Source organism: Oryzias latipes, chromosome 23, assembly GCF_002234675.1.
Source record: "Oryzias latipes chromosome 23, ASM223467v1".
Classification (NCBI taxonomy): Eukaryota; Metazoa; Chordata; class Actinopteri; order Beloniformes; family Adrianichthyidae; genus Oryzias; species Oryzias latipes.
Window position 1 is genome coordinate 4,163,048 of NC_019881.2, and position 134,582 is coordinate 4,297,629.

General features: G+C 42.2%; 4 protein-coding genes across 8 annotated transcripts; 2 read left to right on the top strand and 2 right to left on the bottom strand.

Moving 5' to 3' along the window:
- Window positions 1-3,560: 3,560 nt before the first annotated feature.
- Window positions 3,561-110,285, bottom strand: LOC101168426 (anoctamin-4-like). 4 transcript variants are annotated; one of them, XM_023952311.1, is made up of 27 exons: window positions 110,014-110,285; window positions 105,719-105,790; window positions 88,173-88,394; window positions 55,243-55,443; window positions 51,415-51,548; window positions 50,754-50,903; window positions 49,827-49,927; window positions 39,019-39,063; window positions 38,811-38,942; window positions 38,631-38,737; window positions 38,467-38,522; window positions 38,212-38,333; window positions 36,712-36,846; window positions 36,494-36,590; window positions 36,036-36,096; window positions 23,693-23,775; window positions 22,284-22,424; window positions 21,591-21,755; window positions 19,642-19,678; window positions 19,377-19,488; window positions 18,066-18,123; window positions 15,412-15,509; window positions 7,513-7,655; window positions 4,831-4,983; window positions 4,596-4,743; window positions 4,400-4,519; window positions 3,561-4,189 (listed from the first exon to the last, which is right to left on the bottom strand). In XM_023952311.1, the coding sequence occupies exons 1-27, from the start codon at window positions 110,198-110,200 to the stop codon at window positions 4,039-4,041; spliced, it is 3,231 nt and encodes a 1,076-aa protein (XP_023808079.1). In that variant the 5' UTR covers window positions 110,201-110,285; the 3' UTR covers window positions 3,561-4,038. The 4 variants fall into 4 exon arrangements, with proteins under 4 accessions (XP_023808079.1, XP_023808077.1, XP_023808078.1 ...); XM_023952309.1 differs by having other exon boundaries at window positions 3,562-4,189; window positions 51,400-51,548; window positions 110,014-110,284; XM_023952310.1 differs by having other exon boundaries at window positions 3,563-4,189; window positions 51,400-51,545; window positions 110,014-110,283.
- LOC101168175 lies at window positions 30,426-35,419 on the top strand. Of its 2 annotated transcripts, XR_002289009.2 has the most exons (5): window positions 30,426-30,745; window positions 33,809-33,918; window positions 34,127-34,270; window positions 34,485-34,885; window positions 34,981-35,419. XR_002289009.2 is itself a non-coding variant. In XM_004085010.4 (4 exons), the coding sequence occupies exons 2-4, from the start codon at window positions 33,831-33,833 to the stop codon at window positions 34,676-34,678; spliced, it is 426 nt and encodes a 141-aa protein (XP_004085058.1). In that variant the 5' UTR covers window positions 30,434-30,745; window positions 33,809-33,830; the 3' UTR covers window positions 34,679-35,418. The 2 variants fall into 2 exon arrangements, 1 of the variants encoding a protein (XP_004085058.1); XM_004085010.4 differs by having other exon boundaries at window positions 30,434-30,745; window positions 34,485-35,418.
- On the top strand, window positions 83,011-83,754 carry LOC111946923. Its single transcript, XM_023952313.1, has 2 exons — window positions 83,011-83,603; window positions 83,678-83,754. The coding sequence occupies exons 1-2, from the start codon at window positions 83,015-83,017 to the stop codon at window positions 83,701-83,703; spliced, it is 615 nt and encodes a 204-aa protein (XP_023808081.1). The 5' UTR covers window positions 83,011-83,014; the 3' UTR covers window positions 83,704-83,754.
- A 7,155-nt stretch (window positions 110,286-117,440) lies between the features above and the next one.
- On the bottom strand, window positions 117,441-121,261 carry LOC101161718 (NXPE family member 3-like). The gene is made up of 5 exons (XM_020702794.2): window positions 120,851-121,261; window positions 119,432-119,727; window positions 119,062-119,129; window positions 118,466-118,672; window positions 117,441-118,396 (listed from the first exon to the last, which is right to left on the bottom strand). The coding sequence occupies exons 1-5, from the start codon at window positions 121,259-121,261 to the stop codon at window positions 117,720-117,722; spliced, it is 1,659 nt and encodes a 552-aa protein (XP_020558453.1). The 3' UTR covers window positions 117,441-117,719.
- Between the last annotated feature and the right edge of the window lie 13,321 nt (window positions 121,262-134,582).

The following is a 134,582-nucleotide window of genomic DNA, read 5'->3' on the forward strand; positions in this document are numbered from 1 at the left end:
TGAGTCAGTTGATGATGCTGATCGCTATGCTAGCACTTTTAGCCACATTAGCATAGCTAGCATAGTTAGCATAATTAGCATTTTAGGTAATGTGTTTTTCTGAGTCAGGTGATGATCCTGATCGCTATGCTAGCACTTTTAGCCACATTAGCATAGCTAGCATAGTTAGCATAATTAGCATTTTAGGTAATGTGTTTTTCTGAGTCAGTTGATGATGCTGATTGCTATGCTAGCACTTTTAGCTATGTTAGCATAACTAGCATAGTTAGCATAATTAGCATTTTAGGTAATGTGTTTTTCTGAGTCAGTTGATGATGCTGATCGCTATGCTAGCACTTTTAGCCACATTAGCATAGCTAGCATAGTTAGCAGTATTAGCATTTTAGATAATGTGTTTTTCTGAGTCAGTAAATGATGCTGATCGCAATGCCAGCACTTTTAGCCACATTAGCATAGTTAGCATAGTTAGCATAATTAGCATTTTAGATAATGTATTTTTCTGAGTCAGTTAATGATGCTGATCGCAATGCTGGCACTTTTAGCCACATTAGCATAGCTAGCATAGTTAGCATAATTAGCATTTTAGATAATGTGTTTTTCTGAGTCAGTTAATGTTGCTGATCGCTATGCTAGCACTTTTAGCCACATTAGCATAGCTAGCATAGTTAGCATAATTAGCATTTTAGGTAATGTGTTTTTCTGAGTCAGTTGATGATGCTGATCGCTATGCTAGCACTTTTAGCCACATTAGCATTGTTAGCATAATTAGCATTTTAGGTAATGTGTTTTTGTGAGTCAGTTGATGATGCTGATCGCAATGCTAGCACTTTTAGCTGCATTAGCAAAGCTAGCATAGTTAGCATAATTAGCATTTTAGGTAATGTGTTTTTCTGAGTCAGTTGATAATGCTGATCGCAATGCTTGCACTTTTAGCCACATTAGCATAGCTAGCATAGTTAGCATAATTAGCATATGCAGTTTTGACTAGCCATTATCAAAAGTGGGCTGTGAGGGCGGTGGTGCGTAGAGTTGGGCGTGGAAGGCGGGTTGCGTCTGCGGGCCATACAACGCCGCTTGCGGCTTTAATTATTCTTCTCGTTTCTAACGGCGTCTTTGAGCTCAAATTTGACCCCCGCCACATACCCGAAAACTCACCAAAATTGGCACACACCTGGGATAAATTGAAAATGAATTTTCGGCAAAGAAAACGTCACCCCCCCCACGACGATGACATCACGGCGAGCGTTCCCGTCAAAAAAATGAATGGGCCGAAAATCGCTTATGGGGCCAAAAAAAAATATTTTGAAATACAGTTACGAAACCAAAACAGGCGTGTTGGAGTTATCCCAAAGAAGTTATAAAATCATTATGGGATGGCCACACGACCTACGGCTTGGCGGCCATTTTGTGGCGAACTCAGAGAAATGGCGATTTTCGTGTTTTTTCACAATATGGGAAAACGACACTTTTGTTTAAGCGATTTTCACGAAATTGCACACACATGCCATTAGCACGATTCTACAACTACCAAAGAAGTTTTGTTGACCTTTGACCTTGGCAAGGGGCGGCCATCTTGAATTTTCATAAAAAAGCACCTTTAGTAACGGATACAAACGAAAACTCGTCCTAGGGATTTTTTTCGATCTTTTTGAAACTTCTCGGGCATCAATGGCAAGCTACTGTGGACAAAATGTTGGAATTAGAAGTTGTAGAATTTGAAACGCGTGCGCGTGGCGAATTCGCGACCGTCGCCATTTTAGCTAGCTCGCACATATTTTATCGGAATAGCCTGAAACTGAAATATGCGATACCCTGGCCCACACTGAACAAAATGATGTCACATACGACAAAATCGATAAAGGAATGTGGGCGTGGTAAACAAAAAACGATCGCAAAAAAAAGTGCTGACTCGGCAAAAAAAAATTTTTTCGGATTTTATTTTTAAGAATCGGCTAACGAAACCCAGATAACTTTGTCGGGTATATCCAAAGAAAGTTTTGAAATCATTACGTGAGGGCGACACGACCAAGCGTTTGGCGGCCATTTTGTGCCAAAATCTGCCATTTTGAGTTTTTCGCGTTTTTACACAATATGGAAAAATGAACTTTTTTTCGAGCGATTTTCACGAAATTTGACGCGCATGTCCCTAGCGTAGGTCTACAATCACCTCTGGAGTTTCGTCGACCTTTGACATCGGGAAAAGGCGGCCATCCTGAATTTTCTATAAAAAACACCTTTACCACCAGATTAAAACGTAAACTTGTCGTTGGAATTTTCATCGATTGTCTCGAAACTTCTTGGGCATCAATGGCAAGCTACTGTGGAAAAAATGTTGGAATTAGAAGTTGTAGATTTTGAACGGCGTGCGCGTGGCGAGCTAGCAAAGTGGCGCACTGTTATATCTCCTATGTTTTTCAAAGGACTACTGTGAAATTTGAATGCCTGCAATAATACCTGAAACTGCATACATTGAAAAACACTGGGTATGGACATATAAGGAATGTGGGCGTGGTTAGCATAAAACCACTGTTGCTCAGGACAACAAAAAGTTTACTTTTACCGATTTGTCCGAAACTGACATCAATCTGTTTGTCCTCCCGAGGGGACCAAAACATAAAATGGTTGCTATGGAGCTAAAATAAACAAAAAAGCCGCCATTTTGGAAAAAGTGGGTTTTTTATCAACTTATGGCATATAGCTCTCACCAATGGAGGAATGTGTTTTTCTGAGTCAGTTGATGATGCTGATCGCTATGCTAGCACTTTTAGCTATGTTAGCATAGCTAGCATAGTTAGCATAATTAGCATTTTAGGTGATGTGTTTTTCTGAGTCAGTTAATGATGCTGATCGCTATGCTAGCACTTTTAGCCACATTAGCATAGCTAGCATAGTTAGCATTATTAGCATTTTAGGTAATGTGTTTTTCTGAGTCAGTTAATGATGCTGATCGCTATGTTAGCACTTTTAGCCACATTAGCATAGCTAGCATAGTTAGCATAATTAGCATTTTAGGTAATGTGTTTTTCTGAGTCAGTTGATGATGCTGATCGCTATGCTAGCACTTTTAGCCACATTAGCATAGCTAGCATAGTTAGCATAATTAGCATTTTAGGTAATGTGTTTTTCCGAGTCAGTTGATGATGCTGATCGCTATGCTAGCACTTTTAGCCACATTAGCATTGCTAGTATAGTTAGCATAATTAGCATTTTAGGTGATGTGTTTTTCTGTGTCAGTTGATGATGCTGATCGCTATGCTGGCACTTTTAGCCACATTAGCATAGTTAGCATAGTTAGCATAATTAGCAAATCCAGCTTTGACTAGCTTTTAATTTGCGGGCTGTGAGGGCGGTGAGGTCAGCGGTGGTGCGTAGAGTTGGGCGTGGAGGCGGTTTGCGTCTGCGGGCCATACAACGCCGCTTGCGGCTTTAATTTTTATTGTATTGTAAATTTATTGGGGTTTTCCACAAACTACCCTTAACAAATAAGGGACAAACCATCTAGAAAAGGTTTTCTGTGATGCTCATTTTCTGAAGAGTTTTAAGGGACACTCCTCTTCCTGTCTGTTCTGAGGGGTTTCCTGGGAAGTTCTCCTTCCTGGCTGTTATGAACAGTTTACTGGGAGACTCTGCTTTCTTCCATTTCCAAGGAGTTTGCTGGGACGTTCTTATTCCTGCCTGTTTTGAGTAGTTTGTTGGGACACTCCTCTTCCTGCCTGCTTGGAGGAGTTTGCTGGGACGTTCTTCTCAATGGCTGTTTTGAGTAGTTTGTTGGGACACTCCTCTTCCTGCCTGCTATGAACAGTTTACTGGGAAGACATGGGTGATTCTTTTGTAGATCTTATCACTGCAATATGTTAACTTTGGACAGGTGAAGCTACACAATTTGTAAAAGGCTTAACAAGACGGGGGAATTCTAGCTCCAATCTTTGTGCCAAATCTTTTAAACATCAAACAAAGAAAACCACAATCACACCAACAAAGCTTCACCTTCATTGTGGGGAAAAACGGAAATTCCTGCAGAAAAAACAAAGGTTCTTCTCAGATGGCATTGTACTGTTTAGTGACATTTTTTCCCACACTGACCTCAAATACAATGATGAACGCCAGCCGGGCCGCCAGCACGTGCCAGAACTGCAGAGTGTACGAGTACGGCTCAGCTGAGTCCGGAGGCTCTCTGTAATCACGATACCTGTTGTGTAGAAAAATGACAAAATGAGGCCACAGAGAAGCACAGACCATCTTTTCTTGTCTGTGATCTGACATCTGGCAGAGAAAAATCGGATAAAAAATTCATGTGTGCTTGTTAGAGGATGATTGTAGATTTAAATCGTCTCTGCTGAATGTTTCTAAATCTGGCTCGTTGCTAACTTAAACTTAAGCTCAAAGGCGCATAAACAACCTGCAGTACTTTACAGCCTCTTCAAACATTTCCGATCCATTTGTTCTGGGCTGGGATCTCGTCTCGAAGTCAGAAACTCTAAAGACCGACAGGCTGGCATTGACATATCCCATCATGCACCTGAGGAACAGATGAGTCCTATTTAGTCAAAAGCCAGAAGGACTTTGACAATAACAAGCAGCCGCATCGTCCTCACCCTTCCCCGGCTCGGCCCTGACCAGCACACGGTCCATACTTGTAGGCGTAAACCAGACGAGGGATGAAGTCTGAGGTGACGGCGATCACAAAGGCGTTGGTGATCACAGACAGAATGCCGATGCCCTCCAGAATGCCGTACCAAATCCCTGTACCAGAACCCAGTCTTTAAACACACCACCAACCAGGACAAAACCTTATCCAAGAGGTGAGGCTGCATGCTGTGAGCCGTTTACCTATGTCTTTGGCTTGAGATGGCAGTGGTCGCCGCCACTGCGTGACGAATTTGTAGGCGTCTAGGCGGATCTCAATGATGTTGTTGAGCAGAGCCAAAAGCGGAGCCAGAGGGAATGCTGCCACAAAGATGGTGGTGAAGCCAAACTGTAAAACTAAAAAAAAAAGAGTGAAGGTGTGAGGACTCCCTGACAAAAGCAGACAATGGACCACAAGACCAACAGAGACTAAGATGGCATCAGTTTGGAATGGTACTGAAGTAGGGAAAGGACCTTTTAGTTTCCAAAAAAACTGTTCATTATCCATATTGATCCCTTCAGAGATTTGTTATATGTCAGGTTTTTTACTCTGTATGAACAACATGCCAACATAACATCTCCTCAACCGATTTAGAATAAAATATAATGGAAGGCCCTGCAACAGACTGGTGAACTGCTCCGGGTGTACCCTGCTTTTGTAGATGGGATAGGCTCCAGCAACACTGGGACTGACATTAAAGAGATTAGACAGGGAGTTCAGAAAATGGATGGATGAGTTTTATGGAGGATAAAATTCCCAACTAAAATGTAAAAAGTCATCAAATGATTTTCCTGGTTACATTAAACAATGTTTCACAATAATAATGACAGCTCACATGATCTTGGTGTCTAGACACACTGTGGAACTTCAAACATGTATTTCCAGTCATACCACTAGTCTGTTTGTTTCTATGCTTGAGTAAATGTGAATCATTTAAAGGTAATATTTATTACTTCTGTCCAATTTGGATATTGGTGTCTTTTCTTTTTTCTTTTTGACCAATGCTAATGCTATTCTAACGACATTTCCATAAACACAAACTTCAGATCGGCTATCATCTTCAGCAAATCCTTGACCGCAAAAAGAGAAAACAGGATCACATGTTATGAAAGTTCCACTCCGATCCTCTTTTGATCTATTTCCAAAGCGTTCCCAGTGGTCTTTTAATTATCATGACGCTTTTTTAAGCCAAAATCAAAAAACCTGTGTTGTTTTCTGGGACATAGTTTCTGCAGAGCAGGAGGAGTTCATTAGAAATTCACCTCTGAGTTGGGGGGCAGGACTGTCTGTTTCCATCTACTTCCATTAGCTTACAGCCCCTCACACCCCCATCCTAACATTAGCGATGCAACAAAAATGGTGAACAATATCAGATCTATTCAGACGTACAGTTTAGATCCAGATTCCAGCTCAGACGAGGAAAATATAAATGTACATGGATCTATATGTCTGCAAGCGGATTATAGACTATCAATTGACACTGAACGAATAATTTAACATACCAGTATCCCCATGACTTACAAACTTTACAGGCATTATAAACAGATTGTTATCCCTCAAAGAGCCTATTAAAAAATGTTTTTTTCTGCTTTATATTTGCTGCCATCTTGACTGACTACCATGCATTCTGTGTTTCTGAAAACAGGCATAAACATTGCTCTATTATTTGGAACACGACTATAAAGGTTTTACAGTAACTTGATCCCTTAAAGGGACAGAGCCCATTTATGAGTCATTTCTAGGTCAACAATGATATCAAATTTTCCCAGTACACGCGGCAGCTTAATTTGTAAAAAAAAAAAAATTAAACTGCAAAGATAAAAACAAAATCAATCAAAATCAGACTTTCAGTGTGTCTGTTCTCAAACTGGTCCATTTGAAATTTCAGTGAATAGAGGAAGCTCCTACTGATCACCCGACAAAGTGACCTGGCTCCTGTTTTCTTATTTTTAAAACCAGCCTCAAGTGGAAATACTGCCTCTCAATTGAGACGTTACAATTTGAATTTCAAGTCAAAACTCAGGCAAAAAAATCTTAAATAGCCTATATAATGCTAAATAAACTTTTTGAGCTTTTAAGTGTTTTGCAAGGTTCATCTTTCATATAAAACAACCCCAAAGTGGTATTTTTGATGCATTCACGCATTTCTGAGTATTCCTGTAAAAACCTGGGTTCTGAGCATCAACAAGTGGGTTCTCACATTTATATGTATGAAAGTGAGGAACAGCCCCTTCCAGGAGGAGTCTGTGCTGCCAGCTCCGCCCCCAGGCTAACACACACACCCTCTTTCTAAGTGGAGCTGGCAGCGATCGGCTAAACGCTTTTATTTTATATGCACGAAACGCACATCCATCTTTGCAAAAGTTTGGATGTTGTTTGTTTTTCGTGGGCAAAATGCAGACACGCTGCTGAGGCCAGCTCTTGGTTGACGTCATGAAAGGCGGGGCCTGACGTCATGAAAGGCGGGGCCTCAAAGATCGAGTCATCTTACTTTCGAGTTGGAAAAGGAGCTCGTGAAAATTTCATATAAAATCTTTCTTTGGTGTGCCAAAGGCAATATATATTATCATGTATATGGAAATAGTTTAATATATAAAAAGAACAAACAAAAACACATTTTGTGTACAGTGCGCACCATGTGTTCCCCCAGCTGTTGATCCCTGATTTGTGTTGTTGGTTTTATTCAAATGCTTGTGTTATTATGAATGACTCTGATGTATTTGAAGATATAATACAAACACTCCTGTATGTCATTGTTTTTTCATTAAGAGGTTCTCAAGCACTTTCTGCAGTCTTAAAAATGTATTATAGTGCAGAAGGTTTACTAGCCGAGGGTTTCTGAGGTTTTTAGTGGCATGTGCTGGACCGGTTGAGCTTCAACTTACTCATCTCAAAGTATTCATCGAAGAGTCCGTAGGCGTTCATGGGCTGCAGGTTGTAGTCCCTTTCCCACTGGGGGAAGCTGCTCTTGGCTATGTGACTGTGCTCTCTCTTCAGCCTTCGACGAGTCCACCAGTTCTGGATTAACCTGACAAAAAAAGTAAAAAATTATGAAATTTTTTTTTTCTTTTGTTGTTGCACTCTTTTCAGTCCAGCCAGCTGTAGTCATATGTAGTAGAACAATTACCAACCTTTTAGTTTCTTTTTTTTTCAAATCTGTCTATCTCTTCACATCACTTAATCAGTGTCTTAACCGCCAATGTTAGACTAGTTAATGGAATAAATATTGAACCATAAAATCACTGACATCTACCCCTTTCAGCCATTCTCTTCCTCTGTCAGAGGAAATCTGGGGATTCCTAAACATCTGCATCGTAGGTTTTCTATCATAGCTTTCCTCTAAGGATTATATCATAAAGATCAGAAGTAAAGGACATGATGATCCACCAACACTCTTCACGAGAAAATCAGCAACTAGTCAGTTTGTCAGGTCTTGTCGAGGACAGCCAAAAGAAGCAAACCCAAGAGTGAAAGAAAAATAGTCCATTTATTTTGCCTTTCCAAAGTCCTGGTTTGGAGTATGCAGATCTGAAGGAGCATGAAAAAATACCGCCAGCAGTGGGACCAGGACTTGTCAGGAGAGGAAGTCAGCAGACAGAGCGGGGTGGGAGAGCGAGCCTTGATGCGGATGATGAGCGGGAAACACCGGAAAAACATCGGGGGAGGAAAGTCAATAGGGGGCTCTGGGCTTACGTCTGGAATCCAGAAGGATGAGGAAGCTAAGGCGATGCAGTGAGAAACGACGAGAACTTGATGAACCGTGCAGACTTGTGCAGAAAGTTTAGCAGGATGGCTGGAAGTAACCAGAGTAACTGACGTTCTGGCAACGAGTGAGGCACAGGAGGGAACTTATGAAGGGGCAAAACCAGGTGATTGTCCTAGAGCGTGATTACTCTAACCAGAAGTCTGGCCAAACAAGATGAGTGATGGAGCGGACATGACAAAGTTAATGTAACTACCAAGAACCTGATGCCATTTTGTGTTTGACCCTCAAAAAGATGGCTGATTGGCTAACTGATAGTTAATTGATTCCTCTAAAATGTCCCTTAGGTGTCAATGTGAGTGTGTGTGATTGTTTGTCTGGTTGTACCCCTGTAATGGACTAGCAAACCATGTAGACTGAACCCAACCTTCACCCCTCTGTAGTTGGAGGAGGCTCCAGAAACCCCACGACCCTTACATGGAATTAGAAATAAAATGTGTCAAATTTAATTTAAACAACTTAAAACAAAAGATTTCATTTTCTTCAACATTTTAGATTTGACCTGAAGTAACATGATCTTTTCTTTTTTACTCTGTGTACAAACAATTTATCCTTGATAGAAGCTCAAAGCCGTGTTGTGTCCTGCGTGATTTAGGTGTTGCTCGGATTTGGAAGCCATGTCTTAGTTTCAATGTGTTTTAGTATTTTTCCTGTGTATTTTTTGATTAAGTGTTACTTATGCATTTGCAGAAAGTGTAGCTTATATACTTTATTCAGTTGCATTTCTGTAATGATGCCATTTTCTTAAACCACAGAAAATACAGATTACAAAGGAACCATTTGCTGAGAAACCAACCCTGGTAGCTGAGTACCAGTGTTGGGTCATGGATGTCTCCTTCAATGGATGCAGAAATGACTTCCCAATGAATTTGTCTATGAAGACTCTCATTCATCCAGGTTGGTTCCATTGTAGTAGTTTTAGGGGATGTCATCTGGACTTGGTTTTAAAGTTGGAAGACGTTTCACCTCTTATCCAAGAGGCTTTGTCAATTCTGAAATAGCTGGTCTAAGAGCTGTGTGATGGCAGCATACCCTGCCACACCCACAAACAACATGGCGGTAACCTCCCTTCAGCATTGCACACTTTCTTTTTAATTTTATTATTTCAGATTCTTTATTCTTAAATAAATGCACACATTTCTTTGAGTTAAAATATACATTTATTTATTTTCAATAATTTCTAGCACATGGACACTTGTTTAGTTTACTTATTTTGGTTTGTTTATTTAATGTCACCTGTTTTTGAGTTGCCAGTGCTGAGGGGGCTACTGGTCGCTATGGGTGTGGCTGAGGTTCTGCTCCTGGAGCTGTGCTGTGAGGACTGGCAAAGGAGGAGCTCAAGTCTTCACAGCCTTTAAATACTCCAGCCAGGCAATTAGGAAGGCACCATCTACTGAAGCCTCCAGGGGAGAAACCAATGGACTTATTTAATGTTTATTTGCTTTGCTTCTGTTGTTCATTATTCATTTTGTTCCACTTTTGATGATTTTTCTCTTCCACTAAGAGGCCAAGTTTTGTGTTTAGTCTTGTCTTTATAGTCTTTGTTAAATGTCTTTTGTAGTCATGTTAGTTCCCCCCATGTTTCTCAAGTGGTCTGATCAGCCACTATATATGTTCCCCTGTTGTGTCTTTGGTTAGGTCAGTTTGTTTCTGTTACTTGGTTTGTTCAGTTGGTTAAGTTAAAGTTATTGCCTGAGTTAATTATGTTTCTGTTGACCTCTTTTACGGGCCCAGTTTGTTCATCTTTTTACATTTTTTGAGAAAATTAAAATTTTCATTTTTGATAAACTTCTGTTGTGCTCTTTGGCCGCTCGATCCCTCACAAGCTGGTATATATTCCAACTTTAAAACCAAGTCCAGATGACATCCCCTAAAACTACTACAATTCCCAATGAATTGTTCACAATCAGATCACAGGACTTTCACAACCACAGAAACTAGACAGAGGGGTTCTCACAATCACCAGACAATACATGGACAAAACGCAGTATATCTCCCATCATACATCCATCCATCCATCCATCCACTCAACCATCCATCCTCCCAAACCACCCACTCATCCATCCATCCACTCATGCACTCAACAGACCGGGGGACAAACTTTATGTCTACACTGCTCAAACAGGTTTACCAGCTCCTGGGCATAAAGAGTTTTCGAACAACCCCTTATCATCCACAGACGGACGGACTGACTGAGCGGTTTAACCAAACTCTCAAGCAGATGCTCCGTAAGTTTGTTAATGATACTGGTTCTGACTGGGATCAGTGGCTTCCTTACCTCCTTTTTGCCTACAGGGAGGTTCCTCAGGCCTCAACTGGGTTTTCCCCATTTGAACTTCTATATGGGTTTGAAGTAAGGGGACCTTTGACCTTGCTGAGGGAGACCTGGGACAAAGATCAGGGGAGGGAGGGGCCTGTTAATGTAGTTTCCTATGTCCTACAGATGAGAGAAAAACTGCAGAAGATGAGTGAGCTGGCTCAAGACCACATGGCTGATGCTCAGCGGTACCAGAAGACCTGGTATGACAGGAAAGCGCGACACAGAAGCTTCCTCCCAGGTCAGAAGGTTCTTGTGATGCTCCCAACAAGCGACAGTAAACTGCTGGCCAAATGGCAAGGTCCTTTTGTGGTGCACAAAAAACTTGGAGCCACGACTTACCAGGTGTCTACTCCAGGTCATACACGTTCCAGCAGAGTGCTTCATGTGAATCTTTTAAAGGAATGGTTCCCAAGAGCTGAGGAGGAGGCCAAGGTGCTGCTCATCCAGAATGTAAAGGAGGAGGAGGTTGAATTTCTGCCAACATCAACTGCCACCACTCCGGATTTAAGCCATCTACCTTCAAACCAGCAATCTCAGGTGAAAGCACTAATAAATCCTGAGGTATTTCAGGAGTGCCCAGGACGCACCAGTCTTGTGGAACATGACATTGTGCTGAAAGACCATGCCACTGTAAGGCGGATGAGCTACAGGATCCCAGAGCGTCTCTTGGTTCCATTAAAAAAGGAGGTGGACTTCATGCTGTCTCTTGGGATTATCCAGCCTTCAAAAAGTGAGTGGTGTAATCCGGTGGTTTTGGTTCCAAAGAAAGATGGGTCGATTCGATTTTGCATTGATTTTAGATACCTGAATGCAATGTCAAAATTCGACTCGTATCCCACTCCTCGCATTGACGATCTCATCGAGCGTCTGGGTAAAGCAAAGTACTTGACCACCATTGACCTCTGCAAAGGTTATTGGCAGGTACCCCTTACTGCTCGGTCACAAGAGTACACAGCTTTCCGGACGCCCTGGGGCTTTTTTGAGTTCACTGTTCTACCGTTTGGATTACATGGTGCCCCAGCAACTTTCCAGAGACTCATGGACCAGGTACTCGGTGGGCTTGATGGCTTTGCATGTGCATATCTGGATGACATTGTTGTTTACAGCACAACATGGGACGAACATTTAGAACATCTTAAGAAAGTTCTGGAGTGTCTACATTCAGTGGGACTGACAGTCAATCCAGCCAAGTGTGTTCTTGCCCAGACTGAAACGGAGTACCTGGGTTTTACTATTGGAGGGGGGTTGATAAGACCACAGATTAACAAAATTCAAGCAATTGAGTCCTGTCCTCTTCCCAAAACCAGGAAGCAGCTGAGGTCATTTCTTGGCATGGCAGGCTTTTACCACCGGTTTATTCCAAACTTCTCAGCCCGAGCTGCTCCACTGACAGACCTGACTGGCTCAAAATCTCCAAATCAGATTCGATGGACCACCAGGGCTGAGGCGGCCTTCCGGGACATACAGCGTTCATTAAGTACCAACCCAGTACTTCACAGCCCAGACTTTGACAAACCTTTTACTCTGCAAACGGATGCATCTGAGAGGGGCATTGGAGCTGTGCTTCTCCAGGGAGCTCCAGGAGACCAACATCCAGTGGCTTACATAAGTCGGAAGCTGATGCCCAGAGAAATTCGCTATTCAACCGTCGGGAAGGAAGCGTTGGCGATCAAGTGGGCCATGGACTCGTTCAAATATTACCTTTTGGGGAGAGAGTTTACCCTGGAGACTGACCACAAGGCGTTATCCTGGCTGGAGAGGATGAAGGATACCAATGGACGGATAACAAGATGGTATCTTGCCATGCAGCCCTTCTGCTATAAAGTGAAGTACATCCCGGGCAAGGACAACGCCACGGCTGACTACCTCTCTCGTTCTACCGGCGAGAGTTTGGAAGGGGAGGGGAGTGTGATGGCAGCATACCCTGCCACACCCACAAACAACATGGCGGTAACCTCCCTTCAGCATTGCACACTTTCTTTTTAATTTTATTATTTCAGATTCTTTATTCTTAAATAAATGCACACATTTCTTTGAGTTAAAATATACATTTATTTATTTTCAATAATTTCTAGCACATGGACACTTGTTTAGTTTACTTATTTTGGTTTGTTTATTTAATGTCACCTGTTTTTGAGTTGCCAGTGCTGAGGGGGCTACTGGTCGCTATGGGTGTGGCTGAGGTTCTGCTCCTGGAGCTGTGCTGTGAGGACTGGCAAAGGAGGAGCTCAAGTCTTCACAGCCTTTAAATACTCCAGCCAGGCAATTAGGAAGGCACCATCTACTGAAGCCTCCAGGGGAGAAACCAATGGACTTATTTAATGTTTATTTGCTTTGCTTCTGTTGTTCATTATTCATTTTGTTCCACTTTTGATGATTTTTCTCTTCCACTAAGAGGCCAAGTTTTGTGTTTAGTCTTGTCTTTATAGTCTTTGTTAAATGTCTTTTGTAGTCATGTTAGTTCCCCCCCATGTTTCTCAAGTGGTCTGATCAGCCACTATATATGTTCCCCTGTTGTGTCTTTGGTTAGGTCAGTTTGTTTCTGTTACTTGGTTTGTTCAGTTGGTTAAGTTAAAGTTATTGCCTGAGTTAATTATGTTTCTGTTGACCTCTTTTACGGGCCCAGTTTGTTCATCTTTTTACATTTTTTGAGAAAATTAAAATTTTCATTTTTGATAAACTTCTGTTGTGCTCTTTGGCCGCTCGATCCCTCACAAGCTGGTATATATTCCAACTTTAAAACCAAGTCCAGATGACATCCCCAAAACTACTACAATTCCCAATGAATTGTTCACAATCAGATCACAGGACTTTCACAACCACAGAAACTAGACAGAGGGGTTCTCACAATCACCAGACAATACATGGACAAAACGCAGTATATCTCCCATCATACATCCATCCATCCATCCATCCACTCAACCATCCATCCTCCCAAACCACCCACTCATCCATCCATCCACTCATGCACTCATCTATCCATCCATCCTCCATCCACTCAACCATCCATCCATCCATCCATCTATCCATCCGTCCATCCTCCCAAACCACCCACTCATACATCCATTCTCCATTCATCCACTCATCCATCCATCCATCTCTCAATCCATCTATCCATCCATCCTCCCAAACCACCCAATCATCCATCCATCCACTCATACACTCATCTATCCACCATCCTCCATCCACTCAACCATCCATTCATCTATTCATCCATCTGTCCATCCATCCATCCATCCACTCAACCATCCATCCATCCATCCATCCATCCATCCATCTGTCCATCCATCCATTCATCCTCTCATCCATCCATCCTCCCAAACCACCCACTTATCCATCCATCCACTCATGCACTCATCTATCCATCCATCCATCCATCCATCCATCCATCCATCCATCCTCCCAAACCATCCATCCATTTATCCATCATCCATCCATCCATCCATCGTCCATCTATCCATCCATCCATCCTCCCAAACCATCCACTCATCCATCCATCCATCTCTCCATCCATCCATCCATCCATCCATCCATCCATCCATCCATCCATCCATCCATCCATCCATCCTCCCAAACCATCCACTCATGCACTCATCTATCCACCATCCTCCATCCACTCAACCATCCATTCTCTATCCATCCATCCATCCATCTGTCCATCCATCCATCCACTCAACCATCCATCCATTCATCCATCCATCCTCTCATCTATCCATCCTCCCAAACCATCCACTCATCCATCCATCCATCTCTCAATCCATCCATCAATCCATCATCCATCCATCCATCCATCCATCCATCCATCCATCCATCCATCCATCCATCCATCCATCCATCCTCCCAAACCATCCACTCATCCATCCATCCACTCATGCACTCATCTATCCACCATCCTCCATCCACTCAACCATCCATTCTCCATCCATCCATCCATCTGTCCATCCATCCATCTTCTGACTCTGAACAGGAGTCCCACAGGGTACATTTCTAAGACCGTAACTTTTTCATATTCTGTACAATTTTGCTTGTTAACATTCTTAACCCATCATTAAAACAGTAAATGTTTATGGCTTTTGGTAGAGGTTGCTGGTTCTACTGTGGTTGTGCTTGCCAGACTGGAGATGCTGCTGCCCAGTCCCCTCCTGACCTGAACCTATTCTGCAGATGAATTTCAGGCACAATTTCATAAATTGGTAGTCTTTTTGTTAGATTAACAACCCCAACAGCAGCTTCCATAAACTCAAGCTCAGTCCTCTCATAACGCGTCATTTGAACAAAACGTAATCACTTTAGAAATGTATCCAAAGCTTAAGGCCTCGTGTCATGGCCAGACACAGACAAATCATTTGAAAAAGATTTCTTTTTTCTCTCGACACGTTGCGCAGATGAATCGGCTCATTCAATATTCAACAAGCAGCTTTTACTGGTACAAAGAGAGCAGATCATATAACTGCAGTACTCAAATTACTTTCCTGGCTTCCAGTTTAATAGAGAATTTATTTATGTAGTTTCCTAGCTGCAGTCCACAGTACATCTAATCTTATCATAAGCCTCACAAAAAAACAGCAGATTTTTGCTTTAAATGAGTTGAAATTTTAACATTAGTTAAAACCCTCATTTGCTTTCTCTTGTATTGAATCTAATCTGTCGAGTTGTTTAGATGGATGCTCTCACATTGTGACAGGAACGGGGGAAGCTTACGGGTAGCCGAGCTCCATGACGTTGTTCCATGTCTGTTTTAGCACCATTATAATCCCCATCTGCAGGCAGAGGTCAATGAGGCAGCCGCTGGGGTGACACTGCAACAGAAAAAACACAGAGACTCCCTCAGAACTGGAAGATCTAAAGATAAAACCAGCTGGAAGAGAACAGGTAGGAATAGGATTCTGGGTTTAGGATAGATTCTGTGTAGACACTTTATTTTTTATGAATTATTATAATAGTGGTGTTTCTTTTATTCTGAAGTAGATGAACTGAAGCAAATAATTAAGTTAGATCAAAGTAAAAAAGTTTATCTTTCCAACATCCATATGTGGTCTTATCACCCTCTCATGGTGGAAAAAGTATTATCTGAGCTTCTTCATCCACTAAATCATCTTCAAATGGACACGCCATGCTGCTTCACCTCTCTGAAAAAAAACTAACCTTCAACATAACCTGCTCCAGACCAGGTTATGTTCAGAGCATGAGTTGTTATGGCAACTTGACCTACCCTGAAACATACCTCCATTTTTGGAACAGAAAGTTGAGGTTATCAACTTTCTTAGCCTCAAACTTACCGTGGGAGCTAGCATAACCTGCTTTCTGGAATTGAGTACCCCCCAGGAAGTAACACAATTCACCAAAATAAAAGCAGAAAAACCGCCCTGGCCCCACTACCTTACAATTCAGACGGGTGTTACATTTTATTACGATTAAGACTTGTATCTGAACCATAGTTTTTGTCATGAATAAAATGCTCAAATAAAAAGAGAGAATTTTTGAATCATTTTGATTTTCTACTTTGGAAAAAAGAACAAACGAGTTTTTGAAAATAAGAAACCCTTTGCAACACAGGATCATCTGCTGAAGCAGATTAAAGTGAAAAAAAAATGAACATTAAAAGTTAAATATGTTATTTCTTTTGTACAATACATTAAGTCTACTTTGGTGAGCCATCATTCTTTTACATGTAATTGTTGTTATCTATGCCAAAACACTGTTCAATAAAATTTTCTTTAAATCTTTTTTTTTTATATAAAGCAAACATCTTAAACCCAAAAAAAAAAACAAAATTATAAATTATTTCTGAAATGATTAAAAATGAATTTTTATTCAGAGAAAAACCGAAGGTAAAAAAATATTTAACAATTTCATCTGCTAATTATAAAGTTGGGTTTGGAATATGGTGGCATAAATATCACCGGCCAGGACCCCGAAGCCCCCCCCCCCCCCCCCCAGAGCCATAAACACCCCTGTGGCTTAGGTGTGGATGAATAAACATCCACATAAAATACATAAATCCCAAATGTGTGGATTCACACCGTGACCACCGGGATCAAGAAACCAATCAACTTGGGAGACAACTACCACCACCACACCAGCTACCCCCCCACCCCGAGGGGATGGGATAGGGGACAGAGGATCATTCAGGGGCGCACACCTTGTCTCAGTCTGAGTTTGGTGGTTGACTGTTTAAATGGACATCGTCTGTGTAAAGACAGCTGTGCCCTATCAACCCCCCCCCCACCACCAAAAGGGTCAACATGTCTAAAGTGTGACTGAAATGGAGGCTTGGTCCCATTGACTGTATATGAGAACTGGACTGAGTGAGTGTGCCGTCACCCACAGAAAACGGTTCACTTCTGGTTTGAGGTAAATTCAATTCTTCTTGCGATACGGACGCCGCCATTTGTAGCCAGACGAGATCAGTAAGCAGTGATTGATCCGAGTCGATCTGAATCAAGGGTTTTGGCTGACGGGGCTTTATGTGAGTTTGGTTTTGAGCTGCTAAAAGATTTTGGTCGGTTGTGAATTACACTTGATGAGTATTTTACGTGGTTTATGCCAAATTATTACGTGACTCTTCCTCAATTGGATGCATACGCAAATGTCCACATTTGTCTAACAGGCTTTTCACGCATGTACCACCGACGTATAACTTTTACATCGTGTATACCGTGCACATATCGCGTTTAAGTTACGTAATTATCACTAATGAAATGCATGGAATTGGCCCAATCATCACGCACGGTTCATGTTCTAGGTTGATTCACGTGTTCTTTGTGTGGTTTAATCATGACACATCTATGAAGATTTTATAGAAAGACCTAAGGCTGCACGATATGAGAAAAACTCGCGATATGCGATATTGGTGATTAATATTGCGATAACGATATAATTCGCGGTATATAAACAAATAGCAAAACCACCAAAAACATAATTTCCCTGTTCACTGCAACAGTTGAAAAATTATACTCCAAATGACCCTTGTCGACATAGGAGGCAAACATCAAACATAAAAGGGCTCATCTGAGTGATCAACAACGTAAACGGGTCCTTCCGATTGGTTAAATGCATAAAGGGATTTATTTCATTTGTTCAATATTTCAAGCTGCCATGAGATTGTTTTAGCACATTTAAGGTAACCATTTATTGCGATTTTTGCCATCTTTTGCGGTATGCGTATTGCACAGCTTAATGTCGCGATAACGATAAATTTACGGTATATTGTGCAGGCCTAGAAAGACCACAACTTTTCTCACTTTTTCCGCATATATTCTTGTGTGACTAATTTTCATCCGTGCAATATGCACAAACTGCATGTAGTGGGTGTGTGACACGGCCATTATGAGAAGAGTGAAGGCGTTTCTTGCCTCCTCCAGCTTCCAGCGATTGATGAGGCGAAGGTATGCACCCGGTCGACCTGTGAATCTGTTCAGAGAGGAAACACAAAACAGATCATTATAATAACAACACATTTTATCTCAAGCACCTTTCAGAAGTCTTAAGGACGCTGTACAAGTGAGTTAAACACAAATAAAATCAAAAATTTAAATAAAAGTATAATTAAGAAACAGATTTGGGAATTTAACACTTTGACAGTTTGAACAGATGGGTTTTGAGTTTTTATTTAATAAATGGAGAAATAGTCTGTGTTTCTGATGTTATGGGGTAGAGAGCTCCAGAGTTTGGGGGTAGACCAGCTGAAAGCTCTGCCCCCACATGGTGCTAAGACGAGGGAGGGGGGACAAGAGAAGATGAGGATCTTAGACAGAGGGAGGGTGTAACGATGTGGATCAGGCTGGACATGTCAGAAGGGGCGCCGCTGAGGATGGCTTTAAAAGAAGCAGAAGGAATTTGGAGTGGATTCTGGGGTAAACTAGCCAGCTCAGTGACCTTGTGGTTAGAGTGTCCGCCCTGAGACTGGTAGGTCGTGGGTTCAAACCCAGGCCGAGGTATACCAAAGACTTTAAAATGGGACCCTGCTTGACACTCACCAAATTCTTCCTGTGTCTGAAGCTCACCGATCCCCCAGGAGATGGGTCAAATTTCACACATCTAGGTGTGTGATTTAATTTAAACTGGTCTGATTTAAAGACCAGCGTCCACTGGGCGTCTTCAGACTGAAAATTGGTTCCAGATTATTAGGGGAAACAAAGTCCGGTTCACTTTAAGCGAACCTAATGTGTCCAGTCTGAGTAAATCCTAAATTAATCTTTTTGGGGTCTACTCAATGAAAAATCTAAAAAGTAGAAAAAAAATCAAATTAAGCATAAAGCTGATCAAAAAATGTTATTAATAAAAAAGCTCAAACCTAAGCTATTATATAATAAAGACACTTTTAACTGTTGTTAGTGTTGTAAAAACCTTCTGCTCTCTATTCAAACCAGCCTCCAGTGGTCTATTTAGGTACTGCATCGACTTCTAGGGTCTGCTTAGAATTTGTGAACCTGATGTTGGCCACTCAAAAATGGTGGCCAACATATGAAATATGTTTTTTTGTACAACTAAAACTAAAACCTATTGCCGTGTGTGGATTGGTTGAAGCGGATTCGCTGTGGCGACCCCTGACGGGACATGCCGAAAGGTGAACAACAACAAAAAAACTAAAACCTATTAGTTTTAGTTCTGACAAATTTTGTTGACCTGGGGCTGAAAATGAATTATTGGTAGAAGCTCCTGACCTTCCTAAGAAGAAGGCGATGTAGAACGTTGAACTGTTGAGGTTGACGAACTGAAAGAGGAACATCTTGAAGGTGAAACTGTTTTCCCACTCAGACTCTGTCCTCGGCTGCTCTGTGGGCATGCAGACGGAAAACACAGGGTTAATGTGGACACACCTCCTCCATCAACACACACCTGACAATCCCTCATGACCTGACATTCCAAAACACTGTTTGCCAAAGTCAACGTCTGTCTAACTCTGCTGTTGCACTGATTACATCTTACCTAGGTTAGTGAGGAGAAGAGCCACTTTTTCATAGAGCTGAAAACAAGAAAAAACAAAATTATCAACATACATCAAATGTTTATTTTTGAATTTATGATAGTAAAAAGTCATTTTTTTACCCACCAAGTCAGAATAAATCATTTTAACATTTACTCTGACAATTTATTAGATAAACAGCTTAACAACCTAAAAAGTACAAGTAAAAAAACAACCAAAAAGCTGATTTAAAATTTAAACATCAAGTCAGTTCACCAGGTGTGTAGCTCCACCCACTTGACCCTATCCGGGTTTAAAGTCCTATAGCAGTGGTCTCCAACCGTTTTCAGGCCATGGACCAGCTTAATGTCAGGGCCAGTCTCGGCCAGTACGAGGCTAAAGTCAACTGAATTTTTAAAATGTCTTTTTGCTTAATCCTCCAGTTTCCCCTAACTTTAGGAGGCAAAGTTTATCTCTATCCTCTCTAAAATATCTGCAGCTGCTTTCAACTTTATTTGTACACCAGATTTGAACAAAATGTGATCTAGATTTTCACTTAACCCATAACTGTCAGAGTGGAAGCAAAAAAAACAAAACAAAAAATCAGAAGCCTATTTCAGCCTTGACTGACCTTTAAGGTGTGATGGATTAATTAAAAAATAACAATATGATCGCTATAACTAATATTTTTTAAACATAATAATAAACTTTAAACAACTTTATTAGCAGCATCCTCGTGATGTTAGACAGCTGGTTGCTGAATATTCTAATATATTGTATTTATATTATGGTCTGTGGGAACAAATGTACTTCTGTTTCCTTGCTGGATCTTTTCACATATAACCCCCCCCCCTTTTTCTTATTCACAATCACTGAAAAGTACAAACAATCAAATGCCAGGAGTTCTGGTATAACTTAATCTGAACAAGGGTCAAAAGATTTTATGCATTTTAACTTTTCATTAAAAAAATCAAACGTCCTTGTAAAACATATGAGAGGGATTTGATTTTTAAAAACCTGCCATTGTGAATAAATTTTTTTTAGATGTTAATGAAACATTGAAAACTAAACCAAACAGCTCATCACTTCAGAATATTCCAAAACGTATTCGGTGTTTTCCTATTTTGGAAAAGAAACCTCCCAAGAACTCACTAAATCTAAATCATCTTCAAATGGACACGTCATGCTGCTTCACCTCTCTGGAAACAAACTAACCTTTGATTTGATTTGATTTGATTTGATTTGATTTGAAATGGTTTATTTCAAGCAATTAAGTAGAAATAATACACAACAGCAATATAAACATCAGTTATACATTCATACAGTAACTAATCAAACTTAGGATAATTAGACATATTAATAAATATTGCTTGAAAGGGAGTGGAAGGAAGCGAACTTATATAATCCCACCCCGTTATACTGTAACCATTTTATTACAGGATTTATCAATATCCGGTTCCCAGTTTATATCAGACAGAATTAAAAATCATAAGATATCGATAAAGCACATGACAAAGATGAATTACTTAAGTATTACGTCAAAAATAACTATTTTAGAAATCAACATGGCAAATGCAGATCAGTCATCTGAAATATATGCAGATTATGTTACTTATAAAAGTCATTCATATAAATAAAACATAATACTATATCAGTAAAGTAGACACAACACTGTTTCAGAGATTTTCATAGCAAAATTTCATGAAGTATCAAAAGTTAAAAACATGTGCAAAATTATACTACATTAGGAAAGATTTTTGAATCAATTTATCAATTTTTGGAGAAAGTGAAGTAATATCATTAAAACTTTCAACCTTCAACTAAACCTGCTCCAGACCAGGTTATGTTTAGAGCATGAGTTGCTATGGCAAATTGACATACCCTGAATCATACCTCTGGAACCGAAAAGCGATGCTTTCTGAAATACCCCCCAGTAATTCTTCAGACAAGTGGGTGGGCGGCAGCAACTCACCACATTCAGAAGCATGATGACGCAGAAGTTGATGCACACCGCCGTGCCCGTGGTCGCCACCTGGGAGTTGTTCCTGATGAGCGCCCAGCCAAAAGCGGCGAAGGTGCTGACTGTGATCACGCGGTAAATCACGATGCCAAACACGGCGGCGATCACCACCAGGATCTGAGGCAGCAACAGAGGAAATGTTCAACCATTAATGAACATCAAAAACCTGAATATTCATAGAGAGCAGGTTCCTAACAGCAAAAAAGAACCGCGAATCGCTGAAACCGGACAGATTTCAACTCAAAGTTTCATTTATGACTCAATAGGAGTAACAAGTTTTAGACTGAAGGCCGTGTCACACAGCCACTATGTACAGTGAGAGATGTTGTACGTGAAACTTTCACAGATTTATCAGCAATGAACCACGGAAAAAGTATGAATGGACCACACAAAGAACACGTAAATCATGGCCTTAAGTAAGGTGGAACTCACAATAAATTCATGACTTCCTTCATAACAAATGATTAAAAGAGTGTTTTTTGGCTTTTATTTTGACGGGCTCGCTGATCTGATGATCGATGATGTAATAATTGATTCAACAGTGGTCTAACATTGCTGATCGTGGATTCTGTAGTGTTCTCTCTGTCTTTGTGATAAACCCCTGAGGTGTGCAGACAGAGACTGAACAAAACCAATGCAGCTCACCATAAAGAAAATTCCTGATGCAGAGACGAGGAGTCGGCTGTATTTTTCGGTAAAGGCCTGATACGGCTCTGGCTTTCCAGATATGGGGTTCGTCCTCTCCTTATTGGAGTACTTGGCCTCAAACTGGGGGCGTATTTCATCCTGGAAGATAAGGATCAGGATGAAAGAGGAAAGAAAGACGTGTCAAACAGCACTGAGGTCCAAGAAGTGTCAACCAAAGTCAGATTATTGTTTGACCCTGCAGATTCACAGAGATCATGACATTTTGAGATTTCATGTTTTAACATTAACAAAGGATTTTCTGCTTTACAGTTAACAACTCTATAGGGGGTGGTATCATCATGGTGGGGGCTGCATTCACAAAACCAACCAAAACTCTAAGTTTAGCGGATACATTTTTTCGTTTTAACTAAGTAAAGGTTAATGGCCGACAATGTGTGAATTATCAGAAATTACCGCGCGACGTGGAAGCCTGAAGTGAACGCGAAGCGGAGGACGGTTGCCTCCACGAGGTGTGTGACTTCTGCTAATGCACGCTTCGAAGGCCATTAACCCACGTATACCATGGTCACTTACAAAACAAGTAAATATTCTACCAGTTTTTTGTACTTTATTCCGTTATTTTTTCGGTTTGGACCGTTTTTTTGTTTTTACAAAAAGAGCACTATTTGTTAGGTGGTGCGGTTAAGGTCCGGTGCAGTGATATAAAACTTCTATGCTATGTAACCGGAACCCCTTTTTTAGGCGTGCGGTTATCAGTTTTTAATGCACACCCAGCAGCCAATCAGAATCGAGAATTCACCCGGACCATGGTATAATTTAAACTTTCAGTTAGCTAGCCAAACAAAACAACAAAAAACAAGTATTATTATGACCTTTCTACAAATATAATGAACTTTGATAAAAGAACTTTCCCACATTGATGCACATCAGGAGACAGTTGACAGACATGAATTTGATCACATCTGGTGTGAATGCAGCGTAACTCTGTCCTTGGGCTTTGAGTAACTTTTGCACCAACAAGGAGAAACGTGTCAAAGAAAAAAAAGAATTGAGGCAAGAGTCCAAAGGAGAACGCTCAAATGAACAGGAAGACATGTTAAAGTGGGGCCAAAAAGTATTTATCAGTCCCTGATTCTGAAAGTTGTTCCACTGAAAGGCAGAGTTTGGTTCTTAATGCTCATCATAGAAACACTTCAACTCTAGGAGACAAGAATGTAAGAAAAAATGTATGTATTTGTTTAAATACGGATAAATGTATTTTGTCCTGCTGCAAATCAAAGTGAATAAAAACTTAATAGGAAAGGGTTTCGGCATATACTGTATTGTTAATGGTAATGTTTTTCCCAAACTGTTTAGTTAACAGAACAAAGCAGCTCGGGTATCTATAAGTGCAGAAAATACTTCACCTCCTCTTCCTCCCAGTCAATCAGATCCCAGTCGTATGCAAGGACAGCTCGGCGTCTTTTCCAGAACTCCAGGAAAACTGTCGCTGAAGTGCAGAAAAATAGTTTGTTTACGACAAACACACTTATTGTTTGTGAGATTATTCCTTCGTTTTTATCGTCAGTGTTTTCTAATTTTGAAAGTCAGAATTTTGTATACACTTCTCACACCAGATTTTGTATACAAGACGTAGAGTTAACGTGACTCCAGATGCTCCGCCCACCTCTTCAGATTTGAACCAAACCATTCCTTGGTTGTGACCGAATTCCCACCCTGACCTCTAACTACTAAAAAACAATATAGTGCTGCACTATCTAATGCCCTGGATTCAAAAACAATTCAGACTCACTATTTTTTTTTTTTTGTAACGGCGGATATGACGTCATCGATTTCACGAAGTTAAGATCTAATTTATATTAACGTTTTACAACAATTATTTTTGAGTCCACTGTCTTCCGAAGATAAAAACGTTGATGGTTTATTAAAAAATACATTTGAATAATTTTTTTTTTGGCAAAATTTGTTCCAACGCAATGTATTGTGGTCTACATTCTAGATCAAAGATCTAGATCTAGTGAGCATGGATGCACACTGGTTTTTCGCAGAGACTTCTGGGAAATTTCTAGGGCACTCGGATTTGAAATTTTAGATTCAGCACTAAAAAATGTTGAGCGCACTATAAAGTGCACTATATAGGGGTTAGGATGGGAATTGGGACATAGCCCTGGAGTTTGTGGTCAACGTCTCGCTTACCATCCACGACTACAGTAAGAGTATTTATTGTGTATTTACTCTAATTATATTCCTATTTCAAAATATATTATGTCAAATAAACAGTGTTGTTGGTTGTTGCCAACAGTCTTTTGGCTAGTTTGGGATTTGAATTACTAGTTCTAAACGGCTAACGAGGTCGAGTGAAAACCTAGCTTAAAATGCGCACCAACTCTGTTCAATTTACATAAGTTTTTGAATATTTTTCTTTTTATATGTATGTAGAGTTTTAATTTAGTACATTTAACTTTAAAACTCTGGATTGGTTGTGGTTTGAGGAATAGAATCCCTGTGTTTTTAAAAAGGCGGGTTAAATCGACTTCCTCTTAATGTAGGCATGCGTGCAGTTTAAAAGTTTTCTTTTTTGCTAAATCATTTTACAAACATGTCATGCTGAAGGTGTCAGTGTTTACTCTGCCTCACAGTAAGTAAGTAAGTAAGTAAGTTTTATTTATATAGCGCCTTTCACAGATAAAATCACAAAGCGCTGAACAATAAAAAACATACAATCCAGTAAAAGCAGAAAAACAATCAATTGAATATAATGTAAAGCAAAACTAAATCGAAGAAAAATAAAAATAGAGTAAAAGTTACAATAAAACCAGTCAGCTAAGAGCATTTTTGAATAAAAGTGTCTTCAGTTGACTTTTAAAAGAATCGAAGTTGTCGGCCACACGAAGGGAGAGAGGGAGGGCATTCCAGAGTCTGGGGGCTATTCCCTGGAACGACCGGTCACCTCTGGTTTTATACTTCGTCTTAAAAATCTTTAAAAGATTTTGATCTGAGCATCGGGGGGCACGGCTGGAGACGTAGGGACAGAGCAAGTCTGATAGGCATTTCTGGGTCTGTCCATTTAAAGCTCTATAGGTTAAAACTAAAATTTTAAAAGCAATACGCCACTTGATTGGGAGCCAGTGCAAGGAGGATAAAATGGGGGTAGTGTGTGCCTTTTTGTCTGATCCTGTTAAAAGCCTTGCAGCAGTGTTTTGAACTAACTGAAGACGGTTAAGAACAGATTTATTAAAACAAGTAAAAAGAGAATTACAATAATCTAAACGAGAAGAAATAAAAGCATGGATAACCATCTCTAAGACTGAGTTAGATAAGAACGCCCGCAATTTTGCTATGTTACGTAAATGATAAAAACAGTTTCTTATTAAAAGGCTGGAATGATGGTCCAAAGACATTGACTGGTCAAACCAGACACCAAGATTTCTGATACAGGGCTGTACAGAGGAGCTCAAAGAACCAAGATGCTAAAAAATTATTGGGATTGTGTTTTCTGGGGCAACTATTAGTGTTTCTGTCTTTTCTGAGTTTAGCTGAAGACTGTTACTTGTGAGCCATGATTTAACACAGGCAAGGCAATCTAGTAGTTCCGTAAGTTTGTGGAGTTCTGAGTCATTGAATGAGCAGTATAGCTGAATATCATCAGCATAGAAATGGTATGACACATTTTTAAAGTTATTCAAAAGCTTTCCTAGTGGGTAGATGTACATTAAAAACAAAAGTGGTCCTAAAACAGATCCCTGGGGCACACCATGTAGGAGTGGAGAGGTATCAGAAAGCATGCCATTTATATAAACAGAGAATGTTCTATTAGTCAGGTAGGAGGTAAACCACTTTAAAACTAACCCAGCAATACCAAACTCATTTTCTAATCTAACCAATAGTATTTTATGATCAACAGTGTCAAATGCAGAGGATAAGTCCAAAAGAACCAAAACTGTATACTTTCCAGAGTCAGCAGCCATATGTATATCATTTGAAACTTTGAGTAAAGTGGTCTCAGTGGAATGCATCTTTCTAAAACCAGATTGGTATTTATCGAAGAGTTCATAGTTGTTTAAAAAAGATGTCAACTGTTCTGCCACTATCTTCTCCAAGACTTTTGAGATTAAAGGTCATTTTGAAATTGGCCTATAATTGGAGGGTTGTGATGGATCCAGGTTGGGCTTTTTTAAGATGGGACTTATCGCTGCCACAGCATCTGTGTAGCTTCAAATTGAACTGTAGAATTTTCCTAATTAATTATTATTTGATAATAAGAAAATAAAATTTGATTTGATATCAACTTTAATTCTTTTAGTTCTTTTGACTGACTTTGCAATGACACCTCCCTCTCTTGGATTGGACAAGAAATGAGAAAGTTATGACACCAAGAACACTGATCTTTGATTCGGGTCACAAAAATTTGGTTGTTTTGCTTTTTATTCAGGACTAAAATTACGCCCAACATGTGATTACTTAAAATGCCATAATTTTCTTACTTTTTGACCTATTTGAATGATCTCTCTACCATTGGAAATGAATCTTTGAGCCATTTCCAGTGACAGAAAGATCAGGACAGTCGCATTCGGTGTGAACACAGTATCAGAACCCTTATTTGTTCATGCGAGTCCATATAGGAATGTATTTACTATGAAACATGCATTATTTGTTCATTTTCTTTAGTCAGGTGATAGAATTTTGTTGGCCAGCAAAGGTCGCTCTCTTGTTGTGAGCTTTGTTTTGAAGTTTTTTGCTTCTTGCAGCTAGGACCAGGAAGGTAAATAGTTAAAAAACCAACTGTTCTTAACTATGATATTTTTATGAGGAGTTAGTTTTCTGTCTAGTTTTTCTTTGAACAAATGAAGTACGGTACAATCGATTCTGGCTTAAATATTGTTCCGTACTGTCATTTCAAGCAGAATGAAGGTCATTGTTCTTAAAGGCTGATGTTGCTGAGCTGATAAGTTAACATGATGTCCGTGGATTTGTATTACCGGTGCCCCTGAAACCATCTACTTCATAATGTTCTGTTCTGCTACTTACTTGGAGTTCTGTAATGGCAAAAAACGTGCAGTTACGACCCCCCCAAACACTGTTACTGTGGCTTGTTTTTCTAAACTAACCATATGAACATATTGTGAACTGGGATAGCTGGCACGGCAGGTGAATGACATTAGACAACTTTTCTCGTTTTTATTTTTAGTGCTTCACTATTTCACAAATAAAGAGTCAAAATAAATATTACACGTTGCTTTTAAAAGTTATGATGTAGAATAAAGTTTAGAAAAACGTGCTAACTACAGCGCTAACTATCAAGATTAGACTTTATCTGAGTTGGTTTCACTCAGCTAAAGAATAAATTATTACCTCTATTGAGAGTTAAGGTAACACAGTTGAGAGTGTGGTGTTAAGTATTATTAGAATCCATGTTAATTTTACACCTCAATAGAGTAATATATTACACTGCAAATAGTTATATTTACTCTCTACAGAGTCAAATGATCCAAAGAGTTAAATGTTATCAAGACTGTGAATTGTAACACAATAAAAAGAGGTTTTTTAACACCAAATCTGATAAGGACTAAATACACTCAGTATTGAAATGTTGTAGGAATTGTAGTCTTTGATTGATTAGAAAAAGTTTGACTGGACAACATTCTTTTCTCTGGTAGTCAGGAAGATATACAGAAGCTGCAGTTTTGCACTAAATAACTGACTCTTGGAATAAGACTACAGAACGGGTTTTTCTCATCTCTGATAAAAACAAACTGCATCCACTGCTGCCTGTTGCTATAACCATTGGGAACAGGAAATTACTTCTCGCCCTTCAAGACAAACACACACTTACTTATTGAGCATGTTGAAAAATTTTACAACCCTAAGCTTGAAGGCAGCCTATCAGTGTCCTTTTTTTAAGGCTACTAACCGTGCTAGGTATGGGCTAACTCTCACAACCCACACTGTTGCCAACCAGTGAAAAAGCTATCCCTTACTATCTTTGTCGGTCAGTTTTACAAAAAAAAAAAAATGTTACCTTTTCTACTTTTTCAATCAAAAATGTTCACAAACAAGATTCTAGCTAGTTGATGAGATCTCCTACATCCAGGTGATATGTTTTCAGGTCAACTAATGTCATCTGGGCTTATTGTCTTGTCTTGTCTTCTTAAAACGAGATGGCATTAAAGTCCAGATGCCTTAACCCAGGGATGTCATACTCCAGGCCTCAAGGGCCAGCCTCCTGCTGGTTTCCCAGAAATCCTGCCTTCCCTGATGTGGATTACCTGGATCAGGTGTGTTTAGCCAATGAGGAGCTTGGATGGCAGGTTGGTTGGAAAACATGTAGAACACCTGGACTCGACACCTGGAGTTTGACACCCCTGCCATAACTCTGCCTTTCTGCTTGTTTGAAAGCTACACTCGCTGCTGGTTGGCTGGATCAACTGAATCAAGGTTTTATTCCACTGAACACACCTGATCCAGGTGTGTAGCAGCAGGTAAGATATGGATGTTTAGAATACAGGCAGGATGGTAGGTCATCTACTTCTTCTTCTACCTTTGTAATTTTACCCAATTTAATAACTAAAACAGATTAAGTTTATTTACATGCGCAGAAAATATCGGATCGTTTTTTGACTTCTTTTCAGTTTTGGAGTTTTAAAGTACAATTAAATCTAAGTTATCACACGATTGAAGCTATTCCATAATTACAGTGAGAAATGAAATTAAAACATAAAAATTTTTGTTCCCAGTATTTATCCTACTTCATCTCATTTTTCTTAAAGATTGACATATGGGGATGTACAAATACAAGATGTAAGACAAGTACTATAACTTATTGCAGACAACTGTGTTTCTTCCCCCTGGAGGACAAGCGGGGAACAGCAGTACCGTGTTGTTAGTTTTGAACATTCATTCAAAAAAGCACCGCCATGTTTGTGAAAACACAGACCAGCAGAGCCATGACATTACGCACCTGTGTTTCCAAAAATAAAGAAAAACATCGACTGTAACGTTGACCTCACTTCCACATTCCTGAGTTATTTGGATATAAGCAGAAAAGAGTCAACCAGACATGTCCAAAGTCCGGCCAAATGTGACCTGCATTCAAATTTTTTACCAGCCCACTGGATCCTTTCATGTTATGTGTTCGATTTCTTGATTATAATTGGCCGAATTCCCTTCAGTGACACTTTCTAGCTCATTTCTACAATTTAGATTTTTGATAAAAACCCGCAGTGGTTTTTTAGTTTCGAGTTAGGTAATTATTTGTTATTTCCTGTTCACATTATTTACATTTAGAAGTTTCCACTAAACATTTAACTGTTACAAATAACTAACATTTCATATAAACCCAGATTTAATGTTAATATTTTTATATTCAGACAGAACTTCCTTCATTTTATTTCTGCTCTTTAAATATGAAACTCACAGTTGGTAAAAATATATTTAGATTAGGACTGCAGGATATGAGGAAAACTCGGGATATGTGATATTAGTGATTAATAATCCGATGACGATATAACTTGGGATAAATGAACAAATAGCAAAAACAACAAAAACATTTCCATTTCACTGCAACAGTTGAATTTAAATAGAGTCAAAATACCTTAAATTATTCTCCAAATGACCTCGTCTCATAAAAGCTCCATCTGATGCATAAAAGAATTTATTCAATTCATTAAATAGTTCAAGTTGCTTAAGGTTACCATTTATTGCGTTTTTGCTGACTTTAGCGATATGGATAATGCACAACTTTAAACAGCAATAACGATCAATTTGCGATCATTGCACAGGCCTGATTTAGATTTATTTTTGTTTTATGAGAAGAAACAAAAGGTATCGCAGTGTAATAAAAGGTTCATTAAGTAGTTGATTTGCATGTAATGGTATTATAAGATTGCAGGATGGTTGGTCTTTAAACACTTTTACCTCACTCAATCTGGCTCTTTCTGAAAAAAGTATGGACACCCCTGATTTAATCACTTAATGGCATTTAATGCAAAAACACTGATGTGAAAGTTGACCGTTACGTTACATTTTCATTATAATGAATCTGCTTTCATGACCTGTGACTTTCCAATCCAAAGTCTTGCAGTCAGTGACATAATCTGATTTTGTATAGAGATAGTCAGACTGTATTTACTGGTCCTTATCAAAGTCCTGGTGATCCGCATACACTCAGGTTGTTCATGGGGACGAGACCTGATGGCTGAACAAAGTCCTGAGCACGGATTACTCATTGAAGGAGTCCGTCTGCCTCTGTGCTGAAAGCAGCAGTGATCTCAGAGGCCTTTCTCCTCAGTATCACGCAGCAGAACTACATGTTCTGAAAAAGCTGCTTTGCATGGGGAGTCAGCGGTGGGGGGCACACTACAGAGGACCATTAATGAGCGGATTCCAGAGGATTCTCTCCTTCCCACAAACACCACAACACATCCATCTGTAGAGCAGTACAAAGGAGCGGTGGCGGTTAGGTAAGTCATTAGGGAACTTTTTGAATCACAAAAACGTTTTCTGTTAATAAAAACTGTAAACTGTAGAGGTCAGGGAGGCCGTCCAGCTGTCAAAACAGCTCCGATCTGCTCAGATTTGACTCCCAAACATCAGTTTTAGCTGATTTTAGCTGTTTCATCTGCAAAGTAAAAAAGTTCATTAGAAAAAGTTTATTTTGGTCCTAGATTATGTGTAGTTTATATATAGTATCTATATATGGTTTTACTTTCCTCTAAATAATTCTTTTTTTTAATTAAAATGCCTTTTCCAGCTCTTTTCCTATTAACTGTTTCTGACTTTTTGGGGCGGCTCTCGTTCTGCTTATTGATTCTTTTTGTTTCAGAACTTCTGAGTCACTGCTTTAAAGTCAAGACTCTCTCTGATTTTTTTACAGTCATAAACGACAGTTCACTCCTGTCAGCATATTTTCTTCTTGAGTGCAGGTTAAATGTGTGGAATGATTCCTGCTTTAAGTGACTCAGCACTAAAGGTTATATCTGGCTACAGCAAAATCAAACACAATGCAAAAACATGAATTTTAAGAAAGCAAAAGGACTCTTGTTTTTTTTTTTTTTTTTTTTTTTTTTTTTCTTTTAACTTCTTCTGTCCAACAGCTGAGCAAACAGATTAGAGCTGAAGGCTTTTTGTGTTGGACAGGTTTTACTATCACAAAAAGAGGTTATATAGCTTCAAGAAACTAGAGTGTAGATTTGTATAAACCCCTTTTTGTCGTATTATTTTTATTTATTTGTTACATTTAGTGTGTGTGGGGAGGGAGAGGGGAAGAATGTGAGGGGAGGGTGGAAGAGAGTAAAAGGAAGAAAAGTGAAAAGGTGGGGGATACAAGCACTGATTTGTAAGTTATTAATTTAAGCTGTAACAATTATACCAGATCTGCTGGAAAGACGAATGTTACATCAAAGGTGAAAATCTGACACTAAGATGAGCGAAAAAAAAAAAATCTGTCCATCAATACACTGTAGGTAAGGAGGAGGGATGAAGCAGACAGGGAGCAGTGTGGCAGTGTGCACGTGCACGTGGGGGTGGAGATACATGCATGCTGCCGACGTGAACCGTGTGTTCATAAAGGGAGCCAGATCCTACCCAGCCAGACCAGCCAGACCAGGAGAGGGGAGGAGAGCCCCCCAGGCCAGAAGCCCCCCCAGCATCCGGACCCAGGCAGCCCGGGAGGGGAGGAGGAGGGGACCGCCCACCCCACCAGCCAGGCACAGAGAGGGCCCCCCCACAGGGGCCCCCCCCAATGCCCAGAGGCACAAGCGAACCCAGTGTCCGGCCCCCAGGCCACAAGACAGGAGCGCTTAGCCGTACCAGGCGGCAGCCATGGGGGCCACCGGGCGCCGGACACCGAGACAAAGGCCAGGGACGAAGCCAGGGCCCCCGGAACCAATGAGCCGGCCACCACCCGACCGGCGCCCCGTCCCCGCAAGCCAGCCCAGGCACGCCACCTTAGCAACCCAGGGATCGCCACGCACCCACAGCCACAGCCACCCCCCTAAAACCCTACGCACTACAACCCCCCCCCCCGCCACAAGGACTCTTGTTTTAAGAAAAATCGTCTCATTTTCTGTCATACATGAAAAATAATCGTATCGAGAAAGTTTTTCATTAGCAAAATAATCTAAATGTAACCCATATGCTATCCTAGGCACTTTAACATTGGGAGTTGGGTCATTTAGACCCACTAGACAGTGCTCGGAACCTTTTTTCTTCAATGATTTGTGATCTTCACTGGTGTCCATGGATTACATGAAATCTATCCACCTTTATCCACCTTTGTCATGGTAGGGAGAACACGTCAATGGAAGGGTAGGGTCATCTAAGATGGCACAAGGGTTAAGAAAACATGTCCTAGGGACTAGGATTCTTGTCTGGTCAATGGTAAGACCATTTATCTTACCCCATTGGCAGATTTTTTCAGGAACTTTGGACTAACTTCTAGATGTCTTGTTTTTGCAGTGGACAGTTCACCTTTTAACGTGAAAAATGTGTTATTTGAGTTAACGATCATGGAGACAACCTTTTTACTCAAAGTAAAAAAAAAAATCATCATTAAAAGCAGAGGAAATGTAATGATTTTACCAAAATCAAAGCTCTCTCTGTGTGAAACAGTTCCTCTCACATGCCGTAGAGTATTTCCTTCATTTTTTATGACCTAAAGCAGAGATATTTAACCAGTGTGCCTTGACAGATGTTCAGATGTGCCGTGGAAAATTATTCTGTTTCACTTAAAAGGTCTTTACCCTGCAAAATCATCTTTTTTTTTTTCCTTTTAAGTATATAAATATTAAATATTAAAAGATCACAGGGGGTAGGACAGATTTACAGGGGGGTAGGACAGATTCACGGGGGGGGGGGGGGTAGGAAGTAGAATTGAAAAAGTGAGCTAGCCTAAAGGTCCAGAGCTATGTTAACAAGTGTGGCACTTCATCAGTTGCATAAATCATATAATTAATGGGCCATAAGTGGCCGGGATAGCATCCAGCAGCCCCGTGACCCCGAAAGGGATAAATGGAAGAAGAAGATGAATGAATGAATGAATATAATTGATTGCAACCTAAAGTCACAATGGTCAAATGGTGCATGCACAGTGAGTGTAGGTAAGAAATTTTCAAGGGTAGGAAGGAATTGTAAAAAAAATTAAGTCCTTAAATCATTGTTTTGAAAGCTTTTTGAAATCTCCCCATTGGTTTTAATTTTAGGTGTTTAAATTCCAAATAACATCCAATTTTTCTTGAGTTATCGTAGGTTTCCTCAGATACAGTTTTAAGTCTCCACTGCAGATTAGAGTGGTATCATCTGCAAATGACTTTGTCTTTAGCACACTGGATACTTTACTTACAGAAAATTCAGGATATAAAGTATTCAAAGATTTGACCAAATCTATGAAGCACAGATTACTTTGTCAGCTGTGAGCATGAATGTTTTACTTTCTGCTTCCACTTTTTTGTCAAATCTTTCTTTTTGTTCATTTGTCTTTGCCTTGCTTGTGGAATTGACTGCTCTGTCTGCTCATGTTTTCTCAGGGAGAAGTTAAGGAGCGGCCTGATGGAGTTTGTTCCGAACCAGAACCTGACCTCAGGATCCCAGCCTGAGGTCAAAGCCTGGGATTCAGCAGCACAGCCTGTCATAGCTGGTACAGTTTCTTTGGTTGTATATCTTGAACCTTTGAGATTAAAAACTATAAAACTATATAATCTGTCTGAGGTTTGAAATCCCAAATCATCCCAAATCTTATTTTGCCCCACGACAGCTTCCACATACAATAATGATCACTGGTATTCCCTAAAGCAGAAGCTGATCTCGTGTGCAGCTCTAAATCTCCTTCCTCTTCCTGTGAACAGTTAACAGATCCATTGTGGTTCTGGCCGCGTTGACCTTTGTCCTGCAGCTGTGCCTGGTTCTGTTCCTCCTGCTGAGATGCTGGAGGCTGGACAGCAGAGCACGAGAGGCTCTGCAGCAGCCAGACTCTCTGAAAAAACCAAGCGGTGAGCATTTCAGCTGCACTCCTCCATGAAACCATCTCTTCTGATGGACAGGAAGTTTCGCTTCTTATCCTTAATTTGGCATTTTTCCTTCAATAAACTTGGTATCAAAACTACAAAAGACTGGAATGAATGTTGATGAAACTCAGCTGTACAGTGCTGCTGTTCTCCACCTCTGCCTTTCTTCATCCCTTTTCTGCTTCCCTGTCTTTTTTAGAACACAAATTCTTCCCTCCACACGTTTACAAACCGCCCACCTTCTCACAATATGACGATCCTGCTGGAGCTCCATGGCCCCCCCTCGTCCCTGCAGAGAAAGACCCCCCTGCTCATTCTTTGTGTGCACATCCCCCCCGCCACTGGGACCTCATTCAGAGCGGATGGTCTCCTGATTCTAGAGTCTGGCTCTAAATGTCTGACGACATTTTTTGTTAATGTAAAAAAAAAAAGTGTCAAATAAACAAACGTTTAATTGTTTTTTTTTAAGTGTAAAAAGAATGTTTTTTTTTTCTTATATGTTCACTGAGAAAACCAAGAAAAACTTATTGAAACTGATAAACAAAACCACATGTCAAGTCTAAGCTGCCTTCAGATGGACTCTCCTCAGTCATCCTTCAGGTTTCACTCCAATATTTCATTTTCAGTGTTTCAAGCATCAGTGTCCAGCAACACCGCTGTCTATAAATCAACACTTTTTATCGACCTCTCTGCAGGTCCAGCAGGTTTCTCCTCCAGTTCTGTCTGGATGCTGTTTGAAATCGTCAGCTGTTCCACTTCTTCATCAGCCAGACGCCATACGGAGCTGAATTAACAGACGTGTACTTCAGTAGATGAGTATGGAGTATGAGTACGTTGGATGTTTTTTAAACCAGCCCTGGTAGTGCTGTGTTACGATGTGTCACTGAAGTGGAAGATATCGTCTGGCGCACGCGCTGCACAGCGCTTGCCTCTGTGCAGAGGGGCATTTATAAGTCACTGCTGCTCTCAGTGACTTTTACCGGTATGTTTTTTTAACCAGCCCTGTTACCACCACATTGCTGCCGTGTTACTGCCGTGTCACAGGCACTGTTTGAAAAGAAAAGTTCAGGTATATTATATTAAGTCTTTCTGTGTACCGTCTTTCTTTGTAAATATATCATGTGTTGAACCTTTCCTGCGATTCCTTTTTTCTTTCTCTGGATCTTCCTTCGGTAGTTCACTTCCCCGTTCGGCCACCCAGAGCCTCCAGAGCGGGTTAATAAAGAATCTTTCATCTTCTTCTGGGGGAAACCTTCATTTATTACAGTTCTCTTTCACTCTGTATAACAAACAGAAACAGACACCCCCACCACACTTTCGCTGCTCTCGCTCTCACTCCCCCTTGCGCTGCAGGCGCTCGCTCCTCTTTCTCACACACGCAACGGTTTCAGCACATACACATCCTCATTCTCTTCATGTTTCAATGTGGTCACATGCTGCTTATAGACAGGTGCAGCTTATGTGTGTACAAAATGGTTTATCCTTTAAAAAAGGTAATGGGTGCGGCTTGTTATCAGGTGCGCTCTATAGCCCGGAAATTACGGTAACCCATGAGTAAACATGAATCTTGACTAAATTAACTCAGATGTGAGAAAAACCAATGTTAGGCTTTTAAACTCTTCTTAAAAGGGGGCAGACATGGAGTTTTGTGTTTTTAAATCCCATAGTTGATCTTTTTTCTTTTGTTTTACTCAACTTCCAACTGCTGCTCAGAAGGTAAAAGCTGTGAGGGTGAAGCACAAAGACTTACCCCAGACGGCCATGAACACGGCGAAGAAAACTGTTGCTCCGTTGTCAAAAAAGTGGGTGACCTGAAACATCAAGACTGAGCGTTAAAGTTCTCCCAAAAATGTAAAAAAAAAGGTCAGTTTTAGATCAAACAGAAAAGCCGAAAGCATTTTAGGGTATTCATCCCAGCCCGGGCATTCTCTGTTTACAATGTTTTTGAATGCAATTTTTTTTACTTGTTTGCATATTAGGAGCCGTGAATCGGCTGAACAAATGAATGTTTGTGTTTGATTTATATTTTTGCTTGTATTCATTTATTTTATTTCTTATCTTTATTTACAAATGCACCGGAAGAGGACCGCACTGCGCTTCATTTCCTTGTATAATATAAAATGACAATGTAGTTAATCAATTTAAACGTTATTTAAGAAAATGGTGAGACATGGACATAGTTTTCACAGAGCAGCTGCTTGGAAGTACCTTAGCATAGATGCAGCTGTCTGACAGTCTCAGGTAGGGACAGTACTGGTCACAGATGGGACACATGATGATTTCAGTGGACTGGCAGATTTCTTTGCTGAAAAACAGAGCAAACTTTTAGCTGAATTTGTGTCAAGTGGAATTTGATGCTCAGAAAGGGATTTTGATCTACTGGTGAAACTAGAACCATGCTGTTTAAAACGAGTCGATGTGTTTACCTGACCTGGCAGTCATCCAGAGTGAAAACCCCGTAAAGGAAAACGCAGAGCCCCACCAGCGCAGCAGGAAACAGCATTCCTGTGTACCAACCCAGCCAAGCAAAGTACAGACCGATCTTTTCCCCAAAATATCTCCTACAGTTACAACACAGGAACATAATACATGTCAGACGAATACACGCTCTATTACCATCTGAACGCCTGTCATTCTTAAAAGGTGGCCTTAAAGCAGAGCCTTGTAGTTCTGGATACAGTGGAGGGATTTAAAAAAAGTGTGCCCAATATAAACTATCAAAATTATGCTTGGGTGCCGTAATGGGGGGTTTAACCCAAATGTCACAATGAAGCTCTGTATGTTTGATGCACAAAAGAAATATCAATAACAAAGGTGACAAAAAATGTAGTAAATCAACACAAGTTGGAAAAATTTGCAAATTAACTAAACTTCTAAGTTTGATAAAAAGGGTCTTTTCAACACAGCAAAGGGAAGAAATAATATGCATAAAATGAGTTTATATATATATAAAATCATTAATGTAAATCCATAATTTGAACAACCTTATTAGCAGCATCCTCATAACATTAGACAGCTAAATATTCTGCATTATTATTATTATGGTCTGATGGAACAACTGTCACAATCAAGTCATATTCTATGGAAGCGATTGTGTAGCATAATTAAAAATAAAAGTCAATACCAGAAATGCTTTTTAATTTTCAAAATGTAACTGCATCAAATGACTCAAAATTAAAATGAATTGAATTGAACTGAACTGTCAAATTAGACATTTCTAAAGGAATTTTGCTACACATTTACCAGAGAACTTTTTGAAAATGAAATGTCAAATACCATTTTCTTTATCATTTTAATTAAGAGACAGAATAAGCAGTGTTGAGGAAGAACATGAAAAAGCATTTTGGCGGATTGCTTTTTCAAAAATGCAGCTTCATTTTGAAAATGAAAAAGCATGTCTGGTATTGACTTTTATTTTTAATTATGCTACACAATCGCTTCCATATTATTCTGAGTCAAGACTCCTAGTTTTTGTCTGTCATATGGAGATTTCTTTTATTTTGAAGTCAGGCTCTTGTTTTATTTCCTCACTGGATCTGCAATAAGAAACTTTCCAAATACTTTTGTTTTTGTTAACATTGCTAGCTTGGGGGATTCTATTTATCGGTGGGAGCAGCCCCCTTTCAGGAAGTAGTGGATGGATTTTCAACACGTGACCGAGCAACTTGACATGCATCAAGAATGAGTTGAATGTCGAGTCCAGTAGCTTTTCAAAATAAAACTTCCCTCAGGATCAGATTAAAAATAAAACTGGAAAAAATGTAGGTCGTGTTCTTTTATTTGGATTTGGGGATCAAGAGTGAATCCGAGGGTTTTTGTTTTGTTTTGGGGTTTTTTTGGGGGAATTTTAGGACAGTTTCATCGCTTTGAACACAGCCATCTACAATACTTAGACCTTAAACGCGCTAAAAATGACGAGCAGGTACCTGATGAGCTCCAGCGGCTGGTACTTGTACCAAACTCCCCACCAGGCCCAACACTCATACAGCAGGTGCCGGTGGTTTTCTGCTCCGTGTGTTCTGATGGAGTTTTTGCTGTGGTAGCTGCCCTGTAGATGAACACACATGTGGTCGGTTCAGCTTTGGTGTATTAATAATGCAACACCCAAACAGAGAAGCAGGTATTTGGGTTCTGAGCAGAGCAGGAGTGGAAAACCATCTGAGGTAGACGAGCCGGTTTACCTCGTGAAGAGGGAAAGCTGCCTCATACGAGTTGTTGTTCAGAAGGCGATTCAGTCCTGCAGTCAGACAGAAAAGAAGAAATGTGACGCTGTGGCTAATATCGGGTTCTTTAGACTCTTTTGACCCTAATCACAAAATTTGGGAACGTTTGGGAAAAAACTCACCCATCTTGTTTTTCCCTTCCTCGTATTTGACCCTCTGCAGAATGTGGTGGATGATGCGACTTCTGGTGGCATTGTTGAAAAAGGTTTCTTTGTTGTGGATGATGAAACTGTAAATAACCACAAATCCCTCTTTAAAAATGCTGTTTTCACAGCAAAGAGACGGGCCGGACACAAACTCACTGATGGATCCTCGATCGACTGAAGGGGGCGGTAAAGCTTTCGTTCTGCTCCAAGTCAGGAAGAGTTTCGCTGTCAAATTTCATTGGTTTGCGTGGGAGCCACCCGCGAAATTTGTTGATGTGCTTCTCCATTCTGCAAGAGAGGTTTCCATGACAGCTGCAGAAGCAGCGTAGCTCCACATCCAATGACATATATGCCCCTCTCTCACCTGCTTAAAAATCGGTGCCGCCGTTGCATAAAATATATCTTCCTCCTAGACGAAGTAATAAACAGGAAGTTAGTGCATAAAAGTAAAAGCTCTTTGTGTCACATAATCCGCAGTGAACCATACTAAAGCAATAGAAGAGCATTATTTTAGATCTTAGTTCCATGGTGGGTAGTGCTCAGTGGTGCATTGGTTGGTGCTCTCGCCTCACAGCGAAAACGTCCCGTATGGGGTGAGATAAGTGTCAAAATGAAATGTATGCACACGGACAAAGTTGTGCACAAGACAGATATGAAGAGAGCATTTACCTTTACGTTAAAAATGTCCCTTTTTTTGACTTTTTATAGAACTTTTTCTTGTATTGAATTAGAAATTTCCCGTTAACCAACAGTCAAAAATACATCACAGGGGTCACAGGGGGCTCAGGGGGCACAGGTATACTGTATTGAGTCATGAAACATTGAACTTTTTAGAATGTTATTGATCCTATGATAGGTAAATTATCTTGTTTCCATTGGTCTGTTTTAAAAACCAAAACAGATCATAATAACAGCGATCTCCGGCCGCATTTTGGTGTTGCCAGGTGACCACAGCTGATCATGTAAACAAAGCACCAGGGGGTCGTCTCAGACCCACAAGTGGTGGAAAATAGTCAAATACCAAAGTTTTATTTGAAATCGGCTAAAAAAGGCATCTTACATTGCTGTCAGTGCGCGTCTTGGGCTGTGTCTAAAATACCTCCCTACTCCCTGTCAACTAAAAAAACTATACAGTGCGGAACTCTCTGGATTTCAAAAGCAATTTAAACTCTATTTCTACTACTTTTTTCTTTAACACAAGTACGTCCAGCATTTTTTACTCCCCCTCCGATGTCCAGACCCCAGCCAAAAGGCTGGGTGGCTTAAAAAGAATAATTCAACAGCCTTCAATTAGCCACCTTTCATTTGTAAATGCAACAATAACTGCCTGATCCTCTGGATGACAACAATACAATGTCCTAGCTAATCATATTCCACGCTCAGATCAGGCTGGGGGGGGGGGGGGGGGGGGGGGTTCTGCTTGAAAAGAGCCTCCAAGCTCTGACAAACTTATTGTCCCAGTTTGTCATCTGAAAAACAAAAATGCCAACATTTTACAACACTGAGTAGACATGGAAAATGATCTTGGAACAAGTCAACCCCTATGACTTTGAGGGAGAAAATATAGTCCTTCAGCTGGACTCAGACTCATTTCATAAACATCTTGTTCTCATTTGCTGATTATAGCCGTTGTCCATCCATTCATTTTCTCTGCCTGCTTATCCTGATCAGGATCCCAGGGGTCTGCTGGAGCCCATCCCAGCTAGTCACAGGCAATTGGGGAGGGGTCACCAGTCCATCACAGGGACACATAGATAGACAAACAACCAAGCGCACACACACATACACACCTAGGAGTCATCGTTTAATTTAACCGCATGTTTCTTGGACTGGGGGAGGAGGATCCACGCAAAGATGGGGAGAACATGCCAACTCCACACAGAATGGCTCCTGCCAAGAACCAGGAACCTTCCTGGTGGGAGGCAATAGTGCTGACCACCAAAACACTGTTCTGCATATGGCAGTTGTGCTTTGGAAAATATGAAAACCCCCCTAAATCGTTACAAAGGAGGGAATATTTGACATGTTTTGGAAATTTATCGTTTCAACTAGAATTCAACAAAAAACAATAATATTTTTAAAAAACAAGTGAAACAACATACGTGTATCTTTCCATTGCTGAAGGTTTTCATTGCTCACATCTCAAGAATGTGATCTGGTATTTGATATGGTCAGAAACCGTTTCAAGAGCTCTGGGGGAAGCATGAAGCCAGTGAGGGTTGGGAAACCAGCATATGTGACTGAGCAGCAGCAGAGGACTGATGATATCTGGCAGGACAGAGCAATAAGGAAAGGCAACGTCTCCCCTGGGGTGAGGAAATAAGGGCAAATACATCCAGGACAGAGAGGTGTGAGGAGGCAGGTCAGTCTGGGGACTGCCTATCAGAACAGGAAGAGGAACGTCCATCACACACAGACACACTGAGGAAGAGGACGAAAACGATCAGATCAGAGGAGGACATATATGTGACCGGGAAGTGGGAAAACAGTTCAGATGAGGCAAAGAATCACAAATATGATTATGAATCCCTGTCGAAAGTACCGGCCCACCCAAAACCGTCTCACTTTCCAATAATACGTTACAATAACTGCAGTGGTACGGCCCTCTGGTGGAGGGGGCTGGCGTCTGGCTCACCACTGAACTGTAGGAATGAGAACCGAGAAGCTGAAAAGAAAAAAAGAAAAGGATGTTCACAACTGAAGCTCCTCAGTCTAGTCCGTCTGGTCTGGTTTCCTTTTACAGACTATAACCCTCCTATGAACAGATTTGGTGGTGTCAGGTTTCAATCCGGCCCTCGCCCCGCAGGAATTAGGGGACCACCACAAGGAAGCAGTGAGGTGAAAGGCTGAGGTTTCCGGGTCGGTACACTCAGAGGACTGATGGATGCTGGACTGTGCTATTACTGCAAGGAACCCGGCGATTGGGCTAGGGACTGCCCATACAGACTTTGACAGTCTTATGCAGGGGTGGCGAACAAGTTTGACACCAAGCGCCGAATTTTTTCACTGTGAGAGTCAAAGAGCCACACCACACATTGACCTGCCAAGACGGACAAACACGCAATTAAAGCCGTGTTATTTTCCGTAACACACTCCTCTCCCTACAACACAACAGCAAGTATTGTACTTGTGTTTATTTCAAGGAAAGTGTCCACCCTCAATACACACATCAAATGCAGCTTAGCCAGAGTTAACACAGCGACTACCCTGGAGGTCAGATACCCCCTCCACACACACAGGCACCTCTCTCTCTTTTTCTCTCTCTCTCTCACTCTTTTCTCTGCCTCTCTCTGACACACACAACTACTCAGTGACGGGCGGTGAGGTTGATGGCTGGTGAGGCACTGACTCCTCTGAAGTCAGATTTACGATGATAAAAACTGAATATTTCACCATTCATCCATAACTGGTAATTCTTTGTATCTCAACATTCCTCTTTTAATGACCCTAACACCAACAAATCCACAAACATCTGGACAGAGCATCCTTCTGGTGTCTGAGTGATTCATATTTACAATAAACACATTAAATACATTACATTTCAGTTGTGTGCAACTTAATGTTAATTCTTCAACGTAGTAAACAAACAAGTGCTAAGTAACCATTAAACTGGCTGCGTTATTCGCACACCCCCCTGTCCACATTAAGAGGCCATTAACTTGAACACAAACACACACAGCCAAACGGCATGCAAGTCACTTCTGCTCATAGCTCCCTGGCTCATGGTTTTACACTTAAGATTTCCCACTTCCCATGAGTCTTAGGGGCTGAAGGCGGGGCTAACCCCCGGGCCAGTTGAAGCCTCTCTGAGCAGCTCCTTTACGTGAGTGTCGGTCAGAACGGACCGATGTCTTGATTTCACGTGTTTCATGGTAACAAACAGCGACTGGCAGACATTGAGGAGAACATCGACAGCAGCTTGAGAGCAGCTCTTTTACACACGGTTCTCCGTTCTCCAAAACGTAACAGGGCCTTCTTTCAGAGAGATTTCAGCTCAATCATCTCCGGTTCTCTCGCTGCCTCGTCAGTGACAAGCAGGGATCTCAGGCAGTCAGTCTCTGCATTAAAGGATCCATGAGAAAAGTGATCTGCGGTCGTTTCCGTCCAGCATTACCGTCACGTTCTGCGCTTTATTCATTTAGATTGCAGCTTTCTGCTGTGAGCTCCTCAAAGAAGGAAAGTGGAATGATTGCCATTTTTAATGTGCGCTTTGGAAAGCTTCAACTTGTTAATAAAGGAGACAATTATAGTCAGATCAGGAAGTGTTTTTAATTTTCCCCGGGACACGTTTTGTGCTTTTCTGCCATGAACTATTTTACTGCTTCCAAAAGCTCATAATAATAAACATCGTGACGCCATTCTGTTCAGTAAAAAAGTAAGAATCTTTCCGTTCTTCCAGAAATGTCCTGTGTTTCTCTTTATACTCTGAATTTCCCCATTTTGACCATGACATATCAACACACACATCAAATGTTTATCTATGTGTTCCGGCATTGGGCGTAACCTGAGCAAAGGATTGGCGGTCACATATGTGTCGGGAGCAACATCAAACACACACACTGCCAAATTAATTTTATCATTATTTATTATTTATTTTTAATACCCTCTGATGGTTTGAGTGTGGTTTAAGAGGGAGAAAATTATGAAATGAGGCAGAGTATATAGAAAGTATGATGAGACGCAAAGAGCCGCACGCTCATTGGCCAAGAGCCGTATGCGGCTCGAGAGCCGCGTGTTCACCACCCCTGGTCTTATGGATGGCATGGGTCCAGAGGTGGACCCCTAGGGGCAGACGGCTAGAGAGGGTGTGGACATGGGCTAGCTGACCAAAAGCCTACAGTGAACTGGGAATCCCGGGAGGCATGGAACCCCTGGAACCCTCAAGAACAATGACACACCCCACATAGTGACCCTGACAGTCAAAGCATGGCAGAACCTATGCTGTCAGTATAGGTCATGGATGTGAAACTACCATTCTTAGTGGACACTGGTGCCAACTGCTCTACCTTAAACTCAGTACTGACCTAACATCTGTCCACTGAACACACATCCATCATTGGGTTCTAAGGGGAGACTCAGACTCTACCATACACCAAGCCCTTACGCACTAAGGTCAGCAAACAGCCAAGCTACTCCAGAAAATGGCATATATAGTCATTGGACATCCCTTACGAGTACTGACCACATATAGAGTGGTGGCTTATGTGAACTCTTCGGCCTTTATGCTTTCTCCACTCAGACAACAGAGACTGAGCAACATCTTAGAAGCAGCCACCATCACATTCATGCACAAAAGGGTAAACATGGCAGACCGAATGACCACAGGAATGTGCTAAAAATCAAAGGTGATAGAGCCTTTGCAGCAGTGGCTCCATCCCTCTGGAACTCCTTCCCTCTCAGCCTCAGATCTGCAGACTCAGTGTTTTCTTTTAGAAACAGTGATGAAAGTCAGGCATGGAAAAAATCCCTGAACTTTTCTTTGAGCGATATGGCGGGCACAGAGCGAAATTTTGGAAAAATACGTGGTCTTAGATGCATTCTGGTGCATTCTGGCAGCTAGCTAGAAACTAAGACTAATTAGAGCATCATGATTTGTCATTCAAACCCCTAGTTTGACTCTCCATTAAGGACTTGCTGGTCCTAAAAAAGAATTTGGAAAATTGCTCAAAGTAACACAATCCTACAATCTACGCTTTTCCTTAAAGCTGGAAAACATACAATTGCTAAAATATAGTAACATCAAAGCCCCAAATGGCAAAAAGAACACCAGTAACTATGATATTCTATGAAAATACCTCAGTTATTTATACATTATTTCTGCTTTAGAAATGACTGATGTACAACATCCACTTGCACTGTTTTCTCAAACTATAATTACATCAAAATATGGGATCTGCTTTAAACTATAATTCTATAACATAATACATCAATTCTTTAACACCAATACTAAGTAATCTGGGAAATATCAAAACAAACATACAAACTAAGCTAAACATTGTAAACATTATTTTTTAAGGGAGTGCGGGTCCAAACCATCAAATACTTATAATTAATGTCAACTATACTGAACTAAATCATGGTAATTAGGAAATACAAATAAATTAGATAGAGAAATGTATTCAAAATAAAAACTGAAACTCAAAACTAAAATTGAAATTATTTCAAAATGTGGTTTTGAGATTATTTTACACAAAAAAGTATTTGACCTACACTACCTTAAAAATCTTTTTTTTTTCCAGCCAAGACCACTTCAATTTGTTTTTTATCGTCTTCTCACAACTGAGGTCGTGACCACGCTCAATAATGACGATGCATACCATTATTTTAACACAAATTTGATCGCAAACTCTTCAGATGTGTTTGTGAAAGTTTAGCGTGGGTCCGCCAGTTTTGGTCTCTAGGGAAGCAAGTCACGCTGACCACGTGGGGCAGACAGAGCCAATCAGACCCGTCGACGCATCCGAAAGCAACTAAAACGTCCCGTCATTGGTCAATTAGGCCGGGAAGACGAGAGATGGCCACGACCATAGAGGAAGCGATCTGCGGAGAAATATAGAAAATAAAGCTAAAATTAGCTGATTTCAGACCATTTTTTAATCCGGAAAGCGATTTGTCCGTAGAGATCAGGTCTTTATTTCCCGGAAAGTACGTTCGGTTTGCTCAAAAACCCGGATTTCCGGGAATTCCCGGAAGACTTTCATCACTGTAGAAAGCAGCTAAAAACCTATCTTTTCAAATGGCTTTTTCTTAATTCTTTTTTACATATTGTGTTTTACCGTGTTTTAATGTGAAGCACTTTGTGAGTTTTATCTTGAAAAGTGCTATACAAATACATTTTATTATTATTATTATTATAACGTGTAAAAACAGGTAAGGATCAGTTCAGATTTGTAGTCCACCCCTCTGGAGGGAGCCAGAGAGTTGTACACAGATGATTGTTGTTTCAGGCGTGACAAAGGTGGATTAAGATCAGCATCTGCAGTAGTGGAAGATGAGAATGGTCAGTAGGTGGTCAGAAAGGCAGAAAGACTAACAAGTCCCCAATCAGCTCAAAGAGCAGAAGTTGTTGCAGTTACTGAGGCTCTGAAACTAGAAGCAGGACAGAAAGTAAATGTGTACACAGACTCAGCTTACGCAGTAAAAAATAAAACAAAACATAAAACAAAAAGGACATTACAGCAGTAACACTAGAACAGCTCGAGGAAATCGAGCAGCAGATCAATAGGTGTGCAGGATACCTTGTTTCTTGTTTATTTGCTAAATTGCTTCAGTTTTAATCTTTCAGTAACTCCTGCAGCCAGTATTCTAGCAGAAACAGCCTTCTTTTTCAGCATTTTTACTCCTCCTTTCTGCTGTTTGCTTTGGGGGTTACCACAGTGAATCATCTATCCAATCTTCTCCCCTGCCTCATCCTCGCTTACACTAACAGCCCTCGCGAGACCTCCACCTCTCTAGATGTTCCTCCACCTTCTCCATGCTCTTACTATAGATCACAATGTCATCTGCAAACATCATGTTCCAAAGAGAATCCTGTCCAACCTTATCTATCAGTCTGTTCATCGCCATGGAAACAAGAAGATAATCCTTGAACTCCTCTGTCACACCTACAGAACATCTCACCACTGTCTTCCAGCTTTCATCCATGTCCTGAACAACTCCAGCATTTTTCTCTTCACATAGGATGAGTCATGCCTCTGCGAAGTCCTTTCATTTCTAATAATGTCCATACTGCAGGCTAAAGCCTCAGATCAGCTGATCTTCTCCTCCTTGAGACAATGAGGTGCAGGAGGGAGCTCAAAGGAGGATGTGTGTTTTTCCCATTTTTGAGCTAAAGTTGTAGAATGTGACATAAATGAATGTTCATCTTCTTCACTGTCATGTTTAAACCACTTCTCAGAAGTCATTTCTACAGTGACAATCCTTTCGTAGACTCTGTTCTGCTGCTGTTTGTAGTGTTTGAAAAGTTTTGGGTGTTTTGTTAAATCGTGGTTCACAAAAGTTGAGTTCTGCTCAAAAACTTGAGGCGAAAATACTTGAAACAAAATTTACCCTGATGCACCAAGAGAGGACATGAAAAGAAAAGGACAGCGAATATTCAATAAGTCAGAAAAGCTGAGTCAAACCTTCAAAAAGAGGAAAGGGATCATTCTAAACCACCATTGTCTTTTGTTTGGGCTACAACACAAACAGTAGGGTTTTCTGTTACCGGTGCCCACTTATGGAATAATCCTCCAGAGCTGTGCATGATATCAGATCATGCACATCACTGAGTATCATGATATCACTGTTTTAAACGTCAACCAAAGATTTACCTTTTTAGAAAAGCTTTTAAAACTTGGTAGTTGGCAGCAAATGATATGACAGTGGTGAGATGTGCTGTAGGTCAGACAGAGGAGTTCAAGGTGGAGGTGGGACTACAGTGATCCCTTGCTATAACACGGTTTACTTTTCACGGTTTCGCTACTTCACGGATTTGCATCGTGCATTGTGTTCTGCATTCTGATTGGCTAAAAAGTCACTAAGCTTCTTCTCTACCTGTGCGTCAATAACGTTGCAGTTTAATATGTACACGTACGTAAAACAGCTTGCCAAATTTACATTATGTACGTGCAAATTCTCTTGATGTTGGCATGTCGGTGTATAAGGATGTTTTTGATGTTTTTGGGAAGAAGAAAAAAGAGCGACACCAACTATGATCACTATGTTCTTCTTCCCCCGAACAAACACACCTGCAGCTGCACCGCGGGCTGCAAAAGAAGAAAACACTGCAGAGTAAAGTCAGGATGCAGCGGCTTAGTCTGGACTTAGAGCAGTTAAATACACCTATTTGTCCCACTGTACTTTTTTTAATCATTATTTTATAATGACAATTCTTTGGGTCTTGGTGGGCGGGGCTAATCTCCGCGATTTGAAGCCTTCTGTTCACATTGATGATTAAAATTATTATTTGACAGTACAGAACAGAAGTTATTTGTAGAAAAAAACGTTTCTAAGGTACTTTTATTGGTGAAACAAATGCTTGAGCCTGTAAAATGGTTTGTTCTGTCTTTTCAATGTATAATAGAGTATTTAAATGTATAATAATTGTTAAAAGATATAGAGGTTTCTACTTCACGGTTTTTGCCTATCACGGGTTCTTTCTGGAACGTAACCCCCGCGAAAAACAAGGGTTTACTGTACACCAAGGATCAGCTTTGAGTCCTTTTTTGTTTGCTATGCTGATGGACAGGCTGACAGACGAGGTAAGACAGGAATCTCCCTGGACAATGATGTTTGCAGATGACATTGTAATTTGCAGTGAGAGTAGAGAGCAGGTGGAGGAACAGCTAGAGAGGTGGAGGTTTTCTCTGGAAAGAAGAGGCATGAAGGTCAGTCGTAGTAAGACAGAATACATGTGTCTGAACGAGAGGGATCAAGGTAGAAGCATTAGGTTACAGTGGGCTGAGGTGAAGAAGGTGCAGGAGTTTAAGTACTTGGGGTCAACAGTTCAGTGTGATGGGGATTGTGGAAAAGAGGTGAAGAGGCGAGTGCAGGCAGGTTGGAGCGGGTGGAGGAAAGTGTCAGGAGTATTGTGTGACAGAAGAGTGTCAGCAAGACTCAAAGGAAAGGTGTACAAGACAGTGGTGAGACCAGCTCTGCTCTATGGGTTAGAGGCGGTAGCAGTGAGACAGAGACAAGAGGCTGAGATGGAGGTAGCGGAGATGAAGATGTTGAGGTTCTCCTTAGGAGTGACCAGGTTAGACAGGATAAGGAACGAGTACATCAGAGGGACGGCTCATGTTGCCTGTGTTAGCGACAAAGTCAGAGAAGCCAGACTGAGATGGTTTGGACATGTTCAGAGGAGGGATAGTGGATATATTGGTAGAAGGATGTTGGAGATGGAGCTGCCTGGCAGGAAGGCAAGAGGACGGCCAAAGAGGAGATATATGGATGTCTTAACAGAGGACATGAAGTTGGCTAATGTTAGGGTAGAAGATGTCCATGATAGAGTGAGGTGGAAAAGGATGATTCGCTGTGGCGACCCCTGATGGAAAAAGCCGAAAGAGAAAGAAGAAGTTGGCAGCAAATCATTTTTTTTAACTTTTTTTGTTTCATTTTTTTATCTGTCTCTTTGTAATTTAACCCCCCCCCCAAATTTACTCTAAATTTCTATTTTTTATTTCTTTTCTTAATGTGAATCACTGTTAATGATGATGATGATGTTAGAAAGAGTTTTTTAGAAAGAAAAAAACGTTTTCGCCTTACAAAATGCAGCCAGTGAAAAAGCTGCTGCTGCACTTCTGATGATGATGATGATTATAGGATGCATTCTTACACTCAAAAAAACAACTCAATGGATGAACTCAATTTAATTGTGGCCAGGATTTCCATCCAATAAATATGAGTAGCCCCACCTCAAAGAAAATTCTTCCATGTAATTAAATATAATTGAGTTAGTCGAACTCAATTTTATCAAGGGAGGCAAGGCAAAAAGAAAATCCTCAGAGATCGGTCTTTAAGCAGTCTTGAACTTAGAAGCTCTGCATGCCAATACCACTGACTAAGCCACTGAGCTAACACTTTTGTGGCAACTTACAGCTGCCAGTATTAACACAGAGAATAATTTTTTCTATAAATGAGGTTCGTCGTGTATCGTCTTATTGGGAGAAGCCGAGTTGAAACAATTCCAAGCCACAGTACGTTTTTTACGTGAAAAAACACGAACGAAGGTTTTCTCTCTTCGAAAAGTCGAAGGATTTGACGGACCAAAAGTCATAGCAGGCATTAGACGAAATAGCTGAACATTTTAATAGTTGAATGGTTAAAATAGGTGAAAAACTGTAGCCGTAAAACGGCAGAAGATACTTTAAAAAGAATAAATAAAGAGAAACAGGAAAACAGCATTCAACATGGGCACGGCATGCCCCTTACTTGAACTCATTTATTTTGGATTACCGGAGTTTATAGGTGAAACTATTAAAACATTTTGTGTTAGGTCAATTAAATGTAGATACATTATTTTAAAATAAATATATTTAGATAAAACAAACAGAATTTAAATGTGTTACATGAAAGAGGGGCTTGAATCATTTTTGTGTGTTTGTGTACCTTTGGACTCAAGTTATCTGTTCTGGCTAGCATGCATGCAGTGCAGACATGGAAGACCACAGCCTCACAGAGGCCTCTTCTCACCTGAAAGGCATGCGTATGTTCATGAGCTCTGCGTAGCGACAAAGCACGTCCCACGGTGCGTGCAGCTTCAAGAAGATCATGTCGCTGTTTGTTAGTGAGGCCTGCAAAGACACAAAAGCAGAGGTAGTGTCCACAAACGACATCCAGGGTTGTTCACACATGTGTGCTTCTCTACATCGTCTAAAGTTTCCCACTGCCTTTGTTGTGCTTCTTAACGCAGAACCGATCATTTTGCCACTGATCTCCTAATAGACCCACTCCAATGTGGTGTGGTTTGTCAGCTTGTATTTGGTTCTTTTAAAGTGTTCTTTTGGGATTTTTCTGATGATGGAGGACAGATTAAAGTTACATTTTTGAGTATTTTTTTATTCAAATCATTGTGAATCAGGAGCAGACGAAAAAATATATTATTGACATAGAAAACATGCCAGGAAGGCTATTAGCTCCCTGCTCTGCTCCATTCTGATGCATCCACTTGCAGACAAACAGATCCATGAACGTCTTTGTTTTCCTCGTCTGAGCTGGAATCTGGATCAAAGCCGGATAGCTCTGATATTGCTCGACATTTTTGTTCCACCGGTAATGTTAGGTTGGGGTTGTGAGGGGGCTGTGAGCGAGTGGGAGAGCATGTAAACAAAAGGATGATGGGAAATGACAGCAGGGTGACTCCCTGCCAATGTACCCGCCTACAATTTAGAGGTAAATTTCAAATGAACTCCTGCTGCTCTGCAGAAACTTTTTGCAAGAAAACGACACAAGTTTTTTCATTTTGTTTGAAAAGCGGTAAAATCATAATTAAAAGACATCCAGGAACGCTTTATAATATTTCAAAAGATGATTGGAGTAGGACTTGAAGCCCTTGTTTTGAAATGACACATTTCTAAGCTTACAGTTGGAAGAACAAAAGCAACAATAAAGGTTCTCCACCTCTTTCTCCATCAGCAAGCCCTCTGCACGGATGTTCCTCTCAAAAATCTCCCTCTTCTCCGATTGTGAGCTGGACTTCCTATAAACCAGGACGTAGTCTATGCGGCTCTTTCCATCACTGAAGAACAGGCCGCTTGCTTTGTTCTTGCTCTGCGTGGAACATCATGGAGACATAAATGTAAAACACATAAAAAACTATGATTGGGGTTGTACCCGAATTCCCACCCTAACCCCTAAAAGACTACACAGTACTATACTTTATAGTCTTACTAGACTATACTTTTTTTAACAGCAAATACGACACCACTGATTTCCCAAAGTAAAAACCCAATAAATACGAACATTTTACTAAGACTATTTATGAATGCACTATGTTCTGGTGAGGAAAACAAATGTAAATTCATTTCTTCAAATGCAAAGCATTGTGGTCAGTATTCTTCAATCAAATAAGCATCAATGCCATCTGGTTCTTGGTAGAGACTTCTGACTTCTTGGTAATTTCCAGGTCAACGGATTTTGGAATTGTAGATCGATCAGACAGCTCTACTAAACGATGAATATCCTACACGGAGCACTAATTAGTGAAAGAATTCGGACATAACCTTCATATTTCAGACCAAACATTTGCATTAGAATAACCGCTGACCTCAGCGATGCACACATTAGATTTGGTGTTGTCTTCTAGGATGGTGCTGTTGGTTCCAGGGTTCTGCAGGGTGAAGTCCTCATCCCTGGACCCACTGCTGATGCCCACACACCTTTCTGTCTCAAGCAGCACATTGACATCCTTCACTGCTGAGCAGAAGATTCAACATGAAGGCAAACACATTCCAGCTCAGTTGCCAGCCTTTCTCTGTCCTTCTGAGGACTTTAGTGATTTAAAAAAGGGGGAGCTTGCCTTGTAAGGCACTATCCTAACTCTTTTAAGGTCATGTAAGTTACAGAACTTGAGTCAGACTTAAAAATCATACTTAAATCTCAGGGTTTTGACAAAAGTTGTTCCTCATAGCTCAACTTCATGTTCGCTGTTCTCGATTCAGTTTCTATAAATAAAGAAAAGGAAGTTTTTAGTATCAAGTGCATGTCCAAGTTTGTGACACCAAGTCATTCTGATTCCAAGAGAAAATTGGTCCAATTTACAAGCGTTTACATCCAAGCCGTCATGAAGTGACAGCGGGCAGAAACCTGTCATGATGTGGTTCAGACTAGAGTCATAGTCACATCCCCCTATTGTGTAGGACCCATGCAGGGAGGTTGGCCTGTATTGACCTTCATGGTTCTGGCTCATGGAGGGTCGTAGAGAGGCGCGACTGCACCTGTGTCTCGCTGTTCCATTGAAGCTCGTAGGACCACCTCAAGAGATGGCATAAAAATAAAACGTACCATTGTTGTGTGTCTGGTAAGTGTATCATGAAGTATTTGTAAGGATTAAGTAAGTTGCAGTCACTTATCTTGTACGGGTGACGCTGTTGTAGGGTGACACTGTTGTACGGTGACGCTGTTATAGGGTAACGCTGTTGTACGGTGACACTGTTATAGGGTGACGCTGTTGTACGGTGATGCAGTTTAACGGTGGCGCTGTTGTAGGGTGACGCTGTTGTACGGTGACGCTGTTATAATGTGTCGTGTTGTACGGTGACGCTGTTGTACGGTGACACTGTTATAGGGTGACGCTGTTGTACGGTGATGCAGTTTAACGGTGGCGCTGTTGTAGGGTGACGCTGTTGTAGGGTGACGCTGTTGTACGGTGACACTGTTATAATGTGACGCTGTTGTACGATGACACTGTTTTACGGTGACGCTGTCGTACGGTGACGCTGTTGTATGGTGACGCTGTTTTACAGTGACGCTGTTGTATGGTGACACTGTTGTATGGTGACGCTGTTGTACGATACCCTTCCACCACTCTAGGTGGACATACTAGACCTCTACTGACCGCGCCCAATGCTGCACGCACGGAGTTTGCACGTGATAGATAAGTGCAGGATGCCTGCAGACGAGCGTTTTCACAGCCCTCAGCAATGTGGGTTCAAGCGACCATTCCCAACGAAAAGTCTATGTAAATGCTGGAAACACATAATACAGGCTTCCGCATTCAAAACTCTTGTGTTGACATGTAGCTATACAAGTTTCTACAACTATTTTCTGGCTCTATGTACAAAACATGCGGCCATTGAACTCATGTTGACACCTAAACCAGTTTAACGTTAACCAATCAGGGACTATGATTTGGTAGTGACGTATAAATCACTCCCCTCACCCCCTTAATTCCTAGAAGTACAAACCATTTGAAAGGAGAAGAAATTAAGAATTGTGGGTTGTGTCTGGCTGGAATTCTATGACAGTCTTTTTATACTTCAGAATAGATCTGTAAAAGAAAAAGCAATATTCACCAGATTTCACATCAAGCCTATTCCAACTGTAGGTGGTGGGCACGCACTAATAAAAAGTAGAAAAAAGAAGAAGCAGAAGCCCCTCCCGGCTCATCCAGTGTGAACACCATGAGCTAAACCAGGGGTCGGCAACCTGCGGCTCTTTCATCCTTGTGCTGCGGTTCTCTGTGTTTTTGTGAAATAACTATCATGTTCTAAGATTGTCGTGGCACCTTTAACACCGTCAGGTAGAGCGAGCAGGCAGAATGTGCGGAGGGGGCGTGTCTGCCGTTGTGGACGCAACCAGAGTCTGTTATGGGATGGAAGGATCTTCTAAAAAAGACATTCAGTGGGGATCTCTTGAGGGGCTCTTGGGGCGCCCCAAAAATAGTTTTTTCTCCAAGACTAAAACCACCCATTTCTGCATAAATTTGATTACATTTGCGTTAGGGCGCCCCGACTATCGTGTCAACTCGCTACTATGATGACCGTATGTTGCTCTGTCTATGTAGAACACTCTGGAGGGAGGATGGGGGTGGGGGGGGGGTTGCACGTGGGGGAAAACAACAAACAGGTAGAGAGGCGGGGGCGGGGCTTAGACTCACCGCTTATGATTCCAGACCAGCAACAAACTAACAGCTGCTTCTTTTTAAAAATTAGTTGTCAATATAATTTATTGGGTTTACTGGATTTAAAGAAGAAAAAATCAAAGGGACTTTGTTTCCATCATCTCACTTATCTTAACTCTGGGTGTTTGACAGACAGAAAAGTCTATTCAAGGTTGTAAAGAATACAGAATTAAATAAAGAATTAAATAAATATCTTGACAGCATCATCGCCAAATGAACTATCGCGATATGTCGGCGAAATGATTTTTTCTAACGCCTCTAGTGTTGCGGCTCCCTTTGCTTTCACTTCTGAGGGTAACTGATCCAAATGGATCTTTGAGTGGTAAAGGTTGCCGACCCCTGAGCTAAACGCATGTAGAATGCGTGTTTCTGAATGCGCATCACATTACAGGTGTGTCCGTGGCTTAACAGTGACAGCCTCGCAGGATTTGAGGCGTTTCACCTGCTTCTCCTCTTCTTCATACTTGCATACTGTACAAGAGTTGATTAATATCTGTCACCCACTGCATGAATTCAGAACAAACATGCGTAAACATTTTTGTTCGACAGTAGGGGTGGGCATATGGATCAGAGTATCGATAGTATTTATACCAAGGTGTAGTATTAATAATAGTGTGATGAAATTGACACTTTCATTGCAATTTTTCGATAAAAAACGCCCAATTTTGGCAAAAACCCGCCTGATTTGAGCAGAAAACTGCCCGATCTGGCAACGCTGTCTGTCTAAACAGCTCAAAATTGTGTATTTTCAAAATTGTTCTATAATCACAACATTTGAGGAAGAAGTATTGGTGTCGGTGTTGATATCAGCAAATACTTGCCCAGTATTTTTTTGGTATCTGACCCAAATTCCCAGTATCACCCGTCCCAAGTCTATAAGCTCACTGAGCGGTCTAGACCCTTCATTATATGCGGACCACTTGCTCACTAATATAGGTTTGACCATTTTTGGCCTGTAATTACATTTCAGAGTTCATTTTAAGATTTTTAAACCTTTAAACAATCTTGCACCGCTGTACCTCTCTGGGCTGGAGTTGTGACTAAGGCTTAAGTTTATGACAGCTGACTCTGTTACTGATTTGATTTGATTTGAGGGGAACTTTGTTACGGCTCAGCAACCAATCGATCCAAACAATGACCTTTAGAGATAAACTGAGAGTAATGGGAATTATCCATTAATTTCAGCGCAAATGTTCAATCTGTGTTTTCAGATTGGAGCGCTGTAAGTCTCTCTTAAATTTTTTTACAAGTCTTACAATTTTTCAACATTTGGGATTACGACCTGTGAGCTGCTGCAGCCCAGTGACAAAACTCGATCATGAACAGTGATAAACGTGGATACATTTTTTTATAATCTCGAAAAACTACATATTTAAGGTATTTTTTTCCCCCCATTTTAAATCAGTTCATGAGATTCTTGTAAAGCTGTCCTCCTTTGCCTCATTTAATGAGGCAATAGAGGACAGGAACGTCAGCTGTGTGTCTCACCCATAGCAGGCCCGTCGTCCTGGATGCTGGAGTCCAGGCCGGAGGCAGACGACTCCTCCATGATCTCTTCTCCTCCACAGTAGGAGACGGTAAGAGGCCTGTCTGCTGCCTGGTGGCTGCAGGCAGAGGACTGCAGCAGGACTTGGCAAGGATGGGAGCTCCGCCTCTGGGGCTCAGATCCATGTAGAGACAAACTCACATCTGTTCAACACAAAATGACACCAGAAGAAGCTGTTTCTCCCTGGATCAGGATTTAAAGTCACATATGTCACTGAAAATGAACATTTGTGGAAACAATTTTTTTTACAGTCCTTTTATATGTAACTCAGTGACTGTACAAGAGAACTGGACTGAGTGACCCCTCCCCCCTGGCGTTCCAAACAGGAAGTTTGGACCAAAATCCCATAGACGTCTATAGAGAATTAAACAGCTATTACTCAGTCATTCTATTGGTCAGAATAACCCTTCTTACTCTTATTTTACAAGTAATAAACTGGCCAATCATATGATGAAAAGTAGGCGGTCCTATGTAGAACGTTCGAAACGTTTGATTGACAGATTAAGATAAGCTCAGATAAGCAATAGGGGAGTGGCCTTTCAACAAGCTCACTTCTGATTGGTTGCCAAAGAAACATTGACCCTGACCGACTTGGACCAATCACTTCTCACTGACATCTGGCTCCAAAATGGTGGCGTCTGTATCGTTAAAAAAAAAGGCAACTGAATTGATTTGATGTGGTTTGAGAGCTAGAGGTAAAAGTATTTCTATGGTTGACATCCCACTCACTCAGTTCAGTCCTCATAGACAGTCAGAAGTTAAATTTCATTAAAAAAATCTACTTTGCCATAAATCTATAATAAATGAATAAACAGTAAAAAATAAACCTTTTTTTACTTCCTTTTGTTTCACTTAACTGTGACAGATTAACCAGTCAATTATCATTCTAGTCTTTATCAACTATAAAGACATATCACGCCATTTAAGCTTTAGACGGATTAGAATACACGACGACAGAGCAAATCCGATACAGATAAATGCCATTTCCACATCCCAGGATTTTAAAGTCAAGGCCACTATTATGGCATTCAAAATACAAGAAGAGATAGACATTGTCATTCTGACTCAATTACAAAAAAAAGAAAATAATTAAACCCATTTTATATATTTACTTATTTACTTTCTAATGCAGCAATAACTTCAGCTATATTCCATTATAATATAGAGCAGGTTGAAAATAATTTGAAATGTTACTTAAAAAATTAAAAAGTATAGTTATTTGGCATGTTCAGGCTAATAAAAAATATAGAATCAAACTGATGCAGCACTGATGCAGCACTTATCAGCACCGTCAACTAACCACAAACTTATTTATATAGATGTAAGCCTCTTCAAAAGAGCTTTGCATATGAAAAAAACAAGCTATATAAATATAAAATACAGAATCTCAAGGCTCCCTACAGCTATACCACTATAAAAAATACCAAGCCATTGAAAAATGGAGACAATGGCGTAATCACGCTTAAAAAGTATAAACACGAAGAAAATATCACAGCAAAACTGGCCAACCCTAGTACGACCTAGACCGCACGATTGTCTTAGGGACACCATACAATTGATGCAATGGGCGATTGCTACGAAGTATAAACCAGCCCTTTATTTTGCTGAGGACACAAGAACCAACCTAAAACCATTTTCTGAAAGATCAACTATTAAATGCATAAACTCCACAAGCCAGCTGACTTAATTCTACCCAGATAAAGAATCTAAAGCTACAGAAAACTCAATAACCATTAGAGTCCACTTCGAAGACAGAGAAGACTCCCATATGAAGGTCTGTACACCATGTATTTTCCACTGTGACAGCAAAAGTGACTCAGCTATTATTTTTCTGCTGAGATATAGTAAAAGAGAGACACTGGGTCGAAGAAAGCAGCTTTTAAATCAGCAGCTGAGTTTTCGGAACACTGGAACTCATGGATGTAGTTAATAGAAACACAATACACTTCCAGCATGTCCAATGAATGTGTTCTTTGTTCTCTCTTCATTTAGATGTTTACGGTTCTGTCTGCTGCACCAGCTTTATAGAGGGCTGTAAACAGGAGCTGTGTGTGTCAGAGGCACTGATAAAGAGCAAATTCATGCAAAGCTTCTGTTATAGATCCACTCCAATGAAAATGGAGCTTTTAGTGTTTGTAGCATTTTCTTGTAGCATTTTGTTGATGATGGAGGACACAAATGAAAAAAAAAAAACAAGATTGCTTTTCTGAGTTTTTCTTTATTTAAATACCGGTAATGTTCGGTCAGGGGTGAGAGGGGCTGTAAGCTAGTGGGAGGGCGTGTAAACACAGAGCTCTCAGCAATGGGGAGAGGAAGTAGGGGGCGGGCTTGCTCCGTGCCAACAGTCCCGCCCACAATTCAGAGGTGAATTTCTGATGAACTCCTGCTGCTCTGCAAAAACTATTTAGAAAACTTTATCATTAATATCCTATGTTTAATATATCTTTGTATAGATATACATTTATGTTGTTTGTCTTTTTTGGTATTTCTGCTTTGACTGCTCAAAATAAACCATTTCCAAATTAAAATCTAAAACGGCCTAATCAGTAATTCCTATTTAACAATTTGTATCACATTTGATACTTGAATTTCTAAAACCCCTATCTCATCAGCATGATCCAAACCTTCTTTGAAAACCCACCATATATAACTTGGTCCATGTCTTCTGCCCTGTAGTTTATCATCATTCCACTAGGGGCAGTAGATGGGCTTTTCGTGGCCGCTCCTGTGAAATCTCTAAAAAGTCTTTTGGCGGGAAAAGTTTAGCTGATTTTCTAAACTTTATGGTGAGAATAACTCATTTATTGTTGGTCATTTTTTTAAATTACTTGCTGAATTGAAAAAAAGCTTAATTTGCTGATAATTCGTTATACAACATGTTAAAATGTATGGGTCAAATTTGAAACTGCGGGTAAATATGATGCTTTGTTTTGTCTTTTTTTTGCATCTTACACTAACATTGTTGTGAACAAAAACGTCATAAAACACTAGGGGCCTGACGATTCATTTTTACAACAGTCGAATTTAATAAGATTTGCTGACCTAAAATGGATCCAGGACATCTTTAGCCAAAATTTCAACCAGTGTGGATACTGAACATTCAGGTGAAGCTTTCCAGATTGGTTGGATTTCTTGCAAGATAATCAAGTTTAAATTAAATATGTGTACAAACAAACAAGTAAACAAGAATTAATGTCAAATCCATTCACATTTTAGTTTCCTTAAGTTCAGCCCGATGTTGTTTTTCCACATCCAAAGAATCCAAAGGGAACATTATCAGAACATGCTAGCTCATTGTATGGTCACATGTCTTTGCTAAATTCAAGGTGTTTCCATGCATTGGACTGGAATGATGGACTGATCGGTTTTTGCTAACATCACATTTGTCACAAGTACAGGCAGGCGGCTGGATCCAAATGCAGCAGGTTTTTTAGCTTTAGTCGATAACAGGCATAAAATAATCAGATGAGAGACAGGGTGGTCAGGATCCAAGCGAGGGTCAGGGCAGGCAAACAGAGTAAGGAGACAGAACATCAGATCCAAATACAATGCTTGGTAATGCAGGCAGAGTGGCACAAACAATACTTCACACTGAGCTTCACTCAGTGCAGAGCGTAAGTATGAAGTGGTTGATGAACGAATCAGGTGAGCGGCATCCAGGAAGTGTGCGCTGGGGTTGCAGGGAGATGTAATATATCCAGAACTGGAGGTAGGCTCCCGTCGGTGACCAGAGAGGGAGACAGAGCTCTTACTTATTTTTTTATAACATGTCCTGTCCAACAGATGACCAAGCAGATCAGATCTGAAGGCCTCTTGTGTTGGACAGATTTGACTGTTACAATAGGGGATTATGGATCTTCTGACAAACAGAGAGTATATTTGTATAAACCCCTTTTGTGTTAGAGGCTAAGCTTTTTTATGACAATTATATTTGTATGCATTCCTTGTTGGACCGGACAGAAGGAAATAAGAGAGGAAGAAATAGAGTGGGATGTTAGAGGGGGGATAAGGGGTTAGAATGGGAGGAGATGGGGGGGGGGGGGGGGGGCAGTCGAGTTCACACATCAACAAAAAGCCTGCACACAACTAATTACAAATATATTCATATATTTATGTTGGTAGATTTATCTCACAGACTTATGCACACAGACAGGTACCCATTAGATTCTGACAACACGTGTGTTGTTCGCTGTGATGCATTTGGTCGTTTGTAGTAGTTATAGTAAAATAAACCTATCGTACATCAATCTAAACAGTATTTTCCAAGATTACCTTGATGATCTATTCTTATTTTAATGGTATAGAATCATTCGATTCTGCTTCAGACAGACCGATCTGATTCTGTCTTAGGAATAGAAATCCATTAATTGTTTCACCCCTACAAATCAGCCAACAGATCATAATTGATCATAATTGCAATTTGATCTATATCTCATCTTTGATGTTGTAGGTTTTACAGGGTTAAAAGACCACTGGCAACACTTTTAAATTCGATTAAATATGATTTAAGTGAGACTTAGAATGAAAATGTAAATATAATACATTTGGAGAATAAAAGACGCCGGATGTTTGTCTTGTTACTTAGTTTTTGATGCCCAAGCTCTCATCAACTCCCTGCACTTTGATAGAAATGTTTGATCAAACCTATTCAACATACTTTTTTCCCTTATTACTTAGGGTAATTACATCACTGATCAGCTGCAGCTGCTATCGACTTCTCCAGTGTTTCCATCGACGGGGTTTCCTGAGCAGCCACAGAACTACAACGCCGGTCTTATTAGTGGAACGTAGAACTGCTTACTATAAATATTGGCTCTGGAAGGACTGAGCCACTACATTTTAGACCACACGTCCTGCTTTGTGGGGACTCTGGCCCGTCGAACAATGTTTTCGTCAAAATTTAATAGCAAGTGTAACTCAAGCCCGGCTCAGATGGGACGGCTCAGGCAGAGCAAACAAAGCAGAGGAAGAACAGGCCCCAGTCAGGTATCCATGACAGTCTCAGAACGTTTGTTTGGGAATTTTCAAACACTGACAGACATTTACAGGCTCAGCGCTCTGTGTTAGGAGCTGATGAGTTATTTTTGGAGGACACAGGGCTCATTTGCAAGTCGACTTTACTTGATCACCAGACCATATGTTTTTGGTCCACCGTTCAGTTTTAATCCCAGCATGCATTTGCCTTGACATTAGCTAGATGAGGTTAGACTATAATCCCTCTTTGTTTTTAAAGAACTGCCTTGCTTCCCCCCCCCCCCCCCCCCCCCCCATAACTTGCTCTGATGCCAAAGAATTGGGACAGCAGGCGGATCTCCTCCACCCGTCTCAGTGGGGTTCCGATGTACAGGAACTAAAACCAGTGTGTGAAGATGGTGCCTCATGTGACCGGAATGTTCTTTCCCTGGGAAAAAGATGTAATTGACTAGAAGAGGGGTCTGCAACCTTCAACATGTAAAGAGCCATTCGGGGTTGGTTTCTCACAAACAACAATCCAGTAGGAGCCACAAAGTAGAGCCCTGCGCGGGACTATTTTCTTCATCCCGCTCCCGCCCGCACCCGCCAAATTTCTGACCAATCCCGCCCGCTCCCGCAACGTATGCGTTACACTCCCGCCCGCACCCGCAATATGTATGTCCACTCCCGCCCGCACCCGCAAAACTCATAGAATTTAGTCCCGCACAGTAATAGAGATGCATTGATTTTGTATCGTCTCCCGTCCCGCAGAAAAAAACACGTATTTTTATTGATATTATTAAAGAGATTCATGTCCCTCCTCCAGTCTCATCTTTTCATGCATTCCTCTTTTGTGTAATGTGCAACATAATCATTAAATATATTTTCACAAATCCTGTTCGGTAAAAAAAGTGTGCGTGTGTCCGCGACATTGTTTGTCCACGACAGACGGCCTGAAGCGCGCTGAACCAGCTGGGATAGATGCAGGTCAAAGTCATTTGCAGGAAGAAAAACATTGTAATGGTTCAACAGAGCTGAAAATCTATGAATTAATTTTTTCCTGACGGAAAAATACTTTTTTTTTTTTTAGCTTCAGCCTTTTCCCGTTTTTGCTGTTTTGCGCCTCAGTGGGGCATTGGCACGCAGATCTGAACACGATGAACCTCGTTTGAGGTTCTTTTCTGCTTCATCAACTGACATCATGTCCCTGTCAGGAAACCTCTGCTTCTTCCTTATCCCGCGCAGTGTTGCCAGATAGATTGACAGCTCTTTCATCCTTCTGTTGCGCTAGAGCGTTCCGACTAACGTTAACCTGCTATGACCGTATTTTGCGCTCTCTGTGTAGAACACACTGGGAGCGCGGGGAAAATAACTCTAAGCTGCAGAGGATGTGAACAGGTGAACAGGTAGAGAGGAAAAGCAGGTAAAGAGGCGGGGGAGGGGCTTTGGCTTCAAACTCTGTCAGAGAGATGGAAACACGGCGTCAGATTGAGACGCAGCTTTCACTGCGGGAGTTGAAGCAGAGACTTTCTCTGGGATGATTCTATGAACTCAAACATGGAAACATGATTATCAAGCAGAACTCTTTAAAATAATAAACCTGATCTCTCCACATTCTTCGTGTCTACCATGCATTGATGCACACATCGCTCCATGCAGCGATCAGACCAGAACTTTAGCTGATAGCTCCGCCCATACGCGACCGCGGTATCAGGCTTTAAAGAACACAATTTCTAAGAGGCGGGGCGGGGCGTTGCACACCCCCAACAACAGGTTAGATGACAGTGGCCATTGGGCGTCTCTACCTGGTGCCTTCACGGAGCTTCAGTACATAAGACTCCAACAGCCGCACAGCCTAACGTAGTCCACTATTATATATTCATGAGATATTCATGGCAAAACTGATCCCGCAGAGTTTTTTTTTTTGCCGCCCGCTCCCGCCCGCAGTACAATTCAAACCGCCCAATCCCGCGAGATTTGCGTTGGGTCCCGCGGGACCCGGCGGGACCCAATCCCAATGCAGCCCTCTACCACAAAGTCTGACTTCACCCATTTGAATACTGATTTGTATTTGTGTTATTATTACTATTATAATTAACGTTTTTTTTTGTCTAGGATTAAAAGAAACATTTTTGAAAAATATGAACTGACATCCTTTCAAAATAAACATGAGATCATCTCAATGTAACAAATGTAGTAGCATTTAATGTCAGCAGTAAAACCGTTTATTTTTCCCTTTGTGGTGCATCTCTGTCAGAAATGTGTAAATCTAGCCAAAAATAAATCAGAGCTCATTAAGTGACCTTTCATATATTTCTTTAAGCACAAGGTCCACCTAAAATCCTTGAATTTGTTTACAGTTACTTTAAAAAATGTATGTTTTATCTTCACCCAAAGAACCACAATGGCAGGGTTAAGGCCCACATGTGGCTCCGGTGGTGGCAGAAGGTTGCAGGTTGCAAACCTCGGGACTAGGAAAAGGGTTTTGACAGCAGGAGCTTAAATCTGAATAACTTGAAGGATTTCAGTTTCTACACCCGAGCTTCCTAAAATTCAACACACTAGTAAAATGATGTCAGCTACATGATATGAACACAATCAAAGCAGATTCAGAACAAGGACGGCAGGATGAAGTTATGAGGATGTGTGCTGACGGTGGATTGTAAACACACGTGTCTGTAAATGATGCTAATTGTCTTTAAAACATAGTCCTGTAAAACATGTGGACGAAGGATGCTACAGAGCTGAGAGAAGAGCAGATTTAGAAGAGCAGTTGGACACAAACTCAGTCATGAACACGTTATACATTTCCGTAAGCCAGCAAGAAAGTTGATAATGCAAATGTGAGAATATGTCAATGTATTTTTAATCACTTTTTCTATTAAAAATGACCTTATCATCTTATTTTTTCCAATTGAGAATGATGGGTTTTTAGTTCAGTTGAAAATCACACTTTCTACCCAACAATATAACAAGACAACCATAGAATGTAGCTACGAGTCCTATTTTAAAAATGTTTTCCTACTTTCCTCCTAACCTATAGAATAAGGAATCAAGTCTATAATAATAACTTCTTCCTAGAAGCACATACATCAGCTTTCATAGCACTATTTTAGATTTGAGAACGCCTTTTGGAGATGAGGTAAAACTCTCCCAGCATCACCCGTGCGTCATAATGACACAGTCTGTCAGTTTCCTTTTGTTTTTGTTCTCACTCCTTTGCAGGCTGGCTGTGGCTCCGCCCCTTCACCTGTGGGTAGCTGGAGTGGCGCACAGCTGCCTGCACTTTAGTTAATTTGTTGTGTTCTATTTAAGCTCCCCTGTTTCTGTGCACTGTGTCGCAGTGGGGTTTTCTGTTTTGACTCTTTGAACTTCTTGGCTTTGCTAAAAGACTGTGTTGCTATGTTTGGGGTGGTGCATTTTGTTAAATTCAATTATTCTCCTCACTTCACTTGCCGATGTGTTCCTGCATTTGGGTCATCTTGATTCCCCGTAACATATAAGTCCAAGCAACTGACATTATCCTTACAAAAACTTACCAAAACACACGACAATGGTACATTCCATTTTCATGACGACTCTTAAGCCTCAAGACACAGCTCCACTCCCGTTAAAAGCCGTGTCAAACGTACATTTTGAACCTCTTCCAGGTATGACATTTCGGTCTTCCGTGATCCATGCATGATAGACGTAATTCATAAGTGTTTCTAGCGTTCCTCATTCGTTGATGTACGTAGGTTTTGACCAACGGGGGATTTCGGATTTGAGCTGTTCAAACTTTTTGCTCAGTTACGCAGTTTATGTGTATTGTACGTAGTTTATACGTAACTATCGCGTAAATCCTACGCAACTATGCATGAATAATGGGAGATGATTATGCAAATTTGTGGCTTTTCACATATGACTAACAGACTTTTCATGTACTTGTACATTCTACTTGTATATGGCCCAAATATCACATTAAAATTGCGTAATTGACGCACAACTCATTATATAAACAAATATCGTGCACGGTTAACGTTCTACGTAGGTTTACTTGTTTTTTGAGTGGTTTATTCGTACTTCTTCCATGGTTTTAATGTGGTTCATTCGTGATACATCTGTGAAAATTTCACCTAAAGACCACAACTTTTCTTACTTTTTCCACATATATTCACGTATGACCAATTTTCAACTGTATAATATGCGCAAAATGTACGTAACCGGCTGCTCCTCTCTACAAGCCTCAACGGAACCGGACAACCCAAAAACCTGCAGAACCCATACTGATCAAAGCCCCCATGTGACTAAGACTTAAGCTTCACTCACTTATGTTGTATGAGTGATGCTGTCCTATGGTGTCCTTGTGCCACACTCTAGTAATTAATAAGGTGGGACTACCGGCCTTTGGCTGTGTCTGAATTCACACCCTAACTACTAAAAAACTATATAGTACGGCACTATGTAGTACACTGAATTTTAAAAGCAATTCGGACACCATGGTCCCTACTTTTTTCTTTTTTTTTGACGTCACCGATTTCACAAAGTTAAAATCTAATCAATATGAGCGTTTTGTGACGATTATTTATGAGTCCACTGTCTTCTAAAAATAAAAACGTTTATGGTTTATTTAAAAATACTTTTAAATACATTTTTTGGGCAAATTATTTTGCCACACAATGCATTGTGGTCTATATTCGCAGATCTAGTGAGCATCGAAGCACGGTGGTTTTTCACAGAGACTTCTGGGAAATTTCTAGGGCACTGGATTTTGGAACTGTAGATTCAGAGAGCACTAAAAATGTACAATGCACTATATAGTGCACTAAATAGGGGTTAGGGTGGGAATTCGGGACTTAAAGGGCTGTTCCTATGATTCTACTTTTATTTTAGCATAAAATCTTTTACATCTCTTACTATGAGTCCATATGAAGACTAGTCCTCACCATCGTATCATCTATCTAATCTTGGATGTTTATTTTATCACAGATTGTCATGATCTCGCGGGATTTCGGACAGACCCAAACGCTGGAACCCAGAAGGACACTAGGAGTCGGGAAGTAAGATTAAGATGGTTTAATTCACAGTAGTTAGGAGTCTTGACGTGGCGTGGCGGCTGACTGGAGGTAAGCGGCAGGAAGGTCCAGAGAGCGAGACTTCGGCAGAATCCAAGGAGGAGAGCGAGAGCGGTGGACAGCGACCTGAGGTTCACCCGTGAAGCGGACAGTTCCTGAGGGTGGAGAAGAGATGACACGTTAACGAAGCTTGGACTTGAACAAGGGCACACAACGTGAGCTGGCCAGACGTAAGCACCGTGGAAGGAACAACGGACTGGCGTTGAAAACAGGTCCTGGACCTCCTTAAGTAGGCGGGGATGATGATGAGGTAAGTGAACTCAGCTGGTCGCGTGCAGGGCAGAGCAGGAACGGGGGAGGGGGAAGGTAATTGACAGAGGCACCATGTCAGTACCCCCCCCTCAACGACCGCCTCCAGGCGGTCCAGGGCGACGATCCGGATGGGCGCGGAAGAAGTCATCAATCAGGGAATGGTCCAAAATAAGGGAGCGGGAGATCCACGACCGCTCCTCAGGACCGTACCCCTCCCAGTCCACCAAAAACTGGAACCCGCGACCACGGCGGCGAACGTCCAATATCCGACTGACGGTAAAGGCAGGCGCGCCGTCAATGGTCCGGGCGGGTGGCGGGGAAGTGGACGGCGGGCACAAAGGGCTTTCGCTGACAGGCTTAATCTGGGAGACGTGAAACGAGGGGTGCACCCTCAGAGCAGCAGGCAGACGTAGGCGGACACAGGAGGGGTTAATGATGCGATCAATCACGTAAGGGCCGATGTATCTGGGGGCCAGCTTACGTGATGACGCCTGAACGGGGATGTTGCGTGATGATAACCACACCTTCTGCCCAGGACGGTAAGCGGGACTCACCACCCTGTGACGGTTAGCGATCTGACAGTTGCTCTCCCTGGTGCGCAGGAGAGCAGCCCTGGCCTGACGCCAAATGTCCTGGCAACGTTGTAGATGAAGCTGGACCGAGGGCACTGCCAGATCGAGTTCCTGAGAAGGAAACAGAGGTGGTGAGTACCCCAAAGAGGCTTCGAAGGGGGATATGCCTGTAGCAGAGGAGGGATGAGTGTTATGAGCATATTCCACCCATATGAGATACTTGGACCAGTCAGATTCATTTTGAGCCGCCAGACATCTGAGAGCCGCCTCCAACTCCTGGTTTGCTCTTTCGGCTTGTCCGTTGGACTGGGGGTGGTATCCTGAGCTTAGACTGACCGTGGCACCGAGGGCGGAGCAGAACGACTTCCACACCTGAGACGTGAATTGAGGTCCGCGGTCAGACACGATGTCGCATGGTATGCCATGGTAGCGAAACACATGATTGACAAGAAGGTCAGCAGTGTCAGAAGCAGAGGGGAGTTGAGCCAAAGGGATAAAGTGAACGCCTTTGGAGAAACGATCAATGACTGTCAGTATTACTGTGTGCCCCTGGGAGGGAGGCAGCCCAGTAACGAAATCCATTGCGATGTGTGACCATGGGCGACTAGGTATAGACAGAGGCAACAGATGACCAGAGGGAGGTGAATTTGAGTTCTTGGAGCGGGCACAGATGGTACAAGCAGCCACATACTCACGGACGTCCTTCTCAAGAGAGGGCCAGTAAAACCGACGACGTAGTAGGTTGATAGTTCTGCGTACCCCTCCATGACAGGCTATCCGTGAGGCATGCCCCCAAGTGAGTACTTCGGACCTGAGAGAATCGGGAACATACAGAGTACCAGGTGGAACGGAAACATGATCAGGTATCTCACCCTGGGCCTGTTGGACCTTGCTCTCGATTTCCCAGGTGAGAGTACCTACAAAACAGGAGGTGGGAATGATGGTAGAGTCAGTGGTGGGTTCGACAATAGAATATTTCCTGGATAAGGCGTCCGGCTTGATGTTGCGACTGCCTGGACGGTAGGTGATATTGAAGTTGAAACGATCGAAAAACAAACACCAGCGAGCTTGACGGGAATTAAGGCGTTTTGCACTGCGCAAGTATGCTAGATTTTTGTGATCAGTCCAAACTATAAAAGGTAGCTCTGCCCCCTCCAGCCAGTGACGCCACTCTTCTAAGGCTAATTTGATAGCCAAAAGTTCGCGGTTGCCCACGTCATAGTTCCTTTCAGCAGGGCTCAACTTGCGTGAGAAATAAGCACAGGGTTTTAACTTGTTGGTCGACTCCTCACGCTGGGAAAGGACAGCGCCGACTCCAGAATCCGAAGCATCCACCTCAACGATGAATTGCTTAGTGACATCCGGTTGAATGAGAATAGGTGCGGTTACAAACAGTTCCTTGAGTTTCTTGAAGGCTGTGTCGGCAGCCGGGGTCCAGATGTAGGGTTTGTTGATCGATGTAAGTTGAGTGAGGGGAGCAGCAATACTACTGTAATTTCGAATGAACCTCCTGTAGAAGTTCGCGAAGCCCAGAAATTGTTGCAATTTCTTGCGAGTCTGCGGGATCTCCCAATGGGCGACAGCTTCAATCTTGGCTCGATCGGGTCTGATGTTACCGGCTTCGATAATATAGCCCAGAAACGGAATCGTGGAGGTATGGAATTCGCACTTTTCTGCCTTAACGAATAATTGATTTTCGAGTAACCTTTCGAGAACAAGGCGGACGTGGTGTTCATGTTCAGTTAGGCTGGATGAGTAAATTAAGATGTCGTCGAGGTAAACAAAAACGAATCTATTGAGGAAGTCGCGAAGAACATCGTTAATAAGCCGTTGAAATACTGCGGGTGCGTTAGTGAGGCCGAAAGGCATGACCAGATATTCAAAATGGCCTAAGGGAGTGGAGAAGGCCGTCTTCCATTCATCTCCCTCTCGAATGCGAACCAGATGATAAGCGTTCCTTAAATCTAGTTTAGAGAAGATGCATGCCTGTTGGACTACGTCAAAAACAGAATCTATTAATGGGAGTGAATATTTATCTTTGACCGTAATTTGGTTCAACTCGCGGTAATCGATGCAGGGCCTCAGGGTTTTGTCTTTCTTCTCAACGAAGAAGAAGCCTGCACCAACCGGAGAAGTAGAGGGGCGGATGTGACCAAGCGAAAGAGCCTCCTGGATGTATTTTTCCATAGCATTTTTTTCTGGACCAGATAAATTGAATAATTTTCCCTTTGGGAGCGGTGCGCCGTTTAGAAGTTCTATGGCGCAGTCATAGGGCCTATGGGGTGGAAGCGCGCTAGCTTTGAATTTACAAAAAACTGCCTTGAGATCATGGTAGCAAATGGGTACCTTGGAAAGATCCATTTCCTTTTCAGCCTCCGATGTAGTAACGATGGCGGAGGGAATCGCGGAATGAAGACAGTTAGCCAAGCAGTAAGTACTCCAATTAGTGATACGAGGAACGGCCCAGTCAATGTGTGGATTATGTTTTTGGAGCCAGGAAAATCCCATAATAATGGGGGTCTGGGGGCAATGGGTGACAAAAAAGCGATGATATTCTCTATGATTGCCTGATGTAAGTATAAGTACCGGTTTAGTACGAGCGGTTATACGGGAAAGTTGTTTCCCACCTAATCCGGCTGCATTAATGGGGGAGTCGAGAGATTCAATAGGCAGTGAGAGGTGATTGACAAGATGCAGATCAATGAGGCTATGTTCGGCGCCAGAATCAATGAGCGCTTTGAATTCATGAACTTGGCTTTGATGCGCAATTTTGACAGGAACAAACAAGAACTTGGTTTCTTTGGCGTGAGAAACATTGCCCCCCCGTGGCCTGTCATCTAACGGGGGGTTCGGGAGTTTAAACGCCGTCCGCATTGAGCTACTTGGTGACCGGGGTGCCCACAATAAAAACATAACCCTTCTTCACGCCTTTTTTGACGTTCCTCTGCTGTTAATTTAGAATGACCTACTTGCATAGGTTCATCCGATGAGGGAGCTGGTGGCTCATGGACTGGCAACGGGAACATGTAGTTAGGGGAAGCCTGATCTTGGGAGTGGCCCGGAGGCCTACGAGTGCGTTCGGCGTGACGTTCACGTAATCTGGCATCTGAACGGAGGGCTGCAGAGACAAGATCCTCGAAGGTGTTAGCTTCAGGCTGTGAGCATAAATGGTCTTTAATTCTTTCACTCAAAGATTGGTAGAATATCCCCTTGAGAGCGGGGTCAGGCCAGCCAGCCTCTACAGCTAGGATGCGGAAGTCGATCAAATGTTCACTTACCGAACGGTTGCCTTGTTTTAGATTCAACAACCGCCGGGTGGCTTCCTCCTGCTTACGAGGCTGGTCAAACACTAGCCGGAATTCCTCGATGAACCGGTCGAATGTGAGATGTGAGATGGGATGAGAAGCTAAGAACGCCTGGGCCCACTGGAGAGCTTTGTTTCTGAGGCCGTTCACTATAAGTGAAATTCTGCTGTGGTCTGTTTGGTAATGTCTGGGTGCCTGCTGGAAAATGAGCTGGCATTGAAGGAGAAATCCTCCACAGGCCTCGACCTCACCGCAAAATGGTTCCGGTTGAAGGCGGAAGTTTTCGGGGATCATGGCGGAAGCGGAAGCCAGGCTGTTGCCGGAAGAAGGAGCTTGAGCTGCGGCTGCAACATTGGGAGATTGTCCAGTTAATTCCGCAAGGGTATGTGTAATACTGTCGAGACGCCGAAAAAGATCTTGCTGAGCCACCGACATTTGAGCGAGCGCATCTGCTTGACGGCTCAAAAGGTTACCTTGCAGTGAAATGGCGTGGCGGAGCCCTTCCGGGTCAGCTGGGTCTGGAGTTTGGCCAGTCCGTTCTGTCATGATCTCGCGGGATTTCGGACAGACCCAAACGCTGGAACCCAGAAGGACACTAGGAGTCGGGAAGTAAGATTAAGATGGTTTAATTCACAGTAGTTAGGAGTCTTGACGTGGCGTGGCGGCTGACTGGAGGTAAGCGGCAGGAAGGTCCAGAGAGCGAGACTTCGGCAGAATCCAAGGAGGAGAGCGAGAGCGGTGGACAGCGACCTGAGGTTCACCCGTGAAGCGGACAGTTCCTGAGGGTGGAGAAGAGATGACACGTTAACGAAGCTTGGACTTGAACAAGGGCACACAACGTGAGCTGGCCAGACGTAAGCACCGTGGAAGGAACAACGGACTGGCGTTGAAAACAGGTCCTGGACCTCCTTAAGTAGGCGGGGATGATGATGAGGTAAGTGAACTCAGCTGGTCGCGTGCAGGGCAGAGCAGGAACGGGGGAGGGGGAAGGTAATTGACAGAGGCACCATGTCACAGATGTTGCTTTGACTAAACTTTCTTAATTCTTCATGCAGACCATTAAAAAGTGATATTTGTGTTAAGAATCTGAAATGTGGCAAGTTGACTTTCTGTAACAAGAGGAAGCAAAAACAAATGTCCATTTGAAAGCACTTACATATTTCTGATTTTCTTCAGATCTTGAACCAAACATATATTTTCAAAGAAAGCTAAATGCTGTATATAGCGCTTTACAGTTTACAGCCCAAAGTTCTTTACAGTCACAGTTGCATTCACTCTTTCAGCCATCCATCCATCCATCCATCCATCCATCCATCCATGCCGTTTCCTTCCAAGAGGAAATTCTTATGTTTGGAAAACTCATTAATAACCCTTCAAAAGTCTTCTACCACCCCCCAATTTAAGACGTTCTAGCTCTGCCACTGAATCTACTTGAATCAGACCCAAATGTCAGTCACATGGTTGGTTTGGAGCTTTACCCAAACACAAAATAAGTGTCAGGTCTGGGGCTGGGAGACAAACTCAACTTGGTCAGCCACAGGCCCCTGTTTTCAGGGGTCGGCAGAGTTCACGTGGGGTTTGAGCAGAGGGTCCAAGTATTAAAGGGAATGAACTTCAGTCTATGACATAAGCTCTCTGGTACTGTGAGGAGGTCAGGACTGAATGGAGATGTTGTTTCTGCTGGTCAGCCAGTGACTAAAACCGATCTGCGTCCTCTGAGCAAAAGGCACGACCCACATCTGTCCTACAGCTGATGCATCACAGGTAGTCAACAAAAAAGGATGGCAGCCATGGAGGAGGGGATACAGGAGAAAGCGACTGCGTGAAGGTCATGTGTTCGTGGGAAAGCGAGCATGCAGGACACAGCTTTGGAGAGCGATCCATGCGAGAGTGACGGAGTGCTGCAGCACAAAACCACAACAAAGGCACGCCGCGCTCCAAAGAACAAGCCGCCTTTGCTTCAAGACAACTTGACGAGACTCACCGTGAGGTTGGCAGAGAGTCAGAGGCAGCTTCCTCCCTCAGAGGGGAGGAAAGGGGAGACGAAGCAGGAGAGGGGGGCTTCCCTGCTGCAAATGCCGAAACAGCTTGATGACTCCTGCAGAAGCGTGCACGCCTTCACACACAGAAGAAACCCGTCTCCCCCTGCAGCTCCGCGTGCCAACGACCTCGCTGAGGGGCACAAACCAACACGGCATCCCACCGGGGAAACCTGCACCCCCACTTTTCACCCCTCTCTGCTCATATCGATCGATCCAGCATCACTCAAGCCCACAGCCTCCCTGTTGCAGCAGTCATGGAAAAGCTTGTGAACGGCTGCCAAATATTCCTGCCAGTGTGTGTGTGTGTGTGTGGGGGGGGGGGGGGGGGGGGGGGGGGTTACAAGCATGAGCAGGATGTTTACAGTGTTAGAGAGAGGCAGAGAGGAGGTGTGCGCCACTCAGCGGCATCTTCAACTGCCTTCCCTGGCAGCCAATGAGAGGTCAAGCTGCTCCCCAGGCCACCAATCAGAGGAGGGCTGGCTGTGTCAGTGTTGCTGAAGCCTAAAACAGTGACAGCCGGGACCGTTTACAGTGTCAGCAGGAACCGATGATGGGGACTCAAGGGCACACTCGTCACTCTGTCTTTGTATTCTCTGAAGGGTCCTAAGTTTGGATGCACCGAAACCTGCTGCAGGTCACATGACCATCATGTGGCAGACAGAGCGCTTCTCATCTGTTACAGATGTTTTTTCTCCATTGCTTTGGCTTGCATTCTTTAAATCAGTGTTTTCAACCGGTGTGCTGTGAGAGATGGTCAGGTGTGCCGTGGGAAATTACCCTCTTTCACTGATGTAAAAACATTTTCCATCTCCAGGATGTCAGCTCTGTGTTCATCCAAACACTGAGTAGTTAGGAATATGAAAGATCATAAAATACGTTTTTGCACTACATCTCCCATGATGCATTGGGTAAAGTGACAGCGTCTCAGCGTACAAGGAGTCTTCCCTTTTAAATGTCTTGAAACCACAACGAACACACATCAAACAGTTTTGAAATCTTGATGAAATCAGAGGTCAACAGTTTAGTTCTCCTTCAAGGTTTGTGTTTATTAACAGCCAAACATCCCAGAGTTTGGTCCAAGTCATCTTTCTAACTAAAACCTTTATCTAATAATGTCTGGATTATTTTAGATGTTAAATTTAAGAAGAAGTAATAACAACGTTTAAGAAACAGGATTAAGGTGAAGTGGCTTAATAATTAAAACGCAAAAGCAAAGAGGGGATTGCATTTTCATTTTCACATCCACCCTGCGAACAATTCGAATAGGCATTTCCAGAGGGGAGGCGGAGCGATGACATCATTGCTATCTCCGTGAGTCTGGCTGCTAATAGACACATGCTAGGAGCAGTGCGGCCACGCTTGTAGCTTTGTGTTAGCGGCAGAGGAGAGGGCTTTGTGACGGTTTTGCACTCCTGATGATTGTACACTGCTTCTCAGGACTTCCTAGCAGCATTTCCGCCTTCCACGGTCCTCCTTCAGACGCACCATGGTTGGTCGAAACTTTCCCCAGGGCTAGCTTTGTCTTCGGACAGCCAGCCGGATCGCCGAGGGCGGATGTCCTACTACGCAGATCTGAGAAACTCTAAATCATCAAATGAATATGTGTTTCCAGTGGTGTCCAGTACATAAATATGTGGGAATTACAACAGACAAACGTCACAACACGAAAACAATAACGTGTTAAAACGTAATGTTTTGTATTGTTTCGTGTTGTGAGTCATTGCGTTGTGTTGTGAGTCATAGTGTTGTGTTGTGAGTCATAGTGTTGTGTTGTGAGTTAATTTTCTTAGTGTTGTGACGAATTGTAGTGTGTTATCATGTGTTGTGTTGCGAAATTTACAGTGTTGTGTGGTGACCCTTCTGGGCCACCGTACAAAACCATTTCCTTCATTTTTTAAATGTATCAGGAACACCAAACCATGAGGAAGAAATCATGGCTGTTGATAATTGGAATGTACTTCAACCCCATAAAGGATTTTTTTTTTCAGCTTGGAAGTGGACGGTCTACAAGTTTCAGGATCATTGAATTCTCCTCCAAGCGATGGATGCAGCTGGTGAGGAGATCACAGCAGAACAGTGCAGTGGTTGGTTGTGGCATGGACGTCGATTCCTCCTCCGTTGCATTGTGAAGGGGTAACAGTCTGAGTGATGTCGATGAAAATCTGTGGCCAGACAGACGGCAGCAGGAAAAGGCTAAGGAAGTGGAGGGAAACTCCCAGCGCTACTTTCATTTACCAAAACATTTCCCGTGCTTTTACAGTATCTTTGACTGTTCAGGTTATTTGACTTTATTTTTATATTCTGTCTGCTCAATATGAGAGATCGTCATGTTCATGGTGATGACAAAAAGTCCAAAACAGTGGGGCCAAAAGAACGCTAAAGCGAACGATGTATTTTGTACTGAGACTTTGAATAACCCAAGAACTTAGATCTGGGACAAAGATGAGCTTTAGCTGCTGTTGTGCTGCAGGAGGCGGGACTTTCTGAGGACTGACCAAAGAGTTTTGAGAATGAATGTGTCATTTTGTGACAGGGATTTGCTTTTGAAACAGGAGTTAACTGTTTTGGAACAGAGATGACATTTTGCTGCTGATTCAGGATGTTTGATGTTCCAAGTTCCAAGATGGCTGCCGCTCCAACAGATTCATTCATTGTACGTGGGGGTCATGGGTCGAGTTTCATGCACTCCTGACGACTGTAACCCAGGACTTGCCAACTTAAGGAAACTGTTCAAAGGCTTAGACTGGAGCTCTGAGAAAAATCTGTTTTGATAGAGAAAAATTCTATCAGTATCGGCATCCCAGTCTAAGTCCATTCAACAACTACAGCATTCCCTCAACAACAACCGCTCCCTGTCTCAGACCCTTCCATGGTTTGGAGAATTTCCTGCTGAAGCCCATTCCACCGCCACAGACAGCAACATCATCCGAATGTGCGGCCGTAAAAACAACGGGTGGGAGTGGACAGACGGAGCTCCGAGCACCACAAACACCAGCTCCGCAGTGGAGGCTAGGAGTCCACGGGACCTCCATGAACCAGGCCGATGCTGGCTCCAGGGCTCCAGCCCTCTGCCCTACGCCCAAGCAGTCATGGGCTGACGTGACACGTCGCAGCCGGAGGATCTGTGGATCCAAACTCGACACTGCCAGCTCGGGGAACCTAGCGCTGACCAACCGCTTTGCCCCGCTGGCTGAAGACCTCACCGCGGCGTCAGCGACCCGAGCGGGCTCACCGGGTATGACATAGGGGAGAACTCCTACCGCTAGTCTCAGCCAGGCGACGACCCCCGCTTCCACCTCTACGGGTCCAACAGCGTCTGCTGTTCCACTGGCGCCCGCCACAAGAGGGAAACGCCGCCGTCTGCTGAAAGAGGCGGTGGCCCGAAGCTCAGGCGAACGTTCCTGGGTCTTGTGCGCCGCATCCTGCGTTTCACCGGCTTCAGGGGATCTACTCTCCACAACAAAACCGGGTCTTCACGCTGGAGTACTGTCTGCCCGGAAACATCGCTATGGAGCTCCCATTTCTCCACCTGAGCACGCTGGAGCGGAGGCCGCTGCTCATCACCCCACTGCTAGAGAGACCCGGACACGTGCAGCAGCCCGTGGTCATCGTGGGAAACTCCGTTATCCGGCATGTCCGGGTCAGCAGGTGCCACACTTACTCACTCTCTGGAGCGGTCGTCAATGACATTAAAAACTCTGCCCACCAACTCTCTGTTAAACACTCCTCTGCGGAGACTTTCATCATACATGCAGGCACCAACAACCTGAAACTACAGCAATCAGAGACTCTGAAAATGGACTTCATCCATCTGATATCCAACAGTTAAACAGAAACTGCATCATTTCTGGACCACTGCCTGCACCCCATTATGGAGACATCATATTCTCACGCGTCCGTCAGCTTCACATTTGGTTAAAAACATACTGTCATTCCATGAGCATTCCATAGGTTGATAATTTCACAACTTTTTACAATAGACCATACCTCTTCAAATCAGACGGTTTACACCCTAAAGGCCTGTTCACACCGGGACGAATTTCGCCGGCGATTTTCGCCGACGTTTAACGCCTCGTGACTAAACAAAGGGCACCAACGAGAGTGTGCACACCGACGCGAAAAAACGGCACGCGTCAAAGCGTCAAAAAAAAAACACGCCTCGGGTTCGTTTTTTTTTTTCGACGCATCGCGTCGAAATTTACTCGACCAATGAGAATGGCGCTTTTGCACACGTGTCTGGAGATTCTGAAGTTACAGTAAAACACAACTTGGGGGCGCTCAAACACAAAACTGCCTTGCTGAGCACACATACCAGCGAAGAAGATAGACGCCAAGTAGCGTCTACACAGCCGCGAAGCAATAATGACGGACATTCTAAAATATCCCCGAACCAAGCACCAGTTGGAGCTACATGGTGCTTGAAATATTCATGTTTTCTTTGTTTGATTCTGACAAGCGCGTAAATACTTGCTCTCTTCTTCTGAGTGAAAAGCGACTTTAAGAAGCGTAAAGTTGCGCGGCGCCACCTTGTGTACAGGAGTATTTCTGTTTTACATTAAGCGCCATCTAACGTCAGGGAATGAAATTGCATGTTCACTCCACTCATCGTCAGCGAAAATCACCTTGGTGTGAACACAAAAAACGTGGCGAAAAACGCTGGCGAATAAGGCCTGGCGAATATTCGTCCCGGTGTGTACGGGCCTTAACAATAGTGGTTCCCGTCTTCTCAGCATGAACATTGATCTCACCCTCCGTTCTTTCAAAACTATTCCCAGCTGACGGTTGAACCAGGACACCCACACCCCTGACTCATCATTCTCTGCCATTCAGCATCACATACCAGTCCGCATCACCAATAGACTCTCAAATCATTTCCATTCATATCCACCTGCCTCGCACGTTAGATGTCTCTGACCAATTCCACACATCAGTCACAAAACCCATGACAGGCACACATCAGATTGTACCCACAACCATGAAGATGGCTCTTTAAAATGTCAGATCCCTTTTAAATAAGTCTTTTGTCATTAATGATCTGATTTTAGACCATAATTTAACCTGTTTGTTTTTAACTGAAACCTGGCTTGGCACTGATGCACCAGCTATTCTCACTGAGGCTTCTCCACCTAATTTAAACTTTTTATTTTCAATCAGGGGAGGAAAGAAAGGTGGAGGTACAGCATCGATTGCTCACAAAACAATATCATCTGAAAATATTTTACTTAGTAAGTATTGTTCATTTGAGCATCATGCTTTTCTCTCTGGAGACCCACCTGTTTTAACTGTCAAAGTATACAGACCACCAACCCCTCCTTCCTGTTTTATAGAAGAATTCTCTGAATTTTTATCATCTCTTCATATTAGGTACAATAGGATTTTAATAACTGGTGATTTTAATTTGCATGTTGACAATTATGATGATATCTATGCCTGTGAGTTTTTAAATCTTCTGAGCAGCATTGATTTTCAGCTGCATGTCACCCTGGACTTGGTCATTACCTACGGTCTGTCCACCGGGGTGTCCTCTGTTGTTGACTTGGCCATATCAGACCATTATTGTGTTTTTTAATGTCACCAGTAAAATCCATTACATTTTAATAACAGACTTCAGTCTTCCATAGATGCAGTGGCTCCATTCAAGACAAAAACATTAAGAACCACTCCTAAAATCCAATGGAAGACTGATGACATTAAGGGTCTGAAGCAGAACTGCAGGAGGGCAGAGAGGAGATACAGGAAGACAAAATTAATAATTCATAAATACATTTTAAAAGAAAAACTCAAAATCTACAATACCTCAGATAAACGGACCAGTACTTCCTATTTTTCCAAAATCATTTCAGAAAATAAAAACAACCCAAAATTTATTTTTAAAACAATTGATATTTTAATAAATCCTCCATGCCATCGTCTAATGCTGCATGTGAGGGCTTTGCAGACCACTTCATGGGTCAAATCAATGCTATAAGATCAAACATTTCATCTATGCAATACGCTGGGTTTAACAGATCACTGCTCCATACATCCACTTGCAGGCAAATAGATCCGTGTCTGGATTAGTTTTCCTTGTCTGACCTGGAATCTTGGATGGTTTGGATGGGGATCCCTAACAGTCCCGCCAACAACTCGGAGGTGAATTTCTATTGGACTCGTGCCCCTCTGCCAAAACGATGTTCTAAAAAAACGACAGGGAGCTGTGTCTCCCCCCTCTGGTCACCGGCGGGAACCACTCACAGTAAACTGAGCCTCTGAGTATTGTTTGTGCCACTCTGCTTGCATTATCGAGCGTTATATCCTGACCCGATCTTCTGATTTCCTGACCCTGTTTCATCTCTGACTCCGTTTGCCTGCCGCCTGGCCTGAATCTCTCTGAGTATTGATGATTTGCTCTCTGATGTTCGTTACTGACCTCTGCCTGTCTGACCCTGATTTACTGTAGCCCTGTGGACTTTTAGCTGAGCTAATAAAACCTGCTGCAATTGGAATCTGCCTGTTTGTGACACACAGGTTTTTTTTTTTTTATTATTTTGGATCAAAACGGCATAATCATAATTTGAAAGACTACTGTGAATGCTTTGAAAATAGATCAAAAGATGATCGGAGTTAGACTTCAGCAACGTCAATGAGGGCTCATTCACACTGACCAGTTCCCTTTACACCAGGATCACTGCGTCTGTGAAGGTTTTTGGCCATAAATTTGGTTTTATATTGTTCAAAAATCTTTCGTTGGTTGAGAATTACGCAGTTTATGCACTTTTTCCACAATTTATGTGCAATTATTACGTAAATCTTACGCAATTCTGTGTGATTTTTGTAAGATGTATACACACATTTGTGTCCGTCAACAACCGTTCCACGTATGTCTAACGGACTTTTTAATGTGCACATCTTATATTTAACTTTTATATTGCACATACAGTATGTATTATTCAGGTTTCAGGATCCTTTTTGTCATTTCACCACAGGGATAAAAGGAAATTTGTATCTCTGGTCCAGGGCCAGCCGTTTACAGTGAAAGACAGGAAGAGACATATAAATGTGATAAATTAAATCTATTGAATATTGGACAGAGGAGAATATATAACAGTATTGCACAAGTCCCATGTTACAATGGGACACAATGACCTTCTAGAGGTCAGCAGTGTGACTGCTTCTGGACATTATACGGCGCACACATTGAAATTACTTAACTGACTCACAAATCACTAATGAATTGCATATAAACAGCGCATTTTACCACATACATTTCATGTTCTACATTGATTTACTCTTTGCGTGGTTTATTTGAGCTTCTTCCGTGGTTTTGACTTGGTTCATCTGTGATACATGTGTGAAAATGTCATGTAAAGACCACCACTTTTCCCACGTGTATTTACTCATGACCAGTTTTCTTCTGTGCAATATGTGCAAAATGTACGTAGTGGCTGTGTGACACAGCCCGTAGTCACGTGCATGTACGGGGCTTTACCCATACGGGTGCTGCAGGTTTTTGGGTTTCCAGGTCCGTGGAAGGACATAAAGACGAGTGGCCACATTTTAAAGTGAGAACAGATGTTTCTTGAGCGGTTCCTTTGAGGTTTGTACGGCCACCTTAACCCTTGAGCTGTATCGTGGGGTCCAGATGACCCCACCCTTGCATTGACGTGTTCTCCCTACCATGACAAAGGTGGATAAAGGTGGAAAGATTTCATGTAATCCATGGACACCAGTGAAGATCACAAATCATTGAAGAAAAAAGGTTCAGCGCATTGTCTAGTGGGTCTAGATGACCCAACTCCCAACTTTAATGTGCATTGGATAGCACAAGAGTTACTGGATGTGGTGAAAATGGATCGTACCATTCTCGTGCGTATGTTGTTGTATCATGAAGTTGTAGTTTGTAAAACATTCATAAGAAACGGCCACATCCCAGCTGTTCTTTGGAAAACACTGGAACAAACAGCCTTTCTGATTTTCAGGTTTTCTGCAGAACAACTTCTAAATTCCCCTAAATCCAGCAGATGAAACTCAAATACTGGCTGAATGCTGACAGTCAAACTGTTGTTAACATGGTTCATGTTTTGATCTTCTAGTCTTCTGTGGATAAAAATCCACTGCAAACCCCAGTACGTTTTCAAGTCTCTGTCACAAATGTACTTTTACCCAACGGGCTCTTATTTTAAGGTGGAGACTGTTATTGTGTCTGTTACCATAGAGATTATAACAGGACACATTTAAAAAGGCAAAGAATCACTATTAACAAATATCAGTACAATTTTTTTCTGCAGCAAACTGTCAGTTGTAAGGAAGACAGTGGAGCACACTCTCACTGTGACAGACCAGAACCACACAATCAGATAATCAATAGATGCTTTAGAGCAGACTCATGTTGATGTTATCACCCAATTTACGTTTAGACACAAGATAAAAAAAAAATGGTAGAATTGATTTGAAATTGCAAAATAATATGCTGGGGCTCGCAGATTTCTGTATACGGGTAAAATAATTATCCTACAATTCACTTTTTTCACTTAATTTCCAAAAAGAGAATTAAAAAAAACAAATTTAGACATCTTTAGCATTCTATTATTGTTATCTCTGCTTAAATATTTACACAACATGCTGTGACAATCACAAGTTAAAATGCCATGGCAACATCTCTTAACACATCTACTTTCTGGGTAACCCTTGTGCTATCCTAGGCACTTTAACATTGGGAGTTGGGTCATCTAGACCCACTAGTCAGTGCTCTGAACCTTTTTTCTTCAATGATTTGTGATCTTAACTGGTGTCCATGGATTACATGAAATCTTTCCACCTTTATCCACCTTTGTCATGGTAGGGAGAACACGTCAATGCAAGGGTGGGGTCATCTAAGATAGCACAAGGGTTAAAGTAACTTATTTACTCTGAAAAAAAAAATTTCAGGTCCCACTACCAAAACAAGACAAAAGCTTTTTTTACTTCCTTGTTCATATTTTACAGCAGAGAATAAACAGAAGTTTAGCAGATAATATTTAGGCGGCTGGTGCCACAATGTTTTAAACCAACACAAATAAATAAACTTCAAATGGGATTTTACTGAGGTTAGACTTTCTATATTTTCGATAGCCGTTTTGGGGGGCAATTTTGAAGGATTATTTTCGTTTTTCAGGTAAAAATTGGACTAAAAATGCGGGTCTATTGGTTTCCATGTGACAGTTAAGCTTCCTGTTTTAGAACCTGTCAGTCATGTTAGCCCCGCCTTGTTGCTCATTCTTGGACAGGAAGACGTTTCAGTTAAAGACGAGGAACACACAGCCAAAGAACTGGACTCAAACATTCAGCAATCCCTCTAAATCCACAGTTTCTGACAGAAAATCTCAGAGCTGAGCTGCAAACATTACATCCGGATTACTGCAGTGTAACTGCACAGAACTACAGCAGTCGGCATCAAGGAGCATTCCCAGCGTTTGGGTCATACAATAATATTATTTTCATTTATTCCCAAACTTTGTAGGGTAATTTTGTACTTTATCAGATTTACTATTTTTCTGTATGTTAAGCATTTAAATAAAATAATATGAGAAAATATAAACAATTGATGAATAATGACTGTACATGAGACCTGGACTGAGTGAGTGTGACGTCACCAGTAGAACATGATTTCCTTCTGGCTTTAATTAACTAAGGTCAATTCGGACCCCAATTTCTTAATATAGAAATGTCACCATGTTGGTACCAGACAGTGTCAGTAATGCCTTTAGTCGCCTGCACTGATAGGAGGGGGGCTGACTGTTACGGGTGCTGGGGGTGTTTGGGTTGTCTGGCCTGTAGAGGGCCGTAGAGAGGAGCGGCCTCATCTTAAGGGGAGCGAAGATGTGTCTTGCAGTTCACTTCAGTAACCTAAAGGACGCCACGAAAATGGAACGTACCATTGTGTGTGTGTGGTAACCGTGTGTGTGGTAATTGCAACTTGAAATATTTCCAGGGATAAAGTAAGTAGCACACGCTCATGAAGCACAGGTGAGGCTGTTGTTGTCCTGATTGACTTCTCACAAATGCTGCACACACTGGGTGTGAGCGTCATATGTAAGTGAGCGTAGGATGTTCACACTCTGATTGTCTGATGTCCTCATTTCTAACAAAGAGTACGCTTACGGGAACAGCATTAACAGACTCCCTGCACAGCGCAGATTACTGTTAAGTTAAAAAAAAAAGGAAACCTTTGTCCAACATCCTTCCTTCTGTTCTCATCGCCCTTTCTTACCCTTACATGTTGCTTAAATGTTCCTATGACCTGTCATAGAGAAAAATGTGCATGAACACTTTGGATCTACAGGCTCAACGGGTTGTCTACTATCTTAAAACTGATTGCGAGTCACCTTAATGCCTCGAACAAGTTTGCCCACTTTCAACCACATTAAGCCCTTATGCGCCTGATCTAAGTCACTGTTTCTATGACAACCACTCTCTCCAATCAGGAGTGAGTTTGTTGGAAGGCCACACCCCTACCACACTAAAGTGTGTGTGGTGGCTGCCTACACTGCCACCCCATCAGGGCAGTGACATCCTGCACCACACCCTACATATCTGTTCACTTTATTTTTGCATATACCTTTGGATTTCTTTTTCAAACATAACACACACATTTGATAACATTTATTAGCATGCTTCAGTTTACTTTTTTATAATTTGATGGTTTGTTTGAGTTGCCAGTGCTAAGGGGAACCATTGTTGCTGCTGCTGCCATCTGCTGCTGGAAAATCAAGTCAGGCCTGACACAAGAATGCATCCCAGTCAGCAGAGGCCTTATATTCAGCAGGCAGCTAATTGGACTGAACCATCGCCCAGTGGACAAGGAACTCTTTCTGTGTTTCTTTACTTTAGTTTCTATTTTGATCTTTATTTTCATTCATTTGTGTATGTTAAGTTACTATAGGTTGGACTTTAGTTTAGTTTGTTTGTATTTTGTCTTAGTCATTTTAAGTTCCCCCTTGTGTGTCTAGTTGGTTTGATCAGCCACTATATATGTTCCCTTGTGTTTCCAATGAGGAAGGTCAGTTTAATTATGTTGGTTTGTCTGTTCAGTTGTCCTCTGTTACATTTAAAAACTTGAGTTAATTTTGTTACTTTGACCTCTTTTAAGGGCCCATTTTTGCCCATCTACACCTTTGTAAAATAAATTAGAAAATTTTTGATAAAACTATTTTGCTGTCCTTGTCTTTTACTGCTCGGTCCACCACATAATGGTGTCAGAAGTGGGATCAGCAGTTTAAGGACAGTTTTTTTTTTTTTTTTTTCCTCTTCCCCCCCCGGCAATCCCCTGAATTTTTTTTTTTTTTGAGCCATGCAACGAGGAGGAAGGACTACAAGAACACGCATTGAACATAAAGACTACAGCACTGCCAACATGGACAATGGAGAAGAGGAGGAGGCTGGAGCTTCAGGAGCTGGTACAGGTACCGAGGGTGAAGAGCCAACATTACAACATCTCACTAGTATTCTCCAGGCCTTCATGGGACAACAGGAAGCCAGAGAAATGAGACTCCAGGAGGAAGCAAAGCAGCAGGAACACAGGCTAAAAGGCCTGCAGCATCAGTTCCAACTTTTGCAGATGGAGGTGCAGGCCCGGACGTCACCTGTTCCTGATTACACCTCATCAGCCCCTGATCCAACAGAGGAGTCTGGTTCAGATGATCGGCTGCCAGAGGCCGTACATCAGACAGCAGGGGCACAGCAAGTAACCACTCACCCTCGCTTCTCTATGGATCCCAGGTTAGAAAAGCTAACAGAAAACGATGACATTGAACATTTCCTAATAACTTTTGAACGCATAGCAACAGCGTGCAAGTGGGTGGAGTCAGACTGGGTTTTCCGCCTCATCCCACTGCTCACTGGTAAGGCCAGAAGTGCCTATGTTAACATGGATGTCGATGATTCTTTGAACTATGAAAAAGTTAAAACTGCAATCTTGCATAAATATGACATCAGCCCTGAGTCTTACCGACAGAGATTTCGTTCCTTGGAATTGGGCCCCGACGAAAGTCCCAAGGAGCTTTATGCCCGTCTCAAAGAACTCTATGATAAGTGGATTCAACCCAGAGGTAAAACGGTAAAAGAAATTGGTGAGATAATCATTATGGAACAATACTTAAGAATGATGTCTCCTGAGCTTCAGGTCTGGATAAAAGAACATGGGCCTAAATCAGCAGCTGAAGCCGCAACACTGGCAGAGGTGTTTGTGGCTGCTCGCAAGAAAAATGTACCATGGAGCAACCTGCAATGGAAGGGTATAAAAGACTCACGCAGGCCAACAGCCCCACAACACCACCACCACAGACTGGCTCCAGGAACACCGAGAATGCCTGTGCAGGATGATCAGATGAGTAAACCAGCAAAATCTTCCAATAAACCACCAATCTGCTATTTGTGTGGGCAGGAAGGACATATTAAACCCCTTTGCCCAAGAAACTCAGCAAAGCTCACTCAGATGTGTTTTGTTCCATATCAGAGCCATGCTTTGGAAAGTCGAGCTAACCAGCCTATTAAAATGACCACTGTTAAAGTTAATGGGAAATGTTTCAATGCACTGATTGACACTGGCAGTACACAGACTTTAATTCATCGACAACATGTACCAGTCAACCTTGTTTCCACTCAAGAGACAGTTTCCATCTGCTGTGTACATGGTGATAAAAGACTTTATCCTACAGCTGATCTCTACTTGGAAATTCAAGGACAGATGTATATTCTGAAAGTAGGAGTTGTTGAGGACCTTCCTTTCCCAGTTGTTTTGGGTCATGACCTGCCAGTTCTTTATGACCTGTTGGACACAAGAGGAAGTGCTGTTGCGGTTACGAGAGCTCAAGCTAAAAATACAGATGAGAATCTGCCACTTCTCTGCGCTTTACCTTTCTATGATGCTGAGCTTGAGACAAAACCCGGGAAGTCTCGCAAAACACGTAGTCAGAAAAGGCAAGAGAAATTTAAACGCGCTATGGTAGATCCGCCCGTTGAAGCAACTCCAGAAGTGGGTTTAGGGTTCAAGTTGCCATCTAACATTGTTGAAATGCAACAAAATGATCCAACTTTGTCGTCTTGTTTTGTAAAAGCAGCAGAAATGGCTGAGGAGTCGAAGAGGGAGTATCTGGTGGAGAATGGAGTTCTTTATCACCAGCAAGGTAAAGTGAAGCAACTGGTGGTTCCTCTGTTGGTTCGAGATGTAGTACTCAGCCTAGGCCACACCATACCTTGGGCTGGCCACCTAGGGAAGCAAAAAACAACTGCACGTGTGATGAAACACTTCTACTGGCCTGGCTTACGTACAGACATCCAACATTACTGTCAGAGTTGCCCTAAGTGCCAGAAAACCTCACTGAAATGTACCACCAAAGCTCCACTCCAGCCTCTCCCAATTATTGGCACTCCGTTTGAACGCCTTGGCATGGATGTAGTGGGACCAGTGGAGAAAAGTAAAGCTGGAAACCGCTACATGCTAGTCATCACAGATTATGCCACAAAGTACCCAGAGGTGTTTCCACTGAAATGTGTGAAAGCAAAAGCTGTGGCATTCTCTCTGGTTCAGTTCTTCTCCAGAGTGGGTTTCCCCCGAGAAATTTTGACAGACCGAGGTACTAACTTCATGTCTAACTTGCTTAAGCAGGTTTATCAGCTCCTGGGTGTGAGGAATCTGCGGACCACTCCTTATCATCCACAGACGGATGGGTTGACTGAACGCTTTAATCAGACGCTTAAGCAAATGCTTCGTAAGTTCGTCAATGAAACCGGGTCTGATTGGGATCAGTGGCTGCCTTATCTCCTCTTCGCCTACAGAGAGGTACCCCAGGCTTCAACAGGGTTCTCCCCCTTTGAATTACTTTATGGACATGAAGTAAGGGGACCCCTGACCCTCTTAAGAGAAACCTGGGAAGGAGAGCAGGGCAGAGAAGAACCTGTTAATGCCATTCAGTATGTTCTTCAAATGAGAGAAAAGCTGCAGAGGATGAGCGAGTTAGCACAGGCCCACATGGCTGATGCACAGAGACGCCAGAAGAGCTGGTATGATCAAAAAGCACGCCAGAGAAGTTTCCTGCCAGGTCAAAAAGTCCTAGTAATGCTACCCACAAGTGACAGTAAGTTGCTAGCCAAATGGCAAGGCCCCTTTGTGGTCCAAAAGAAACTTGGGGCTACAACATATCAGGTTTCCACCCCAGGTCACAAACAGTCCAGTCGTGTATTGCACGTTAACCTTCTCAAAGAATGGGTTTCCAGGACTGCAGACGATGCCATGGGACTGCTGATCAGAGATGTCAGTGAGGAGGACGAAGTGGATGAATTCCTGCCATCATCAATGCCCACCACCTTGGATTTAAACCATCTTTCTGAAAACCAACAAGCTCAGGTGAAAGCATTGATTGATTCCAGAGTCTTCCAGGAATATCCAGGACGCACAAACTTGGTGCACCATGACATTGTGCTAAAGGAGCAGGCTACAGTTAGGCGCATGAGTTACAGAGTACCAGAGCGTCTACTGGGTCCGCTAAAGGAAGAGGTTGATCACATGCTGTCCCTCGGGATCATCAAGCCTTCGAAAAGTGAGTGGTGTCATCCAGTTGTGTTGGTCCCCAAGAAGGATGGAACCATCAGATTTTGCATAGATTTTCGCTATCTAAATTCTGTGTCAAAATTTGATTCCTATCCAACCCCCAGAATTGACAATCTCATTGAGTGTCTGGGAAAGGCGAAGTTTTTAACAACTATTGACCTTTGTAAGGGTTATTGGCAGGTTCCCCTTACAGAGCGGTCCCAGGAACTGACTGCTTTTCGGACACCCTGGGGGCTCTTTCAGTTTACCGTTCTTCCGTTTGGGTTGCACGGTGCCCCTGCAACTTTTCAGCGACTTATGGATCAGGTACTCGGTGGCCTAAAGGACTGTGCTTGTGCTTATCTTGATGATATTGTGGTTTACAGTGCCACCTGGGAGGAACATCTAAGACATCTGAAAAAGGTTCTGGAGTGCCTGCATGCTGCGGGGTTAACCATCAATCCAGCAAAGTGTGCTTTTGCCCGGAGTGAAACGGAGTACCTTGGTTACACTATTGGAGGTGGGTTGATCAAACCGCAAGTCAACAAAGTACAGGCGATTGAATCCTGCCCTCTACCACAGACAAGAAAGCAGCTAAGGTCTTTTCTTGGATTAGCTGGATTTTATCACAAATTTATTCCAAGCTTTTCAGCCCGTGCAGCTCCGTTGACCGACATGACCGGCTCAAGATGTCCAAACAAGATCAGGTGGACTACGGAGTCTGTGACAGCGTTTCGAGACATTCAGCAATCATTGAGTAAGGACCCCATACTGCACAGTCCAGATTTTAATAAACCTTTCATTTTGCAAACCGACGCATCGCAAAGAGGCATTGGAGCTGTGCTTCTACAGTACACGTCTGACAATCGACATCCTGTGGCTTACATAAGCCGAAAGCTACTCCCCAGAGAAATCCACTACTCCACTGTCGAAAAAGAGGCGCTGGCAGTCAAATGGGCTATGGACTCTTTCAAATACTATCTCTTAGGTAGAGAGTTCACCTTGGAGACCGACCACAGGGCTCTGCAATGGCTGGAGAAGATGAAGGACACTAATGCCCGGATAACGAGATGGTACCTCGCCATGCAGCCCTACAGATACAAGGTGAACTACATCCCAGGGAGAGACAACATCACCGCAGACTATCTCTCTCGTGCTCCTGATGAAGGCTCCGAAGGGGAGGGGAGTGTGGTGGCTGCCTACACTGCCACCCCATCAGGGCAGTAACATCCTGCACCACACCCTACATATCTGTTCACTTTATTTTTGCATATACCTTTGGATTTCTTTTTCAAACATAACACACACATTTGATAACATTTATTAGCATGCTTCAGTTTACTTTTTTATAATTTGATGGTTTGTTTGAGTTGCCAGTGCTAAGGGGAACCATTGTTGCTGCTGCTGCCATCTGCTGCTGGAAAATCAAGTCAGGCCTGACACAAGAATGCATCCCAGTCAGCAGAGGCCTTATATTCAGCAGGCAGCTAATTGGACTGAACCATCGCCCAGTGGACAAGGAACTCTTTCTGTGTTTCTTTACTTTAGTTTCTATTTTGATCTTTATTTTCATTCATTTGTGTATGTTAAGTTACTATAGGTTGGACTTTAGTTTAGTTTGTTTGTATTTTGTCTTAGTCATTTTAAGTTCCCCCTTGTGTGTCTAGTTGGTTTGATCAGCCACTATATATGTTCCCTTGTGTTTCCAATGAGGAAGGTCAGTTTAATTATGTTGGTTTGTCTGTTCAGTTGTCCTCTGTTACATTTAAAAACTTGAGTTAATTTTGTTACTTTGACCTCTTTTAAGGGCCCATTTTTGCCCATCTACACCTTTGTAAAATAAATTAGAAAATTTTTGATAAAACTATTTTGCTGTCCTTGTCTTTTACTGCTCGGTCCACCACAGTGTGATAAGGAGAATCTCTGGACATGCTTTTATTCAGGCATCTGATATGTCAGTTTATAACTTGAATAAGTTGAACTACAGATAAAAACGGCATTGAGGTAAACCTCTCGGTTGTGTTTGTGTGTACCTCTATGCTACTGCCATGCATTACATGTAAGGTTGGAGATGAAATGTGGTCTGTACTTGTGCTGCTGCTGCTGCACAGCGTCTCCTGACTGCAGTTGGGCAGCGGCGTGATGGACAGCGACGCCAGGCACGACACCATCTCGAGTTGCTCAGTGACGGCCGGGAGGGCGGCGGTCTCCGAGTGAACGCAATCCGGGCTGGGGAGGTTCTGGCCGCTGGGTGGGAAGGGACTGTTCCAGTGGGAGAAGCCGATAGCCACCTGGCCCCCGAGGTCAAAGCCTTCCGAGACAAAAATAAATGATGAAAGCGTTATTATAAAGACACTATACCATTAGAGAGGACAAAAGCAGACTTTGAAGGGCTCTCTTGCAGCAATAATGCCATCTAGTGGTGAGAGGTTAATATTCAGCAGTTGATCCAGTCAAATAATCAACACTTACAAATATGACAATGATCACATTTACTTGTATACCTAATAATTAATCAATATCTGCAATTTTTTAATATTTTGGAGCATTTGGAGGGCTCCATCAGTCGCAGCATCTGCTCTTTTCTAGATATTTTCTCGTCCGGAAGCTTTTTTTCAGGTTCAAGAGCTCTATTGAGGTTGCCAGATTCTCTCCTCTTATTAACAAATGAGAGCAAACTGACACAAGTTTTTTTTTTTTTTTTTAATTCTTTAAATGCTTATTCCTTTTATTGATCACTGACAGATCAAGGTTTTTTCTTTAATGAACCCGGTCTGCTGGTGTGGATGTAGTCCCTGCTGAAGCCAAATTCCACCGTGCAGCAGGACAACAGGTTCAGCTGAAGTTCCTTCTGGGCTTCTCAGTAGTTTTCCTGCATAGCTTCCTCCCGCGGGTGACCAGAAGGGGAGACAGAGCAGGTACATGCGTGAAAATTCTGTTAGACATTATTAGTGGGATGGTCGTGGAAAGACAAATTGCGTCTCACAAAAATTAATTGTGTAAGATCCAAAAAAAAAAAAGGAAAATAAACTGCGTGATTCTTAACAGACCAAGAACAGCTCAAAATCAAATTCACGTAAAGATCCGTCAGCAAAAAATCTCCAGACATCTGCGCACATCGACAAAAGACATACGCAAGAAACACTTCTAAATCACAGCTCTGTTATCAAAGTTTACTACTATAAAATTAATTAACTTCTTAACAGCACAGAACTATGAGGATACATGTGGAGATCTCAGCCATAGAATAAAATAATGAATTCATATGACATATAGGTGTGGGTAAAGCTTTGAACAACATCGACACGAAAATTTCAGATATTTTTCATCTTTTACCTTATTTCAGCTGGGATGTAAGTTACAAAAAAAAAGAGCACATAGTCACAAAGTTTATGTGTGCACAAACACACACACACAGCAACTGCCCCAAGGTTTCCTGTGAAACAGAAAGGCCAGCAGATTTTGGAGAAATTCTATTGATTGGGCAAATACGGCCCAATCAATAGAAGAGGTTGAACGTCTGATGGCCTCAGAGCGGCTCGCTCGCCCTCCGAGAACACATTCAGCTGCAGAGAAACATGTCCTCCCACTTGTGTCACAACAACACTTTTCACTGCCACTGCATGGTCCAGGAAACATAGTTTGTTCCTTGTTTGTTGCTTTTCGCAAAAACAAAAATAAGGGGTCATTACCTTTAACAAGAAAACTTTCCAAACTCTTTTGTTCCTCTGTCCTGATTTTGGGATTCCTACAGTGGCCGAGAGGTGCAAAACACATTTACATTTGAGACACACGCAACAAAAAATCCCGATACAAACTGACAAATCATGAAGCACTAAAAAAAAAAAAAAAAAAAATCTCAGAACAAATGAACAAACACAACAACGAAAGCAGAGATTCTAACAGAAACGGAATTTCCTAAATTCCAGAAGTCACTATATGCTATGAAACTAATTGTGTCTGATTTTTATTTATTATTGATTTATTATGTTTTTTTTTTTCTATGTCTGTTTTTTTATGTGGACATTTCAAATACACGAGACAGTCCAAAAGCCTTTTTTAAATTGTATTACTACAATACAAATAACAATATTTAGCAATCCGGTATTAAGGGTATTCCCTTTCCCTTAAGCTTGCAAAACATGACAGCAGAAGAAGGAGAAAATATTAACGAAGGCGAGCAGACGCGAACCAATAGGTAATACCCGTACTATCGGATGTGATGCAAACACTTTACCTGTCTAAACATTGTTGTAATTTGTATTGTAGTAACACAATAAAAATGCTTTTGGACTGTTTCATGTATTTAAAATGTCCACATAAAGAAAACAGTAATAAATAACTAAATAAATCAGACACGATTGGTTTTATATTACGTCCTTTTCTGTTAAAAGCCATGTTGCAAGTTTCTGGTTTTGGGCATTTGTAACGGGGTTGGGTTTTTTTTGGTAATTTGAACCCGGATTTGCTATTGTGTTTCATGATTTGCTGTTGTGTTTCAGTATTTGTTCATTTGTAGTGGGATTTGTCGTTGTTGTATCTTAAATGTCAGCGTGTCTTGCACCTCTAGGCCACCGTAGATTCCCCCTACAGAAGAAATCAAAACACAACATTTCTTTTGATTTCCTGTCCAAATTGACTCTTTTGGTAATAAGTTATCAACTGATGGTCTCATTATTTCTAAACTTTTTCGTTTGACTTGAATGGTGGGTGAATTTGGCATTAATCATATATACTTGGATAACCTTGGATAACCTTGAATAATCTTGTCTTTTGTTTTAACCCTTGTGCCATCTTATGGGGTCAAGATGAGCCCACTCTTGGGGTCATTATTGACGTGTTACCCAACCATGACAAAGGCGGATAAAGGTGAAGAGGATTTCATGTAATCCATGGACACCAGTGAAGATTACAAATCATTGAAGAAAAAAGGTTCAGCGCACTGTCTAGTTAACGTGCCTTGGATAGCACAAGGGGTTAAAGGCTCTGAAATTAACACTTGCCAGTTTGTATATTCTTTGGTGAATAATAGTCGCCACATGGGTAGTTAATGTTTGCGCCAAATTAGTTATGTTTATTGGACCTCCTGTTGGTAAATTTCTTTTGTCTTTAACGCTCCTCTTTGTGCGTGAGGTAAATGTAAAGTAAAGGTGACGTAAACGAGTGCAAGCGGGCCTGAGTACAATAGTGCTAAAATTTGGCCGGTGACTCAAAAATTAGATCTCGGCCGTTGTTCAGATATTTCAGTTACTTGAAGTTCGACAAAAAACAATAAAGTGCACTACGAATTCAGAAATAGATATTTAAATCTAAACACCCTGCTGATAATTACACATTTCTCTTACAGAGCATTCAAATTTGACAAACATACTATATTTTCCGGGCTATGGAGCGCCCCTGAGTACAAGCAACACACCCCCAATTTATAAAGGATGAACCATTTTGTAACTACAAACAGCCTCAGCGAAGGTGAAGTACACAGCATTTTAGCTTTTTAATTGATCACGCCCATAAACAGCTAAACAGCATGGACCTCACTTCTGCTCACAGCCCCTCAGTCATGGTGTGGAACTTTACACCCACGATTACCCACTTCCCATGAGTCTTAGGGGCTGAAGGCGGGGCTAACCCCCAGGTCCCCACACTGTGTTGTAGATTGAGGATGTATATGTGCTGAAATCGCGCATGTGTCTAAGAAGGAGGAGGGAGCTGCAGCGGAAGGAGGGGAGAACGCGAGTGCAGCGAGTGAGAGCGAGAGCAGGGAAAGTGTGTTGGGGGTGTTTATGTTTGTTATACAGAGTGAAAGAGAACTGTAATAAAAGAAGGTTTTCCCCAGAAGAAGATGAATGATTCTTTATTTAACCCGCTCTGGAAGCTCTGAGGGTCCGAACAGGGAAGTGAACAACCGAAGGAAGATCCGCCTTCAGCGGAGAGGAAAGAAATAAAAAACGTAATGCAAGAAAGGTTCAACAAATTATATATTGACAAAGAAAGACGGTACACAGAAAGACTTTTCAAAGTTTTAATGATTACCTGAGCTTTTATTTCGCAACTGTGCCTGATAAACGGCAGTAACACGGCAGCAATATGGTAGTAACAGGGCTGGTTAAAAAAACATACCGGTAAAAGTCACTGAGAGTAGCAGTGACTTAGAAGCGCCCGTCTGCACAGAGGCAAGCGCTGAAGTTTCTTCTTCTACTACAGTGACATACCGTAACACGGCCCTACCAGGCCAGACATACAGCAATAGTCCATTTTAAAACCACCACCTAATTAAAAAGAAACTACTAATTCTATTGATGTCTAATACTGGAATAATTTTAAGGGGAAAAGCATGTTTTTGCTGGTCTGCTACAATTTACTCTGCTCTGATTCACTCATACCAGAATTCTGCCATTCTCCATAGTGCAGACGCATACATTTTGTAAATATGGCACAGCAATATTGTTGCTCTGTTGAACAATTCCGTCTGTCTGTAAACCCTGAAAAATATTGAGAAACCTTATAGGTTATAACATATTTGATTAACCCTAGTGACAATTCACGGGCAATTATTCCCAGGTTTACATGACTGATCCTGACACTGTGGTAAAAAAAATCGACTTTGTTTAATCCATAAAAGTCATGAAAAGAGCCGGAAACCCCGCTAGCATTGAGCTAGCTAGCATGCTAACACGGGAGAACAACGGTGATAGTTTGTCATGCAACATCTAACTTTCTAACATCTTTTTTCACTAGCAGCTACTGGTGGAGGTCCTCATCTGACTGTGCTGGCGTCCTCTGGCTAAATAAAGTACAAGTTTGATCGTTTAATATAGTAAAAGATATGAAAAACATGAAAAACTTACCGGCACATTCTAAACTGGTCTGTTGACGTAAGACTCTGTGTTATTCGGCAGCCAATGAGCTTCTGGATATCAGGGATGTCCCGCCTCCCCTCCCCTTGACTGACATGTTATGGAGTGATATTTCTGCCACCAGGTTGCACACAAAACTTTCTAAGTTGAACACAAAACTTTCTAAGTTTTTTGCTCAAAAGTTGTTTTTTTTGCTTTCAAAAACGTTTTTTGCGTTTGCAAAACACATTTTTTCGCGTGCGTTGTGTCGGGCGATGTCAGTGGCAGTCATATCATGCTAAGTCTCGCTCAAAGTAGTCAGCAAAATCAAAGATAGGACAAAAGCGAGATTTGACACAACGCGCGCAAAAAATTTGTTTTGCAAACGCAAAAAACGTTTTTGAAAACAAAAAAACGTTTTTGAAAGCAAAAAAAAAACAATTTCTGAGCAAAAAACTTAGAAAGTTTTGTGTGCAACGTGGTGGCAGAAATATTACTCCACAACATGTCGCTGTTTTTACGTGTCGACAGGTTTTAGAATCAAAACCGCAAAAAATAAAAGCGCAACTCAAAAAATAAAAGCACAACTCAAAAAGACAATTTCAAAATAAAACTGCAACTCAAAAACAGGATTTCAGAAAGGCGAGAAAACAAATCCCCACCTGAGAAATAGGATTGTGCTTTGGGTTATAGCTTTTGGTTGCAAATTGTGGGTTTTGGTTATCAATTTATGCATTTTGATTCACAGATTTGGGGTTTTGATGTGCGGTTTTACTGTTTTGATGCGCAATACTTTAGGCGCTAATTTGACACCATACCAGTGACACCCCCCCCCCCACACACACACACAAACTGATCATCTCTTTCAGCTGTTAACGACCCAGGTGGAACTGGGTTTGGTTTGTTTGGGTTTCAGAACACTGCCGTAGATGGATGGAAGAATAAACCTGAGACCACCATTCTTATCAAGAGAAGGTTTATCTTTCTTGACATAGATGGGTTCTGTCACTCCTCGCTCAAACCATCCTTTCTCTCTAGCTAGAATTCAGACTTCACTGTCCTTGAATGAGTGGTTTGTGGCCTTCAGGTGGAGGTGCACGGCAGATTCGGATCCACTTGGGTTGGCTCTGCGATGTTGGTAAAGCTTGTGTAGAGGTTGTTTGGTTTCTCCTTTTTTTGTTGTTGTTGGACCAGACGGAAAGGAAGATGAAAAAAGGAAGGGATGTTGGAGACAGGGCACAGAAGAAAGGGGGGAAGGGGAATTAAGGAAATCTGGAGGATGATTATAAAGGTGGTGGTGGTAGGGGTAGGCGGGGGGGTTCAATCATTAAGCAACAAGATGCTGGAGGATTATCATCATTACTGTCTGGTGTAAATATTTGTCAAAAGGGGCGGGATTACAAACATACTGTTGACTTCAAAAATCTTCAAATACAATCATGTCAACATGTACTCAAAAAAACTGCAGTTCACACACACACCCACCCACCCACACACACACACACACACCCACACACATGCACACAACCCACACATGTAAAGCAGTTCATTCTGTCACACACACCAGTGTGCAAAGGTGAGCTGACACTTGTGCTCAGGTGGGTGTTTATGTTCTGCTGAGGTGGATAATGGAACACACTTCTTCAGTTTCAGCATTTGGACAGTTCTCTTGGTTCTCGTAAAGACACATAAAGTTATTCCTTTCTTTTGGTTAACCCTGCAGTGAACCCAGACCCTCATTCTGTAGCAGGCCGGTTTGCTCAGTTTGTATGCAAGACTTTAGATATATGCTAACACTTGCTAAACAGGACTATCTGATGATGCAGGTCTTTAAATTAGATCAAAGTAACCTCAACAAAGCATATTTATAAACCATTTTATGATGCAGCACTATTTATTCATGAAAATGCAGGAAGTGCGTAAGACTTAATGGTCAAACCCATAATTCACTGGTCTGCAGAGGGCAGGGTTTGATCTATTTTATGACACACTTGCTTTACTGGGGTTTACAGCCAAAATCTTTAATACAATATACTCCAATATTCCTACCAGCCTTTTGCTAGGTTTGTGCAGCTTTTAAACATAATCATTTCAGACTGTTTTTTTCAATTATTCTTAAAATTCTGTAAGTTCAACAGAATCTATTATTTATTATTATTTCAATTAAAAGGGAAGCCCCTTTTTTTGTTGGACGAAAACGTGACTTAATGATCATTTATTAACCTTAACATGAAATTTGATTTCACTTCTTCAGAAGTGACAATATCATGACTGTAATAAAAAAAACTGTTTTATTAAACTTTTTTTTTTGAAAATGTAACAATGATGAATGGATACTTAATGTGCCTTTCGGACGACTGTGTGTGAATGTTTACTACTGATTAAATTAGAGTCTCGGAACGGTTTGAGATAAATAGTGTATAGTTTAAAAAAAGCAAGATGAATTAAGCAGACGTGGGCCGGAACAACAGACACCGTAAATGTCTTGTTTTCAGCTCATCTTTCTCATGCCATCTGCTTTGTCTCCCCTTAGTCTCTCTCTTTGTTTCATTGTTTTGTCAGACAAGTTTTAGTTCCTGCCATCCCACCTGGTACCCTGCCTTTCGGTGTTTTTTTTGCCAACAGTTCCTGACAGTTTTGGATTCAGGAAAACTTTTCTTTTGTTGCTTTTTCTAACATTGAGGTGAACTTTTATACTTTTGGACTTCGGGCTCAGCAGTTTAGGTCCAAACAGGGGAATTCTTTTTGGAAGGCGGTAGTGTTAAGGGTCTTGCCTAAGGACCCTCACTGAGTGATGTTAACTGCTCGCTGGTAATTGCCCCCAGCACCATTGTTTCTTCCCCACCGGGAATTGAACCCTGGATTCCTGCATGGTAGTCTCTCACCTTACCAACCGAGCTACTCAGCCACACGTCAATTCTGACGTGTGTCGATCAGCTGAGGTGTGAGTGTACTAAAGCTATGGGGGAGTCAGACCCCCACTGGGAAATGTTGCTCCCTCGGTGCAGTCAAGGAAACCAGCTAATTATTTGGCTCAGGATGTTGAACAGGTCGTTTAATGGTCGAAAGGTCATTGGTTTGATCTTCGCTCCCCTACCCTTTCTGCCTCTAGTGTTGCTCCACTGGTGTGTGGATGTGCATGAATGATCCCGGTGATGGTCAGAGGGGCCGTAGGCGCGAACTGGCAGCCACGCCTATGTTAGTCTGCCCCGGGACAGCTGTGCATCAGTAGCTACCATCACCAGGTATGAATGAGGAGTGAAAGAATAATGGACACATTGTTAATGCTTTGAGCGTCTGGAAAAGCGCAGGTAAATTTAATCCATTATTATTATTTTACTTTACAGATTCTGTTGAATATTAGTTTATGTTCCAATGCAAAACTCATTTTACTTCAAGTTGTTGAATTTAAAAAGATTTATTTTCAGAAAACTCAAACCTCTTTAACATCTACTCAGCCACACTGCCTCCAATTGGACGTTTTTGAAACCACTTGGTTTGCTTCATCTGGGCCAAATATGAGATCACAGAACCCAGTCCTTTTCCAGTTTGGTAATGAGGGGGGAACGCGCTAATCGGACAGTTGGTGAAACATTTCCAGTTCGGCTGTTGTAGAACTAAACGTTGAATGATTATGAAAAACAATAATAGCAACAATGAATTTATGTTTGATGAAAAGGACCTAAATGCTGCCATTGATAACAAACCCTAAAAGGGTTATCAAAGGCACATAGAGCCAGGCCATAGGTTTGAGCTGTTGAAAAGCTGAGGCTCTTTGCACTGCAGTGAAAAAGGACTGACTTGGTTGTGTACATTACCAACTAATGGGTATTATTAATTGGAAATTCCTCCGTGGTTTTAACGTGGTTCATTTGTGATACATGTGTGAAAATTTTACATAAAGATTACAACTTTTTTCACTTTTTCCACATATATTCATGTACGACCAATTTTCCTCTGTGCAATATGTGCAGAATGTTTGTAGTGGCTGTGTGACACGGTCTGTGTGACACGGTCTTTACCTCAATGATGGCATTGACATGTATGATCATGTTGGTGTTGACCAAAGGCAAGTACTTACATATATACAGTATTTGCGAAATACTGTGTAGAAAACTGCCATGAACTGTCTGAAGCTTTATAAAGCAGATTCATCGCTGCTTCAATCTGCTGATCTTCAGCACCTCATAAAGGTCACCTTAATCAGCGGATGGCGTCTGCTGTAATCTAAACCTGGCATGTATCCGAACGTCCTCCAAAACTCAAGGTGTGCGGACACGCTGTACTCAAAGCAATATCTGTGTCAGAGTCATCAGAAAAAGTGCCCTGGTGGCTCTCTGAGGAGAGCGAGGCCCAGATATGTAACCCCCTCCACTTCTTCACGTCCTCAGTGGAGAGTCAGCGAGTGCAGGTGCAGGTATGTGGGCCGGGCGCTGTCCTGTGAACACCCAAGGTCTTATAGAGGATTTCGGAGCAGGGTTCTTTGTGTGGCTGAGGAGTCTTAAAGCTGTGTTTTTGTCAGAACTGGAACGTTTTGATGCTTCTCTAATGTGTAAAACGTTCAGAGGACAGAAAACGTTGTCCCATTTCTTGAAGAGAGAATTTTCAAACCTAGAAACGTTCACAGCAATCAATAAACAAGTTATCAAACTAAGTCATGATTTATTTGTGTGAAAGTTGTGTTTTTAATGTTTTAACATGTTATTGTGGTATTTGTCTGATGATGGAGGGCTCTTATAAAGAAAATTAAGATGAAAACTGCATTTCTGAGTATTTCTTTACTCAAATTGTGGTGAATCAGGAGCAGATGAAAAAATTGCAACAATTGGCGAGCCACAAGCTCCATTCCGATGCACACTTTTAGACAAATATATCCATTTAAGTCTGTTCCTCGTCTGTTCCTCGTCTGAGCTGGAATCTGGATCAAAACTGTACGACTGGACAGCTCCAACAATGCTCTTCATTGTTGTAGCACTGCTAATGTTCGCTTGGCGTTGTGAGGGGCTGTTACCTAGCGAGAGAGCAGTAAACAAAGAGCTCTCAGCAACAGAAAGAGGAAGGAGGGTGGGGCTTTTCTGTGCAAACGGTCCACAACTCAGAGGTGAATTTCTAATGAACTCCCACCGCTCTGCAGAAACTTTGTCCTAGAAACAGCAATAGTTTTTGGATTTTGGCTAAAAGCAGCATCACTATTAGGGTTGTGCCGATGGACGATACCATCGTCCATCGTGATGGGTGACTGACATCCCGATGGAGAGACACCATCGTGATGCCACACCCTTGCCACACTGCGAGTGCGAGTCGACACCATAAGCTGCGGTTACATGTGAAAAATATATTGACCGGATCAATGGTCAGATTAGAATCCAACCGTGTACATGGTTCCAGAAAAATGTTTTCAGAATATAACAAACGTTCACATGGGTCACACTTTCGGTCGAAATAAATCATTCGCACATGCGCAGTAGGGTTTGAAAAACCGGAAGCGGATATCAGTTCCGCCGAGAGGCTATTTTTTTCTCAAAGTTTATTGAATGTAACAATTCAATACAAAACAATGTTGCCGAGCGGCTTTATACATTGATATGTCAGCTCGGTAATATACAAGACGATCTTCTAAACGTGCTTTTAATAATGTTACGATTATTATGAAATGCCTGTTCGCTCATCGTTTTATTTTTAATCCGTGTGGTCAGTGCTTTTTCTGTTGAAAAACGGAGCCGGAAAGAAGCCAGAATTAGCAGAATGCTAACACGGGCTAACAACATTAGCTTTGGGTGGTGCTGCAATCTGCATCTTGGCTGCATGTAAACAAGTGGGAATAACATCAGCCTTTATTTAGTCGGGACATGACTCGAAACACAAATCCACGTGATTGTTTGAACGATTTCTAAGGACTGAGCGGCCTTTCTGCTTTGAAGCTTACACCACCCCAAAGTGTTGTGTGTGTGCTCACGATCCTCTGCTCTGACACACACTTTTAGACCCGGTTTTGAGTTCGGTAGCCCGTTCCCCTAGAGCTGCGGAACGAATCGCAGTTCTAAATCTCCCACATACCGCTCATGCAACAAAGCACCCCCCCCTTCCACTCAAACACAAAGCTGTAAGTCCGCGCTCCGCCGGTCCACTTGACTAATTAAGTGCGGGAGCGGACCATTTCTTTTCTAGTTTGTTTGTTACTTTTTTTGTCAAAGTCACTTCCCTCAGTTTATACTGGATAATCGCGGATGAGTCATTAGTTGGGAAATAAAATATATAAAGTAAAATGACGAATAGTAATTATATAAGACCGAAATATTAAAAATAGCCCCCCCCCGACGATATCATCGTCCATCCCGATGGTTGACAGCAAACATCGTCAACGGCCAATTTAAGCGACATCGCCCAACCCTAATCACTATAAATAAAAGACCACAAGGAAGAGTTTGAAAATAGATCAGAATGTGATCTGAGAGGGTCTTTTAGTCAGTTTTCCCCTGCACACACACTGATTTAAAAAGCTTTCCTGTTTTCTGTTTTTGAAGGAATTGACTTTAGGCAGAGAATTTTTTATCACATCCCAGTAGTTAATTTAGAGAAAAACCTAACTACTGTATAAATAAGTCTAGAATTGTATCGGTACATTTGCAATTCTTCTCAAACACACCTCACAGCAGTGACACGTTTACAAAGTTTAGTATCAAATTTCTCACCAGGAGTCTTTCAGAGGTTGGATATCTGTGGGCGGAGTCTCCCACTGCAAACCTCACGGAGCTCCTCTGCTAGGTTTAAAACCTCAGACTTTAATTGCTGACACCAAGTACCAGGGTGTGGCAGCTGCTAAACTGACATAAAATGATTATAATTTCACTATCCGTTCTTTTTTTGTTGTCTATCTGGAACATTTCTGACCCCTCAGCAGTAGGGAAGGCCCAGCAGCGTCTCCACTTTCTGAGAATACTCAGGAGGAACAACCTGGAGAAGACGCTGCTGGTGATCCTCTATAGAGCCACCACAGAGAGCGTCCTGACGTACCGCATCACAGCCTGGTATGCAGGATGCTCGGCCGCAGACAGGAAAGTGCTGCAGAGGTTGACCAATTCGGCTCAGAAAATCACCGGCTCCCCCCTGCCCCGCCTAGAGGACATCGCCAGTCCTCGCTACACGGTTTAGTGCCAAACAAATGATCAAGGTCTCCCCCCAAACCAACCACCACCTGTTCCTACTGCTACCGTCAGGCAGGCGGTACAGAACACACAACGCACCAACAGACTGAAAAACAGTTTTTTCCCCAGAGCAGTCAACCTCCTAAACAAAATATGAACCCTACAAAGAAAAAAAAAATACTAACTGTATACCATCCATGTTCCAAATAATGGTTATGTGCAATACATGTATGTAGGTATGTACAGTACAAACCCAAAGTTTGGACACAGCTTCTCATTCAAATGAATGAGATTTTTTGGTCTGTCCTGTATATATGTATATATCCATAGTTTTATGTATATTACATATACATATATGTACATATACATATATGTATATTACATATATGTATATTTAATAACCTTAAACTAAACCTGCTCCAGACCAGGTTATGTTCAGAGCTTGAGTTGCTATGGCAACTTGACATACCCTGAAACATACCTCCATTTTTTGAACCGAAAGCACAGGTTATCCGCTTCCTTAGCCTCAAACGTACCGTGGTAACTAGCATAACCTGCTTTCTGGAATACCCCCCTGGATTATCGTTGTGACAAGGTTCTTGTGTAACAATGATATTTAAGGATTTCTGATTCTGATTCAGATCTCCAGCTTTTTTAGGATCCCTGTTGAACATAAAGTTAAGAAACACAATATAACCCGATTCGCGTGTCAAATCCGCTTTGGCTGTCTCTCCTTTGCGGCGCAGCGAATTCGCTTTTAAAAAAAAATGTGTTCATAGCTCGACGCCCAGCCACATGTGGGATGAGCAACTGGAGAAAGAGAGTGATGGTTAAGAATCCACAGAACATATGAAGACTGGACCAACTCTCCAGCATCCTTACAGAGGTGAGGCTGTGGCCCGGAGTTCAGTTACCGGAAAAGCCGGAAAAGCACAAGAAGGCACCAGAGAAAACCTCATCTTGCTGTGGAAGTAAATCTTCTAAACGACAAAAGGGAGTGAAGAAGACGAATGGATGGTAACTTAAACCAGCAATGATGCTGACTTAGTCTTTCCTTCTAAATCAAAGCTAATGAAGAGTGTACATCTGCCCCTGTGCAAAATGCTTACTCAGCACCTCATCAACTTTCTTATAAGCATATAAATAGACAAACAACAGCATGTAGAAGAATGTGCTGCTTTACAGATATGACATTTACTAAACAACTATGGAGCCATGCTTTTTAAGTTAAAGCCAATAAAACGACCTATTTGTCACTGCTTTGGGATGATCCATCTGCTAACCGTTCATTCCAGGATTTAGACTGATACGTTGGAACTATTTCTTCGAATGGCGGCAGAGAATTAATGTTGTCTGTTCCACTGAGCCTGTTTTCCCCACAGCTGGGCCGTGGAACCGGTTTTTGCCTGTATTTATCATGCTGCTATATCTGTCCCTCTCATGCAGCCAGACAGCGATTCAGGACATGCATGGAGTCCACAACAGCTCTTCATCATCCAAAAAGACATTTGAAAACTGTGGGTTTGTTCAGCAGTGTGGGTTTAGGAAAAAGATTATTCCTGGAGGAAGAAGCAGGCACGGTAGGACATACAGTTTAGCTACTGTTTACTAGGGATGTAACGGTACACGTAGTTATACCGAACCGTTTCAGTGCGGCAATTTTGGTTCGGTTCACTTTTCCTTTTTTTATGTTGTTGTTGTTGTCCCCCCCCAAACGTATTAACTTAGCGCCAAGGCGGAACTAATGTTAACCGTGGGTTTCCGCCGAGACGCTATGTTGTGGAATGAGGGTGCTGAAGCATGTGTCTGATAATGAGTTGGTGTCTGCGTGCGTGCAGGACGGGGGGGCAGGACGGGGGGGGGGGGGGGGGGGGGGCAGAGCGCACCGCGCAACAGCGTGTGTGTGAGCGCACTCAGGGTGTGTTGCTCAGTTTGTCAGAACAGTAATAAAAAATGTTAGTCTCCTCCAAAAGAACGGAGACTGGTTCTTATATTAACCCGCTCTGGAGGCTCTGAGGGTCCTGAACGGGGAAGTGGACCCCCGAAGGAAGATCCGCCTTGGACCCTGGAGAGGATCTCCTCTGCGTTTTCCGACCACGGTCAGAAACGTCATTGCAGTTCAGGTTCAACAGCTATTAGGTGAGGGAGGTGACCGTGAGCATGTCAACAGTATCAGCATGGCTGACGCAGACGTGAGGCCAGAGGTGAGGACCCCCCCCCCCCCCCCCCCCCCCCCATCTCCCTACGCTCTCCTGTGTGGGAACACTTTGGCTTTGTTGTCACCATCCATGAAGGAAAAAGACTGTTGGATAAGTTGAATGCTGTGTGTCGACATTGTTACACAAAGAAAAGCTTATGCAACAGTAACACATCTGATCTGTTAACGCACTTAGAACGGCATCACCCGACTGTAACAGTTAGGTCTACAAGATTATAAGATTATTTAACCAAAGCTTTGGGTTCCTGACAGATAATAGTTGTATTATTTTATTTAGCAGATCACCTACATGGGTCAATTTTATTTATTGTTATATAAAACCAATAAATGCATTTTGCAATAAATTTTTTCTGCCTTTTTGTACCGAAAAAATGGCAGCAAAAACGACACTCAGAAATAATCAATATAATATAACATCAAAAAAGGACATCAGCAAATTCTGAATTGAAATTTTATTGTACCGTTACACCCCCACTGTTTACTGTGAAGCAGATTGAGTACAAATCACTGTCTGCATGTGCCTCTTTGGTCTCTGTGCTTAATCATGTTTCAGTAACTAAATGAGACGTTTTCCTGCTGACGGCTGCAGCTTTTAGAAAAAGACAATCACAGTTTTGCTGTTTCTTGAGGACGGCTCAATCAGGTTTTGTTGGGCCTGATCCAATATCCCAGTCATTTAATGGATTGGATTTTCCGGTGCTTTTCCAGACGCTAACAGTGTGTTTCCGTTATCCCTTTACTCCTCATTCATACTTGGTGGTGGTAAGCCACTGATGCACAGCTGCCAGTATGCGGCCCCTCTGGCATTCATGCACATTCACACACCAGTGCAGCCACGCGGGAGGAAAAGCGGGGTTCGAACCGCCAGCTCTTCCATCTTTGGCCAACCCGCTAAACATGTTGCCCATGTTATTTTGAGAATCTGCCGATACAAGGTCCAATCCGATACTTTTGAATGACGTTGAAAAAAAAACAAATCTAATAAACAGATCCCGTTTTTTTTCCCTGTTTTTATTTTATCAACATCCTTTTATCATGTAACCCGTACACAGAGCACTTCTGTGAAAAAGTAGCTTCAGCAATCAGGTAAAAATGGTGCAACTAGTATAAATAATTAGATTATTGGTCATGTGAGAAAGTTCGATGACTTTAGTATCTTTAAAACTATAGAACTTTTTTTATCAGACGTGATTCCTATATTCATTAAAAATTCTTAACAATCGATGATGACATTCTTTCAAAAGTGTTTTTGTCACAGAAAGATGATGACAAATATTCATGACTAGCTCATATCAATAGAACCATTTATTACTTTCGGTTTGATTTTTTGGAGAATATTGGTTTCTGTATTTTAACCTCTTCAGACCTGGCATCCACATGCGTGGACATCACATTTTGAGTTTTCTTACCACAGTAGTTCATTCTGCTTAACTGGATCCCTGAGAACAGAATTTAAAAAAAGTCTTAAGGGGTTAAATCCTCATTTCCTGAAGCTGCAGCGTCTCTGTCTGTCTGTCGGCAGCAGGAGAGCGCCGTTCTCCTTAAAAAGAAACAAAACGAAAACCTGATCTTTTTTCTGTTTAAAGGTCTTTTTAGTTCATTCTTTGCGTTAAGACGACCCAATAGAGACACTTGCTGTCAGTTCAAAACATTTTTTAAAGTTATTGATCCTGCTTTAATGACCTGATTTTGGCCCCTCCTGCTCAAACCAGCGCCGCAGTACATTGTGGTGATCTGTCCATGAGATGCAGACTTCTAGTAAAGCAGGGGTCAGGAACCTATGGCTCGCGAGCCATATATGGCTCTTTTGATGGTCACATGTGGCTCGCAGACAAATCTTTAATTATACTTTTTTTTCATTAGACCAGTCCTTCTCGGGCGCGATGCGATGCCAGAGGCGCGCAGTAGTATCGGTGCTTGGGGAGAAAAATCTACGCCAGCATTATCAGTTTACTATTATCTATTATTTCACAGAGTTTGTACCAGCCGGAAACCTGTGAATTGCCGTGTCTAAAACTGCGCGCTCCCGTCTCTGAGAAAGAGCGCACAGTTGCGGAGATGGGATGTGTGAGGGAGAAAGCAGAGGGTGGGGGTGGGGGGACAGGCAGCAGGTGAACCGCGCAGGGATTGTAAAAACGTAAAACCCGCTGCCCGTCACTCACTGAAGCGTGTGTGTGTGTGTTTGGTTCCAGGTCTGCATGTGTGCAGTCTTTCTCACATCTACAAAATATTCATACTAACCTAAGATCACGTTTAAAGTCTCAACGCCTGCGTGAAGCAGAAACTCACCACGTATCAACCAGACTAGACCATCAGCAAAACTACCACGAGAAATACTCATCATTTATTAGCAACAGCATAACAATGTTATTAAAAAGAATCCACAGACTTATTGTACTTTATAAATGTTGAAATTACATCAAATGCACAAATTCACTTGTATATTTAGTTTTAAACATATTGTCGCGGACTGAGTTGGATGGCTGTTGGGCCGCGTTAAAAGTTCTGGAGTTCAATGAACGCATCAAGCAGAGAACTGATTGGCTCTCAGTTCTGTCGCTCAGCCTGTTGTTAGGTAGTTTGGACCAATGGGGTTCAGCTATGGGCCGAATAAGGGAAATGGGAGCAGGGGAATATAAAGTTGGTAGAAGCGCTCTCGTCTCGGCGGGAGAGATTCAGGAGTTGCTGAATTAATTGTGCGGCGTTTGTTGCGGTCTACAGTAACCAGAATAAAGAACCTTAAAAGAGGTTAAGTCTCCATGCCTCAGTGTGGGAAAGGGACACTACATTATTGTATGGCTCTTTCGAAATTACATTTAAAAATATGTAGCGTCTACGGCTCTCTCGGCCAAAAAGGTTCCCGACCCCTGTAGTAGAGTATTTGTCTGGAATAATAAGTTTGAAATATAAAACACTGATCATGATTGCAATGAATTAAATGTCTGATCCCTGATTGGGCTACAACATCCGATTTTGATTGAGTGTGCAACCATGTGATCGGGCACGATTGTTTTCAGCAGACTCCTGGCTTGTTTAAACACAAGTGATGTGTTGAGGGCGTGATCAGTGGGTGGAGTCAAAAAATTAACATGGAGGAGAAGCTGATTAATACAGTTTTTCCTCCTATACTTTTGTGGGAAAAAGGGGTAGCTGTAGCTCCTCCCACCCCTGAAAGCACCTTACTTTTAGAAACGCGAACAGCAGCGAATTTGAATTCCGACTTGTTGGTGTCTGTGTCGAAAATGGCTTTTCTGTGATGTGAGAAATGAACGAGGACACCATAACCTTTGCTGAACAACTACAGCGCCACTATATACGAGCAAACAGCTTCATGCAGGTGGAGATCAGACTCACGCAATCTTTTAATCACAAGACAATGTGCAGAAACAACAAGACACCAGGAGCGTTTCCACCACCAGCTGAGCCTCACACTTACCGATAGTGATTTGACTGACGCAGCTATAAAAGGTTCCTGAGGAGATGTGGCTGCTGCTGCTGGGTTCATGGTCTGTGAGAAGCAAAGATACATGAACAATCAATGTCCCTTCGTAACAATCATGAACATATTAGAACATACTTCTGCAGATATAACAAAAAACATATATATGGAAGGATATTTTCATCGGTTTCAAATGTGTGTGAAAAGCTTCTGGACCAAATGCTGCAGCAGGTGGATGGAGAAAAGTACAACTTAAAGACCCACTCTGGTCAGAATGGTGTTTTGAACACATTTTCTGGGGATTGAGGACATATATGAAGAGAACTATGCTTCAAACTGCATTACTGAGTATTTCTTCATTCCAATTTCTGGGAATAAGGAGCAGTTGGAAAAAGAACTATTTGTGATGTAGAAAATACGCTGGGCGGGCCGCAAGGACCAATAGTCCCGCCCACAACTCAGAGGGGAATTTCTATTGAACTCCTGCCGCTCTGCTGAAGCAATGTCCAGAAAAAAGCAAAAAGGTTTTTCGATTTTGGCTAAAAACTGCATCATCATAACTAAAAGACCGCTTTGAAAATAGATCCAAAGTGGGATCTGAAATGTTCAGGCTGAAGCCAAAGTGAGGAACAAAAAAAAAGAAAATCAAAAAGAAACTTTAACCCTGCAAGATCTGATGGTCTGGAGGCATCAGAGTTTAGTTTTTCCATACCAACTGTTAGTCTACTTAGGCCAGGGGTCGGCAACATTTACCCACTCAAAGAGCCAATTGGATCAGTTTCTCACAGAAATGAAAGCACAGGGAGCCGCAACACTAGGGGTGTCAGAAAAAAATCGTTTCCCTGGTATATCGCGACAGTTCAATTGGCGATACTTGTATTGATTCAAAATGCTGTCAGGATATTTATTGAAGTATTTCTTTGTTTCTTTTGATCTTTTGTCCATTTTCCACAACCTTGAATATACTTTTCTGTCTTTGTTGCGGGCTCTAAGCCCCGCCCCCACCTTTCTACCTGTTCACATCCTCTGCAGCTCCAAGTTGTTTTCCCCCCTTGTGCAACCCCCCCCTCGGCACAGACAACATACGGTCATCATAGCAGCAAGTGGACAGGATAGCAGAGGTGCCCTAACGTAAATGTCATTAAACTTACGCGGAAATAGATTGTTCTTTCTTTTTCTTTTTTTTCATGTGTCCTCCTCCCCGCTCGCACCACCCAACGGTGTTAAAGCCACCACAACAATCTTAGAACCTGATCGTTATTTTACGAAACCACAGAGAGCTGCAGCACAGGCATAACAGAGCCGCATGCGGCTCCGGAGCCGCCGGTTGCCGACCCCTGGGTTAGACGCATCCTTTAGCATAATGAGATCATGATTAGGGTTGGGCCGATGGACGATATCATCGTCCATCGTGATGGGTGACTGACATCCCGATGGAGAGACCACCATCGTGATGCCACGCCCCCGCCACGTTGCGCGTCGACACCATAAGCCGCGGTTACATGTACAAAATATCCTGATGGGATCAATGGTCGGATTAGAATCCAACCGTGTAGATGGGCCCAGAAAAATGTTTTCAGAATGTAAAAACGTTCACTAAGGTCACAATTTCGGTCGGAATAACTCATTCGCACATGCGCAGTTTGAAAACCGGAAGAGGATACAACTTCCCCCGAGCGGCTTTTTTTCCAAACTTTATTGAATATAACAATTCAATACAAAACGATAACAGCGCCGAGCGGCTATATATATTGACATGTCAGCTCGGTAAAATACGAGATGATCTTCTAAACGTGCTTTTAATAATGTTACGGTTATTATGAAACACCTGTTCGCTCATCATTTGAATTTTAATCCGTGTGGTCAGTGCTTTTTCTGAACGTAGCCAGGATTAGCAGTATGCTAACACGGGCTAACAACATTAGCTTTGGGTGGCGCTGCATGCTGTGAATAACATCAGCCTTTATTTAGTCGGGACACGACTGGAAACACAAATCCACGTGATTGTTTGAATGTTTTCTAAGGACTGAGCGACATTTCTGCTTTGATGCTTAAACCGCTGTGTGTCTGCTGACGATCTGAGCAGTGCTCAGACACACTTTTAGACCCGGTTCTGAGTTTGATAGCTCGTCCCCCTAGAGCTGCGGGACGGATCGCAGTCTTAAATCTCCCACACATACCGCTCATGTACCCCCCCCATCAAACACAGAGCTGTAAATCCGCACTCCGCCGGTCCACTCCGCCAGTTAAGTGCGGGAGCGGACTACTTCTTTTCTATCTTGCTTGTTACTTTTTCTGTTAAAGTCACTTCCCTCAGTTTATACTGGATCATCGCGGATTAACCATGAAAAAATGAAAAAAGCAAAATAACGAATAGCAGTTATATAAGAACGAAAAATGCAAAAATACCCCCCCCCCCCCCCTGACGATTTCATCGTCCATCCCGATGGTTGACAGCAAACATCGTCAACGGCCAATTTAGGGGACATCGCCCAACCCTAATCATGATTATAACTATTATATATTTATTTTACACTTTGGTGCTTAGAAAAATAAACTACAAAAAGACAAGTATTTTAGGATTGGAACGTTTTTACTGAACAATAAATGGCCATTTCTGTTCTAAACTAAAGAAAAACATATCTTTATGATTTGTTTGTTGATTTATAAAGCTGTAGGGGCAGCAACCTTTACAGGTGGATACAGGCTGTCAAAAGATAGGCAAACCTGGACGTGGCACAAAATCTATTAAGGTCGTGTGCACTTTTTTTCCCCTAAGGTATGCTACGAGCAACAGGTCGTAGTGAGCATTAAACAGCACGTGAGGGTAAAAATAAGGGGGAAGTAGGTGAGACGCAGAAGTTTCATACAAATGTTTCATTTTTTGGAACGAGCCTCAAGGGAAAAACACCTGCGTTCCTCTTAAGATACGGCTGCTAATCTTTGCGCCCCTCCACGGGCCCAGACAACCTAAAAACTCACAGCCCCTGTGCAGGTCAGGCCCCCATTTGGGTGCATGAGACTGAGGCTTAAAGGGCCTATATCATGCTGTTCTTAAGCCTTTCAGAGTAAACTACATCCATATATTTGATCATATATTAGCTTTACCACACTAAAGGACCATTTTTTTAATGCAATATGAGTTATTTTTACAGCTCTTTTCATACCAGGAGGTAAGAAGAATTGATCTCAGAGGCTCCGCCTTTCCCTCCTTGTGGGCGCCGCCCATTTTATGGCGTCATCCTAGAGCCGGCCTCGGCAGCGTGTCTGCGTTTCGCCCACGAAAACAAACATCATCCAAACTTTTGCAAAGACGGATGTGCATATATATATATGTATATAAAAAAGTTTAGCCGATGACGGCTAGCTCCACGGAGAAAGTGGGTGTGTCTGTTAGCCTGGGGGCGGAGCTGGCACAGCAGACTCTTCCTGGAAGGGGCGGTTCCCACTTTATGATGTCACAATGTGAGGACCCGCTTGTTTTCATGAATTGGTGCTCAAAGCTCAGCTTTTTAAAGGAATGCTGAGAAATGCGTGAATGGATCAAAATCCCACTCTGGGGTTTTTAATCATGAAGAACGAACATCATAAAACACTTAATAGCTCAAAAAAAGTTGATTTTGCATGATATAGGCCCTTTAAAAATAGTTTCTTTATTTTAAAAAGGGGTAAAAATATGCAATGTTTTGTCTTAATTTGGCAAATGTTCCATCCATATGATTTAAGTATCTATGGTATTTTCCTTTTTGTCCAGGTCAGTTGAAACTACTTTGAAACTCGTGAACGGCATGAAGCTCTAAGCGGAAAATGAAATTCAGCAGAGAAAGAAGTTTGGGTTTGAACTCCTAAACGTAACTTTGAATAAAAACAGGCCTTTTTAATGCAGGTCCCCTGATGTTTTCAAAGTTTTTCAAAGTCTTTCTCCCAGCTGTTCTTCCTCTCTGCAAACAAAAGCAGCAGCAGCAGCAACATGATCTCATTTTGCCCTCATGTCTGGACATCTGCAGGTTTGATTTATTTCCTGAATTACTGAGGGTCAGCAGGTGAACTTATCAGCTCCAGAGCAGCATGCATATTCTGTTGAATGAAAATGATTGAACACCCCCGGAACCCTTAAACAAAGCCCCTCTGCTTGTATTTCTGACTTCATTAAATTTGCAGTGAAATGATCCCAAAGAAAAAGAAGATTATTTATCTAGAGTTTGCTCATCAGCTGGAGTTGTGGTTACCTTTCCTCCTCCTAGTTACAGTTCATTTGGGGCTTGCTTTTGCATCAGCTGCAGTGTCTTTACCTGCTGATCCGGAGGAGAGGCGCGTCCCGCTGCAGCGGCGCGGGCTCTCCGCCGGGCAGACCCGCAGACCCTCATCCAGACACTGCAGGCCGAGCAGCTTCGTCTCCGGGTTTTCTTCCAGGCTGCTGCAGCTCCCGGCCTCCTTCGCCATGTGGACCATGACAGCCGCTGCCTCATGATCCCGCATCCTCGCCCACCTCTTCCTCCTCCTCCTCCTCACCTGCACATGTGGCCCTGGCGCGCGCCGGGACGCTCCACAATCCTGTTAGCTCCTCCCACCGCGCACGCGAGTTCTGAGGGTGTACTGTATGGCAAGCGGAAAGAAACAAAATGTGTCAGGAGCTATGGCAAGCTGTTAGAACCAAAAAACAACATGAGCCACGCGGTGAGCAGGGACAGACCCAGCCAGCCCCTGTTGGGGGTGCAGACAGAATATCAGGGGGGCAGGTTTGGGCACACTAAGAGATTGGGGTGTGAAATCCTTCCAAACCCCTAAAATGCACAAAAACTGTGCTATAATGATTGTCTCCTGTGATCCACTTGACTTTTCTTCAAGGTTTTATGTAGGATGCCATTCCTGACACTACCCTCTGCATTTACCCCGGCTTGGGACAGGCACAAATGTGACACTGGCTTCTGCCCTGTTTAGCCTATATATTTGAATGTATTTATTTTTTGAGTGAGCGAGTGTTTTTTAGTTACGTCTATTTATTTATCTAAAGCCTGTCTGTCTGTCCATCTCTGTTCTGTCTTTTGTTTTGTTTAGCATCTTACTTATTTCTATATTACATACTTTGTGTCACTTTTATTTATTTCTTTATTTCTAAGTTTGGTTTAGCTTCTTTTTCTTTTTTATTTATTTTGATGTATTTTTTGTCACTTTTTTACTTACATATTTTAAAGTTTTCCATCTATTTAGTTACTTATCCTGTTGAGTTTTTTTTTTTTGTCTTTTATGTCTTTTTTATGTCACTTTAGTTTATTTTGTTCTGAACACACAGCATGGCTTATCTCAGTCATCCCAGCATTGTTGTTCTTTTTGAGCAAACGTCCTAACAAATGAGTCCACAGCCAGGTTTCTTGTTCTGGCCATCTCACGAGCTGTTTTGGTTTTTCTTTCATGCAGCATGGTGCAGCAGAAGGGGCAAGAACTTCAGACAAAGAGAAAGAGCTTTCACATATGCAGATGATACACCAATCACAATGGAGGTCACATCCATACAATGGAAATGAGGAAATGCATTCTTATACCCATGTAGATATTTGCAAACAGTGGCGAGGTCTCCAAACCCTACATTGGCATCAGCATCAGTCTTTTTGAACTCTTTTTCCATGATTATTTTAACAACAAGAATCTCGTTGGAAAGTTTGTCACTGTCACTTCCTTAACATGGCAAGATCCGGAAAAGAGGGGGATTTAGGTTGAAGCCAATTAACCCCTTGTGTGGGGTTCAGATTATTTTTGGAAACTCTTGTCTCCATCTCTGCCATGACTATGTCCAGAACGTTGAGAAGAGCTCTCTTCAGTGCCTGACAAGGAGTCTTCTGTTCGGCCCACAGTGGACATAACACCACTACCTGTGAGCAGTGAGCTCATTGTTCTCGTTCTTTTGCAGCTGGTGCAGGCATGCTGGCTAATGCAGCTGAGGCTGTGAGACAGGCCTCTACTGTGCTAGACTCAAAGCATTCCTGTTTAGCCGTGTATATAACTGAAGGGTCCTTATTGACACCTCTTTTCATTTTCACTTTCCTTTCTTTTAAAGTCTATTTTATAATGGTTATGTATATTTTTTAATCTTTGCACTGTTATGTATCGTAATTTTAATGCATTTTCCTGTTTTGTGAAGCACTTTGAATTACTTTGTGTACGAATTGTGCTATACAAATAAACTTGCCTTGCCTAATGTCTCACTCTCCTCATCCTTCATCTGCTTCAGACCCTCCTCCTTCTTCCTCTTTCGGCTTCTCCCATCAGGGGTCGCCACAGCGAACAAGTCGCATGGTAAACTTGGCAATGTTTTACGCCGGATGCCCTTCCTGACGCAACCTTCTCAAACCGGGCTTGGAACCGGCACAGGGGTAGAGAAGGGAACAGGGAGCAGCCCGGAGTCGAACCCTGGTTTCACGGACGGAAGGCGCCGCAAACCAGCACGAGCTAAACCGGCTCCTCATCTGCTTCAGACCCTGCAGCATGTTATTTTAGGACTTTAAGGAACCCAAAACTTTTAAAAGGAACTTTCCTGTTTCAAAGAAATGATGCCTCAATAACCCTCATGTAACCCTGGTGTCAATAGCAGCATTTCTGTCTTCCGTGACCTCTGACTGTCATTTTAGTCATAGTTCTGTGACACATAATGATGATAATTAAATGAGTGCAGGGATCCTGATAGATCAGAAAAGCTTTTTGCACACGACTCTGCTTGCATTGCATGGACCACTGCCAAACGCAGCTGGTGGTTCTAGCAGTGGATATAAGGTACATCCTTCCATACCTTCTTTTGCCATAAAGGCCTGAACACCACCCCGGACCCCACTCATGACAGAAGCTCCATCATAGACTGACTGACAATTTTCAGCTGCTCAAGAATTTGGGTGGTAATACATTCCACATTTGACTGACTGAGGTCAAGCAGACCAATCAGGAGTTCCTCTGGAATACCTCTACAGACAAATCTAATCATGACTGACAGATTCTCCACATTGCATCTGTCTCTGGTTCCATCACTTTTCCATCACAGAATCTGCTTTGTCATAACGATTCTTGATTTTATTTCATACCATTCTGGCCAATGTCTCCATAATTTCGTTATGGATGTTTGGATGTTGTTTTGCATTTTGTGGTATGTGTTTGTTAATGTCATTAAACTTGGGGTCCCTTGCCAGTGTGTAATCAATCATTTTTAACCCTTGTGCTATCCGAGGAACTTTAACATTGGGAGTTGGGTCATGTAGACCCACTAGACAGAGCTCTGAACCTTTTTTTTCAATGATTTGTGATCTTCACTGGTGTCCATGGATTACATGAAATCTTTCCACCTTTATCCACCTTTGTCGTGGTAGGGAGAACACGTCAAAGTTAGGGTGGGGTCATATAAGATAGCACAAGGGTTTAGAACAGTCCTGCAGAGAAATCATCATTTGAAGTTTCCACACTGCCACGAAGTACAACTTCAGTGAGTGCAAGGAACCTTAACTTCCTATCCAATTGTTTTTATATATTATTTATCTTTTTTCACTTGAGTGGGGCCTAATAGATTACTAATGGTTTCCACTGCGGCCTCTCTTTGGGACATTTCAGATCAGGTTTTTGAATTTTTTTATTGACTTGATACATGCTTTGTGAGTCATCTTTTTCCAGTGCAGTTTTCCCATTAATTTCCTTTTTTTTTTCGGAAAACCAAATCCCTGTCACTGTTCCCTCCAAATTTACAACATGGGAAACCAAAACAATGGATCAAGCTTTGCTGAATGTTCCAACCATGGTCTTCCACAATACTGGCCTGGCCAGAATGAGCATGCGTTCTCACCAAAGATACGCTTGGAGAAGACCAGAGCTGTGGGCTGTGACGGTGCTTAAGTGTTGAAGCCTAAATCTACATCAACCGCAGTGGCTGCCGCAGGGCTGGGAGCAACTAGAAAGCAGGGGCTGTGCTTGTGACGCGAGACAAACTAGATGTATTGGGCTGAGAATGGGGATTCAAGTTTGCAGAACTGCCCGACGAGTCGGTCTCTGCTGCCGCCGCTAATGCCCCGGCACTGGCAGCTTCGCTGCTGCTGCTAGAGCTAGCTTTGGCAACCAGAAACCTGCGCATAGTGAACTCGTTTCTCAGTATACTCCAAACCCGAACAAAAAAAGAGTGAGAAAATAATTTCAGCGATAAACAGCAGGCGAAAACTCCAGACAGTGGTTGAGCTCTGCTGACAGGCGTACTGCTGGGACTGTGAGCGACCAGGTGAGACAAGGATGAAGCGAGAGGCCACGCCCTCCCTTGCATCTACCAATGGGTACCAGCAGATACTTTGAATGAGAGCCAGGGAGAGCAAAGAGCGCTCTGTTTTTATTTAAATATTTTTGAAATTTCAAAAATTTGCATGACGTCACGTTTGGGAGAGCAGTCATGGCATTTGGGGGAGCATTGCCCCTCCCTTCCCATGCCTAGATCTGTGAAAAAATGTGAACTTAAGTCACACCACCTGGACATTTGTAATTTTTCTGCATCTTGTGCTTTTAAAGAAGCAGTGCACATACATTGTCTGCTCGTTTATTTTGGGGGTTACATTCTAAAATTTACTTGTGATAGTTGAAATCCACAAAGTATGGCTACGGCTGTTTAAAGGCTGTAAAGCCCCTCACTACACACTTTATACACTTTTCTGACAGGTTTTAAGATCTTCAGACTTTTCTTTGTTGCCTAAACTCTTAAAGTTTAAACTTTTATAGAAAAACAAGCCTAGTATTTTAGATCAATAACAAAGATCTGATCAGTAGAAACATTTCCATAATTTTAGCAAACTGAACGCATTGGCAGGTTTAGCTCCCATCCCAAAAAAGTTTGGGGTTCCCTGACTGACAGTACAGACCAAAAGTTTGGACACACCTTCCCATTCATTTGAATGAGAAGGTGTGTCCAAACTTTTGGTCTGTACTGTATCTTTTCAAATCCGGCTAGACTGCGGTTGTATTTGACTATGTTTTTTTTCCCCCCCTTTGCTTATGGTCACTTTTATTGACTTTATTTTTTCACAAGTATCTGTCAGGAGTTAAGCCTCTGTGTTCCCATCTGACCACCAGAGGGAGCCATCTCCTGAATATTGACCTTCACCTGACCTCTGTTATCTCCTATCAGCCACTGCTAACAGTGCCTGGACTTTCCATTAGCTGTTTTCTCATACAGGTATCATCACAACTGTATTTATTCAGGTACCAAGTTTTGCTCTGTGCAAAGTCTTGTTTGTTTCCTCCTCAACAGTCTGAACATTGTTTTACTTCTAACCTTTGAAGTAATTTGCCCTTTGTCTGATCGACTACATCTAGCTTCTCCCTTGTCAAGTTTGTGCTGCCTGATTATTTGCAGACTGGCTGGTTTTCTCCTTAACCATCCACTCGTGCCTTGTATATGTTTCCTGTTGTACGTTTCTAATAAACACTCGTCCTGACAAAGAGATGTTTGATATTGTAATATAGAACAACAAAAAAACATACCAGGACAGATCTGTTAAATTTACAAAAATCATTCAATGTAATATACAGTTGATAAATACCATAACAAAAACATCTTTATCTACAATGTCATCAGAAAATCTTCTTTTTGCAAACAGCAGTACAGCCGTGAGCCCGTAAAAAGAAAATGTTCATGCACGTTTACTGAATGCCCGTGGACAAAAGGGCGTAGCCAACACTGAACACATAAGGGAAAGTGAGGGTGAAGTAGGTGAGTTTAGACGCATCACATGAATTACTCATTTTAATTAACACCCTGAACCCTGCGCATTGTGCAGGGAGCCCGTTTGTGCTGTTCACGTGATGCATGCTCCTTCTATGAAGCCTGACTCATGGAAATGAGGAAATTAGATAATCAGAGTATAAATTGTGTGGACATCCTACAGACATCTTACAGTCACCTGCACACCCTGTCTGGGCAGCACTTGTACACAGTCAGTAGGGAGTCACTATATGCACCTTACTGACTGGAGTGCACCGTACGACAGCGTCACAGTGGAACTGTAAGGGTTCTGTGGACTCAGACAACCAGTCAGTATCTGCTGTGACCAACATTTGCCTAATGAAGTGCGACACATCTCCATCTTGATATGGCGCACCTGCGAGGATGGATTGTCTTGGCAAAGGAGAAGTGCTCACTATCACAGATTTAGACAGATTTGTGAACAATATTTCAGAGAATTGGTTATTTTGTGTATGTGGAAAATGTTTCACATCTTTGAGTTCATACCATAAAAAATGAGAGCAATAACAAAAGTGTTGCGTTTATATTTTTGGTCAGTGTAGATCAAACCCGGTCCCGCTTTGCCCACTGTTTGCGGCCCCACCTCCCGCCCGTATCATTGACAGCTCCCCCGCCTGTACTTTCAGCCGCGTTTTGGACGTTTGGCGTCGGGTTTTTCAGTTTTTGTCGACTTGGAGGGTTATGGCATTGAGGAGCGGTCTTGGGTCTCCCATTCTCTTATCCTGGATTCTTCCCTCATTGATGATTTCTTCTGGGCCCATCCTGACAGACATTCTGGACCACCTGGAGGCAGTCGTTGAGGGTGGTGGTGGGGGGGGGGGTACTGTAATGGTACGCCTGGGAGTCCTCTCCTTCCCCCTCCCCTCTCTTTCTCCCCAGATTGGACCCAGCTGTCGGCACTCACCTCATTAGTCCTCTTGCTATTTGAGATGAACCTTCTCCAGCATTCATCACCAGTTCGTTTCCCTCTATGGAAATTCAACCACAAGTGCCGACCTGGGTTCATTGACCTACACCCTCCACCTGGCTTACGCCTGAATTCCCAACCTCCAGCCATGCCGCGACTCCAAGCCACGCAGCCGTACCATCTACCTCCACATCTGACTTCACCAGCCGCTCCAAACTTGTGCTTTGCATCAGTCAATGGAAAAAACCACACTCACCGTCTGGACCTGATTCTGTTTCCATCGCCTCTGGAACTCGCGCTCCTCCATCACTCACAAGAACCCTTCCACTTCATATCATCCTGGGAAATAAACCAGTGACTTTATCCACTCCTGTGTCTGTGATCTTTCCGGTTTTCGAGCGTCATCACAAATCATGACACATCCTCTTCAATGCTCACCTCACTTCAGCCGTACTAATCTTTGTTACTTCCTGCTCCACAGTCACTGCTTATATGTTTTGTTGAAAATATGTCAAACGAGTGTATAAACGAACACAATCAAAACAGTGTTAAAAAAATATTATTTCATCGTAGTTATACCTTCAAAACATTTATTAGGAAGCATATTCAGACAATAACCACATAAAAGTTGTTTTAAAAAAAGGTTTTAAGGAAATAGAAATACAAATCCCTGACAAATGTGAGACATTCAAGAAATACATCAAAATAGTTTAAAAAAGTAATACGATCCCAGACTACATTCCAAGGTCCAGACTTCCTCTACTGTCTAAACATTGTGCTCTTAGTTGCATTAAGTTTTATTTAAACTTTGAGGTTTGTGTGTTTTTCTCTTCTTTTGGAAAAAAAATAAAATGAATTAAGTTAGAAAATTAACTGAGTAAAGTAAAAACCCCATGATTCACACTCACAATGCTTTTGGCACTCAGAGACTGAGTGATACAAGTGTTGATACAGTGTTGACAAACGACAACTCCTTGTAATTTGGTATGTGTTTCCACTGACACAAACCATGCAGCTGAGTTTGTCAGGCTTTTCAAATGTTCAATTTCCACAACAAGCATCTCCTTGATGTCATTCTTGAGCCTGTGAAAAATCGCTAAACCAAATGCAGAAGATGTAGAGAGTCTCTTTGTTAGATGATTGTTACTGACTGCTAGAAAATGTTAAACAAACTATTACAGAAATAAAATATGGCCTGGATGTCATATAATAAAATAAAATAAAAACATTATAACCCTTCTGAAAAAAATCTCAAACGTACGTTATTGACAGCTGCGTGGACAACTTTGTCAAATGTGTAATATGTAAACGTTGCTGCATCCACAGGTCTAAAATCATCGCAGTGCTTTGTGTTGGATTTCTAACCCTGCCTTGGTTCTACTGCACCGTAGAAGGTATTCTGTCCTAAAGTGCAAGAGTTCCTCAACATCACAGCCCAGTTCTTCTATTCTTGCCTGTTTTAGTGATTTCCCCTGGTTTGGTCTGTTGGTGGACGGCACATGTAGGACTCTGATGATAGGCAGTTGTGGGTGGAGGTTGTGTGGCAGCTGGTGGGCCAGGACCATGTCCCAAGCATCCACCAGATGGACATTCAGTCCCTTGAAGACGGCCCGCAGCAGCTTATCACCCTGTATAGAATACCAGTCGCTGTTGGTCAGTGTTTCATAGACGGTCAAAGCTTTGGGGTTTGCTGTCCGGATGACCACCAGCGTACGTGGCGCTCTGGACAGCAGCCGCACCACCGCCTTGCGGATGTTCTGTAGACGTCGAATGTAAAAATCGACAGGAAAAGTGCTGAAGTGCGACCAGACACCGATGACTACGACAGTGTTGGGGCCTCCGTCTATGTGGTCTAGTTCATTGGCAACATAACGCAGCTGAGTCACAGGAATATTAGCAAAACGGATAGGAGGACCGTGGCAGCGGTAAGTCACCAAGATGTTGTTTGGGTAGTCCAAGGCCAGGAGAGGTCCACCTTGTTTGGAGCTGTGCAGGTCAAACTTCTTGAGATCTTGAAGAAAAACAGGTTTGTAACAAAATATATCAGTTCTGAGAAAACCCCACCCTGATGGACAGATACCTGGAAATGATGCAAGGAAGTATTCAAACCACTGTCTGATGGTGGAGTCTCCAAACAGGTGGAGCCCCTTCCCTCTCAGACACTGACTGACTGCTGTGGAGGAATTGAACTGGTGTACTTTGGTTCCATCTAGTGGTCTCCAGGCACCATGATAGTAATAACCAGAAGGTTCTGTCCTCACAATGTCACCGATCCCCCTGGTTTGGTCTGAAAAGAAGATAAAATGGTCAATAACACATGGTGTATACATAAATTAGATTAAATGTACTTTTACTTAATGAAGGAAAGATCTGGTGGATCAGACTAACAGCCTGCGGTTCTGATGAACTGCCAGAAAAACTCATTATTTCTGTTCTAGTCTCCTGATTGCTATTTAAAATGTAAACATATTTCATTAAGGTGTTTCTAGACTTTATTCACCATAAATACCAAGTAAAGGGGATTTATTCTTTTGTTTTTTTGTCACTGAAACAGTTTCAGGACACACTACAGAGACTGGATCTCTGTTTTGAAAGGGCTGTAGGAGGTCAGAGAAGGAGCTCGGACTGCTGTTCTCTGAACCCAGAAAACCCAACAGAGAGACGGACAGGTTTTACCTTCTCTTGGGTGCACACTTATGTTGGGATGGGTTGATGGAGGAATGGAGACCTTCATATTGATGCCACTGAATTAAAGCAAAGGAAATTTCACAGGTCACAGGCACTAATCAGCAGGAAAAGTCATTTGAGAGATTTGAGTCAGTCTAAATTAAATTTTAAGAAACATTTGGACATTTGGTAAATGTAAAGAAATAACAAATTAAGATGAAATAACAAGATTAGATTCATTAGATCAACTGGGTCACAGAGAGACGGAAGTACCACTGTTTCCATCACCTTCTGTACAAAATTAGACAGTGAAAAAAATCTATGTGGACTTCAAGACATTTACACCATTCTGACAGAATGTAGCAGATTTCCAGCTCACCTCTGAAAGAGCATCTCTTCCTGAGGTTTGATGTTTTTCCTAAATCCTCCCGTGGCATGAGTGACCCGGGCATCACAGCTCAGTTTCTTTGGCTTGTAGCAGAACCACTGCTCACCTGTGTGCAGGTCAGTGTAGTTGCACAGTTGCTGCTGAGTTGCATTAATGTAAACGTTACAGGTGGTGGTTTCAGTCAGAGAGCCTGAGCGGAAGAGACTCTGGAAGTAAATTCTGTGAGGCTGCATACGGTTTAGTTGCTGGAGCACAGTGACTGCCTCACTCGAGTGAACCAGGATCACCTGATGGAAAACACAAGATCAACCCTTACTTAAGGTGGAATGACTTTATATGTGAATTGCTGTTACATATTAGGTTTAAATAATACAGTTTTGGACATTGTTTTGACAAAAGATAAGTCCATTTAAAAACGTATCATTGCCAGTGGCTTTTGGTTACCCTGATTTATTTTGTGTTTTAACCATTAGGGAAAACAGTTATTAGTCTAAAGAAGTGGAGACAAGAAATTTCTGGGTTCTCCTTCAGCAGGAATGTGTTGGGGTCATAACCTGCAACTGTCCATCAGTAATAACTTGACATTCCTGTTAAATGATGCCTAAATTAGAACATTGGACAGACTGCTACCTAAAAGATGGGCTAAACACACAAAACTGTTTTTGTAAATAAATGAATTGTTACAACAACTTCATAACTCTACTGTTTATAGTACAATATTAATTACACAATATAATATATAATAATATTTGTTCATTTAAAGGAGGGTCTAAGGGCAGGGATGCCACGTTTAGTGTGTTTAGTTTAGTTTAGCACTCAGCTAATGAATTCTATGACTTAATGTTCATGTTTATTATACAATTACCGGTATGAAGCCCATTGAATGTCATGGGTATCTCTGTCAGTTCTCTCCCCCTCTACATCCACGAGTGTCCACCTGGGAGATATTTGTCACGATCCGCTTCCACTCTCGCCTTGGCTCCCAAGACATCAGGTGATCCTCTCCCCAAGTCTCGCTCCGCTCCAGTGACGCCTCACTTCCAGCCGAGCTCCCAAGACTCCACGAGTGGCTGCTACGTTGCCTCAACTCCAGAGCTCCAAGCTACTAACCACAACAACCTGACCTGTTAGTTTTCCTGCCTGGAAAATTAAAGACTCTTTGCTTCTCGCTACTCGCCTGAGTTTTCTTCTGGGTTTTAAGCATCTGGGTCTGCCACGTCATACAAATCATGACATTGAGATGACTATTGTTGTAAATATTTGGCTATATAAATAAAATTCAATTGAATTAATTAAAGTCTTCTATCTGTACTTTGAATGTAAACAAGAACTGCAGTCAGAAGAAACATCTTGTACAGAAAGAACAAGTACAAATAGACTGAATAGACAATTTTCTTGTTCTAGAATTACCTGGACTTGCACATTTCCTTCCCACAGTAAAGGGAATAGAGCCGAGTAGCTGCCGTTGAGATGGTCCACCACTTTTCCTGCCACACCTGCCAGAAGACTGGGACTGTGCAGCCGGGCCAGTAGGAAATCTCCTCCATATTTCTTTGGCTTACCGTGGAAGTTATACATCTTTATTAAAACCCCCAGCTCATCTCCAACATGCCACTGCCCCCCTGCTCTCTTTGGGAGAACAGTGAAGGTGCTGTGCCGTGGATCACTGGTGTCATTCCAAGAAAAGTTTAGTGGAAGAGGTGGAGTTGAAGGCCAAGCAGTTACGTTTTTCAGGAAGTCCAGTTCAACAGCTTCCTTTGAGGGCTGTTGATGGGTAGGCAGGGAGCTCTTCACCTGGTCAGGTTTGACGTAAGCCGCCATGAAAACAAGGATTTGTTTATTCGGACTCTGGAAGAAGGGTTGGAGAGTGTAAAAGGATTAGTTGGAATACTGTACTTTTGTAATACTACGGCATAAAGTGTTTAAATACATTGGTTGCAATTCAATGCAATCTAGTGGCTTCAAAGTGTACCTTAAAACAGTGTTTCCCAACCCTGGTCCTCTGGGAACACTGTCCAGAATTCTTTCAATGCAACCCTGCTCAAACACACCTGCCTTTCATGACTGCCATTGTCAGGCTTCTGCAGAACCTGATGATCATTTGAATCAGGTGTGCATAGGACAACATGCAAAACATGCAGGTAAGTGGGCCCTAAGGGCCAGGGCTGAGAAACACTGCTTTAGGGTACACTTTGAAACCACTACTATGCATTGGATTGACAACAGGCTGTGATAGGCTAATGATGTAACCATGACTACTTCCTACAAGGACACTGCACTAAAAAAGACTTATTGTTTTGTTTTTCCAAACACGTTCCATCTTCCACTGAACTATTCAAATGGTCTCTAAACTGAACCCGAGGGCTCCACATTCCTGACTTAAGGCCTGTTCACACCGGGACGAATTTCACCGTCGTTGACGTTTAACGTTGTTGAACGTCGTTGACGTTTAACGCCTCGTGACTAAACAAAGGGCACCAATGAGAGTGTGCACACCGACGTGAAAAAACGCCACGCGTCAAAGCGTAAAAAAAACCGCCTCGGGTTCGTTTTTTTTTTTCGACGCGTCGAAATCTACTCGACCAATGAGAATGGCGCTTTTGCACACGTGTCTGGAGCTTCTGAAGTTACAGTAAAACACAACTTGGGGCCGCTCAAACACAAAACTGCCTTGCTGAGCACACATACCAGCGTAGAAGATAGACGCCGAGTAGCGTCTACACTGCCGCGATAAATAATGACGGACATTCTAAAATATCCCCGAACCAAGCACCAGTTGGAGCTACTGGTGCTTGAAATATTCATGTTTTCTTTGTATGATTCTGACAATCGCGTAAATACTTGCTCTCTTCTTCTGAGTGAAAAGCGACTTTAAGAAGCGTAAAGTTGCGCAGCGCCACCTTATGTACAGGAGTACTTCTGTTTACATTAAGCGCCATCTAACGTCAGGGAATGAAATTGCATGTTCGCTCGGCTCATCGTCAGCGCCTGGGTGTGAACACAAAAAACGTGGCAAAAAACGCTGGCAAATAACGCCTGGCGAATATTCGTCCCGGTGTGTACGGGCCTTTAATCAGGGAGGGTGAAACTGAAGAACTGTTTTACTGTTTTGATCTAAAAGACTAAAAAGCATAAAAATGACCTCATTTGTAACTGTTTATCAAAGCCACTTAGGGGAAAAAGTACATTCATTATATGAAGACACTATTTGCTTTAACGGTTTCATTATTTGAACCATTTTTCCCAGAAGAATCTACCAAATCAGTTTAGGAGAAAAGAAGGAGTCATATTTTGACTGCAGCAGGAGTAAACTGCTGGAGGAGTTACTCCACCTGAGATTCTTGCTTTACAATAAGTACCACAAGGGGCGGATGACATCACAACACCATTTTACATGGCATTAGTTGAATTTCCCAGTTTGGGATCAATAAAGTATCTTTATCACATCATCGACCCTTTGTTTAAATGAAAAAAATCAATATTTGTAATCATCTAGTAGAAAATATTAAGTGTATAATTTTCTGTCTTTTCTTATTTTCGAAAAAGCAGAACAGGGCATTTCAATTAGTTGGCAAATTTGTTTTGGTGCTGCAGCCTTCACCTTATTCAGGCAATCAAGAGCACTTCTCATTTTTGTACAATTTACTTTTAAAGTAGGAGTCAGGTCTATTAAAAACAACCATTTATTAATCAGCTAGATGGGGTCACATTTGGTAACTAATATCATCACTGTTCCTCCACTCAACATGTCCAAACCATCTCCATCTGCTTCCCTGCATTTATCTCCAGAACATCTACCATGACCTGTTCCTCTGACAGATTCATTCTGATCCATCCTGGTCCCAAAGAGAACCTCAACATCTTCATCTCTGCTCCCTCCAGCTCTACCTCCTGCCTCTGCATCAGAGTCTCTAAATCAACAACATGGCTGCTTTCCTTTCATTCTTCATGACACTCTTGAGTCACACACATCACACCTGAAATCTTACTCCACCCCTTCCAACCTGCTTGCAGACGCCTCTTCACCTGTTTCTGCTGTGTAAGCTCACTCTTCCTCTCTAATTTACACACAGATACTCTGTTTTGCTCCTGCTGACCTTCATTCCTTTCCTTTCCAGACCAAATCTCCACCTCTCTAGACATCCCTTTACCTGCTCTCTGGTCTTGCTGCAGATCACAGTGTCATCTGCAAACATCATGAACCACAGAGGTTTCTGTCTCACATAATCCATCAGTCTGTTCAATCTTCTTTGGTCACTCCAGACTTCCTCATCTAAACCACAGCTCCTCTCTCTGGATACATGATAATAGATTATCTTTGGCACACTAAAGATTTTTTTTAATGAAATTAGTTATTTTTGCAGCATTTTCTCCTACCCAGAAGTACACCTCAATCTCTCAGGCACTGCCTTCCACTCCATGTGGGTGCATGGATGACCAATGTGAGGACTCACTTGTTTTCATGGATTTTTGTAGAAAATACTGCTTTAAATTTGTTTTTTTTATGAGGAATTAACATTATGATACACTTAAAAGCTCATAAAAGTTCATTTTGCATGATACAGACCCTGGTTTCTGGTTTGGTCATCTTTATCTTTTGTTGTTCTGTAAAGTTTATGATAATTATGTTTGAGTTTCTGCTACATATGTCTCCGTCATGTCCTCCACACCAAATGTTACCTAATTAATAGCTTTTACTAAAGTTCACTTTTAGTGTGTTCTTTACCTCAAGACACTGCTTGTTGTAGAACAGGATTGTCAAAACACACACAGCCAAGAACAGAAAGATGGATCCATGCCGTAATGACAACATTCTGAGAGGATTGTTTTTTGTGATCAACCAATCAGCTAAATCAACAGGTTCTGGAACAAAAATGAAAAATAAAATAGTGGGTTTAGTCATTTTCAATCTGTTTAACCCTTGTGCTATCCTACGCACTTTAACATTGGGAGTTGGGTCATATAGACCCACTACACAGTGCTCTGAACCTTTTTCTTTAATGATTTGTGATCTTCACTGGTGTCCATGGATTACATGAAATCTTTCCACCTTTATCCACCTTTGTCATGGTAGGGAGAACACGTCAATGCAAGGGTGGGGTCATCTAAGATAGCACAAGGGATAAACACTGGATACTCACCTCTATTTTCTTCTGCTCTTTGGAGTAACAGCATATAGATTTTTATCTTAAAGTCCTAAACTTCCACCTGGGTTCCAGTACATAGCAGTTTTGCTTTGTTTGCGTCGCAACACGTATGTGCTATTCACTATTTTATTTTTCATTTTTGTTCCAGAACCTGTTGATTTAGCTGATTGGTTGATCACAAAAAACAATCCTCTCAGAATGTTGTCATTACGGCATGGATCCATCTTTCTGTTCTTGGCTGTGTGTGTTTTGACAATCCTGTTCTACAACAAGCAGTGTCTTGAGGTAAAGAACACACTAAAAGTGAACTTTAGTAAAAGCTATTAATTAGGTAACATTTGGTGTGGAGGACATGACGGAGACATATGTAGCAGAAACTCAAACATAATTATCATAAACTTTACAGAACAACAAAAGATAAAGATGACCAAACCAGAAACCAGGGTCTGTATCATGCAAAATGAACTTTTATGAGCTTTTAAGTGTATCATAATGTTAATTCCTCATAAAAAAAACAAATTTAAAGCAGTATTTTCTACAAAAATCCATGAAAACAAGTGAGTCCTCACATTGGTCATCCATGCACCCACATGGAGTGGAAGGCAGTGCCTGAGAGATTGAGGTGTACTTCTGGGTAGGAGAAAATGCTGCAAAAATAACTAATTTCATTAAAAAAAATCTTTAGTGTGCCAAAGATAATCTATTATCATGTATCCAGAGAGAGGAGCTGTGGTTTAGATGAGGAAGTCTGGAGTGACCAAAGAAGATTGAACAGACTGATGGATTATGTGAGACAGAAACCTCTGTGGTTCATGATGTTTGCAGATGACACTGTGATCTGCAGCAAGACCAGAGAGCAGGTAAAGGGATGTCTAGAGAGGTGGAGATTTGGTCTGGAAAGGAAAGGAATGAAGGTCAGCAGGAGCAAAACAGAGTATCTGTGTGTAAATTAGAGAGGAAGAGTGAGCTTACACAGCAGAAACAGGTGAAGAGGCGTCTGCAAGCAGGTTGGAAGGGGTGGAGTAAGATTTCAGGTGTGATGTGTGTGACTCAAGAGTGTCATGAAGAATGAAAGGAAAGCAGCCATGTTGTTGATTTAGAGACTCTGATGCAGAGGCAGGAGGTAGAGCTGGAGGGAGCAGAGATGAAGATGTTGAGGTTCTCTTTGGGACCAGGATGGATCAGAATGAATCTGTCAGAGGAACAGGTCATGGTAGATGTTCTGGAGATAAATGCAGGGAAGCAGATGGAGATGGTTTGGACATGTTGAGAGGAGGAACAGTGATGATGTTGGTGAAATGAAGATAAGGTTGGAGCTACAAGGAAAGAGGAAGACCAAAGAGGAGGTTCGTGGATGTAGAGAAGGAGGACATGAGAGGGGTTGATGTAAGTGAGGAGGATACAGAGGAGAGTGTTGGATGGAGGTGCGGCGCCCCCTAAAGGGAGAACTGGAGAAAAAACTCACACGTCTGTCTCAAAATTTTTAGAGGAAATGGTTACTGACAAAATTATGTACTAATGCAACAAACAGTCATTTTAATTATCTGTTGAGTGCTAAATATTATGAATCTTATAATAAATGGAAAAATGTTCTGGAAATATAAGAAAAATAATCTATGAAAAAACACAATTATTCTTGTGTCTTTATGAAAGAGGGATTTTTTAAAAACAAATTATTAAGAGTGTTTTAAAAAGTCACTTTAGATAAATCATATAAATCTAGCTGATTAATAAATGGTTGTTTTTAATTGACCTGAGTCCTATCTTGAAGTAAATTATACAAAAATGAGGAGCGCCCTTGAACACAGTGAAGGCTGTAGAACCAAAACAAGTAATTGAAATGCCCTTTTCTGCTTTTTTAACAATAAGAAAACAAAGACCGAAAATTATAAACATGTAATATTTTCGACTATGATTACAAATACCGATTTTTTTGTTTATTTAAACAAAGACTACATGATGCGATAAAGATACTTTATTGATCCCAAACTGGGAAATGCAACTAATGCCATGTTAAATGGTGTTTGTTACGTCCACAAGCGTACAAGTCTAGTGCTAGAGTGTACGCAACATAAACACACACAATGTAGGACTTTTAAGGGTTTTATTGAACATGGAGAGGAGGTAGGGACTAAGGTTGGGCCAAAAGAATGAAATAAATAGAACAAAACCCAGCTTGGCTATCAGAGCTCTAAAACTAAAACAAGAAAACAAAAGTCTCACTGACTTATCTATAAAGAGGTGATAAAACATACAAGGGTGGCACCAACTTACCTAGTGTGTCTAACAGAAAGCAAGCTACGTGAGATGTACAGGGTACCCTGTCTTACCTGTCCACAAACCTCCCACAATCTCCAGCACAAAGAGCTCAAAACATTCATCTGGTTGTGATCCAGAAAGAGCTCTGTCCTCAAGTGATTCCCAGGAGCTTATATGCAGGCCTGGTGGCGGACTCTGGGGCCTGATTACACAGCTTGTCAGGTCTCCACCAGGTGTCTTCACTCAGAACTGGAAGTACATGCAGAGGAAGGAAACAAAAGAAAGACAATGAAAAACCCCTGCATGTAACACCTCCACCCATACAAGACCAAACACTTTTGGTACAATGCAAGAAAAAAAAAGAATTCTCATTCCAGGATTGCTCTGGACAAAGCATCAGCCATCACATTTTCGGAGCCCTTTTTATGTTGTGTGTTCAAGTTGTAGTCTTGACAAATTAGGGACCACCTCATAAGACGCTGGTTGCTGTTGTACATTCGGGAGAGAAATACTAAAGGGTTGTGGTCCGCAAACACCTTTATCGGTACACAACTAGAGCCTAAATACACTTCGAAGTGTTGCAGGGCTAACAACAGTGCAAGTGTCTCCTTTTCTATTGTCGAGTAGTGTAGTTTGTGTTTGTTGAACTTGCAGGAGAAGTGTGTAACTGGGTGGTCAATGTTGTCCTCATCTTCTTGCAAAAGAACCGCGCCTGCTCCCACAGAACTACCATCCACTTCAAGCTTGAAAGGCCTGGAAGAGTTGGGAGCAGACAAGACAGGATTGCAGCACAGGATGCCTTTGAGTTTATTGAAAGCCTGCTGGCATTCGTTAGACCACACAAAAGGCACAGAAGGACTAGTCATCGATGTTAAGGGTGCAGCAACAGAGGAAAAGTTCCTACAGAACCGGCGATAATAACCAGCCAGTCCCAGAAAGCGACGGAGTTCTCTCCTGGTGGTAGGTATAGGAAAGTCCTTGATGGCCAGCACCTTAGTATCAGCTGGACATATCTTCCCACTGCCAACCTGTTGTCCAAGGTAAAGGACTGTGCCTTTCCCAAACTCACATTTTGCAAGTTCAATGTTAATGAGGCTGCTGACAAACGCTAGAAGAGTTTCCTCAGAGATGACACATGGCTGTTCCAGTCATCTGAGTACAACACAATGTCATCAAGATATGACCTACAGTTTCTAACATCCCCCAGTACTTTACTCACCAGCCTTTGGAAGGTAGCAGGTGCGTTGCACATCCCGAAAGGCATGACTGTATACTGGAGAAAGTAGTCAGGTGTAACAAAAGCTGAAATATCCGAAGCATGTTTAGTTAGAGGAACCTGCCAATAACCTTTTAGCATATCCATCTTGGTCACAAATTGTGCAGGACCAATCTCATCTATGCAGTCATCAATAAGTGGTAATGGATGGGCATCTGGTACTGTAATCGCGTTCACTTCCATTTTTTTAACCTCCAATAGACAAAGGGAGCTCCAAGAACTACTACTTAGAATGGCTAGACCATGCTGCAAGAGGTACTCCACCTCTTTTCTCATCAGGTTTCTCTTTACTGGGTTTATACGATATGCGTTCTGTTTAATAGGAGAAGCACTGGTTAGAACAATGTTGTGTTCAATATATGTTGTCTGAGAGGGTACATCACCAAAAAGACATTGAAAGTCCCTAATTAATTCTTCTAGATCTCTAAACTGACTTTCTGATAGGTGAGCTAGATAGAAAGGCAAGTTAGAGATTATGTCACTATTACACAACTTTATACCCTGAGATCCAGTGTCAGACAACAAACAGTCACTTTCTCCAGGTGGAGATGTACTGAAGGCTAAAGCCACAGGCAGAACCTCAGTGTTGGCATCTTGACATTGCTCCTGATTTTGCATCTCACGAGTGTAGTATGGTTTGAGCATGTTAACATGACACACTCTTATACTGCGACGCCTTTCAGGGGTTCGAAGGAGGTAATATGTTGCACTTAACTTTTTCTCCATAACATAAGGTCCAGAAAACTTGGTAGACAAGGCTGATCCAGGTTTGGGCAGAAGAACCAATACCTTGTCACCGCACTTGAATGACCTTACAATGGCCTGCTGATCGTAATGTCGCTTTATCTTCTCCTGAGAGAAAACTAAGTTGTTCCTTGCCAGAGAACAAGCCTGCTGGAGTCTGGCCCTCAGTTTGGCAACATACTCTGGAACACTCATAAGTTCCTTTGTCTGAGAAACAAGAGTTTCTTTTAACATTTTAAGTGGACCCCTGACGTCATGTCCAAACACCAACTCTGAAGGACTGAATCCAAGAGAGTCTTGTACAGCCTCACGAGCAGCACACAAAACAAAGGGAATACTTTCATACCACGTCTTCTCGGAGTCTTAACAGTGCTTCCGTAACACAGTTTTAAGAGTCTGATTAAAGCGCTCCAGAGCTCCCTGAATCTCCGGGTGATATGGGCTGGAAGTCACATGTGTTATCCCAAGGCACTCTAATGCTTGGGCAAAGGTTCTTGACTTAAAGTTCGTTCCCTGATCAGATTGGATTTCTGTTGGGAGACCAAACACTGTAAAAAATTTCACCAACGCTTTGGTGATTACTGGGGCTGTAATCTTTCTTAAAGGGATGGCCTCAGGAAACCTAGTAACAGCACACATAATGGTTAACAGGAATTGGTTCCCCATCTTTGTTTTTGGCAATGGCCCCACACAATCTATTATTACTCTTTCGAATGGCTCTCCTATTGCAGGGATGGGATGGAGTGGAGCAGGTCGTATCGCCTGATTTGGTTTTCCTGCCACTTGACACTCATGACATGTTTTACAAAACCTTACAACATCTGCCTTGAGGGCAGGCCAAATTAAATGCCTCAGGATTCTGTTATAGGTCTTGTTAACACCCAAGTGTCCAGACCAGGGGTGGTCATGGGCCAAGGACAGAACCTTGTTATGGTAATCTGCGGGCACCACAACCTGATTCACATCCCTTCCTCCGGTTTCGAGCCCATCTGACCATCGTCGCATCAGCAGATTATTGTCAAAGAAGTAAGCAGTTCTTTTTCTCTTAGCCTCCTCCTTTAAGACAACAGAAGACAAACACCTAGAAAGGGTTAAGTCATTTCTTTGAGCCATGATAAAGTCTTTACGACTAGCAGGATTCGGATCGTCAATGCTGGTGAGAGGAGACACAACTTGTTTCACTTCCTTTGTGCGCTCTTCTCCGTCAGACAGCTTATCTGTGGCAAGAAATGAGTTAGACATATCAATTTCACCCTTCTTGGATTGGGCCCTGGTCACAACACATGATGGCAAAAGAACAACATCCATCAACTGATCGGGCATATCATCCATGTTAGGGCTGTCGAGTAACACAGGGACTGGGGTGACTTTCCCCCTAGCCAAACCATTACCTAAAATGAGGTCAACGCCGTTGATAGGCAGAGCTGGAAGAACTGCAACTTTAACCATTCTGGTTATAAGTGATGACTTCAGGTAGATTGTATGCAAGGGAGCAGTAACCAGGTCCGCTCCAATACCTTGAATCATTACAGAAGAACCACACGAGGATGCCTCTGTTAAGGGGAGAACACCGTCACGGACTATAGACTGTGACCCTCCAGTATTTCTTAAAATTTTTATAGAGCAGCGGACAGCTGTGTCGTCAGTAATAGACACATCACCAGTTGAGACAAATGGCTTGAAACAGGGGTCCATGTTGATACCCTCCTGCTGACGTGGGAGATCAGAACATGTAGCCTACATCAATCCCATCCCCTTTGGTTCACTAGAAGAGGATGATTTCTTCTTCAAGGCATACAGTAGCAGTCTGCAATAAGATGTCCCCTTTTGTGGCAATAAAAACATGAGCGAGGGGGTGACAATGGTGGCTTTGTTTTATCTGAATGGCTTAGCCGAGTTAAAAGAGGATCAGAGTTGCTTTGGGAGTGAAGTGCCCCAAATACATTTTTTTGTGTGTTAACACAAACTCGTCAGCTAGTACAAACTCTTCAGCTAGTACATTCGCCTTAGACAGAGAAGACACTTTTTGTTAATTCAGGAACACCACAAGCTTTTCTGGCAAAGCTCTCTTGAAGTCTTTTAGCAAGACCAGCTGACGGAGTGCTTCAAAGTCATCTTTGACATTGGTAGAAGCACACCACTTGTCAAAGAGATTCCCCTTTTCACGTGCGAACTCAACAAAAGTCTGCTCACTGACCTTTTTGTGGTTCTTATACCTCTGCCTGTATGCCTCAGGCACCAGATCATATGCACGTAGTATAGCTTCTTTGAGGACACTGTAATCCAAGCTTTCCTGTAAAGACAAAGCAAACACAACTTCTTGGGCCTTTCCAACCAATTTGCAATGGAGCAAAATAGGCCACATGTCTTTCGGCCAATCTAGTGCACTAGCAATCCTTTCAAATGCATTGAAATACGAGTCAACTTCTGACTCCCTGAATGCTGGTACAAGTGCAATATTTTTACTGACATCAAAACCATGCTTTGTTAAAACATCCCCCGATTTATCACATAGAGGGTTGACACTGTCCTGAAGAAATTTTCTTGGCTTCAAGTTCTAACTGACGGAGCTTAATCTCTTTTTCAGCTTCAATTTCTAATTTCTTCACCTGGATTCGTAGATCAAACTCCAGGTGAACTCCTCCAGCAGTTTACTCCTGCTGCAGTCAAAATATGACTCCTTAAAAATATGGTATAGCTGGCACCCTTAACTATAGGAGGGGTGAAGCCCGTTCACCCCTCTGCGTCTCCAAACGGCAGTGTATGATCTTCCCGGGGGTATGCTGTCTCCCTCCTCCTCCACATGAGTATTTTGCCGGTCCGCACCCCTATGAAGACCCGTGCTGGTTGTGGCCGGTGCTTTGCCGCCTCCGCATCGTGGATTGCGCACCTCCGGGTCAAAGCTCTCCTCCTGCCTTCACCTCGCAGGTCGCGCCCAAATGTCACGGACTACGCGCCTCTGGCTCAGACAGCAGGCCTCGCCCAAGCGTCACGAACTCCACACGCTGGCTCCAACAGTCCTCTCTCTGCCTTCTCAAACCGCACACAATAAGAAAAGAACAGCCTCCCTGCTCTGTGTGTAACCATGCCCTCCCACACAGGTGTCCCTCATCCAACATCACCAAGTTGCGAAAGCAGTCACAAACCACCTGCTGACACCCCCAAGTGACAAAAACACCCCCTGAACTCTGCGCGCAAACCCAAGCAAGAGCGCAGGAGCAAAGCAAGGCCGCAGGTTTTACGAGGGGGGGTTGACGGAGTACCCAGGTGCAGAGAGGGGAGGCAGGAGATTCCAGGGGAACTAGATCTTTAATAACTTCAGTGGCGGTTCTACACTAACTTACTCCCTGGGCGAGTAACCCCACCAGCGCCCCCCCCCCGCACACATACAAAATTTGACAACATCCTGTTGTGTTCCCTATCTTCTATTTAGCCATTTTACACAAAAAATGCATGACTTTTCTAGACTCGTATTACAGGGGGGTCAAACTCAGTCACACAGGGGGTCTAAGTTAAAAACACGCTTAAGGTTTTGGGCAGAAGAAGATAAACATTTACTGAACACACTAAAGCTTAACTTTTAAACTGAACTTTTTGAACATAAATATGAATAAAAACAGGAACACAAGTTAAACCCTAAATAACTTGTAATATCTTTCTCTCCATAGAAATATATTCTGTCAAAATTATACAAATATGAACATGCTGCAGAACAAAACAAAGAAAGCCTGGAAATATTAATAAGAAATTACAAATCAAATAATTCCATTTTTTTGCTCTTTTATCATTTTTTAGGGCATTTTTTTTTTTTAGAGCTGGACTTCTGCTTCATTTTTAGCAATAATTTCTTAATGTGTGACGTCCTGTGTGAGTCTTTGTGAAACATATCAGAGGGATTAGATCTAAAAAAAACTTATTGTGATTAATATGTTTAGGTCTTATAAAACATTAAAGACTAAATCATAGAACTCGTCAGTGGGATTACTCCAAAAATATTTGGCATTTCCCTAAATTTGTGCAACACCAACAGTAGAAATCCTCCAAAAAAACTCAACCCATAAAAAATGGTCTGCGCCCACCACCCCTCCCCTTCCCTCTGACACAAGCGGCTCCGTCTCCATGACGACAGGCGCAGCTGCGGCCCAGAGTTGATTGTTAGATAGAAAAAGACTCCCAATCACCTGTTAGTGTGATTCAGCCAGCCACCGGCGAGTTGCGCCCCCCTCTCGAGTTTTTTGACTTATGTTCCAAAGACTACCGCAAAGAGGTGTGGCCGCAAGCGTCTTGCAGCAGAGGGCGGTGGTCACGTGCGCGTCGGGTCTGCTGTGTCGGAGCAAGGAATTGTGGGAAATAATCCCCATTGCCTGCTTTCGTCGAAATTGGGTTGAGCACGGGTGTTTGTTCTGCCTAATTCCTTTTCATGTGCCTGTTTTACGTTGTTTCACTCTGAGTTATTTCATCTTTTTTTTTTTTGCACCATAAGTGTGAAGAGGAAATAGGATGAAAACATTCTCAAGAGTCTAATTTGTCAACATAAAAGCGTAAAGTGTTCGGCAGCTGAAGCAATTTCAAATTAAAAACTCCAAGCTTCCTCTTTGAATATAGTAGCACAATATGTGCAACGCAATAGGCACGGCAAATGCCGCCCTGGGCGACCGCCTACATCGCCCATATCAAAAACTGCCACTGAATAACTTAAACCAAAATCCACTGCTGAGCAGGCTAGAAACACTCGAAAACTTGAAACACTAGAAGGACACTGAAACATGGACCTTCAAAACAACACGAAACAGGGGAACAGCTTATTAAGGACTACCACAGGAGGAAGGGAAAGACAGGACTTAAATAAGAACAGACAAATGAGACACTGGTGGTAACAATCAGGTTAGATGGGGACCAAAAGCAAAACTTGAAACAACAAAACAGGAAACCTTTCAAAATAAAACAGGAAACTGAACTCAAAACATGACAGACACAAAAGAAAACCAGAATACAAAAGCAAAGAAACTAAAACCGTATCAGCAGGAGCAAAGCGAGCGCGCATGATCGCCACTCAGTTAAGTCTGCAACCGTGCAGGTGTAAAATGTGGGGTCACTCGGTTAGAATTGCGCTTGCACAGTTCTAAGGTTCCCTCACTCATTTCCTGAATACACTTGCTCAGGTGTCTTTGCGCTCGTTCGCTTAATGGCAGTCATGAAACGCCATACAGTCTTAATCAGGGAGGGTGAAACTGAAGAAATGTTTTACTGTTTCGATCTAAAAGACTAAGGAGGATAAAATGACCTCGTTTATCAAAGCCACTCAGGGAAAAAAGTACATTAATTGTATAAAACACACTATTTGCTTTAACAATTGAATTATTTGATTTTTTTTTCCAGAAGAATCTACCCAATCAGTTTAGGAGAAAAGAAGGAGTCATATTTTGACTGCAGCAGCAGTAAACTGCTGGAGGAGTTACTCCACCTGAGATTCTTGCTTCACAAAAAGGGGCTGGTGACACCATTTAACATGGCATTAGCTGAATTTCCCAGTTTGGGATCAATAAAGTGTCTTTATCGCATCATCTAGTCTTTCTTTAAATAGAGAAAAAAAAAATCTGTATTTTTATTCATAGTCGTTCAGTTGTTCAGTGTCAGAGATATGAAAGATGGAACATATTAGGAAAAACGAAACAATAAGTCTTTTTTAAGTGCAGTGTCCTTGTAGGAAGTCGTC

Excerpts from the sequence above, each read along its gene's own strand:
- LOC111946923 (XM_023952313.1), top strand. The coding sequence starts at position 83,015 with ATGGGACAACAGGAAGCCAGAGAAATGAGACTCCAGGAGGAAGCAAAG. Across the intron at positions 83,604-83,677 it reads TAAGTGGATTCAACCCAGAG|GTCTGGATAAAAGAACATGG; the intron begins GTAAAACGGTAA and ends CCTGAGCTTCAG.
- LOC101168426 (XM_023952309.1), bottom strand. The coding sequence starts at position 110,200 with ATGCGGGATCATGAGGCAGCGGCTGTCATGGTCCACATGGCGAAGGAG. Across the intron at positions 38,334-38,466 it reads CAGCTTTCCCTCTTCACGAG|GGCAGCTACCACAGCAAAAA; the intron begins GTAAACCGGCTC and ends GTTCATCTACAG. Across the intron at positions 23,776-36,035 it reads CGTGTTCATGGCCGTCTGGG|CGACAGTTTTCCTGGAGTTC; the intron begins GTAAGTCTTTGT and ends TCTGCACTTCAG.
- LOC101168175 (XM_004085010.4), top strand. The coding sequence starts at position 33,831 with ATGGAGTTTGTTCCGAACCAGAACCTGACCTCAGGATCCCAGCCTGAG. Across the intron at positions 33,919-34,126 it reads AGCACAGCCTGTCATAGCTG|TTAACAGATCCATTGTGGTT; the intron begins GTACAGTTTCTT and ends TCCTGTGAACAG. Across the intron at positions 34,271-34,484 it reads CTCTCTGAAAAAACCAAGCG|AACACAAATTCTTCCCTCCA; the intron begins GTGAGCATTTCA and ends TGTCTTTTTTAG.
- LOC101161718 (XM_020702794.2), bottom strand. The coding sequence starts at position 121,261 with ATGGCGGCTTACGTCAAACCTGACCAGGTGAAGAGCTCCCTGCCTACC. Across the intron at positions 119,728-120,850 it reads AAGGAAATGTGCAAGTCCAG|GTGATCCTGGTTCACTCGAG; the intron begins GTAATTCTAGAA and ends GTTTTCCATCAG. Across the intron at positions 118,673-119,061 it reads AAGTGTGCACCCAAGAGAAG|ACCAAACCAGGGGGATCGGT; the intron begins GTAAAACCTGTC and ends TCTTCTTTTCAG.